At 41.8% G+C, this 113304-nt stretch overlaps 3 protein-coding genes across 5 annotated transcripts; 2 read left to right on the plus strand and 1 right to left on the minus strand.

The window, feature by feature from the left end:
- The first annotated feature begins 2277 nt into the window (after positions 1-2277).
- slc6a13 (solute carrier family 6 member 13) lies at positions 2278-18655 on the plus strand. The gene is made up of 15 exons (XM_085778585.1): positions 2278-2308; positions 6402-6611; positions 7291-7425; positions 9244-9384; positions 9682-9763; positions 10059-10191; positions 10858-10992; positions 13171-13274; positions 13437-13561; positions 14287-14399; positions 14579-14716; positions 15592-15694; positions 16038-16138; positions 16709-16879; positions 17327-18655. The coding sequence occupies exons 1-15, from the start codon at positions 2302-2304 to the stop codon at positions 17489-17491; spliced, it is 1863 nt and encodes a 620-aa protein (XP_085634711.1). The 5' UTR covers positions 2278-2301; the 3' UTR covers positions 17492-18655.
- Positions 18656-21680: 3025 nt separating this feature from the next.
- Positions 21681-62127, plus strand: mon2 (MON2 homolog, regulator of endosome-to-Golgi trafficking). 3 transcript variants are annotated; one of them, XM_085778586.1, is made up of 35 exons: positions 21681-22184; positions 29637-29700; positions 30703-30830; positions 33869-34000; positions 35377-35506; positions 35947-36044; positions 36425-36550; positions 36755-36949; positions 37377-37501; positions 38146-38285; positions 39372-39525; positions 41438-41628; positions 41984-42065; positions 42449-42630; positions 43934-44046; positions 45447-45551; positions 45868-45948; positions 46073-46146; positions 46492-46582; positions 46801-46902; positions 48899-49009; positions 49917-50092; positions 50539-50701; positions 51299-51592; positions 52159-52357; positions 52879-53522; positions 54677-54820; positions 55792-55809; positions 56352-56480; positions 58314-58504; positions 58607-58667; positions 58751-58874; positions 59169-59376; positions 60850-60932; positions 61410-62127. In XM_085778586.1, the coding sequence occupies exons 1-35, from the start codon at positions 22077-22079 to the stop codon at positions 61571-61573; spliced, it is 5130 nt and encodes a 1709-aa protein (XP_085634712.1). In that variant the 5' UTR covers positions 21681-22076; the 3' UTR covers positions 61574-62127. The 3 variants fall into 3 exon arrangements, with proteins under 3 accessions (XP_085634712.1, XP_085634713.1, XP_085634714.1); XM_085778587.1 differs by having other exon boundaries at positions 50539-50695; positions 51293-51592; XM_085778588.1 differs by lacking the exon at positions 55792-55809.
- A 6578-nt stretch (positions 62128-68705) lies between these two features.
- Positions 68706-107629, minus strand: ppm1h (protein phosphatase, Mg2+/Mn2+ dependent, 1H). The gene is made up of 10 exons (XM_085778589.1): positions 107041-107629; positions 94918-95083; positions 91330-91686; positions 84643-84755; positions 84372-84456; positions 84025-84143; positions 76599-76662; positions 73123-73230; positions 70707-70858; positions 68706-70327 (listed from the first exon to the last, which is right to left on the minus strand). Exons 1-10 carry the CDS (start codon positions 107271-107273, stop codon positions 70180-70182), a joined length of 1545 nt encoding a protein of 514 aa, XP_085634715.1. The 5' UTR covers positions 107274-107629; the 3' UTR covers positions 68706-70179.
- Between the last annotated feature and the right edge of the window lie 5675 nt (positions 107630-113304).

Genomic DNA, 113304 nt, shown 5'->3' on the forward strand with positions numbered 1-113304 from the left:
AAATTTTTTACTTCTCCTGTAAAGAAATCCGTCAGTCAAGGCGGCCTCTTTAGAGAGGGGTTTAAGTGAATATTTTTATATGCCACAGCTGATCATTTCATCTCACAGAAACCTTAAAATGGAGAAAAGAGTGAAGCATTAATCTGGTCAACACATCCTTTGAGACTTCTCAAATGCTGCATAACATAAAGTTTGATCTTCCAAGCTTGTCATCCAGTTAAAACACATGGCAGGCCGTCCTTCCACTGACCTCAGGTTAGCCAGTGAACCCTCGAGTGTGCAATCTCTTGGATCAACCTGACCTGATATTAATCATTAACAAGGATTATGGGTGATCCTCTGTTTGTTATATTCTAAACTCTCTTTACAAGAACTGTAAACCAAATGCTTTTACACATCTGAATGATTCAGTGTGTTGAGTCTGATCTGAAGAGACAGTTTGGGACCTTTCAAGTAAACAGACTTCAATCTGAGCAGTGACCTGTGGCCGTACAGTTAGAGAGCAGCAGGACGCTGCAGAGAAAGTGAGGAAATACAGTTCATTAGTGAGCTCCCCTCTGTTGTTTTGTTCTCTTTTGTCTTCTTCTGTCCCATGCATATTTGCAAGCATGACTATGACTCTGGATGAGAGAGTAACAAATGACTTAGAAGAAGGAAATAGTTGAACAATTACACTTCTATCACAAACCACTGAATAATAACAGCTAACAGTTTTTCGTGACTATCATCCACAACAGTTTCTTGTTTAAATTTTCACTGTGGGGCAATGTCGCTTATTCATCTTAAAGAAATACTTTGGCAAAAGAGAACTTTTCACTGACTTGCCAACAGTAGCCTAGCTTAGCATAGCACAAAGACAATGAGAAAAAGCTAAAAATGTTACACTTTGCTTTATTTGGTGCTCCAATATTCATGAGAAAATGTGTTTGTATTTTCAAGAACCAGAAAACTAATCTCAGTCAAGGTTCGCCTGAGAGCCCTGAGTGCTTCGTTGTGACATCACAAAGTAACAGAGGTACTAACGGCTTCTTTCAAGGTTCGGTTTCTGAATGCAGCCTGTGTGCATGTCTCTGAACTCAACATTTTGATATTTTACCCACAGTATAACTGGAAACTGAACTAAATTGAGGTCATGGAAATGTATCAAACAGCATGTGAAAACAATATGGTTTTAAGGTCATAGTTTCTGTTTTCCTTGAATGCAGCTCTCTCTTGCATTCTCTTTGATTAGCTCTTTGTTTCTGCTGTTGTGATAGGTCACAACATCACAGTCGTGGTAGAACCTACACCAATGCTGAATTATTGAAAAAAAAAAAAAAGAGCGAGAGAGTATGACTCATTTTAAACAGGTTGATCACACATTAAAAGTCAAAACTGCTCCAAAACTAAAGTCAACTGCAGGCGGCTTAATTTCTACAGAAAACTAATGTGTCCGTGTCTTGAATTGTAATTTAATTTGGTGGTGGTGGGAGGAGTGAGGAAGGAAAGCAGAAACACATTATTCCCCCCATGACCACCTCCAAAAAAGACCCTCTGGATTGTGACCTTGTAACAAATGCCTTGAACTGGGCCACTCTAGACCCCTGTGGTGGGAAAATGTTCTGAATGGGCTACTGGGTCTGTGAGGAAGGAATCTGGTTGAGGGAATAAAGGCTGTTTTCCGGGGGGCTGAATTAAGGATGTTCGTTGGAGCAAGGAGTGATGTTTTAATTACCATCAGTCAGAAAAAAACACAGATATATCACAGACTCTTACTGTAAATCTTATGCACAAATGACTTAAAGTTTACAGGTTTTGGATGATGCATGTTTGTATCTTTAAATATCTGTCAAACCAACCTCAGTAAACTCCACATTGACATCATTGCATATATCCATGTGTGCATGCTGTGATACATAATCTACACCTAAAATACAAATGCGACCGGCCTCTACCCCCCAATACTTTCTGCTTGTTCTCTGGACAGAAAGGCCCTGGGAGAATGTGTGTGTCAAAAGGTTACGCAATCAGCCCACCATGCTGAGACAGTACAGACCTCTAGTGTGCTGTGGTGAGTGAGTGTGTGTGTTTGTGTGTGTGGGGGTGTCTGAATGGAGTTGGATGAAGGGTAGGGGGGTTGGGGGGGTCTTCACAGAGGGGCAAAGCTGAGGGAAAATCTCCACTCCAGTCTCTCCACTGTGGAGAGTTTTCAGTTCTTCAGATCTCCGCCCCTCCATGCATGTTATATAGTGAAACCTGAACCTGCAACAGGCCTGTATTTGACGCCCCACTCTCTCCTGGAACCTGTCATTGTACAACATTATGAAAGGTGAGTGAGTACCTTTAATTATTGATAGGCTGATTTATTTTTGTCAGTGTCAGCTGGATTGTAAAAGCTAAATTACTGCTGCATATGAACACAATTATGGCCATCAGGAAATGTTATTTTTATTTATTGTCTGCAGAGGTCAGTGCAAACTTACGATTGACGTTTTGATTCTGAGAAGTTTCTGCCATGCAAATCAGCTGTGCATGTTTCTTCATTTTGGCCAGCTAATAAAGGGCCTACAGTATTAACTAACAAGATCACATGCACAGACTATGCATGTTGAAATTGTAATTGGTCTTTTGTAAGGTGTAAAAAGAAAAACATTGTTGAATTTAGCACATTTGTATGCAGCACATTGCATATCACACTGATAATTAGGTGGTTCCATGCTGTAATAACATCAAAGTAGGCTATTGGTAGGAAATCACACATTTTTTTCAGCATTGGCAATTTTTTTAGAACTAACAAAAATTTAAAAATAAGAAAATGTTTTTGTCAACAACTTGTGCCATTTCCTTGTCCATTTTCTTTTTGCATCTAAAATTATAATTCTTGCTTCCATCTAGTTGTTTAGCTGTAAAAACCTTGCTGTGTACAGGTAGAAGTCTGACATGGTTTGTCCTTGCCTTATGTAACTGATTCGGTTATGTATTAGGTTGCATTTATCCAACTGTGGGAGCTTCGGGGCACAGGACATAATGAGGATGTAACTCTGAACTGCACGTGTTTAGGACAAGTGCCAGGATCACTGCCTTTGTCTATGAGATGCCATGAAGGCCCATGGGACAAGGAGACAATTAATGCCCATTCTCAGGCATTACTGTCATATTGACATCATAATATTAGCATATTACTTATATCCATAACTTTAGGCTACTGATTTGGATCATTCTTGCCATTTCAGGAGATGACAAATAAAAAGAGAAGCTCAGATCAGCACACAGTGTTTTGACAGTTAGCCAATTCTAGCAATTAGCTGCTGAGTAGCTCAATGGAAGATTTAGCAAAATATCTTAGTTGTTTGATGCAAACACTAAACCATAAAAACTTTAGAGTTTTACATGTAGCCTATAATGTCCCACTCCCAAGTCATCATAATGGACTATAGACCAGGAAACCTTTAATAGGCTACATTTAATAGCATTAGTTATGTGTGTAGTTATGAACCTGACTACAGACAGTAGCTAATCCAGATCTCTGGTGTAACAGTTATGTGCATTTTGCACACCTGCCATCCGCACCATTTCCAGTCTTTAGTCTTAAGTCTGTATCAGACAGGTTCTTGCAACATCTATATGAAAACACCAATGTGATTCTTTCTTAAAAATTTACAAATTAAAGGGATAGTTCAACATTTTGGCAAATTGGCCCATTGACATAATAGTTTTAGAATAGGTTCATTACCTTTAATTGTTGGTGCAAGCTATTTTTAGAATGGTGGAGCCGAGCCACGCTGCTCAGAGCTATACGGAGGCTAATGGGATTTCTTGGTTTCCCTCAACAAACTCATCGAGGGCAGTTTTTGGGCAAGCAGTCTCTGCATTTGCCTGGAAAACAACTCCATCGACAATTAAAGGTAACACCTCTTCCCCCTAAAACTAGGCTATAGGGATTATGGCAATGGACCAGTTTGCTATAATGTTGAACTATCCCTTTAAGATCCATGCATTTATTTGGACGATCATGAGCAGTAGGCTACAATACTACCAATAAGTCAGCCAGTCCTTACTCATTCAGTAGGTCAGGCTGTCAGTCATCCAGTCAGTCAGTCTGTCAGTGGCCCAGGCAGTTCACAGCTTTTCAGAGGGGTGAAGCTGGCGTTTTCATGTGATAATGCTCCAGTGTGCCTCAATGAGGTCATTCTCAGCCATTTTCTCACAGTGTGCTTCTATTCTGATGCTCTACCAGTGCATATGTGTGAAAACTATTTCAGGCTTTGCTTCTATAAATGTTTGGTCTCACCTATAAAAAGGACGTGTTTGAAGTGAGCAATTTGGCTTGTGTGCAGAGCTCCACAGAGAAACCATGAAAAATGAGGTAAACTGTGATCTGGCTGTAAGGCGACTGAGGAGTCTCTTTGCCAGCACCGGCAGAGGAGAGGAGCTCCTCTGCTTTTGTTGCACTAAGCCTTCATTCCCACCAAGTTCCTTTTAGAAAACAAGCAACTCTATTTTTACCTCTGGCTGCAATTTGGCTCCAGAGCTGGAGGTTTTGGCCCCTATGCCTACGACAAATCCATCCTCCAACCCCACACACACAACGCGGAGTCAAACCCGACCCCTGCCCTTTGCCAGTAGGAGTACATTCCAAAAGGTGGCTTCACACTGAGCTGCCCCCCCCCCATGTTGCTTGCAGAACATGAAACATAAGTCAAATACATCTTCACTGGTCCATGTCAATTATGTGTGTTTGTTGGTGAGGACGCATGAAAGACAGAGGAAAAGGAGGGAGGTTTGGTGTCAGTGTGTATTCTCCTGTGTCCTGCAGACCGATGACGACCTTGTTTGGATGTAGACAGTTTCAGAGGGAGATAAAAGGGGGACAGAGAAGCTGGTGAGCGGCCTGTTAATGCAACCTGACAGCAGTGAGCACAGTTAGTGAGCTGTCTGTTTCCTCCACAGAGAGAAATTCTTTCAGCAGCGCTTGTCCACAAACAGGGTCTGGCTGAGGGCTTGACTAATATCTAACATGCTCACATAACACTGAGCCGTCACCGACCTCACCTTCCACAGCAGAACCAGTAATATGAAATAGTGATATGATTAGATCTCACGTTAACATAAAAAGGGATATTCTGTACAGTATTTGGTACATCACATGCACAGTGGAAATTCTCTTTGAGAACTAGCCAAGGTCCTGAAACTCTCTTCTCTCCCTTGTGCTCTTAAATCCCTTAAATCTCCCAAAACAGACCTCCTGTGGGTTTGGCAATATTTTCATGTAGTGCAATTTTAGACAAATAAAATTAATGAGCTTTGCACTCAAAAGTTTTAGAAAATAAAAAAAAAGAAATTTGCTTTTGAATGTGGATTAGAGAAGTCAAGATGAGATAAACTATTTAGTGATGTAACGACTGCTGAGTAAAACTTGAAGTCTGTTTTCACAGTTCAATCAGACAACTCTGGAATGAGAAGAAATCATTTAGCAAGCTGAAGCACAGCATGGATAGCATATTCTTGAGCATGGCTGCAGCAGGTTTGGCGTCAGGCTCTGTCTCATATTCGTTCCCTGAATGATCTGCTTTGCCAGACATTACAGGGAATGAAGTGGAACCCCCCACAGGGAATAAAGAGACAGAGCCCACAGGTGGATGCTGGGGAGGTGGTGAGTTTGCAAAACCTCATGGGCAGCAAGGCAGCAGCAGCAGAAGCAGCAGTAGCGAAGGCAGAGCAGCATGTTTGTGTTAATATAAGTCTTAAATAGTTCTATCTTCCGACAGCAATCACTTACATAGAGTGTTTGGTCTGAAACACGGGTCTGTCAGTCACTCTGCTCTGCTGTAAGCCGAGGAGAAAACTTTCCTTGTATCCTACAACCTTTATCCAATGAGGAGAGAGAACGGCATAAAGGGGCGGTCCTCTCTGTGTGTGCAGCCAAGAGATGCGTGTGAATGTGGTGACGTACAGACGAGGGCAGAGACTGCTAACTCCATCGGCTGACAAGAAGTTAGCCAAAACGACCAGATCGCTTACTTCTGCTTTAAATAACCCACCCTATTTGGGCGAGGAGAGCATGTGACTGATCAGCTGAGAGTTGTCTGCCTGAAGCTTCGCAGGCTTTGCATCATTAATAGCAGGCTGAGTGATTCAAATGATACACTAATTCTGTAAAGAGCAGGCCAACAATTGGATATATTCCTGTATTGACTGTCTGCTGAAGTATAATGCAATGTTTTATTTCATAAATGTAAAATATAAAAATAAACACAATCTTTTTATTTTTCCCCATGTCACAATATATAATTGATTGATTACCACTGGAAAATAAAGCAGTTCATAGCATACCATACCGCATGCTATACTGTAGCTATCTTTTGTTTAATTTCTTATTTTATAATATCTATTGTCTACTCTTTCCCATATTTAATCCTTAGGGCACACGGGTGAAATGGAGAACACATCCAAGGTGGAACCCTCCAATGGACACAGCAGACCCCTGGACATTGTGCCCAGTACAGAGGAGAAAATGACAGAGAGGGGTCAGTGGGGCAACAAACTGGAGTTTGTTCTGTCAGTGGCGGGAGAAATCATAGGCCTGGGGAATGTCTGGCGTTTCCCCTACCTTTGTTATAAGAATGGAGGAGGTGAGAAGTGGGGTTAATCATGTCTGGATTTTTATTGTTTGTTGTTTCCCTTCTTGATAAAATGGCCTGAGTTTCAGAGTCAGGGTTTTGCCACAGGATTACAGAGATAGTGATTGGGTAAATGTGTGATCTATGCTGTCAGTTGTACAATGTAGGTCATGGACCACAAAATAATTCAAGAAAAAGAAAAAAGAAAAATCTCATAAGGCGAGTAAATGTCTGACATAGGAGAATGCATATTTTACAAATTTGAATTGCATTTGGAGGTGAACTACAGCTACAGTAGGATGTTTAGGGTTGGATGAATGATTTCAAATTTCTTTTACATTGCTTGTTGTTTATTAAGGAAGGAAGGGAGGGAGGAAGAAAATAATTTGCACCATTGTTTTCCATGTAAACATTTCCTTGCAGTGTCATTGTCTTTGAGTTTGAAGATTCTGTAAGTGTTCGTCACTGCCACTACACATGCTGCCAGATCTCAGACCACGACAAAGAAGAGAGAAACTAAGATTTTGACACATACAGAGAAGATGTGACTTCATTCTCTGTATAGGATACAGTTACTCCACAATATATTTCAGTTTGATGTGATATTAATGTTGATTGTCTGTGTCTTGCTGGAGCATGTGACTGAAACCCCCTGAATGGAGTATTACTTGTATCTGTGTGCTCATACCAGGTGCCTTCTTCATCCCATACCTCATCTTTTTGTTTGCCTGTGGGATCCCCGTCTTCTTCCTGGAGACGGCTCTGGGTCAGTTCACTAGCGAGGGTGGTATCACCTGCTGGAGGAAGATCTGCCCTTTGTTTGAAGGTAATTGTCCGCGACCATAAAGGCTCAAGAACACAGGGTGTGTAAAGAAAAATAAATGCTAATTAATTCACAAATTAACAAGATTAACAAACTTTTTCAAAATACAAAAAAAAAAAAAGACAAACTGAGAAAAAAGTAACTTCAAACTGAGGCCTATAAGGTCAATTAAAGAAACAGCAGCTTAACTCAACCTAACAGACATACTAAATAACACAATAAAGGAGTGACTAGCTGACAGGGAGACAAAACTGGGGGGAACAAACAATTCATTCCACATTGCAAATAAAACATAATGAACAAAGATTTATGGTAACAAATTACATTTCAAAGAAAATGCAGCCTTCCCTCCAAGTTGGCCTCCTCCACTTCCTGCCGTGCCACTATAAGACACCATCTTGCATGGCCCTGCTTCCTCTTCAGGAACTAGGGAGAGCTTACCAGAACCATGCAAAAGGAGAAAAAGAAGTTAAGCTGCAATTCAAACAAAGACAAAAGAAAACTGTCTGTTGATTAAAATGCTTGAACTCAAATTAATCATCAAACTGTCAATAAAATGTGCCACATGAAAACAAAAGACATTAGTGTTTAGTGTCATTATTTGAGATATTTCTATCTGAAAAGAAAAATACTAGACCTAAGTGGTGCCATGTGGTGTGGCCACCACAGTACATAAATGTTATTTAATTTATGTTTAACATCTAAAAATGATCCGCTGCAAAAACAGAGGATCATTTTCAGTAGAACAGTTTTAGTGCCACGCATTCCCAAGATCAGCTCATTTTATTTGCACTAATGACCACAAATTGTTTCCTACGCTTTGTCAAAGTTTCAGTGTGGGGGGTGCACCTATCTTCATGATGTTGTCAACATAAATATGTCATGATCTAACAACCACAGTATGCGTATTATTGTGAAACAAAGAGTCGCTTGTGCGCCACATGATGCATACAAAGATTTATGAGTACAAAACCCCAACAACATATGTCCGTGCAGCAGTGTGGGATGAAAGGAATTTCAGTCTGTTTGGGTCCATTAATCATGTTCGCTGTCCTATGTTCACGGGATATTTGTGTGTGTGTAACTGCTTGTGTGTGTGTATTAAGTGCGTGCCATACAGACGGATGCATGTCATTCAGATGGATGGAAAGCAAAGCAACATCTCCAGTGCTTGTAGCACTCAGCTGCCCTTAAATAAGCCTGTAATCAGCCTGCACTCATGACAGCTGGGGGAGAGCGGAGTCAGCCGTGCAATCATGTGTTGGCACAAGATTTTAACCCAACATTTAATAATTCAGCCTGCATGTAATTTTCTCTGATGCAGTCATTTGACAGGGTAGGAGCGGAGAGCTGAGGATGGCTTTAATCAAACAAAGATGTGCTTTTTCCGAGGTTAAATTACGCCTCTTGTCGGAGGGGAGCTCTTGTCACTGAATCAGAATCATTTCTGAGTCACTTGAGATAAACTGCAGTCATTTGCTTACATGTCGAATCTACAAGTGCACCGAAAATTAAATCCAATTTGAAATGCTGTCGACCGTACCACTGCAACTAAAACCACACACTTGCTTCATCTCCCAGGTGTGCTTGTTCAACAGCACGGTTCCTGAGTGACAGTGTGGGCAGAACATGCCTGCGGGAAAAATATTTTCATCTCAATGTCATATTAAAACTCACAGCTATAGAGGTGAATCAAAAGAATAGTGATGAGTTCCAGGTGACTGTCGGGAGCAGAGAGGAAGACTGTGTAAAAACACATTCCTCTTAGGTCCATGCCTGTTTTTCTGCAACTAAGAGTAACAATCATGTTTTCTGTTCCAGGAGTGGGTTATGCCACCCAGGTGATTGTTGCTCTGCTCAACATCTACTACATCGTCGTGTTAGCCTGGGCCATCTTCTTCCTGTCCAACTCCTTCACATGGGACCTGCCCTGGGCCTCCTGCGACAACTACTGGAACACAGGTAATACACAGGTAGCTGATGTTTAGAATACAATGGGGAACTTCTTCTTTTTGTTTATACAGTTGTAGTTATATGGTCTATTATCTTTTTCTCTTTTTTTGGTGTTCCCCTTCAACATTTCATAAAGTTGTGTATATATACATATATCTGTGTAGAGAGTGAGTGTTCCTGCACCATTTCACTTCTCCGTCTCAGTGGTGGCATTGTTTCACTTGCCTGTGTGTAACTTGGAAACCTCAGAGAAAGCTTGGATTTCTTCACAGGGTTGAATGTCTTTTTGTCTTTCCTTCATTCAAGATTCCTGTATGGCATTTCAGAGGGGGAATAGCTCCATCAATCACCATGAGAACACCACCTCGCCTGTCATTGAGTTCTGGGAGTAAGTGCCTTGTTGTTTGACTATGTCCTCAAATGGCCTCATGTGCCAGCAAATTCACACAATTTTCATCTTAACAGGGCTAATTTAAAATTGGGTGGTTGTTACAGTAGATGCAATGGAGTAAACGTTTTTTCAGTTTAACCACATGTGTTTTTGAATTGCTTGAATACTTTTTTAGTTTCTGCAAGGATGAACAAAGAACTAGCTGGAAAAGTTGTGAACATGAATGCGCTGAATTCTGAAACTAAATAAAAAATAAATAAATGTTTGTCCGTTGTGTATATGTTCCCCCCAGGCGCAGAGTCCTGAGAATTTCCTCAGGTATTCATCACATCGGCTCTCTGAACTGGGACCTGGTTATCTGTTTGGCCGTTGCCTGGGTCATCTGCTACTTCTGCATCTGGAAGGGAGTGAAGTCAACTGGCAAGGTAAACCTGTTCTCCATTCATGACTATGGGAGTAACTCTACCTACTCTGGTCCCAGTTAGAAAGCACACTGTGTCGATGGTTTCTGGTGACCCCTGGTGGTTGTTTAAACTTCAACAAACCCTCCATTTATTTATTTATTTTTTTTAAAGCTTCATTATGAATAATCACATCAAGGTTCATAACTACTGATGCTGGTAATTGTATTGTTTTTACTGGAACATTGATATGCTACTGTATTATTAGGGATTATTATTATATTCTATTACATTATTATTATATATTATTATATCATTATTCAGCATTATTTATTATTCATTTTTGGGGTTTTTTGCGTTTAATTGACAGGATAGTTGAAAGAGACAGAAAATGGGGAGAAGGACATGCAGCAAGGGGCCACCAGGTATTGGCTGCAGCGAGGACTGTAGCCTCTGCACATTGGGCAGACTGAGCTATACGGCACCCTATTCTTAAGTTGTCTCACTCTATGTGTGCTGTGTGACCAGTCCAAGAACCAGCCAGTCAGCTAGTCAGCTAAATCTGTGTTAGTCACAACAGCTGCATGAACGAAGACTGGCAAATACATTTCCTTTATATATCTGAGTGAAACTGTTTTTTTGGGGCCTGAATAAAGGCTAGCAGAGCTCTGCGCTGCTGTTTCTCTGCAGGTGGTTTACTTCACAGCCACCTTCCCGTACGCTATGTTGCTGATTCTACTCATCAGAGGCGTCACCCTGCCAGGAGCCTCCAGGGGAATCCATTTCTACCTCTACCCCGACCTGGGACGCCTCTCTGACCCACAGGTACAATAGGCCAGAGATATACCTGTGCTCAGATGCTCAGTTATCTTGAACACACTCAGCCTGGTGTGGACATGAGGCCACTGAGTGTGTGCTTCTGCCTATGTCTGCATTGAAATCACAATCCCTACACTGCGCACATTCACAGTGATGCTCAAACTCATGTGAACACCAAAGTCTTTTCCCCAACTATCATACATATAAGTAATCACTTTCTTATTAATTGTTGCTGCTTTCTTGATGAGACTATCAAGAATATTCGGCTCACTACCACTTTTGTAATATGAAATTGAGTTTATTAAATAACTCCTCATTTATAAGTAATGATAAAATTGAGTTTGAGAAAGCTTAAACTCTTAGTTGCTGAAAAGACTTTAGTTCATCACCTATATACATATCACCAATTTTTGTAATACCAGCGTTCTTCCAATCTCTGAATCCCACATCTACACAAGAATTTTCAAATTTTTCAAAAAAGGATTATTCACAATGGGTGCTAAGAATGAATATTGATTTAATCCAAAGTAGTTTTGCTGTTTTGACAAAAAATTAAAAAAAAAAAAAAATGTTGCCACCACTTTTTCTCAAGGGAACAGTATCATTGCAAATCATGTCCAGGAGAATGTCAAGTGCTCCTCTGCAGTAACAGAGTGGATTTAGGACAGTTGTAGGAACATGGACTTTATATTCTTTCCTTGCTGTAACATCGCACCCAGTGTGAAAATCCAAACGAGTGGCCCTGTTCAGTCCCTCTCAGGGTTCCAGGGATGAATACAAACCCTGTGTGTGCGGGCCAAGACAAGCCAGGCTGGTGGAGTTGGTACCTTCTGGAATACCTGCTTTTGTGTTGCACTGTTGGTTGGACCCCCCCTCCAATCAATCAGATCTTCAGTCTTGGCTGCCAGCTGTCTTAAACATGCCCCAGTGCTCTGAAGGCACTTTACCAGAACTGAAAGAATAAAGAGGAACCTCATTTAAATTTTGAAGTGCGAGTGAATGTTGAAAGAGAGGGTGGAAAAGTGCTGCACTCTATGTCTCAGAATGATTGAGATGGATAATGGGCTCCGCTGGTTGGCTGATGTCATGACGGTGGAGTTGAGAGGGTGAAGTTTTGGAGTAAGGAGTTTCAGGACTTGATAGCTGCACTGGGAGTGAGATTGATTTGTTAAGAAGAGAGGTGAGAGTGGAGGTAACACACATGGACAATACATGAGAGGTTGTGTGAAAGTCAAGCTCACAATTGACAAAAAGGCTTCACAGCCACTTTTCTGTGAGTCAGAGGCTGAAGTGAAGGAGAACAGTCTCCAACATCCGATGCAGGAAGAATTTGGTGTTTTGTCGCCTGTCACTTTGATGTTCATAAGAAAATACATCTTAAAGGAGACATATGATTCCCCCTTTCTACGAATTAAAATAGTTCCCAGGTGTCTTAAAGACATGTCTGCGACATGCTGTGGTCAAAATACCCCAAGGATCAAACATCACAGCTCTTTTCATACTCTCAAAAAAGCCCTGTTCAGAACGGCTGGTTTCAGTGCCTGTCCCTTTAAATGCAAATGAACAACTGCTTGCCCCGCCCCTTCTACTGGTCCCAGGTAGGGGTGGGGTTATGCAAATTTGAATCCTTGTTACATCACTGGGCGAGAACTGAGGGAACAGCTCGTGAAACCACGTGGGCGTCTGCACAGTACAGATTTATTTGTCAATTCTCACATTTTGGGGCTGGAAAGCAAGACAAACACCCAAATATACGTTAAAGAGCCTTCAAAAAGTGATATTTCCATAATATGTCCCCTATAAGTTATGAAATGTCAGTGTTGCTACAAAGACTACACAGACACCAGAGTGAGCTGAGCCCACTTTGGTTCAGTTGTACGCAACCAAACAAAATGGTGACCAAAAGGTGAACTGATAACCGGTTATTCTTTGTATTTGTTATATGATGTTGTAATTATTCTGTGTGAGCTCAGACACCTCAGTTATGCAGGAAGATAGTTTGGGAACAGAGGAGCTTTGACTTTTGTGGCTGTGGGTTGAATCTAGATTGTATAATTTAATGTAAACATCCATAAAAAATTCAACATTCAAGTTATTATGTAACATGAAATTATATCTAATCTAATTGTTAACATTTTCTCCCTTCAAATGTCTTTCCTCCATTTCCTCCTGTTCTGTCCTAAGGTATGGATGGATGCTGGAACTCAGATCTTCTTCTCATATGCCATCTGTCTGGGCTGCCTCACTGCGCTGGGGAGCTACAACAAATACAACAACAACTGCTACAGGTGTGGACTGAAATAACACTGCATTATTATGAACACAGCACCAATCTCTGTGTCCTGTTGTACATGTCAGTAATGACCTGTTATTATTGTGTCTTACATTACCAGTTATTGATTTAAATGTATTAGTGTAATAGATGGTCTCCCTCTCTGTGTTGTCTCCAGGGACTGCCTTTCCCTCTGTTTCCTAAACAGTGGAACCAGTTTTGTGGCCGGCTTCGCCATCTTCTCCATCCTGGGCTTTATGTCTTACGAACAGAACGTACCCATCTCAGAGGTGGCTGAATCTGGTGGGTGGTTCTTTCTTTATTCACCTCATGAAAATGTCACTGCAACTATAGCTTGTTTACTTTTTAAATCATTTTATATAATTTATGGCATTGTTATGTAAGCTGCAGGACGATCTGAATTTCCCTCTTTGGGATTAATAAAGTATTTTTAGTTTCTCTGGTTTTACTGTATGTAGGTAGGCTATATGTTGAAGTAAAATTTTGTTTTATTCTTCTTGACATCAAAATATTGTCATTTAGAGCATTTATTTGCAGAAAATGGCCTTGAATAATACAAAGAAAACAGCTTAATTTTCAAACAACGCAACACATTGAAATCAACAGTGGTGGAATAACCCCAATTTTTAATCTCAGCAGTGGTTTTTATACTTTTCCTCGTTAAATATGATTTGGTTCAGGTGAGCACCTAATCAGTGTAAGTATGACTGATTGTGTCTTGTGCTTCTGATGCTGATTTAAGAAAATTTGGAATGGCCTCAATTTTTTCCAGAGCTGTATTTCTGCTGAAGACGAGAATCTCACACTTGATTTGGAAAAGCAGCTCAACAAAATGCAGTTAGTTCTGAGTTTAAGTGCACTGAGCAAAGGTCATGTGTGAGGGGATAAGTGCCAATGCTCAAATGTTTTCCTCCAGCTTCTCAAAGGCATCTGTGTTATTTTTAGGACACTGATGATAATTGGAAACGCTTAATGAGAAAAGCACATGTGAACTCTGTCTTACCCAGGTCCAGGTCTGGCCTTCATAGCCTACCCTCGAGCTGTGTCCATGATGCCTTTCTCCCCTCTGTGGGCCTGCTTCTTCTTTATTATGATTGTCTTCCTGGGACTGGACAGTCAGGTGAGACCAACAGAACTATGGCTAAACCTTCTGACATATGATTCAGGCAGTACATTAATACGGCCAACCTATATAGTCCTTTTATTCCAATGAGAAAATGCTTGTTTGAATAGGTCAGAAATAAAGAAATCACATACATTAACATTCATACCTGTACTTGATGTTTCCCTCCTGATCAGTTTGTGTGTGTGGAGAGCCTGGTGACAGCCATGGTGGACATGTATCCCTCTACCTTCCGCCGTAAAAACCGCAGGGAGCTCTTCATCCTGGCTGTGGCCGTGGTGTCTTTCCTCATGGGGCTCATCATGCTGACAGAGGTTAGACTCCAGTTTTCTTCACAGTGATTACAAAATAAATACCCAATCCTTACATTTTCACATGTGATACATCCATCCATCCATCAGCATCTTTTGTTATATATCTATGTGATATAACACAACCTTGTTTTACAGTTTTTCTCAATCGCTTTGGTGCTTTTCTCAGATCAGAATTCACAACATTTAGCAATTTCTCATTCCTCTGAACAAATTGCAAATGCTTTTGGACATGTATCAGTTGATTTCATACAATTATTTGCTGTTTTATAACATTATCATTTGTTTATGTCATGTCAGTCAAAATGAACTATACTGGTGAATTCTGAATAGTCATTCTCTATAAAACTAATAGTCCTCATTTAATTGCTCGAGTCATTATACAAAATTGTTGAACTAGTTGTCAAAATCTCTCAAACTAATTTTAAATGTTGCCAAAACCACTTTAAATTCAATTATTCAAACAGAATAGGTATGTAGTATAATAAAGTTTAAAATTTTCGACAAGTAATAAAAAAAAGAGCAGCTCAATTACAGTAGTGTAGTACTGAAGACTCTGATTTGGACTCGGAGCATCAAATGCATTTGGATACAGAAGCTGGAGTCAAGGACTGACTGTTTTGTTTTCACATGCGTGCAAGAGCACTGGAGCTTTGTAACTCAACTCACTCAATTCTGCTGACTCAGACTTCTTGGGTGACTCAGGACCTGTGACTTTACTTGAGTCGACTTGTGCCACAACACTGGTCTCAAAGTTGCACTTTGCAGAACTGTCTGCCAAACAACAACAACAACAAAAATGGATCATTGACTTTCGGTATTCTCCATGTTTGACACTGCATAAAGGAATCCCTATAAAACGATGTGTGTCCCCACAGGGAGGAATGTATATCTTCCAGCTCTTTGACTACTATGCAGCCAGTGGGATGTGTCTACTCTTCGTGGCTGTTTTTGAGACTGTTTGCATTGCTTGGATTTATGGTGAGTGTATTACTTAGGCTATATTCAGAAATTCAACATTACAAGGTCTTTAGAGTCACTGGGCATTAATCACTCTCACCCACTGCTCTCCGGGACTCTCTTTTGTTTGCAGCATAGCTGGGGATCCTGAGGCTGACCAAGAGAGTTTTAATTCTATTTGATGGTTTATTTTCCAATAACGTGAATTCTAAGGAATAATTTGTTGAAGCCAAACATCATAATAAAGTGACCTAATTTAGGCTCTGAGCAGTAATTAGCTGCAGAGCATTAATGTTCTCTTAAACATCACAGGCTATTACACAGTGATGGAAGTCTCCACTGTGTTTCCCCTTATCTCTCCCAGGTGCTGATCGTTTCTATGACAACATAGAGGATATGATTGGCTATCGCCCCAGCCCTGTCATCAAGTACTGCTGGCTGTTCTTCACCCCTGCAACATGCTTTGTGGGTTCCACATTCACCATAGATACACATTCTCACAATTCTCTTGCACATGAACTACAGTCTGCTACAACCGTGTCCTCTTTTAAAAGCACACTAAAAACATATATTTTCTTTAAGCTTTTAGTATGTTTAAAGCGTGTGTTTTATTCTGTCTTTCTCCTTCGTTTAATTTGATTATTATTATTATTAATATCTTCCTTTTTTAAGAATGATGACAATAATACATCCTTATATGTTTTTATCATGTCCTTAAATTTTTTATACATGTAATATTTTCTTATCTTATATGCTATTTTATATTATACAGTGTATCTTTGTTTTTATTCTGAAGCACATTGAGTTTATGCTTGTCATATGAAATGTGCTATATAAATACATTTGACTTGACTTCATACCTCCCTGAGAGAAGAGCAGCCTCTGGTGGCCAGTGTTGAAAATGACCACAAAAAATGACCCAATAACCCTTTTTCTGTATTTATGCAACATATCTGGATAAGAGTGGTGTATAAATTGGATAATAATCAATTGTTTATTCAATCAGCATTACTGAAGTGCTGTCTCTGTTATCAGGGCACCTTCGCCTTCGCCTTGATCAAGTACTCACCTCTGAAGTACAACAATGAATATGTCTACCCATGGTGGGGCAATGGGATAGGCTGGATCCTGGCTCTGTCCTCCATGCTGTGTATCCCTGTCTGGGCAACAGTGAAACTCTACTACACCCCTGGCACACTGAGAGAGGTACGTAGCCTACACTGTCCTTTTCAGGAGCAAATTCTCGATTTCAGAAACATCTTTCCAATAATTATTTCTCGCTGCTGCCCAATGGTTTAGTTCAATGATGCCTGATTGGCTTTGTTTCCTGTAGGCATCTCTGACAAATCCACTGTACTCTGCAAAATGACAGCTTATTTGCAAAACACAGTGGAATAATTGCACCTACAGAGCCAGCCCTCAGTGGGCGGTTGGAACCAAACCAGAGATGAAAGACATGTGAATATTTGACTTTTTTTGTCACGTGACTTCAAATCTCCATACTGTTTAACCACCACACCATCAGATTCCACTTGGGGACCTTTGCAGCATGTCTCTTTTTCCCTATCTCTACTTTAAATGTCAGCTCTTATCTGTCACATCTTTTACTTGGAAATGAATAGCCTTCAATCTGCTCATATATTGTGTTCACAGCGCCTTGCATTCTTGACCACTCCTTCCACCGAGTTACCAAAAACCAAGCAGGAGCAAGAGAAGCTTCTCGCCATCTTCGCAGCCGACGGCGACAGCCTCCCTCAGACGGCCCCTCCCACTAAGGATGGTTACTTCCCTGTTGATGAAAAAGAGTCGCACTGTTAGAGACCCGAGGGTTTGAAATCAGAGCCTCGCGGGGGATCAAAGGTCACTCCTCAACTGTGACACTGTGTCTGGCCAACTCTCTCTGCAATACCTCACCGGACAAAGTGATGAATCAAATCGCACAGACTCAGAGTTAAAAAGTCACCTGAGCTGTAACTGCTGAGCTGCTGCTGGAGGTTTTCCTCCACGCTGCCTTAAACACACAGTATGATGGCATCTACTTTCCTTTCTTAAAAATTTCCATCTTTTTTTAGGAGAGCTGGTTATCATCTCATTTTGCCAGTGGCAGAGTCACATGTACATTTGAAGAAAAAAAAAAGGCCATTGTTGTTACGCAGTGGCTAAGAATTTACATATGATCATGTCTGCTTTCTAAGGAAGCATTTTTTTTCTGTTATGGACATCTCTAATGTTCAGTTAGTCTGACATGACATTCCATGCTGCTGCTGCAGGAGCAAGAGGGCTCATAGGATCATAAACATTCACTTCTGTATTGTTTATTGTGTATTGTGTATTCAATTCAGTCACACCAGCACCAACAGCACTGTTTTTATTATACAGTAGTGAGTTCTCATCTCAGGATGTGAAATCTTCTATTAAAACATCCTTCAAAAACATGTAGTAATAACCAATTCTTGGGAATACAAGAATTTGATATTAAAATCACATTTAGCTAAACTGATGACAACTCATCTCATTAGGCTTTGCTGTTGGTATTTCATATTAATGTTCTGTCTTCATTCATTCACTGTTTCTTTTTTTTTTTATCAATTTTTTCTTCTGCATGAATATTTTACATGCTGCCTTTTGTTAGAATTCTGATTATTGACATTTTTAATTCATTTGGTTTTGCCTCATCTCATGCATTAAATCATGTAAAATTAAAATATAAAGTGCCTGAAAGAGACAGCTGTGCCACTGAGATAAGATAAACAGAAAGGGCTGTAATGAGTGAAGGGATTTCTTCCAGAATGAACGTCGCTTTTTTTTCTTTCTCTCTGCTGTGTAATAATGAACTTTGGCCGGTGTTTCTTTAGTTAGAATGCTGGAATGAACATGTGATAATCGATTACTGTTAGGGAACACGTTTACATATTTGTAACTTTTGTATGCTAAAATGATTTTTTATGACAGAATAAATACCTTCATTTGAAATGTAAATTTCTATGGAAATGTGGGTCATACAATTCATTTTCCAGTTTATTAATGACTGAGGATTTTGATACTTTTTTAATATATATATATTTACAATATATAGACTTCTATATCTAAATTTCAGCACCTTGCTGAGAACAACATTATTTGATATTCACTTGCTATCATGCAAATTTTTTTTTTAGGAATTTAGAGATTTGATGGTGTGTGAAGGATAATTTTCACCTGCAACATTTTTTCAACTGAACTTCAGCACATTTACGTGTATAATATAAATAAAACACTGGATACCAATACAGAAAGAACAGTGTGGGATATATTTGATCCAAACCAATATCCACATTTTACTAAATAAATGCAATCTGTAGCGATAACTGATCATTTCAACTTCATTAACTTGAAAACTGTGTCAACAACTTCTCAACAGTTTTGAGTCAAGTGTCAGCTGTTAAATATGACTACACATCTGTCCAGTCCAGGCTCTTCACTGAGCTAAGATGACAACACATAGAAACCAGTACTGTGTGTTGGCCAACCCACTTCTCCCTATCAATTCATATTTTATTAAAAGATTCAAAACATTTCAGTTGAGCTTGAGCTGTACTGAGCCAGCTTCAGGAGAAGATGAAAAAGTCCATCAAAAGGAAACACATTGGCATGAAGGCCTCTGTAGACATCATGGACCTGCTCGTTCAAAAAGAGTAGAAAGCTGAAGAGGAGAGAGGAGGAGAAGTAGGCCAGGTGTGGGGCACTGGAGGTGAGTATAGCCTACAGGAACTGATTCAGAGAGGACTGGAAAAACATGGGGGAAATCTGCATCAGCCAAGTGTTGGAGGAAGACAGCAGGGCTAAGAAGGAAAAGGAAGTGTCAAAATATAAAAACAAGGGAGGAGAAAGAGATGAAAAAGAGGAGAACTGCTGTTAGGAAGGAGAAAAGAAGGAAATTATGAAAAATGAGGAGCAAAACAAGAATCAGGAGGAAGAGGAGGAGAAAACTCAACAGGCAGTAAAGAACATGACAGTGAGAAGGTGAAGGAGAAGAGAAAGAGGACTTGTGGTTAACAAATGAATGGGAAAAAAGAGAACAAGCCAAAAAAGGGGGAAAGAAAAATAACTGGTGTTAGCTATATCACACCCACCCCCCCTTCCTCATGCCTCCCCTTTACCACAACCAACCAGGAGTGGACTAGCTCAAAGCTAGCTCTAAATATAACTCTGGTGAGTGACAAGTCATTTTGAGGCAACCTCTCTGTGCCAAATGTCTTTACATGATACACAAGCCAGATATGAATGATGTTAATTACAGTCTTTAACAATATTGAGCATAGCAAACACAGAGACCAAAAAATAACATTATCAGTGTTGGGGATGTTACTTTTAAAAATAATGAGTTATAGTTGGTTGTTAGCTACTTTAACTACCAGGAAAAGTAACTGTGTTAGGTACTTTTTAAAATAAAATGCTCAAAATGTCAAATTACTTGGACTCGCCCCTCTAACCCCTAACCAAAACCCTAACCTCCTGTTTATCTGAAACTAACTCAAATCACTCACTTACCTATTCCTCGACATTGCATAGTCGCTATTCCATACCTACCCGGTCATGAAAGTTAGTACAGAGTGCAGTTACAGCCGGCACAACCCCGCTCAGGCTGCTGCGGACTGGTTCATCCTGTTAACCGTTTTTCTACCACTTAAATGAGTTTTTGAAACATTGTTTTAAGGTTGAAAAACAACATAGTGTTGCTTTAAATACCAGTGCATAAACACCGGGTAGACTGATCTTGGCTTGTTTCATCCTATCACCATACAACGTGATTTTACCTTTTCCCCTTTAAAGCAGAAGTAAGCAGAATATTTGTGTTAATATAAGTCTTAAATAGTTCTATCTTCCGACAGAAATCACTTAGTGTTTGGTCCGAACACGGGTCTGTCAGTCACTCTGCTCTGCTGTAAGCCGAGGAGAAAACTTTCCTTGTATCCTACAACCTCCAACAACATCCAATGAGGAGAGAGAACGGCATAAAGGGGCGGTCCTCTCTGTGTGTGCAGCCAAGGGATGCGCGTGAATGTGGTGACATCAAGGGAGCAGTTGTCGGTCTGAGAAGTGAAGCTCACTTCCGCGTTCAAAAAGCTGCAATCCCCTGGGCTGTCGCTGGGGGCTGGCTCCAGAAGGGAGCAACTCCAATTGAGCCCCATGTTAAAATAGCCGATTTTACAGCTTTAAAAAACATATTTACAGCCTGGTACATTTCATTTTTTTGGTCTCAACCGATAGTTTCTACCCCCGCACACACTCTGAGGGGGGTGAATTTTTTTTAAACTCTACTGTTTTACTGTTATTAGGTTTAAAGTTCTGGCCAATTAGGGCGCAGAACCGTTGAGTGACAGGTCCGGCGACCGCTGCTTCGAGGCCAGTGGGCGGGCTCTCGGCCGGCCAACGGCCGCACCGCTCCAAATATGGCAAGTAGAATCCAACATGGCGCGGCTCAAACCCCCGTAGTAGCGGCACAAAACAGACTCCCCCAAACCAATGGGTGACGTCACGGGTGCTACGTCCATTCTTTTTACAGTCTATGGGTGACATAGGGACGAGGGCGGGGACTGCTAACTCCATCTGCTGACAGGAAGTTAGCCAAAACGACCGGATCGCTTACTTCTGCTTTAATTGAATTATTTTGTAGAAAAGAGTTACTACCCTTATGTCTTAGCTACTTGCCTAAAATGATTGTCCAGTAGGCCTATGTACAAAAAAAAATCACATATTGAATTGAGAATAACAAATTCCTCCTTTGTATGATTTATACACAGAAATAGCCTACTAAGCAGCTGCTGCAGCCTGCAACTCCTTCCCCTCCCTGCCTGTGGGCGGTGCATGTGGACAAGTGACGGTGCAGGTAGAAATTTCTCTTGTATAAACCACTGAGGTATAAACGTGGCCTGTGTTATCGGTCTGTGCGAGGCTCCTCCAGCAGGGGCCACTGCAGTCACTGGTCTGAATCAGCCACTGTTTACGGAAGTCCTTGTGACGTGTCACTGTCCACCAAAGCATTGTGGGAAAAAAAGTGGAGCTGACGGCCGCTGATGGCAGACTGCTCAATTTGGCAAATATCTTCGATTAGTGGGCAGTTTTTAAAAAGCTTCCATTGACGGGAACGATGCTGCTTCGTGGATCCGCCGTCCTCTCGCTGTGAGGAAGGCGAGCATATGCCGGTGTCATCGCTGCTCTCCTGCGCCCGAGCGCCCGAAGCAGAGAAGTGGGATACTGTGTCAATGGACCGCGGCGTTTTTATTTTCTTTTCCAAGGGAGGCGAGTGAAGTAGCGACGGATTATATCCCCGCTGTGGATGGGTGGGGGGCGACCGCGCTCCCGCATTCCTCTATCGTTTGAAGTTTCTTGAGATTTCTGTCGAAAGGCGCCGTCAAAAAAAATGTCGACCAGCAGTCCCGAGGCGGTGAAGAAATTGCTGGAGAACATGCAGACGGACCTGCGGTCTCTGTCCATGGAGTGCAAGAAGAAATTCCCCCCAGTCAAAGAGGTTAGCCCGGCTAGTTAGCTTCACTGAGCTGTTGCAGCCACCGGTCTCATTTGTGAATCTGTTGTCTGGGACCGTGATAATGTCAATTTCACGTAGGCTATTAGTTTGTGTGAACGGATTCTCCACTAACCACCGGGCCTGTGCTCTGCTGTGGGAGGTGGGCACTGACTTGTCCCCCCATACTGTACGGCTAAATTAAAAGTTGTGGCATCTGCCCGGGCCTGTCTACCTATCAGTCGTTGAAATTCAATAACACACAGGTGTTTTTAATTACCCGTATAGCAGCCTGTAGGTAATATTGGCAGCCATAGTGGAGGGAACCCCAGCTAACCTCGGCTGACTCACGTTTTCTTTACATAGCCTACTAGCTTGATTATTTATGTAGGCATATTCATATCAGTGGTGATGTCTAAGTGAGTAAATGTTTATTTTCTAATCTAAGTGAACCTTTAGCTGCACACTTTTGCTTATGTAGTTCAATGTCACATTAATTATTAGCCATCACTGACAGTGGTTCCGTGTTCAGTGCGTTGTTGACAAAGGTACGAAATCCTTCATATGCAAAGCCACTAATTAACATGTTGCTGTTTTCCTCTAAGGCTTTGGGCACCTCCAACAAATTTCCATTCAGCCGTGCTGTACGGGGGAGGCTGCAGATATTAGAGATGAATATCTCAGAATCTCCACAGTTAAATCCAGAACTATTATGGTTATGGTTAAACAGACTAATCAGAGGACACTTATTGTGATTTGTGTATATTGTGATGTGCCTCTTATTCCTTGTGGTATGGCATTCTTCTTCTTTAAAGACAAAATTGAGCTCAATCTTTATTTATATTATCTTTGCCATAAAAGACCTCTGTGTGGTCTACACTGGTCTGTGCAAGTATCACATTGCAAGCTGATATCGCCAGGAGCGAGTTTGTATTGACACAGCTGAGGGCCATTTCATACAAGTGTTTTTTTTTATTCCTTCAAGTGACTTAGTGTTTGTGGTAGCTGACTGTCTCTGTTGTGCAGCAGTGATGGTGACATTTCTAATGACATCATGGCTCAGTTAGCTTAGAGAATAGAGTAATGCACAGGGATGTGATGCGATGCCAGGGCCTCTCACAGTGTGTGTGTATGTGTGTGTTGTCTGTGAGTCACATGTAGAAGACAACAGTCGACCCAGCTTTTATGACTCCACTTTTGCCCCTGTGACGACACACCTCTTGTTTATGTGCTCTGCTTTCAGCCAGTTCTCAGGGCTGGGCCGCAGGGCATTTACATCTGGAATGTCACTTCTTTTCATTTGATTCTTATTATAAACGCTCAATGATAATATTGTTTTGAGGCAGGTTGGTGACACATGGCTTTGGGTAGACACATACTCCTCTTGTTGTCGGTTGTTCGACTGCACTGCATTTCCTCATCGTGCGGATGCTATTTCATCATTTCATGTTACTGTAGTGCACACAGGGGGTAGGTAGTTTCTGCCAAACTAATCTAATTCAACTGACACCATCACAGCCACAGCCTCATTACCTTAATTCCCTGTAATTCCCAGGTATAGTCAGCACTCGGCTCACTGCTTGCCTATATAACAATGGTCACACAGGTCATTAGATGAAATGCTCTACTGTATGTGGGGCTTTTGTGGCCATGGAAATATGCGCTGAGGCAGCTGAACGGGGAAATACATATCAGGCTACACCAGCTTAGGCTGTTTTCCCTCAGGTCTCACCTTGGATAAAGACAACCTTTAAATGAGAGAGAAATAGTTCAGGTCTTTTATGTTTCTCTCACTGCAGACAGATTTGATACCTTGACTTGAATGCTGCTTCAAAATGAGGTGTATGTGGCAGTGACATACAGCTGGTCTGGCTGCTCGCTGGCCTTTGCCAAGGGGCCTTAGGAAACATCTCCTTCAAATATTGATTTATCATCACCCAGGTTTCCTGGTCCTGACCAGCATTCTTCCCCTCGGGGACCACAGGAGTGCACAGAGCCACTTTGATGTCCCCCCCCACGCCCCCCCCACACACACTACCTGAACTCACTCACGCTCTGGTTGATGGTGCTCTGATTGGAACAACATTTTCCAATTTAGCCTGCCATGATTATATTTGCTGGGATGTTTTCGTGCAACAAACAAGCAGCGAGTACCAGAAATCATTGTTTGACTTCAAATGATTTGAGTGACTCTTACAGCACACCAACGTGGTCATCATTTCATTCCTAAAATATGATTTATCTTATGGAGGACTGCTTCTTTCAGCCTCTGCTGGTTAAGCTGCTCAGGCATTTTTAAGTGATTCATGCTTGATAGTAAATTATCAAATCTTAATACAAAAGCATTGTACCCCTATTGTGAAAGAAGATTAAGAAAGCCCTGTCCTCATTTCCCAGCCAATCTTCATTCCAGTTCCTCCCCCATTTCCCATGCATCTCCCACAGTGACATTGCACCACAGCCAGTGTTTCTCTGGGTTAAGAAGGGCCAAAAAGAGACTGTCTCAATGTTTTTTCTTTTCTTTCCTTTTTTTTGTATCATAGCTTCACTCTTAGAATCTGTTTTTCATTGAGTAGCATTCAGTGAAACCACCAGGGCTTTACTGTCTGTTGTGCTCTGATTGCTTTTGCCTAGGTGAAAAAAACATCAGACATGCAGGCTTCCTCTGTCTCTGTAGATAAGTCAGGAGCTGTAACCTGTATGCGTCTTGTAGTGAAATGTGACTGCTTGTCGTCTTGGGAAAACATGCAGGATTAATGAAAGCATTATGGGCAACCTTTGTATGGCTCACTTAACATAACTCATTTTCTGGACAGGTCATGTTTGCTACAGTAAATAACAGGCAACACGCAGTGAGGATTTGGTGAAGTGAGACTCTTGCGCTGATGCTCAAACTGAATATGTCTTCTCCATAATATGCTAAGTCACTTCCATAAAACTGCTGAGTTCTCACAGTGTTTCTAAGGAAGTCAATCTGTGATGAGCCTCACTAATGTTGCTTTGCAAAGAAATGAGCTGGCACTCAGACTTGGGTCAGTTCCGCTTTGAGGATCTCTACACACATACAAAAAAAAGGCCCTTGAGAAGAAGTGAAACTACTGAGCTCCTCCTGATAGCTACAACCTGACAGGGGGTGTTCAGTGGTTGAAACTCGATATTTACAGTAATGTTGCTATTGTCCAGTGTTATATTATGTTCTGTACTGATCCCTCCACAGTCATTCCTGAGTGTTTTCACTGGGCTGTTTTCATTTGTGAAATTGTAAAATATTAGTATGGAAAATGCTCCAGTGATTAACATACTGTACATCATTACAGGGTGGTAGCGCATCACTTAAAGGTATATTTCAACATTTTTGGCAAATTCGCCCATTGCCATAATCCCTACAGTTTTAGTAGTAGGTTCGTTACCTTTAATTGTTGGTGCAGAGACATGAGCTGCTCAGAGCTTCGCTACAGAGGCATATGGTATGGGCTTTCCCTCATCAAACTCATCAAATACACAATCCAACAACTCCAAAACGCTCTTGTGGACAAGTTGTGACCTGCACATTCACCATGCTATGAAATAATAATGTAACATTACGAGACAGAGTTGTTTTTGAGGCGAATATGTAACCAAAACTACATTTCAGACACCGCTGCTGGGCGGAGTGATTTCAAAAGCACAAGTACTGTAGTTCTGAGTATTTGCTTCATGTGTCGTAATGTTACATACGTTATTATTCATAGCGTGGTGAATGTGCAGGTCACAACTTGACCACGACAGTGTTTTGGAGTTGTTGGATTGCGTATTTAGTTTGATGAGGGAAACGTGGAAATACCGTGCAGCTCGTGGCTCTGCTCTGCAGTTCTAAAAACAGCTTGCACCGTAATGAACCTACTCCTAAAGACTATCGGGATTATGGCAATGGGCCAATTTGCCAAAAATGTTGAAATATCCCTTTATATGCTCAAGCTTACTCTTTTATCCTAAAAGAACCATGTGCATGTCACTCTCCATTATCCACTTTGCAAAGTCAGAATATAGATCAAGAAATATCAGACATCAAGCTGAAGCTTGCTCTGCCAACATTTAGCACCTGGTGTTACGCATACATAATGGTTGGTCATTAAAACCTCTTGAGGTTTAATGCCAAGTAGTCGCAAGTGCATCCCAACAGACTTTAAAGATGGAGTAGGATTTAGCTTGGTTAAAGTATTACTCTGTTAAAATTCTGCTCCAACAACAACAGCCATTGGAGGCCTCAGCTAATAGTTAACATCCCAGCAGATAAACATTGTTGGTGATGTGCCTGTTAAATGCAAACAAAATTTGCCATTCAGTTTAAAATTACAATATTTTCCTCTAAAGCACTGTAGCCAATCGAGCTCTGCCCTCTCAATGACATCATCAGGCCAGTGGCATTTCCATCCACATGGAGGTGACTTCACGGTGCTGACACAGAGGTCTAGACTTACGTACTGCAACAGAAAGCAAAAACAGCACTTTCTATAAGGAAGTGGTGGGGAAAATGTGTTGGTGTGCAAAAAGAGAAATTTCACTGTTTGTGGTCATCTTTTGGACTCCATCATCCTGCAGACAATGGTGACGTTTTATTGTGTAGATTGATGAGGTTTCGTGCACAGAACCTGCAGAGAGTTGTAGTGATTGTCGAGCAGGGAGCATGTGGCTCTACATTAGGCCGAGAGGAAAGGAAATCCAAACACTCTGCTTCTAATTAGAGCCATTCGTCGGTTTCCGGGTTCTTCTTGTATAGGACTGACTCACAGTTTCTCTGAGGTCTCAGCAAGTCAAATGACCTCTCCCTCCCTACCTCATTTACCGTAACAGCATCTCCTCTGTCAGTACAGTTTTATTGTCTATGTGGTCACTGGACATAAACATGCATGGCTACATTGGCAAAGCCAGGGTCTTTTGAGTACAAAGAAGGCTCTTGTCAGACTTGAAACACTTTTTATAACATGGTGATTGGAGGAAACATGCTCATCTTTCTCACTGACCTCAAGAGACAGGCTGCACAACCTCTGGGTGACTCACTTAACGTCTGACCAGACCGGCAGACTGTCTTTGCAGAAAGGTGAAGTTGTCGTTTATGTGCATTGATGGAACATCACAGGTTTGCATCGTCTGAAAAACAACAGCAGATCTCTGAGCTGAGAGTGATTTATCTTCTCTTTCTTATAAGAAGAAGAAGAACTTTAAAGAGATAGTTCAACATTTTGGCAAATTGGCCCATTGCCATAATCCCTATAGTCTTAAGAGTAGGTTTGTTACCTTTAATTGTCGGTGCAAGCTATTTTTAGAACGGCGGAGCAGAGCCAACAAAATGTTGAACTATCCCTTTAAGAATCGCTGACCATTTATTTTTAATCATTTAGTTGATTTATTGTCGTAGGTCTAAATGGACCCATACAAAGCCAGAGGAAGTATTTCCTGAGATTTAAAACTGGAAGTATTGTTTCAGTTGTTTATTTTTTTAAAAAAAACCTCAACCAGATTCTCCCAGACTCTGCAGTTTTGGCACTTGGCTTTAACCGTTATCCTTAATAAAAGCCACAGTATATTATTGTCTCAGCCTCTGGGAGTATTGGGACTGAAAAGATGTCTGTGTTGCCCTCACTGCCCTGTAATGAACTCTGGCTCTGTGTGAGGAACAAAGGAGAGGAGGGAGCCTAGCGTTTTTTGAAGATTAACTTTATAAGGAGCCACATGGTAATAGGCCAGTTCACAGTTTGTATTAACAGCCCAGCCCACTAACCAAGCGGTTGCTTGGTGACCGACGATTCAGCAGGTTATGAATTGTTGACTTGGACACGGTGGCTCGACCTTGTGGCAGTTCATATGACGCGACATAGTCGGCCAAACACTGTACCTCAGCCACTCTGATGTAAAGAGCATTTGCAGCATTTCTCCTTGTGAAGTCTGTTGATGTGACTCACTTACATTTACAAAGACTTTCATCTTGAGAATGCAGAGAAGCGGAGGCTGTGTTTTCACCATGTCGAGCTGTAAATGGTCACTTTGTGGTCTTTTAGATAAAAAGGCTTATTATCTGAAATGATTTGGTTCACACTCAATCTCTGTGACCGCAGACATTTAATACGATGATGATGGCTGCTTTGAGAATATGGTTTTGAGACTCTGCCGGTAATTTAGAATACGTAGTACGCTTGGGATGTAGTCAGAACATGCAGTGGCTGTATGAAAAATGCATCAAGGTAACAGAGGCCCGTTCACTGAGGATGTTGCAGCTCCTCCAGATGCCAGTGATATACCTGTTGTTTGGATTAGAGGCAGCAATGTTTTATCTATTTATTATTTTACCAGAATAAAATGATAAATGGATTACCTTTTATCAAGGAAATCGTATCTGCAATGATAAGTCCATTTGAAAAACAAAACAAAAACAGAATAGTTCAAGCAGTGTTTCCCCCGGCAGCGGTCTGTTTGAGGACACTGTACCCATGTGAGTCAGTAGAGCTTCGACTAAAATGACCTTAGAATAATTAAAGATATTATCCTTAATGTTTGTCTTGACTTTTATGTATGATTTTACAGCCTTTGACATTTATCAGTGGAAAACAATATTAAAAAAATGAAATGTCTATTTACCAGCCTAAATGAGTTTGTCTGTACCAAACTAATTTAGGCAACATCCGAGCATTATTTGTGTTCAAACTGACACACCTCGGCCCATACTGTACAGTTACTGCCATATTGAAGACTAATTACTAACCTTCTGCATAGATTTCATCGTAGATGCGCTGCTGAGAGAATAAAAAGAGAAACGCTGCTAATTCTGTGGCAGGGAACAAGTGAATTCTGACATTGGTCACTGCTTTTTTTCACCATATATTGGCTGGACTGTATTGAGAAATTAAATAGTATTATATCATCCAAATGTAGAAGACAGGATCAGAAGGAGTGATGGGGAGGAACGCCTGGGAGGGATGGAGAAGAGGTTATAGGAGACACTTTCAGGAACAGTTATGCCCTTCCTGTATTATTGTTCTTTTTGTACTGCAAGCCAAGTTTGCCAGACTGGGATAATACAAAAGTGAGCTGAATTGAGGTGGGAAAGATCTTGACAGGCTTGCAGTGGCTTGCATGTCGTATACAGAGAGATGATAAGAGCAGCTTCTGTTTTGACTGCTAAATGCTCAGTCTCTGTGTTTCTCTCACTTGTCTCCATGTCATCCCCTCCTCCCACCCTTCTCTTTCTTTGACATCCTCTCTTCCCGCTTTCTAATTCTTCGCATCTCATCCCCCGCCAGACACCTCACAGGGGAAATCACATTCTAGTAGCACGTTCCTCTCAAGTTGAAGCCCAAGTCTTTGCAGATTTATCAGCCCCTATTCTGTCCTTCCTGTTTCTCCCCTGTGGTTGTTTTTTGTACAAGAAGTTGTGCCCACTATCAGTAGTAAATGTCTTCTCTCTTTTTTCCCCCCCGCCAGGCCGCAGAGTCTGGCATTGTGAAGATTAAGACCATTGCAGCCAGGAACACAGACATCCTGGCAGGTAAGTGAGAAAGTGAGAAGGGTGGTGGTAAACCACAACTGAGACATCTGGTCGCCACTTTTTCAGGTGCACTTCACCCACATATTGAGTATATTTATTTGGGTGTGCTACTTTGCTCTCTTATACACACTCTTTTATATTTTTAACATTTCTTACATTACTCTCATATAAATGTACAACAAAATAAAGGAGACCTACATGTGAACATAAATGCTTATCCCTCTATTTGGATGTAAATTGTCTTGATTAATTAGATTGAATTCACCACCCTGCAATTTCAAATGGGACCAGCACCTCATCACTTGAATAGCAAACTGTGCCAACACTGTCTTGGCTCTTTTTTGTGACATTTGCAGAGTTGACACATAGTCGACATTTTCTGAGTTCCACTGCTGGCTGTCCAGCTGCCGCCCTGTCGCTGCAGTCTGTACAGTTTTGTTGGAGTAGATTTGTTATTGTAACAACAGTGCAGTGACATGATACAAAAAGATCAGTGAAAGTTGTTGTGCAGGTGTAAAATCACAGAGAAACTAAATCCATGTGACAATGAAACAGATAGTGGGATGTAATGTGCTGGTTCACTATGTTCTGATTAGCGAGAACAAATGCACTAAAATCACACTTTCACTTTACACGTTATTGTAAGTAACTGTTTAAAATGATAACATTTAAACCCTGTACAAACCTGCCACACATTTTCAACTTGAGGGTAATTGGATACAGTTCCTGTTCTTATTTTATTAGGCAGTTCTGACCATTTCATCTTAGTTAGGTCAGGTAAGTCCTCTGTGTTTAATTGTAATTCTGCTTTTAAACCGTTAAAAAAGGCTAAAAAGAAAAGTTTTAAAACTTCATCTGATCCTAAAAATGACATATTAGGTTCTGTACAACCCATTTCATATGTATTCATTTTATCTGTGCTTCCCCTTACATCCCAAAATGAGCTTGACATGTACTTAAGAAAAACTGACATTGAGCCTTATCTGTGTCCTTTCCCTGCAGCTCTGAAGGAGAACAGCTCAGAGGTTGTGCAGCCCTTCCTGATGGGCTGTGGCACCAAAGAGCCAAAGATCACCCAGCTGTGTCTGGCTGCCATCCAAAGACTCATGTCCCACGAGGTGGTGTCTGAGGTGAGGACAACGAGTGCGCCTGGTGTTTGAAATGTTGAGATACAGTATGTGCACCATGCAAAATAATTAGAGATCAGCGTATACAGTAAGCAGAATTTAATAAGAATGTGTGTTGAGATCTATGAGTTTGTATAATGTGGTGGAGGTCCAGATCATAAGAAAATGCTGAATCTGTATTACTTCACTCAATGTCATTAGAAAGTAACAATGCACAAGGCAGCAGCAGCATTTAGCAAAATGTCTTTGTGCATTAGAGATAAAATTGTACAAACAGCAAAGAACAGCAATGAGACAGTTCATACAAACTGCATGACTTGTATCATGCTGATGACATCATTTCCGACAGCAGGCACTAAAATGATACAGCTGTCTTGCGCAAAGATAAAGACAATAAATAAATAAAAGTATGCTAGAGAACAAAGAACATGTGAAGGATTGTTTGGCCTTTTAGGAGGTTTTTGCTCTACATTTTAACATTAGCCTCCGTAGCGTAGCTCTGAGCAGCTCACGGCTCTGCTCCGCCATTCTAAAAATAGTTTGCACCGACAATTAAAGGTAACAAACCTACTGCTATGACTATAGGGATTATGGCAATGGGCCAGTTTGCCAAAATGTTGAACTATCCCTTTAATGGTATAAGTAAACTTACATAAATTAAATGTGTTGGTAAAACCTGAGCAATAATATCATAACCTAACCCGTTACATTCAGCTGAGAGACCTGAATGTAACACTAACCCTAACACTTAAGCTATGCAAATAAAGGTCACACATCAGCCAAAGCACATCCCTCTCTGTTACTCTAAGGGTAATTCATTCAGATCAATAGAGGGATCAGTGCAACTCATCAATATCTAATCAGGAAAGGTAAATATTAGAATAGTTAAAATTGAGTTTACTCCTGGCACTGGTGGCCACAGCTGAGAGTGTCAATCTCTCTTTTCCTCTTCTACTACTCATTTGGTGGCTACAGCTGTATCCCACATCTGTAGTCATTTCACATTTTCTATGAGCCGTCTGCAGAGTTTGGCCCAGAAATACTATGACTGGGATGCTCCTGTGGTTTCATATGATCAATGTGTGCAATAGCAGTTAAACAGCCCATAGGGAGAAGGCGTAGCAGGGTATCAATCTCAGGAAATGAGATTGATACCCTTGTTTAACATAAATTAAGTTTAATATGAGCTCATGTGAAGTGTGAAGAGCTTTCGAACCATTTAAAGAACCCAGCAGGAGTCAGACCTGAGATCAGGGCTTGTTTGAAAGCCGGCACCCCGTAGCTGCAGTCCTGCTACCTTTTTAATAACACCGTGAAAAGAAAAAAAAACTTCTATTAAAAGCTTATTGAGTCATCCCACGCTTTCTGCATTTTCATGTCAGGCGTTTATTTAATTAGCCAAACGCAGGTTTCAAAGCGTCTGTTGCTGGTGGCGACGAACTGTTCAACACTCCTAGAGTAAATCCTCTCACAAGACAAGTGTGACATGAAAAACTACTTGGTGTAATTTTGATCTCTTTAACCATTTTCTGCTCTTTTTAGACTCATTATTCACATTTGGGATGATTGTAATTATGATGAACATATTATTTGTTTTTGTAACTAATCAATAAACTGAAAGAAAACAGCTCATCACAATGTGACATATTCAGGTTGCTTGCTTTGTCCAAAACCTGGAAATCAATTAGCAATATCAAAGCCCAACATCCTCACACCTTCATACTTGGAGGATACACACTACGATGAAGTGTGTGAGACAGATTTTGTGAGTGAGTCAGAAGTTTGGGGGAAGTCTTCTTGGTCTTTGAAATAAAATTTTTTTTTAGTCTTCTTTAATATCCTCTGCCAGAGTTCTTTGTACTTGTCTCTGAGTGGTTGTTATCTCTCTGGTGCTCCCAACAAACATCCAGCAAATCTAGGACATCAAGGACACACACTTCCACATATTCTACAACACACATTTTCTGATCCATTGAACATTGTAAATCCTCTCTCCTTCTCCTGCCAGCAGCACTTTATCTCATCAGCTGCTCTCAGCTGCGGGCTTTCAAAGCGACCTGAAGGCCTCACAAGACGGAGTGAGACTACCTGTAGTTTCAAGGTGTCACCGGAGTGAGGCATTTCAGAAACTTTGTCACAGGGAGAGAATTTGGCAATGGTTAATGTCACTTTTCCTCAGGGAAAGAGAGGGCTCTGTTCAAATGCCTTGAAAGAAGATGTTGTGGAAAAAAAACAAACAGACCAGACAGTGAATTGCTGATGGCACAACTGTGAGGGCATCTGCTGAAAATGCCAGGAACAGGACTGTCAACATTTCCAAATCTGGGCATCAGCCTCAGCAATGAAATCTAGACAATGGTGGTTGTTGGTCCTAAACAACATCTACAGGGTGAAATATTTTGGAGCAGCCACACTTCGAATGAATAGCAAAGATAGAAATTATAATAATAATCACTTGTTTAAAACATTCAACCACCAGAAATACCAAGCAATTCTTCCAGCATCTTCATATGAAGAGTTTCTTTGTTTTTCATCTTTTGAAATTTATGATTTTTTGGTTTGATGGACTCACTGATTGGTTTATTCATGTTCGACTTCCTGGCAGACTCATCTGTAATGAAAATACTGATTAGTCCCAGTCTTGGAGTGTTTTAATAAATATATATCTGTTTGAATCGGGAGACCTCCTGTGACTCCAGCTCTGAGGGCATTCGTGATGAGTCGTTATATTTTGGACAGCTTGACCCAAGAAAGGACGTGCAGTGTCACATACAGTCAGCATCAAGTGACATAACATTAACTGGCAGCTAGATGTGGTGTTATTGAACTCAACGTTGTTGTGACCCCTCAGCAGGCAGCACCAGCTGCTCCCCCAAGTGTGTGTCTATGTGTATTTTTGTGCATGTCTGTAATTTTTAGGACTATGCAACCTCAGGTTTTAGTCTGTTACAAACTTGTGACTCTTTTACTGCCCCTGAAGTTGCACTATAAGTATGCGTGTATTGGAATCAATGGTGTTTGTGTGTGTGTATGTGTTACAGGCGGCAGCAGGGAACATCATCAACATGTTGTGGCAGCTGATGGAGAACGGTTTGGAGGAGCTGAAACTTTTACAGACGGTCCTGGTCCTGCTGACCACCAACACAGTTGTACATGATGAAGTACTTTCCAAGGTACGCAGCCAGCACACTCCTGCATGACACACAGGGCCTGATCTACAAAGATCCCAAATGTTCATGGAAACATTTTGTGTATTCTTTTTTTGGTGTAAGGTTTGCGGGTGATCTTCAGAAACACTTTTTGTTATACTGGGTGAAATGGTCCTTCTATCCTGAGAGTAATCAATACATATGTATTCAGAAAAAGGATAAATAATAAGACCTCTGTGGCAGCTGCAGGACTGACAAAACTCTGACCAATCCATGCTTTTCGCTCCGAAAAGGAAAAACCAATCGGATGCCTTCATGTCTAGTTCTGCCTACCAATCAAGCTGCCATCTCTCTCTCCCTCTCCTTCCTCCCGCATGCACGATCAGAGTCTTCACCTACATCCACGGAAAGGCGAAGGCATGGCCTCAGAGAGCAGTCTGAGGAAAGGGGCTGGGACTTTTGACTTGTGTATTTTCAAAATATGTCCTGCTAGAACCGTTTTTCCAGAATCTCCAACCCTGACCTTTAAGCGTAATTGTGTAATTGACAACAGGTGCAAACAGCAATAATCGAAATAAGGATTTTGAGATAAGATAAACCTTTATTGTCCATTTGCACTGAAATGTGTGTTGCACTACAAGCTTCACAATCATCACATTTTCACATTATGCAAAACACAACTTAAACACTCACAAAACTTTGCTTGACATAACATGCAAGGCATATTGTAATGTTGTAATCGTTTCCACCATGGACAGTTTGGACAGAAAGCAGAATGGCCACAAGAGTAAAATAAAATTTGAATGTAGTTGAGGTATTACTGGAACAAGCAGATAAGCATATTGTTGAGCTACAGTAGAGGGGAAATGTTCTATGTATAAACAGTATGTTTACCATATGCTATAGGTATATGCCATTTGCTAAATTAGGTCATTTACATTTTCTTTTCACACTATATTCACATTAGGGTGGAAATTTCCCGCATTGCATGGCGAAGTACTACGTGCTGTACTAAATGTACAGCACATGTTGTTTTGCACAATCCTCACCTATATTAGAAGGAGCTTGTTCATTTATTTGTAGGTGATACTGAATTTTTTACAAAAGCAAACCCTCAGTAAATCAGGCCCCTAGTGTTTATTTATTTATCTCCACCTACATATTGCACATGTGGACAGAAAACTTTTTCTTTGTGAGTCATCCTCCATCTATTATTAAGTTGCGGCGATAATGTTTTATTACACCCAGCAGTACAGATTTGTGGCATCCTTGCCCCAGAGCGTGCACCGGACTGAATTATGTGGTCGTTCAAATTGTCCCACTCTGCTCATACTGTTGTTGTTCCGCTGCCTGTATCTGCATAATGCAGCATAACACTTTAATGTTTCACCCCTGCCCAGGCCATTGTGCTGTGTTTCCGTCTACACTTCACCAAGGACAACATCACCAACAACACGGCAGCCGCCACCGTCAGACAGGTTGTCACCGTGGTGTTTGAGAGGATGGTGGCTGAGGATGAGCGTTTCAAAGGTCAGAGCGTGTCACTTCTGTCTCACAGTCCTTAAAGTTCAGTTTGTCATTGATAAGATGCAAACTATTCAGTTCAATTTCATCTAATTTTTCACGCATTTAAGATTCATGGGACTTTAAAAATCCTGAGTTAATCTACACTGACACGTCAGGCTTCAGTGGGGAAGTTAAAAGCCACAGCGGCTTAAGTTCTTACTGCTAAGGTCTTTTCTGAGAGAATCTAAAATGTAATGACAATCCGTGGTTTTTTTTTGAAAGCCCAAAGTCAATCAGCATGCAAGGAAACTGTTTCTTTAAAGCAGCAGTCATTTCCCTCTGTACATGAATATATGAAAGGAATGTCCTTTTTGACTTAATACTCTTCCTCTTCGTTTACTTATTCTATTGTTGCTCTATCAGTGAGTTGTTTAAATGCCTAAAAGTCATTATCTCCAACCCAGGCATCGTGGAGCAGCCTCCTCCTGTCCAGGGAAACACCAACAGGCGTTCTGTTAGCACCCTGAGGCCCAGTGCAAAAGACGCATACATGCTGTTCCAGGTAAGTCCACCAGGGGGCGACAGGCTTCCACACACTTCACATTGGCCTAGGGCGAAACCCTCAAGGCCAAGCTGGCTTTGAGACGTGGCTCATGATGTCATCATGTGAGGGCTGGAGACAAGAGATGAGAATAGTCCCCACAGCTGGAAATGACTGAACCACTGGTCTACTCCTGAGATAGTTGAAACAAGTTGATCATTTCTTTCATCTCTGCCGTTAAATCAAAAGTGGTTTCTTTTCATCCTTCAGTTGTACTGGACACTTCTCCTCCTCCTCCTCCTCCCACAGCAGAACTCAGTGACTTCACTGTTTCAACCACTGTGATCAATGTGGGATATAACGCTCCATTGTTTTGAATGCTGCTTTGTGACTCCCTGCAGGACTTGTGCCAGCTGGTGAACGCTGATGCCCCCTACTGGCTGGTGGGGATGACAGAGATGACGCGGACGTTTGGCCTGGAGCTGCTGGAGTCGGTCCTTAATGATTTTCCTGGAGTATTCCTACAGGTGAATGAATAAACAGTTATAATGTATGGACTCCTATCAGATGGAACATATACACAGAAAGAACTGAAGCACAACTTAACCGAAGGAACTAAGACCAGTCATCCGTCATCAGATTTTTTTTTTTTTCTTACCAGGGATTTTGCAGTGAAACAAGTTGTTTCTTTGTAACTCAACTGTTGTCCTTCTTCCTCTTCCCCCATCCAGCACCAGGAGTTCAGTTTCCTGCTGAAGGAGCGGGTGTGTCCACTCGTCATCAAGCTCTTCTCCCCCAACATCAAGTTCCGTCAGGGCAGCAGCAGCTCCGCCTCGCCAGCACCTGTGGAGAAACCCTACTTCCCCATCTGCATGAGGCTGCTGCGCGTGGTGTCAGTCCTCATCAAACACTTCTACAGCTTACTGGTGAGGAACTGATCTGCCGGTGATGGTCGACTGGTCAGAGCCGTTTCCTGATGGATGTTTTATGAGTGAGGGATTTTCTTCAGCTCAGACTGATACCCCTAATTGATTTGGTCTGATTAGCATTGGATTAGCGTTGGCGTACTATTGTCTTAGTTCTGCTCCAGGTGCTTCCATGAGCTTAGCTGCGTTTGAGTAATTCAGCGTTGCAGCTGTTTGTATTTGCTCAGATTCTATCAATTCTAGAGATGGAAATTTGTCTTTTTGCCTACGTCCAGTGAGAAGCGTGTTGAGTCACTGAACAGCTTCATCACAGACTGAAGAAAGGCAGGGATTTAGCCAGAGGCAGTCTTACAGTTACAGTACAGTCACTTTTTTAAGTGGGTGATGAGTCTGTCCTGGTCTGATACATGTGTTATCTGTCTTGCAGGTGACCGAGTGTGAGATCTTCTTGTCTCTGCTGGTGAAGTTTCTGGATGGAGAGAAACCACAGTGGTTGAGAGCAGTGGCTGTAGAATCAGTGCACAGGCTTTGTGTGCAGCCACATTTGTTACGGTAAGGAGCGTTAATGTCCAGAAACACTTGGTAACCAAACACAGTTTAGTTAATGGGTCCCAAAAATATGATAAATAAATAAACTCATATTCTAAAACACTGAAACATCTCACTGTCATGTATCTGGTCATAACAGCTAAATGTTGCAGTGGCTATGCAAGAAAACAAACCCACACTCTCTGCACTATCATCCAAATAACACAAGCAACCTTTGTGTTATCAGTATCTTCTATTGTGCTGTCAACAGGCTGTAAAACAGTTCAATGCCACCTGCATGGTTCAAGGAGAAGCCAAGAGAAACACATTATAGATAAACTGCTGGGTTAACAGCTAGCTTGTACAGCAGAGGCTTAAAAGCTGCAGCTGAGCCTGATGCCTGACGGTCCAGGTCAGCTTGATGGAAGTTAAACAAGGTCTGATAACAGTGGGAGAATTATGTTGTCTGTGAGCTTCTCTGTTCGTTTATTTGGTTTCCAGTTCATGTTGTCTTTTGTAACATCACATTTCTTTTATATATAAGCTCGATTTTCTTTTTTCTTTTTTAATTGTATTGTTCACAGTCCAGTTCTCACCTGTTCCAGCCCCATGTGGCCAGTCTCTGACATGTCTTCACAATGTTCTGTGTCGTTTTCTTTCTTTTTCAGTTCCTTCTGCCAGTCATATGACATGAAGCAGCACTCCACTAAGGTGTTCAGAGACATTGTCAACGCCCTGGGGTCCTTCATCCAGTCCCTCTTCATCGTCCCCAATGCGGGCAACGCTGCTGCCGTCAGTGCCCCTGCTGGTTAGTTCACACGTCTATCTTTTTAAATATATTCATTAGGGTCCGGGCAGCTGAGCTGCCAGGACACTACTGTATTCCTAGGAATTCTTCTTTCTTCTTCTTCTTTCGAGGAAATCATACTTCGCATGGGCGAAAACTCACAAAACTTTACAGAAATGTCCAACCCCATGCCAGATTTACTCAACTCCAAGGACATGTGCCCCCCCTCCTAGGTTTTTCTTTTTACAGTGGTTTCAAATCTGCCTGCATGACAGTGAATGGCTTACTCAACTTGTGAAGCCAAGCCACTTGCCAATTATCTCAGCGTGATAGATGATGGTCTTTGGTTCCAGAAGTTGTGGGTTTGAGCCTCAACTGGTGCAAAATGAACATTATAATGTCAACTGTCTTGTCTTCCTATTCTCCCGTTTGTTGCTCAGAATTTGCCTAAATTTGCCAAAAATAGCCCAGACCCGCAGCTGCGCAGCAGCTATAATTATTTTTGTTGTCTTGACACGATCTATACCCAAAAGAAGCAATAACTCCAGAACAAACAAACAAAGCAGAGCACATTAATCATAACAGCAGCCAGTGCCAAAGACAAGCCAATTGCAAAAATGAAGTGCAAAAAATAACATAACTAAATTATATGTACAAAGAATACACAACATGGTGCATTTTAAAGATTAAACACATTAAATCCCATCTTGAAAGTATTTCACTGTTTTACTACAGCCATTTCTCCTCACCACAAATCATATGTGGGAGTACAGAGTCCAGTTTTCACATTTCTTGTTTGTTTGTTCTGCAGATCTCAAGGAAATTTATTCAGATGAGCCAGAAAATCTGACTTAGATAAGAAATTAATTGGGATGTGTTAAAAAATACAACAGTTAATGCATATTTTGATTCAAAAAGAAGCTACTGAAGATGAAATTAATAGATGGCATTTACTGCAACAAACAGTCATGGGGATGTAGTGAATATTTGGTTGTAAAACGTGTTTTATGGTTTGTACGTATTTTATCATCTTGTGCTCGATTCCAGATTCCTTATGTCATTTGCTTTTTTATTTCCCTCCATATACCTCTCTAACTTTATGTCCAGGCGGTTCAGGTTCAGGGGCCCAAGGCACAGCACAGGGCGGCCCCGGGACAGGAGGGGTCAGTGGCAGTCTGACCACCCAGGCTGCATTTGAATACCGTGGTACCTGGATCCCCCTCATGACTGTCAGTGTCCAGGGCAGTGCCAAAGCCACATAGTAAGTCCTGTTGCCACATTTTATTCCATGTGTATATGTAAAGTAATATCAACCTGTAACCTGACCCTGCTCCAGGTCAGATGGACGCTGGTGTGGGGATTTGGGAGTAGAAGCTATGCTAATCAACCAACTGCGATCAGTTCATTCTAAGGTTACAGCAAAGTCATGGTGTATAAATTGCAACACATTGTGGACAGTACTGTATGTGTCCTCCTATTGCACTAATTAAACTCTCATCTAAACTGATTTCTGACATTTAGACAATTCAGAATTTAACTTTAAAGCTTTACTTATAATGGCCAGTTTATTAAAAAAAACTGTTGGGTTTACAGGCTCTGGGTCATAAATACAGTTAATGGGACGGGAAGGGGTGGGCTCAGAGAGACTGCACACAGGCAGGTTGGGCTGATCTTCTAAGTGCAGATCATAATAAGACAGAGATCAAGTGTTAAATCCTTCTCAAGAAGTGAAAATGCTTTTGTAATTAGTGCTTATATAATTCAGAGGTGAAGATCTGAAACACAGAGAAGCCTGAGGCAGTGGTGTAACAAGCTGAGGTGTTGTCTAAATTGTCTTCTCTGACAGCGATGGAATCTGTTGGCTGTAATTAAAACTATTGCCGGTTAGTTTTGGAGGCTGCATAAAGCAGCTGCAGTATGAAGAGAGTTAGCTGCACATATTCAATGCTTGTGAGATCAGGAAGAAAAACAGTCTCTTTTCTTGCAAAAGATAAACCAAAATTTGCCAAAACTGTGGTCTTGTTATAATGTAGTCAATCAATCAAACTTAGTTTGGATGGGATGTTTGAGAGGGGTTAGCACAGTTCAAACTGCCTCACAGACAAGTAATAAATCAAGATTAATCATAAGAAAGCTGACAATGAGAAAATAGGTTCTTAAAGCTTTTAAAACACAACTAAACAGACAAAAACATACCACAATACTGTTATTCCGAATGGCTTAGATTGTAAAAGGGTTTAGTTAGTCAATTAACAGTCGTGTTAAAGGACATAAGGAGCTGTACCAGCTCTGAATCAGATCTAGCTGATACTAGATACACTATACACTACTTAGGGATATTCGGCTCTCGGATGAAATTTCAGAATGCATCGAAAATGCACTAACCTTTACAGGTGAACTTAATTTGACCTTTTCTAAACTTTTGAATGCACATGTCCAACTGTTGAATGTTTCAGTTCTTATAACATAACATGCTGTTCTCCAACAGGGTGGTTTACCACAAACACCACAACAACAAGTCTCTGTTCCATGAATTGACACTATCTGGTTCAATGACAGTTTGTATTGAAACAGTCTCTTCATCCTGCTGTTCACACTCTGTTCACACATTCTTTATTGTGGTATACCCACCACCGTTGTTAGCTTTTGTTTCAATACATTTTTGGAGATGAAGAAATGACCCTTCCATACTTCTACTTGAAGCCCTTCTTTCGTGATATAATATCACCGTAGCATGAACTTTTTATATTTTCCATAAATTTCAACATTCTGTGAGTAGTGTGAACCATTTTTCTGGCGATGACAGAACTATTAAACTAGTCAAGCCTGCTGGATATGAAGCCATGCATCATTTTTTCTGTCACCTAGAGAGACAAATGGTCACACGTAGGAAATATTTTTAAGGTGATGAAAGCACCAGCATTTCTTCTGGGAGGAAGAGTGAGATGTTGCAAAGCTGTAATGGACATGTTTCGGATCTCAGCACGACTGACACAAATTATTGAATATTTATGGTGCAGTTCAGTCCTAAATCAGGATGCTAAGACAACTGACACAATAATATGTTCTCATTTTGATTAAACAAATAAAACTGAATTCATTCCAGCACATGGCACACCCACTTACGCTCACCGCCACCTCATTTCACTCTGTCTCTCTTTGTCCTCCAATAGTCTAGAGATGCTGGACAAGGTGGAGCCCCCGTCCATCCCAGAGGGCTACGCCATGTCTGTGGCCTTCAGTGCCCTGCTGGACCTGGTCAGAGGCATCACCACCATGATAGAGAGAGAGCTGGCTGTGGAGGAGGAGGCAGCTGCTGAATTCAGGGAGGCTCATCCCGACCAGCAGTGGCAGCCACAACCCGGTAAGAGTGGACAGTGTGAAGCGGTAGATAGGCAAGGTAGTGAATGTGAAGCATAAATACTGACGTGTGCTAAATAAATACAATTTGTGAATCATCTAGAGATGATGTTCTCAAAAGCAACCTCTCACAGAGAGATTATACAATACTGTGCAGTGTAGCTAAACCTGATAAGATTCTGGGTTGTAGTGCCCCCTTGTGGCCTTTATAATGCCTGTTAGACTTTACAATGTGTAACATAACCCTTTTTTCAAATGAGATGTTGAATGAGACTTGTTCTTTATTTCTGTGATACCATCTAAGTTCAAGTGAAATAATTCCTGAGTAAAATGAATAACAGGTTGTGTTTGTGTGACAGGAGCCCACCTGGTGTGGGAGGAGATGGTCAGTGCCTGTTGGTGTGGTCTACTGGCTGCTCTGTCTCTGCTGCTGGATGCAAGGTAAACCTGTTTTCTGCCTTCCAACAAACTGCTGCTCTGTAGTTAGAGCTGCACTACAATAAGTATCATACCACAAAGTAGATTTTTTTTAACCATACAGAATGTGCAAACAGAAAAAACACATTTTAAATGGAATCGGACACGGTACATGATCTTGTTTTCGAACTAATAATCCTATCTTGCTCTATTGATGAAAAAATAAATAAAGTCAGCTTTGATGGCAACCATTAGGACATTTTCTATTTAACCTTTATTTTACCAGGCAGATTGCTTGAGATAAAAAAAATCTCTTTTACAAGCAAGGCCTGGCCAAGAAAGCAGCAACACTAAAGTAAATGTAAATGTGCACTTTTTCCTCCTCTCTTTTCATCTTGTCTCTTCAGCACCGATGAGACGGCGACTGAGAATATCCTGAAGGCCGAGCTGACCATGGCCTCACTGTGCGGTCGTCTGGGCCTGGTGACGCCCCGAGACGCCTTCATCACAGCCATCTGCAAGGCCTCTCTGCCTCCGCACTACGCTCTGACTGTACTCAGCAGCAACGCCGCCAACCTCTCCAGCAAAGGTACAGCTTGGCAACTACAAGCAGCATTTTTAAAGGGATAGTTCAACATTTTAGCAAATTGGCCCATTGCCATAATCCCTATAGCCTTAGGAGTAGGTTCGTTACCTTTCATTGTCAGTGCAAGCTATTTTTAGAACGGCCGAGCTGCGAAACGCTCTTGTGGACAAGTTGTGACCTGCACATTCACCACGCTATGAGATAATAACAGAACGTTACGAGACGGAGTTGTTTTCGAGGTAAATTCATGCAAAACCGCTGATGCACGTACCCGTTGGGGCAGTTTTTCGGCAAACAGTCTGTATTTACCTCGAAAACAACTCTGTTTTGTAACGTTCCATTATTATCTCATAGCGTGGTCTCATTGTCCACGAGAGCATTTTGGAGTTGTTGGATTGTGTATTTGATGAGTTTGATGAGGAAAACCAAGAAATTCCATTAGCCTCCGTAGCGTAGCTCTGAGCAGCTCGTGGCTCTGCTCCGCCGTACTAAAAATAGCCTGCTCCGACAATTAAAGGCAATGAACCTACTGCTATGACTATAGGGATTATGGCAATGGGTTAATTTGCCAAAATGTTGAACTATCCTTAAACCTCCTAGAAAATGTACCACATGCAGTGCTGTTTACACATACAGATAGCCCTGAAACACCTTTTCAGGGAGCCATTTGGGGCTGAGTTTGGTATGCATGTCTGTACTCCTACTTTAATGTTTGCATAATGTAATCCCAAACACAGACCATAACACACCCATTTTCAAGTCCTCCTTTCCAACCCAGAGGGTGCCCTCTGGTCATGTGTGTTTATGTTAAATTAATGAGCACTTCTCATCTCCCATTTGATTCAAAGTGCATTCTGTTAAACTGAGCTTAACATGTAAACTGCTGGCGTTCTGCCCGTCCCTACTGCCCTGCTCTTATTGTGTTAATCCATAACTTTTCACTGTGGCCTCTAATTAGGAACACCAAGGAGAAGGTGTCGGGGGAACACGCACACACACACACACACACACGCACGCACACACACACACACACACACACACACACACACTGCTCTCCAAACCAACCACTTAGACGTTCACCATTTGCATATTAGCTTGTAGAGATAAAGCCGGCAAATTGGGTCTCAACTCGCGATGGATGTTTGCCTTGGAGTTAATTAACAAAGCTTTTCTTGCATGTCGTAAGCTTGTTACGAAACCCGTCTGTGTGTATTACCGACTCCCATCCAAAGACTTGACTTGAGTGCATGTATGTATGTGTGTTTGCACACGTGTCTATGTTTGAATGTATGTGTGTTCTCTGCAGCCTACTCCATCCAGGGCCAGAGTGTGCAGATTATCAGCCCCTCCAGTGAATCTCATCAGCAGGTGGTGGCTGTCGGGCAGCCGCTCACCGCCCAGCCCCAGGGCACTGTGGTGGTAAGGACACACAATTACGAAGAGGCAGCAGTTACACTTGACATTTAATAATTTCATTTGTGGCAGTTCTCCAGAAAACAAAGCAGACGTCTTATAATCAAGACAAATTACACATGAAATCATTTTGTCAGAAAAAAGGCAGCATTTGCAAAAGAAACAAAAACAACAACTGGTTTTTGAGACCATACATGGTCTTGTACCTCGGTATGTTATCTCTCCAACCTGCTCGTGAGCTATGAACCAGTGTGACCCCTCAGGTCGGCTGGGACAGGCTGCCTGTGTTCCACCATACGGGGGGGAGGCCGCATGAAGCTATTTAACTCACGTTTACCAAAATATTCACTAAACAGTTTGAAAGTAAAGGAAATATCAGTCACATCAGATGTGTGTGGATGAGTCAGGGTGGGGTGCGATGCATGTTGGATGGGGTAGGAAACCAAACTAAGAAAGTAGGCTGAGAGAGAGAGAAGCCCCACCCAAATAGACGGGTAGAGCAAAAGCCCCTCCCAGCCCCTTCTATCATTTAACCAAGTATACTGTATGTAAAAGTAGCACAACAAAGCAAGCTGGCAGGCAGAGCCGTATTTGTTTCATGTCTTATAATTTTATTGGTCTGAATGTTTATATCATATTACATTCCTAATTTTTAATAGATTTAATTTAGATACCTTAAAATTATTGTCTGGTTGGTCTATTATTTTGTTTTCTTAATAGTTTTTAAATCCACACCAATCATTTATGTGTTTTACTTTATTTATATCTAATCTTTTATCATTACACTATCCACATACGTTTTTGTGGTTGCAACTTCCATGATAGTTCAGGCTTTGTGCAGCCGATCGCACTTCCACCAGGATAAAGTGTGTCTATGATAAAAACTGAGAAATCCCTCGGTTGTACAAAAAACACACATAAATACTCTTAGACAGAATAAAAGGCAAACCGAAACTGTATTTACCAGTTTGTAACACTAATATGCATAGTATGCAAAACACCTCCTTTATAATACGCCCACATTAAAACGGGTACACTCAAGTCACCATTTGTGTAAGGAACAACTGTTATGAACATACTAGGCATATAAATTTCCCTTGAGAGCAAAAATGTTTCAAGATATTTAGGAGGTGACCGTGCTCCTGACCTGAAATATATCGTTATGCTGTAATTACAGTTCCTTCACTATCATGGTAATTTAGCTCTAATACTATATGCATGTCTGTACCCTGCCCCTTTTTGCCATTATGTGGTCACATGCTTCGACGGATGCTGAACTTCATCTTACAGTTTTTCTAAAAGAGAAAGTTTCTGCTTATTTCACTCACTGCAGTTTTCTGTCTCGGCTAAGTCCCTGATGACGTGTGTGTGTTAAAATGTAGTATAACTGTGTGTCCCTCTGTCAGCTCACGGCAAAGAACATCCAGTGTATGCGAACCCTGTTGAACCTGGCCCACTGCCACGGGGCCGTGCTGGGCACCTCCTGGCAGCTGGTGCTGGCAACCCTGCAGGTACTACTATCACCACACACATGAATGCACACATCTCTATCTGCTTCCACATAGACACCCCCATATTCCCCGCACCCCACACCCACACACACACACACACACGTACACATCCTCCTCTCATAAGGCAAAGTGACATTTCTTTTTGAATTGTCTGTCAGGAATGAAATGACCTTTAGCAGATCTAGATTATCTTCTCATTTAGGTTGAATAATTTGCATTGTCTACCAGTATTGAGAATATATTTCCTGGTCTTGTCAGTTGATATAGATGTAGTTTCTCCACTTTGCAACTTCTTCTTCTCACTATGGTCTCCCAGCATTTAGTCTGGATCCTGGGACTGAAACCAGGGGTGGGTGGTGCTCTGAAGCCAGGCCGAGCTGTGGAGGGGCCCAGTACAGTGAGTACCATCGTTATTATTTGTTTCTTCTTAGAAAATGTGTACTGAGAATGCATTGCTGAATTGTTCACCTCACTGTTGGTGATGAGCTAACTGACTGTATATGTGTCTTGAACCTGAACAGGTGCTGACCACAGCAGTGATGACTGACCTGCCCGTCATCTCCAACATCCTGTCCAGACTGTTTGAGAGCTCCCAGTAAGCACCAGTGTTGTATCAGTGAAAACTAAGATTTAGAATATTATTAGGGTATTAATTTTGAATACTGTATACCAGCTGGTAAAGCTCACATCTGGACAAAAAGCATGAGTGTTATCCATACTCAGTAAACCTTGTTGTTTGTGTAGGAGTGCATAAAAAAAGAAAAAGAAAGATAAAATCTCACCTTGAAACTTTGTACACCGGTTTGGAAAATAATTTTTCATCCTCATAAATAATCATGGCACTGACCTGAAGAAGAGCTGCTGCACTCTTAGAGAGAATAGTGGCTCTTGTACACAATCTGAATTATTCAATATTCAGAGTGTATGCTGTGTGATGTAGGTACCTGGATGATGTCTCCCTCCATCACCTGATCAACGCTCTCTGCTCCCTCTCCCTGGAAGCCATGGAAATGGCTTATGGAAACAATAAGGTAAATACTTTCTGTAATTCAGGTGAAACTTGACTTTATACTTAAACAGTAACTGTATTTATTTAACAGTTAAATAGCATTCATAAATTAGCATTGGTAATGTATCAGTATGTTTGCACACATACAGAGCTCCTACTTCTGTGTTCAGTCAGAAAGTTACAATGAAATGTATCCAGCAGTGTTAACCTACATTTTGCATTTTCTTGTCTTGGCTTCAGGAGCCGTCTTTGTTTGCCGTGGCCAAGCTGTTGGAGACTGGCTTAGTCAACATGGATCGTATAGAGATTCTGTGGAGGCCTCTGACAGGCCACTTACTTGAGGTAAAATGTCAGATCAAGTTCTCTTTTATATATGACCCAAGTGACTTTTCAAATGTTTGACAGTATCTCCTCAGAACTGTAGCCCATGAAAAAGCTCTGTTACAAAACACTCACCTATCACTAACACTTCACTTTATTCAAACTGACAGGTCATGCATGTCAAACAAGGTCAAACAATACTACAGATCTATAGTAACACTTGATAAGAGCAATTTATTTTTCTGGTTACTCTCATTCCGACTAAAGTACGAGGTAAAATAAAAAATAACTTAATATAACCTCATACAGTGGAAGCACAAGACATTTTTACCTTGAATAGACACAAGATATACATTTATTTGAATAGAATCCTGTCTGCTGCAACAGTAACTGTCACCTTTTTTTAACGCCAGTTGGTTTGGTTTAAAATCTCCAATAATCGCACTGGAGACTTTCAAAAAGAAGATTAGAAAATTTGAAACCAATCTCTGTAAATAATAATGAATGAAAGAAGTTCAAATAATACCCAAAACATTGTTCTTTCTCCTCTGCCAGAGCCTTTTGGTTACTTTACTCAACATCACAGCTCTAATAATAATAATGACACTTTTTCCAAGGAATCTGGAGCACATGAGCCCCTAAAGTAAAAATTTGAAATTATAGCTGCGAGCTGCATCGCAGGGACTCAGGCTGGAGTCTAGCAGTTCAGTCATGCAGGAAACGAACAGTTGAACGAACTACAGAAAAACTGAAAGTTTTTAATTAGTCTCCCAGTTTTTGATTAAAATCAGGGTGATGAATATAACAGCTTCTCCTTGGTTTCACTGGATAAAAGATTTAGTTGTGTATTTAGAGCTATAGTATGTACAGAGCCCTGGCACGTAAGCATTTAAGGGGTTTATTACTTTGTATTTGCTGGAAATCACGTCCTTCTCATGTAAGAGGATTCTCCTTTTTATGTGTGTGTGTAAAAGTGAGTGTTTGGAGGTTGTCTTCACATTTTCTTTGTCTCCCCCTCTCTCTCTCTCTCTCTCTCTCTCTCTCTCTCTCTCTCTTTCTCCTTCTTTGTGCAATCCTGTCTGTTTTGCAGAAGGTAAGTTCAGATTCCCTCCTCCAAAATCACTGGCTTTCTCGTCTCCTTCTTTACTCCAATCTGTTCTCTCAGTCTGGCAACGACATGTTGGGAGTTGAGAGGTCGCTGTGTCAGAATTTGTCCCCACTGCGTTTGCTCCGCTACCAATCTTTGATTTTATGTTCCTCTTGTGCGCAGTTTGCAATGTGAAGCTCCGATTTGTCGCAGAATCCGAATCTAAAACTGCATCTGTGTTTTATGTTGCGCTGCTTATTTTTCATTGCAGGCTTGTTCAAATTCAAATTCTGTGATTTTTTTTATATATACAGTATATTATTTTAAAGGCAAAGTGACGATGACATACCCTTTATTTTGTTTTCATTTACAGATCTAGATAATGACAAAGAATTACCCTACGACACAAGATATTAATCACAATGCAGGGCAATCGATGACAAGTAACTTAATAGATACACATGGATCATTTTGGTTCTGAAGGAGCATAGCTGCAGAATGTACGCTTTCATTACAGTCTCTTTCTGCCTGTGCGCAATGGAAATATTTTCCATAGAAAGTCTGACTGAGTTTGACAAACATCCCTATAGACCATAAATGATTAATAATGACTGCAGATGAGTTGTACCATTTTATTTTCCCTGCGATTTTTCAAGGAGAAGAGTGAGGAAGGTTTTGTACGTCTGCTGAGCCAGGCCCCTCCATGTGTATCTATACTAGCTCTCATGATTACACTGTCTGTCTCCGTATCCTGTTATCACAGGGGGATCCCAGTCTTTACCACTCAGTCTGTGGTTTATTTCAACCACTTGTTTCACACCCACCCACTGTGGCCACTGCGGGGAAACACTGTTCCAAACAGCCTCTGCATCAGATCTGTTGTTCCTGGCTTGTGTATGCATTTGTGTGTATATGTGATATGTCCTGCAGGTCTGCCAGCACCCAAACTCCAGGATGAGAGAGTGGGGGGCGGAGGCATTGACGGCACTCATCAAAGCCGGCCTGGCTTACAAACACGACCCTCCGCTGGCCCAGAATCAGGTAGGCAACGCAACAGTCGTGTGTGATTGACATTCGGAAAAAAAAAAAAAATCTGCTTAAGGGGGTTGTATCCTTTGGGTTTCACCTCTTAATATTGCTCATGTGAAATGCTGACATTTGAGAAATCGCTGCGTGAGTCATGGCAGATAAGAAAACCCAAATTTCTTTAAACATGAAAAAACAGAGATGGCACAGTCACTTTCTCTTGTCGCTCACAAACACAGAGTCTGTGACCTTCACCTCGGTGAGACAGATAAAGGGACTGGTGCAGAGCTTATCTAAAGGAGGACAGAGCAACTGTGTGGAGACTAATAGAACAGCACAGAGCCATAAAAAGGATGAGTGTCCTGTAGAAAATACAGAAAGTGTTAGAAAACAGCAGTGGAAATAAAGAAATGACAGTTATCCTACCCAGTTCATTCAGATTAATTTTGCAACTCTCAGTCATTAGATACATTAATTCATGCATACTTACTATTTTTTTAAACAGTGATCCTCTTAAGCATCTGTGTTTCTCATGTTTTGTACATTTTCTCTTAAATGTATAAATGTCTCCATCTCAAACATGCTCTACAGAGAACTGTAGGGTTGTGCAAGTAACCTTCCTTTGTCTCAACAACAAGCTGAGAAATATTATGAAGATTTATTTGCAACAACTATAACAACAGATTTTACACCTGCCCACACAAGACACTGTATATCTCCCCCAAACCTGATGTAATACATGAGCTTAATAAAGATGACTTTTAGGTGCTTTCACCACCCTGCACTATTCTACATTTGTTCTAAATCGGTCCTCCGCATTGTTGTGATCGCATGATTTACAAAGGAAGGAAGGAAGATTGAAATTTTTTACAGATAATTGACTCTCAGTTAACAAATCATTCTCTTTCTTTTCATCCTCAAGCGGCTGCAGCTTCTGTTGCTGAACCCCCTGAAGGAGCTGTCCAATGTGCTACATGCAGACATCCGCCAGAAACAGTTGGAGAGTGTCCTGCAGATCCTGCAGAGCCAGGGTGACAGCCTGGGTCCCGGCTGGCCCCTCGTCTTGGGTGTCATAGGAGCCATCCGCAATGATCAGGGGTAAGAGCACACAGGCAGGAGAAAAAGATAAATTAGACAATGCCTTGTTGTTGCTCTATGCTTAATTACACTGAGTGTAAATCAAGAAACTTAACTCATCTCAAGGCGCGCCAATACAGGCATTCCCCATGATAGTGTAGCTACTGAACCAGACTACGAGAGCATAAAGGCTCAGGAAACCTTTGCAGGAGTTTTGAGTTAATGAGCTGATTAAAGTGTGACACCATTATGTTACAATAGTGAACTTCACACAATTTTCTAATTGTTTGATTTACTGAATTGGGGTTTCATTAAATATAAGCCATAATCAATCCAATTAAAAGAAATGAAGACATGGAATATTTCAGTCTGTGTGTAATGAACTTATATAATGTTTCACTATATAAATTAACTTTTCCATGATATTCTAAGTTATTGAGACGCGCCTGTGTGTGATTTTCCATCAGCGAGTCACTGATCCGAACAGCCTTCCAGTGCCTGCAGTTGGTGGTGACAGACTTCCTTCCCACCATGCCTTGCACGTGCCTCCAGATCGTAGTGGATGTAGCGGGCAGCTTCGGCCTGCAGAACCAGGAGCTCAACATCAGCCTCACTTCCATCGGCCTGTTGGTGAGATAACAGACATCTTAATATTTTGAAGCCTTGTGCTCACACACACAAAGGCAGGTGACTTGACAGTTAATTTTCTAGTCACATAGAACACACCGCAAGCTTACTGGACCTGTCAGTAGCCATTAGTTGAACATACAATATGTGAATGTCTTTAACTATGAAGGTGAAGCCTGTTTATGCTGACAGATATGTTATTTATGCCTCAGGTAACACAATTGAAAAGGGATTTATTTATATGGGAATTTAAAGTTCAGACAGTTTTCTTTTCAGAGAGATGTAAAGATGAAATATGTTTTGTTTAATATAATGAAACAATTACAATATCACATGATTCTTTGTTTTGCATTATTGTCTAACTTAACAGCACTCAACCGCTGCTCTGACGTTTTCTAGATACACTGTACAGTATTCAGGACACGCAAAACCTGGTATTGATCTGTGGTTTGCAGGATTATTTCTCCTGGAGTGTGGCAGCTCCTGTGAGATTACTTTATGGTAATATGATAGCTAAACCACCAGAAGCATTTCACCAACCATCCTCTCCAATTTATGCCTTCCACTTTCCCCCTCCACTTCCCTTATTTTCACCCACAGTGGAATATTTCAGACTACTTCTTCCAACGGGGCGAAGCCATCACACAGGAGCTGGAGCGGGAGGAGGAGGCTCTGCAGAAGCAGGCCCAGGAGAGAGGAGAGACCCTGAACAGGCCATTCCACCCAGCCCCTCCCTTCGACTGCCTGTGGCTGTGCCTGTACGCCAAGCTGGGCGAGCTGTGTGTTGACCCACGGCCCGCTGTGCGCAAAAGTGCTGGGCAGACATTGTTCTCCACCATCGCTGCCCATGGGACCTTGCTGCAGCAGCCAACATGGCATATTGTGGTCTGGAAGGTAACACACAAGAACGTGTCATTTGACAGGGTTCCTACGCAAGTATGGAAAATGGAAACTATTGTATGGAAATATATTTTTCTTAATCCTTATCTGGGTTTGGTCTAATATGAAATTATTTTGGTTAATTATAATCTCCTGGGAATTCATTGGTGACATAATGGCATACGAATTCAGAATAATTAAAACAAACTATTCATTGCATAATTTATTTACATGATACACATTTATTTACTCCATTTACTTTTACTGAAAAGTCTGGAAATTGGGGTCTAGCAAAAGTATGGAATTTTGAAATTTCAAATGTGTAGCAACCCTGATTTGATGTAATTTTGCTGAAGGAGGCCGTCATTTCTGTTGTTTGTACAAAAACTGCAAAACAGACATTTATTCAGGGAGAAGGTTAAACATTCTTTTATTATATGGCGACATAAGATCTTTACTTTGTCATTGATATCATATTTGAAGTGACTCTAAAAAATAGCTCTAGATGTGCTGTCTTTCAAGATCATCTGCCTCTTTGAAATGCGGCTGGCTGGTTAAACTCTTTCTGTGAACACCCCTAGGTGCTGTTCCACCTGCTGGACTGCGTGAGGACGTCGTCAACTACGGCCGACAAGGAGAAGATCGAGTCCGGCGGCGGCAACATCCTCATCCACCACTCGCGTGACACAGCAGAAAAGCAGTGGGCAGAGACGTGGGTGCTGACTCTCGCCGGGGTGGCACGGATATTCAACACCAGGCGGTATCTCCTCCAGCAGCTAGGTGAGCCTCTCATGATCTACAGTACTTAGCCACAGTCTCTGATGCTGGTTTACATACTGTGAGATAGACTATGACACATTGCTACAGTTTACCTCATAGTAGTAAACATAAGATATTAAATTGATTCAAAAATACGTGCCAAGTGTAGGTCCAGATAGGGCCTGTCTGTGCAGGTATATAACCACCTAATAATTCATATTAATCCCCATGTGGATAGCATTAATATGTATATATATTAATAACGTGAGCTCCTTATTTATTACTCTAATTCCCCTGAATGATATTTTACCCAGTGCCAAGTTCCAACAGTTGACTCATTTCTAACACACTTCAGCCTACTACACAGAAAACCAGCTGGAGGAATAGAGGAAATCTGTCCTACGTAGAATAATCAAATAGCTGGCAGTCTAATATCCGTGTGTTAGGCTCATACTCCTATTAATAAAATGTGATAACAGGAAACCAGACACACCTGTGGAGGTGCTAATTCTCTTCCATCATTTTTGCTTTTTTACGTGCAGGTGATTTCTTCGAGGCCTGGGAGGTGCTGCTCAACCACATTCAGTCAGCTGCTCTGAGCAAAAACAACGAAGTCTCCCTAGCTGCGCTCAAGAGCTTTCAAGAGATCCTACAGATCGTCACACCTGTGAAAGACTCAGATAAAGCAGGCGACGCGTTCGCCGCTATGGGCGTCCCCCCCGTGCTCATCGACCCTCTATCTGCGTCTGGTCCCGGCAGACCCCTGGTACGTTCAGATTCGCTAGTTGAACGGCTGACACGTTATAACGGTGCCGAGCTGCAGGCCCCTCCCCCTGGGGAAGAGTCAGCCTTAGAGGACTCTGCATTGTGGTGGTCGGCATGGAACACGTGGTATCGAACAGGAACGGACAGCACGAGGCCGCCCAGCGGCCCGACAGAGAAGCTCTCCTTTATCCCCAGCCAGCCCTTCCTCACAGCGTTGATACAGATTTTCCCAGCACTCTACCAGCACATCAAAGCCAATTTTAGTATGGAGGACCTGAAGAAGCTAGGGGTCATCCTCCATGGGGCTGTGTCTGTGCCTATCAGCAGTGATGCCTCACCTTTCATTCTCCCCTCCTACACCGAGGCTGTGCTCACCAGCTTGCAGGAAGCTGTGCTCACCGCTCTGGATGTTCTGCAGAAGGTAATTTGTCATCAGTAAACAAAACAACCAGTCCCAAAAATACTTTTAAAGGTCCTGCATTGTATAAAGTATTATTTTAATGTCCTCTTCTAATAATAAAGGAGGTATATCTTCTACTTTAATACTGTGAAAGTGTAAAAGCCTCAGTCCACAAAGAGCTACACACAGCCTTTATTCAAAAGCCTAAAACGAGCTGAAAGGACCTCTGTAACTTTGTGATGTCACAACAAAACAATCACTGCTCCCAGCCCCGCCCCACTGGACCCACCACCAGCTATATTTTATTAGATCACTTATAATACAGGCCTGTAGTTATTAGAGCTCTAGACAGAAGCTGAATTGTTTTAGTAAATGTAAAAAAGAAAAAAATACTAAAAATTAGTTACTAATTACCATAAACAGAGCATTGTCACAGCCTGTAACCTATATTCTCTATATGTAAGAAAACAAATCGCACTGTCATCGTTTTTATATTTCTTCAGTGAAAATCACATGCAAAAATGCTCCTTCCAACTGTTTTTCTACATATTGTTCAGCCCTAAAATGCACACACATAAACTTCTTTTAACATATTTAGTATTTGTATGTAGTGTTTTAGGGGGCTTTTCTGCTTGTAATTGATCGGATAGTCAAAGAGAGACAGAGAGGGGGAATGACATGCAGCAAAGGGCCACCATGGGATTCTAACCGGGGCAGTGAAGACTATAGGCTTTGTATATGGGGTGCCTGCTCAACCCAGTGAGCTATATGACCCCCCACAACATCTTTGACATACTGTATATTATAAGATTCTAGATACCTCACTGCAACTTGAGTGGTTGGTGGAGATAAACAACACAAGATGTGAATTCTAGTTTTTTGTAAAAAAAAATAATCACTTATCAGAATTGCTGAACAAGGACAAGGACAAAACATTTCTTTGCAGCTTTAATTGGCACCTAGAAGTGATACAATGACACTAGTCTTCTCTGTCATTTATACAGTGTCTTTAAGAGAATACAGCCTTTTACAATACCTGTCCTCCAAAACTTATTTCTTTCTATTTTGTGTCAGCTCAGCCCAGGAAACAGTGTGTTAGTCTGTTAAATTATGCAATGTGCAGTCCCGCAGTGGATGTCAGCAGTGTTTGTTCCTCCCTTTCCCCCCTGCTGCAGGCCATCTGTGTGGGCCCGGAGAACCTGCAGGTCATGTACCCGGCCATCTTTGAACAGCTGCTACTCTTCGTGGAGTTCTCCTGCAAGCCTCCTCAGTACGGCAGGATGGAAACCAAACACGTGGCCAATGCCAAATACAACCAGGTAGGGGGACATGGACTTGGCTGTTTGACCGCTTGGTTTTCATTTGCCGAGTTCTTTTTCACAGTTTCTTTCATTTGAAAAGTCGGAGCGTGTACACTGTTATTCATCGCTCCTCTCTCTTCAGCCATCCTCAACAAGATCATCCGCCTTCTTTGATGTTCATGAAACACACACACGCACACACACACCCTCCCTCCCTCCCCAGACGGTCTCATCCTTATGAAACCTCTTTCGTGGCCCTTCATGAGACTGACAGGTTATTCTGGATTCCTATTAGCACCCCCAAGCCAAATCGTCCTCATATTTCCTCTGTCGTGCTTCATGGTGCTGGCAACACGCCAGCGAAATGTTTCACTACTTTTCAGTTCAAACACAGTTTAAATTCATTTAACGAAGAGGTTACCTTCAAGGAACCCAGTGATCTTGAGCAAAATTGCTTCATTTATAAAAACCACCCACTCGTTTCTTCTCGAGTACCGAGGAGTCTTTTCAAAACATTGTTCCGATGTCAGTCTCTCGCTCACTCCTTGTTCTGGAAAACTAATACAATCCAGCAGGTGCTGCGCCTTCAGGGAAATGCTGCGGGTTGTCTCCATGCGACTGGCAGGCTGAGAAATGTTAGCTCTGCACATTACACGCCTGAAATTCGGATGGCCAGCCTGTTAGTCCTGCATGTGGGGCCCAGACTCAGACCTTGTATCGGACACTTTTGTTGATCTGAATCTGCCTAAACTGTTTAAGAGACAGGGTCAAACAAATTTCCCAATCAGCCAAACAGACGTTATGGGTGGTCTCGACTGCCTTTCTGTCAGATATCCTTGGTGCTAGGAGTGAGTGTCGTTGCCCTAAATTTGTCCTTGATTATTGAATCTACTTTAGCCAACATGCCACTGCAAATTTGAAATCACCAGTTTAATCGCAATCTTCTCTCGTTCTGTTTCTTGGGACTATTCGCTGGATCACCATTTTAGATCCAGCTGTTTGCACCGGTGAGTTCCATCATCTCCTTCAGCCCCCCCCCCCCTGTAATAGTTGTACTAAGCTGTGCTGAATGGTGATGACCTACCCTCTGCGGTAGGTGAGAGATCACGCCGCATGGTAGGCTCTCACGTCTCATCTGCATCTCTCACTCACTCCATGCTCCCCCTCTCTGCCTGCCACTAACTGGTGGTCGTTGCCTCTGTGTGCACAGTTCCCTGTGCAGTTCCATTTTCAGTTGACTTTGTGTTTTCGGTGATGTTCATATACATGTGTGGTTCTTTTTTTATTCTATTTCTTAAAGACACACTTTGTGGCATCATGTCTTTTCTTTTTTTTTGGCTATAACATGTCAGCTGTTATGTGTCATATGAGCATACCAAAAGTGTAAACACACTAATAGTCACTATGGCTTCAATATAAGTGTGTGTCACTTATACAAAGTGTCTCTTTAAAAACTGCTTTCAGTGTGGCCAATAAGTGTGGAGAGAATGGTGTTCAGGTTTGTTTGACTAACGTGTCTCTCTCCTTGTGCAACCTTGTCGCCCCGCAGGCCGAATGGGTTGCCTTAAACTATGTGCCCTTTGCTGAGCGCTCTCTGGAGGTGGTGGTGGACCTGTACCACAAGACTGCGTGCCACAAAGCTGTCATCAACGAGAAGGTCCTGCAGAACATCATCAAGGTATTTTCCACCGGGAAGGGGTGTTCAGTTTCCATGGTTACGTAACTCCTAGTTCAGTCTTGGAATTGATAGACTTGTTAAAAGAAGATTGCTGAATCCTGTGCAGTGATAAAAATGTGAGATAAAAACATTCTGTGATGGTAAGAGGAGATTAAAAGAACTGCTAATGTGTGAAGGCAAGTCGGGCTTCTGTTGTACAGAGTACGCCATCAATCAATAGATTAATCAATATTTTGTAATTAACAATGGATCAGATGACTACATGTATCTGAAAGGAGTTGCACACACAGAATTATCACCCACCTCTGCATCAATCCTCAGCTCCTCCAAACCTTTTCAACTCATTGTTATTATTAAACTTTTGTTAAGATACACTCTCGCTTATTTCTTTCCTTTTCTCTCTCTTTCTGTATGTAAACATACACACACACAAGCAAAGTTAGCTACTACAGTAGCTGGTGAACATAATGGAGTATTTCCTCAAGGACGTTGTGTGAAGCAAAAGTCCAAAAGTGAAAAGGATGGTGAATATTAAACTTACATTAATTGGATTCCCACAAACGTGACTTAAAAGTAAATTCCAATATAACTCAGCATCTTGAAAAAAGAAAAGAAGGTTCCACCGCACTCAATGGGGTACATTCAATAAATTTATTTGTTAAAACCGCAGCAACGTGTTGCTGCCCCGTGGGCTTCATCAGGCTGATGAATCCCACGGGGCGAAACGCGTTGCTGCGGTTTTTTTTCATGGTTGATTTCATGGTTTTTGTTCCTGACACCACCTGCACCATTGTGGAGTTTCATCTGAGTTGTGCAGGGGCAATCTCTTCTCTATTTATAACTCAGCATCTGTTAATTAGTATTTGTGTCTGTTTGTTTGCTATGTATCATATCAACCTCAAGTTAATGTAATTGCTGTTTATAGATTGTTGGGTTCTGATGGTTTAAACACACAGTTAAGAAGTACTGTAGAAATAATGTCAGTGAGTAATGTTCGGTTCAGTTCTGCCTCCTCCAAGGTGCTTGGACAAAGTAACCATGACTGAGTGAGAGAAAGGCCAAAATTAATATTGTGAGTGAATGAAGAAAGGAAAGAGTTCCACTGCACACAATGTGGTCATTTCAACACTGATTTATTGTTAAAAGTATTGTGAGTGAGCTACCCTCTGAAAGTAAGGGAAGCTTTGGATGTAAAACATGTGGCATACGTTGAAATAACTAGTTAATTCTGTTTGTCTCGGGAATGTGTCGGTGTCAATCAGCCTCTGGGAAACTATTGTGGAGTAGACGAGTAGTTGATGGCCAACACAGTGAGAATTCCTAAACCTTTTACTACATACTGTCAAAAACCAAAATATATTGTTAGTCTTATTCAGTTTCTGACACCTGCGTTTAACTGCTCTTTTCCCATAGTGTGTTCATAGGAAACCCTAAACAGAGGAGAAGTTCATCTGCCAGGGAACTATTATGAAGGTTCCCTGCAGACAGCCAAATCTTGCTCCCACCCGTTTTTTGTCTCCAAAACAAGAAAGCAATACTTGTAAAACCTCAGCCGTGGGGAACCCAGCTGTTCTCTGAAAAAGAGGACTTGGTCATAATGGCCTTGGTCATAAAGATGGCCTATTACATTTTCTGTTTTGTAGAATGAAACTTGAAGTGGATGTCACCTCTGCCTGGTACAGAAACATCTTCAAATACTTTGATCTCTAAATTTGAGTCTCTACATTTCAGTATAATACAAGAGGGTGAAAGGTTACTCCAGCTAGATCTTCTGTGTTTCAGTCTCACAATCAGTTTCTATTGCTGTCTCTTCCTTTATTCATCCTCCTCCAGACTTTAAGGATGCCCTTGGGTTTGAAATATGCTTGTCCATCGGAGAGCACCTGGAAGCTCGCCGTTTCATCTCTGCTTAAGGGGTTGTCCATCGGACTGCCAGTTGCACGGCAGCACGCCTCATCCGGGAAGTTCGACACCATGTGGCCAGAGCTGGCCAACGCCTTTGAAGACTTTCTCTTTACCAAAAGGTGCAGAATATAAAAGCCACATCATCACCAGTACATATCTACATATGAATGTCTTGAAATCTGATTTGACAGCTCATTGTCTTGGGTGTTTTCTTTTCGTAGCACACCACCAGATAACCTGTCCATTCAGGAGTTTCAGAAGAATGAAGCTGTTGATGTAGAGGTAAATACCTGCTCCTTCCATTAACTCTGTCAACAAGGTTCTCTGAGTTCTCCCTCTTCACTGCTGTGTCCTCCTCATTTTAGGTGGTCCAGCTGATCAGCACAGAGATTTTACCGTTTGCCAATTTCATCCCCAAAGACTTTGTTGGCCAGATCATGGCTATGCTCAATAAAGGCTCCATTCACTCACAGTCCCCATCATTCACAGGTAAGATTTGAATACTTTGGCAGCTATGTTTGTACAGCTAACTTGCATTTCAGCCATTAATGCAACAGCAGGGTGGCCAAGAGCTGCTTAAAATTGTCAGAGGAATCTCACTGTAGTCAGGCATTGTTGCAAAAGCGCTCCCTGTGGTTCACCAGCAACAATGGCTCCTGTCAAACCCTTCATGTGTTGAGCAAGACAGTAAAACCCCTTCTGTACGCTCATTGTGCTGTAAATCACTCAAGAGAGTGGCATCTGCTAAATGCTGGAAAATGTAAAATGGATGTCTTTCAACAGAGGCAGAGATCGATGTGCGGATGAGGGAGGAGTTTTCCAAAGTGTGTTTCGAGACGCTGCTGCAGTTTTCCTTCAGCAACAAGGTGTCCACCCCACAGGAGGGATACATCTCTCGTATGGCACTTTCAGTTCTCCTCAAGAGGTCACAGGACGTTCTCCGGCGCTATGTAGAGGATGAGAGGTTGAGTGGACGCTGCCCCCTGCCCAGGTACAACGGTCCACTCACTTGTGAATACAGTGCAACATGACGCACCTGCAAAAAACACTTGTTCGTTTGTTTTAACGTTGTTTTTGTTTCCATGTCTTTGGACACATGTCTCCATCAGGAATCCAAGCTAAACTCTGTTGACAGCCCCATGATTTAACCACTGAGATATTGCAATATGGAAAACCCAGACCACCCCAGCTCTATCCATCATTGTTCCATTTCTCTCTTGTAAACAATACAAATCACTGTACTTATCCAGTTTCACACAGTGTGCTTTAGTGTTGGGTGTAACTCCTCTTTCTGCAGCACTTTTTTTTTTCTAAACAGGATGGAAGTTAAATGGTGTCCATAGGGAAATTTAACCATTACTACAGAAAATGAGACAGTCAGGAAGTTGAGAAATTTTGGATAATCAGAGTACACTCAAAAATAATCAAATGGAAAATTTGCTTGAATACAGACAATCAATATTTTTAACCTTTGTCATGGGTGGGAAGGATTACCAGAGCATGTAAAGAAAACTTAACTGACTGAAGAATGAGTGCAAAAAGCAAATATCAAGTGAGATTTTGTTAATAGAGATTGGTAACATAGTATTACTGTATGTGTTGCTGTACTGAATTCACATCGATCTAATGACTTGTACACACCAGTTAGATCTTAATGTGGACAGAAGGAGTTTTCATATTTATTTCATCACACTACTTCGGTACATGAACAAAACAAGTACTTCATCTTTGACATGCTAAATAGATATTAGCTTTTCTGAATGAGTCCATTTTGTATTTTGAGCTATGTGCTTATCAAAAACGTCCTATGTTACCATGGACATAGTGTAATTTGCTAACAATATGTTGTATCGGGAAGAGAAAATTGAGTTTGGTTGGTTGCTATATATTAATAGGAAGTCCTTCAGACCTTCAGTCACCATTTTCACAGCTCTGTGAATTTCTGTATGTGTTGGCCTGTTTGATTAAAGGACATATTTCTAGGTTTTGCTATGCTACATATAGATAGCATTAGCATCACCAGCTGTTTACTTAACAATCTGGAAGAAACAGCATCATTCCACCAACAGCTGTCTCCATGGTGACAGCAATGTCAATGTTAACTGTTGGCTGTATGTATAACACCTCTTCTTCTCCTGAAGAGTGTTAGCATGTTAACCAGGTAGCTGTAGCTGCTCTTGTCATGTTCCAGCAGTGTCCATTTAGACCTGTAGTCTTAGCCCTGCTCAGAGGGCATATTATAGCCTACTGTACAAGAAAGACAGTGACAAGGGACTGACAAAACCACTCATTCCTGGCAAGAAAACCTATATCTCCTTTACTGTTAATTTATTCTGTCATGGACGAGTTCATCATTTTACAGGGTGTGTTCCTTATTTTCTTGTCCCACAATTGTAGCCTTTTCATGTTTTCTGTTCTGTATCTCATAATACCTAATGAAGGTATTTTGTCTTTTTCATTTTAGGCAACAAGTGACAGAGATTATCTTTGTCTTGAAAGCTATCAGCACTTTGATGGACTCGCTTAAAAAGACGCAGCCAGAAAACGGTAAGTATCAAACTGTGTCAAGGATTAAATAGATCTTGGAAAGAGCAGGCATAATGGGAAAAAAAAATACAATAATGCCACGATATCTATCATCTATTCATTCCAGATAAATGTGTCAGAGTACAGTTGGGACCATTTTTCACATGAGTTTCATCTCTAATCTCTGTAGAAATGTTTGTTTCCAGCAAGGTCAATTAAAAGGAGTGATTTATTTTTTGTACAGCAATGGATTGAAGTGAAACAAGTGAAATTACGTTTTTGAAGTGCCCTTCACAATGTTTGCATTACAGTGCCCTTTATTCAGAACAAAACTAATTTCCATATGCCTGTGGGAATTTTATGGTGGAAATTATTTCTGTGATTGCCCTCTGTTACAGTTTATATTCTCTTTCTTCCTCTCCCTCCCATCCTCAATCATCCTTTCTGTTTTTTTCCTTCCTCCTCTTCTTCTGCAATTCTTTTGTTTACCGCCTGCAGTGGATGGCAACACATGGGCTCAGGTGATTGCCCTGTACCCCACACTGGTAGAGTGCATTACTTGCTCTTCGTCTGAAGTGAGCTCAGCCCTGAAAGAGGCCCTCGGGCCCTTCAAAGACTTTATGCAGCCACCCGTCTCCAGAGTCCAGAACGGAGAGTCCTGACCAGGTTCGCTCTGAGCTCAATGGTTTTTTTTATTATTATTATGAAGAAGTCTTGAATGTGTCTTCTTGACCCATGTGCTCCACAAGCACACGGACATGAACTCCATGTGAGACCCATCTACGGTGACATGAAGCAACCCATGGTGAACAGAGATCCAAGGCCCGCTCGGAGCCCATCTATGACCCTGACCTTCATACGCATCATCGTATGCTTCTCATGTGAGCTGATATTGCCTCTGCCCCTCTCCATTCTCATACAGACTGGCTGCACTCTTGTGTTAACTACAGAGATCTAAAAAAAAAAATTGCAGTGTTGCCTCTGGGTGTGTGGTGATAGTGTTGATGATATTAAAAAAATATATTAAAAAAAAGAGGCAGAAACTGGGGCTTTAATGATCTTAAAAATTAACATTTAGACTTTTGCAACATTTTCAACAGTGAGGATTTTATGCAAGAAAACAAATCTTACTGTAACATTCCATGTCATCTTTAGCCAGCCATCTGAGAAGGGATGTACTTGTCTGTATAAAATAAATGGGACAATTCTACAATCAGCTCTGTGCTGTGAGTGTGCTCAGTTTTCTTACAATAACCACTTATAATCTTAAAAAAACAAACAAAAAACTATTTATAACAATCAATTTTTATCAGCTACAATGTCCCTGCATTATTCCCTGTTTATTTAAAGACATGCAACCTTTAAGTCTGAACCTTGTTAAAAGGTCACCACCATAGACATAAATCCATTATAATACATCTACTTCCTGGTTCAGATTTGTTTAGATTCACTTGAATCATTTTAATGTTTTTCTTTTTTTTTGATGCAGTCTTTATCCAGGATGCCAAGGTCCCTCAGAGTAGACTGACCCACTGGCTCCGCTCTTGCTTGATTAAAATTCAAACTCATGTTTCAAACCTCAGAACAAAGTCTACTGATCACAACTGCTGCTGTTTCTACAAGAGAATTTCAGGAATAAGAAAAATGTCCTGTCAGAACCAGTTGTATAGGCGCCGCTCGCAAGATAGTTCAGAGTAAATGGAGGTGTATGTAGTTGCATCTGATTAGATTTCTGCAGCTCATAAATTGTCGTAAAATACCCTTTTGTAAGTATCTGTGACATTACACACCACAGCCACTTAGAATAAGCAGAGTGCAAGTGAAATGATGACAAAATTCCCTGTAATAGAGATGAGTCTTTAATATTCTCTCTGTGATTCACTGTGTACTATCTTGTGAGTGCTCTCTAGATGAATCAAGGCCGATTTCCATACAATTGCACTAACAGGAAATAGAGAGGTTCTCTGTCGATGGGCTCCACTCTCTTGTCCTGTGGGTCGCTGTTGCACGAGTGGACCTGGTCCAGTAACTGAACAGCTCCCCTTGTGAAGAATGTGCAGCCCTTTACATGTGCATTAGTGACACTGACTGAGAAACAAGCCAGTTCTACTAATGTTTCAGGCTGAAGCACAAGGAAACATACTCATCTTTGAGACTAGATTTAAAAAAATCCAATGTTTGATAAATGAATATCCCTTTGAGTTATTTTTCAAACAAAACATAAAGAAAAAGTATAGGTCCAACAAAACACATCCATGTTATGAGCAAACCATATTATTACCATATTAATATATTGTATGGCCATAAGATATGTGGTTCAAATGGAACAATGTAATGACATTATGGAGGTATCATCTTTATTGTTATCTTTACTGAGTTTGAGGACATTTTAAACACTACACTTAAGTCTCAGAGTCCCATCATCTTTAACTGTAAACTCCAGAAACAGAAAGCAGCCTTCAGGGACCCCCAATGTCCCCTGGAGGTCCCCGAGTCCTAGTTTAGGACCATTCAGTAGGCAGTGGTGGTAAGAACGGCGTTATACTGTAAAATTATTAGTTTTCGAGTAGCCTAGCCTAATAATTTTTTTTTTTTTTTTTAAAAAGGTTTCTCCTGTTATCACGCCAGTAGCCTACCATACTGACAATAAGATGCGCCTATTACTTGACTCAAGAAGTCCCGTCACAAGAAAACGCATAAGAAACACTTTTTTATTCAGTCCATCAACTAGTCGGAAGAAAGCTGTTTATCTGGAACTAACCAACGCGCATCGCGGAGCCTGCCTGTGCGGAGGAATAGTTCCAGATAAACCGTGGCAAGGCGGGTGAGTCCAAATAATTTTACATTTGAGGGTGTAATATATGTCACACCAATATGTTAAACCCAATAGTTACTTTTCCTGGTAATTAGTTGCTTTTATAATTGAGTTACTGACTCGGTTATTTATTTAGGGGAAAGTAACTTGTAACTGTAACAAATACTTTTTAAAAGTAACGTGCCCAACCCTGTCAGTAGGTCATATGAGGGGAAAGGACCGTTTTGGGGTTTGCACTGTAGAAGAGGGAGGAGGCGGAGGAGGAGGAGGAGGCGAGCGGAGGGAGCAGGTCTGCTTGGGCGGGGTTTCCCTCTTATTTCAAGTCTGCACAGAGGAGCAGCGACACGGGAGAGAGAGGACGGTCCATCTCCGGCTGCATGGGAATGTCGCTGCTGTGGTCGAGACGGTGCTGCTGCTGCTTCTTTTCTCTTTTTTTGAGCTCCACGAGAAACACGTATTTTTCCTGCTTTTTTATTTTCAAGATTAATATCCTGTTCTTCGCCTTGCTCTCGCATTTGACCACGTACTGGCTGAGGTAGTAGTTTGTGCTGTTGGTTGGGTTGTGACACTGCCCGCTATGGAGATGACTGCGCAAGCTACTGCCTTGCTAGTGCTGGTGCCTTCACTTCAGCCGCGCGAGGAGGGAGAGAAAAAAAAGCCTATGCTCTCAACGCTGTTAAACGGTTTTTCCAGGTAATACACGCCGCCAGTGTTGCATCTAGTCACCGTTTTGCATATATATATATATTTTTTTTTTAAAACGTATGTACTGCTTTTTAAACGGACAATGGCTTGTGGTCGCATTGTTGCATTTTGGAGCTGAAACCGTCTCAGAACTGTATCATGTATCATCTAATAAAATAGTGAATGACTGTGCGGGAAAAAGGCACTTCTGTTGTATGCAGTTTTGATTTCACACAGACCTAATGAGATTCAGCTTCATTAACGTGCATTTAATTGTAACTGGTAGCCTACCACGATGCCTTTTTTTTTCTTTTTTTCCCCTTCTTCGCAGGAGGAAGGAGGTTCTTGCATGTGGTAGACGGTTCCTTTTTAATATGCAAGTTTTTAATAATTTGGTGTGCACATTTTTAAAATACACGAGCAGGTCGTATGGATTTGCATAGTTTTCCAGCCCCCCAGGCGGAGTGGGCTGTATAGAAAGCATGTAGGTCAAGTACTGTTGCTATGAGGAGAGGAGTGACGTGGCTCCCGCTGCCCACAGAGGTATCCTACAATACATCTGCTCTGATGCACTCAATCTGGCTTTATGGCTTTCCCTTCTTTGTTAATAAAGCCGCATACCATCAGACACTGGGGCAGATAATGTGTGTGTGTGTGCTCCTGCATCTAAACACCTCTCTCTCTTCTATGCAGGGCAGAGCTCAGCTCAGACATAAATCTGTGCAGCGCTGTTGGCACTATTCACCAAATAATCTGATTATTATGCTAAATCTGGGTGGTGTGTGCTTCAGTATTTGAACTCTGTGCTGCACACAGACACAGCACATGACTTAACCCCCAGGTCTGGGAGCACAGCGCTGATGTGGGTCATGCGTTGTGAGTTAACCTTTGAAATCCTCCCTCTGGTGCCCAGCAGCATCTGGCTGCTCTGTATCACATTAGTATGGTCAGTCAATGGTCTCGTGATGGGGGGTGGGGACCGGAATGGGTAATGAGCTCGGATTGGCTGTAGGGGCCAAGGCAGCACTGGGTCGATGAAACCGTGCAGGGGCTGCAGTCTTGAGTTCAGACCCCCCCCACCCCACCACCCCATAGCCTGAGAGGAGAGCACGCCGCTCATTCACTGACTGACTGAAGATTGAATCCTGCGTTTGACCTTCCAAGGATACTCCCATGAAATATTTATGAGTTCACACATGATGGTGTGTCAGGCAGACTTCTGTTCATACTGGACTACAGTTCCTCCCACTAGCATCTGCCCTGACATTACACAATACATTCTACTCCAGCTACTCATCATAGAGAAAACGTAAAGGTTAAAACGAGTATCTTTGCAGAACAAGCCGACTCGTAAACAACCCACAGAGGGAACCTGTAGGTGTGTGTCAAGCCTGTTGAGTAGCAGTCTACAGGTCTGCCTTAAATATATTCAAATAAGTGTAAGAAATACACGTAATCCAGCCTCCAGGGTAAAACCAAACATCATCTATCACATAGTGACGGTACAGAGAGGCAGCCTATGGACCAGTGAGCAGTGCAGAGGCAGCCCACGTCCTCCTCATCCATCTTGTGTCAGAGCTCTCATTTGAGCTGGGCCGCAGATAAATCATACTTGAGGCAGCCGGAGCCCTAAAGCAGTAAATTAAAGCCCCCTGTGGAAAATCTGCCCGCTCATGTGAGGTATCGCAGCTGCACTGCCGAAGCAGCCGCACCTTTGTCCTGACAGGACGGTCCACTCGTGTGTGTGTGTGTGTGTGTGTGTGTGTGTGTGTGTGTACTCTGTGTTTACTAAATACCTTAACACACTGCCTCTGTAATGCAGCAAGTGTAGGATTGGTGATGAAATGATTAGTGGAGTTGACTGTGAAAACATCTGATCTGATATATCTGATGAATGTTAATTAATCTGCCTATTATTAAGTGTTAGCTGTATAAAGAATACAAAACATGGGCAACACCCAGAAATACATAAGAAGAAATGATTTCAACTATTAATCAGTTTTCAATTTATGGATTTATTTCAAATAGTTGATTGATTGCCTATTATTGCAGCCCTAATTTTAAAATTGACAAATCAACCATGTACTTAAATGATTAATTAATCATTTTTAGTATTAAGTAACATAACATGTTCTAGTACTCTCTTCTCAAATGTGAGTATTTTTATGTTTTAAGTGATTGGCAGAAAAACTGAGTCACAGCCCTATTTGGAGAACTGGAGGAAACACAAGTCATAAAAACAATCTGAAAGATCAGCATCTCTTCACTTAATCCTCCTCTGGCACGAGGCTTTAGGGCTGTGGCCTCAGATATCCCATGTTGCACTGCAGTGAGAAACAGCGTCACCTCTCCGGCACAGGAGATGAGTATCCGCTGCAAGCCCACTCAGCATCTCCCCCAGATCTATCCACGGGTGGGGTGGGAGTGCTGTGACCTTGGAAAAACAAGCCACCCACAGGATCGACTGTGTCATCATTGCCGTCATCCAATCTGGACCACACACACACACGTGTGGAGAGTAGGAGTGTAGTGCCAGATCAGTGCTTGCCTGAGAGGAGGAGGATGCGGCGCTGGCCTGTGGGGACCAGATGGCCCTCCAGCTCCTGCAGAGGACCCATGAGTTTGACACTCCTACTACACATCTCCATTCTCCGAGTGTGTAAAGATACACAGTAGATTAGTGTGTAGGTTTTACATGCTTGTATCTCCACCTGTTGATTGGTTGTTGACATGGTTTGTCTTTACAGCATATCCTCTGCTTTTCATTTCCACTGTATGTGTTTGGTTACTTAATTTTTTTTATCTTAAAAAAGTTTACACTTAACTAAAATAAGGAAGAAGATGGAAATGTGATATATAAGACTCAACAAAGACATAAAAAAAAAAGTAGAAATAGGTCAATTCAGTCAAAAACAAGTGACACAAACCTCACTGGTTAGTTCACTGACACCTGTGTGTGGACGAGAACCTCCCCAGCCTCCAACAGTAAGTCTGTCAGTGCATGTGAATGCTTCCTGACCTTAGTTCGATTTGCCTTAATGAATAATGGAATAAAAAGACATAAAAACAAATCAACAACAAGGATCTCCCTCCTCACAGCACGTTGTAACACATCACAGTAGGAAACCCACAGGTGTAAATAATAAAGTGAACCACGGCTGCGTCACTGTTTCCTGGGACACTGGTATGGCACCTGAATAAAGGCCTGTTTTAACCTGCTGTTGCCACAGCTCCAGCTGACACCAGCTAAAATAAATATAGAATAGAATATACAGGACTTGGGAGTTCCAGTGGATAATGTTTGGCACTAACCGTCAACACCTGTACAGTGATGGTAATGCGATTTAGACACTTTAGATTTAAGGTGTGGCAGTGAAACGTGCTTCTCTCTATGTAACTATGACTAATGTCCAACATTTGGTGTTCCCACCTATTAACAATGGTAAAAAAATAAATAAATAAACCAAGAAGTAACCTACTCCATCAATACGTCTTCAAAGGGAAAAAGAAATATCACAAAGAGGACAAATAGTTGTCAGGTGTAAGACACCTTTACCTCTCACAGCAGGAGACAATGGAAGGCATGTTTTTCATACTGGATCTCTGCCCTGTCATGGATTATGAAAGCTTAACCCTGGGTTTGATTTCCGTCTTTGTTCCCAGGTATTTCAGGTATTTGATCTCACATCACTTCAGTAGGAGTGACATACACGTGGCAGAATATGCACCTAAAAGTAAAAGAAAAACGATTCCTCTTCTTTTACTCCACAACCATTCTTGCTTATCGAATGTAAGCGACAAGACAGATCTGAAATAAGGAGGAACATCTCTTCCACTTTTTCGCTCTTTGTTATCAAGCTGTCTTTCATCACTTCTGGGTGTTAGTGCTTCAGTGTCGAATTACGGCCCCTCGCAGCAGCCTCCACCATGAAATCTTCTATCAGGCTACTCTGAGAACTGATACCCTTCATCCTTCACCCACATATTGCTTTGGGATTCACTTGACACAGTTTGTCTGACTTGTGATGGCCATTCTGCAGAGTTACTGGAGTGGAGGGGAGTTTGTCCCCATTCAAGTTCCTCCAGAGTTTCTTTGCAGAATTGCAGTGAAACATCTGGACTTTTTTTTATACAACTAAAACTAAATCCTCTTGCTCAGATGACCATTATGCCTGTTTACTCTCACAAACCTGTCACTCATAACTCGGCTATTGTTTTCCTGTCTGCTACACAGTCAGCACAGTGACTTTATACCAGTGACACAGCAGAGTAACATGGAAAACAATGTGAAAAGATCAGGAACTGTCATTTTTAATAGAGCAGGAAAATGAGATATTTTTTTCACACTGTTTCTAAAACGGTACAAATGACTTCAGTTTGTCTAGGTAAGTTGTACATCACTTACAGTTACAGAAAGGAGAGAAGTATCCACTGAAAAAGATATTTACATTTTTACATTTAAATTAAGTTACTCTGTTCCATGTTTCACCAGCTTTGTCCACTTGTACGGTAAGTATAAGATACGATGTCTGTGCACGGTTACTAGAAGCTGGAAAGTACAAAACAAAATGAGCTACAGTGTGAAAAACCACTGAATCAGGGAACGGTATTGGTTGTAGAGATTAAGTTAGTGTTGACAATATAATTCTCACAGTTTGAGGCACCTGCTTAAGGATGAGTTAGATCTTAGGGACGTTTATCAAAGGTAAAATATGTTGGGGTTTTTTTACAAATCTTGCAGACATGGAGGCAAATGTGAGAAATCGAACTAAACAGTGGCACAGGTAGCAGCTGAGAGTGACGCCAATGTGCAAACAGCCACTTTAAAGAGGACAAAGACGGGAAGAAAATGATGAGGTAGATGGCTGATAGTGAATAAGTGCAACAAAAAGACTTTTTTTCCATCTTATAGCTGAAATAATGTAAATCTTGGCTGTTTGCAATGTTGAAAGCAGGTGAACAGGACTCTTCCTGTTTGCGTAAGGTTCATACATTTCCTCATAAGTGAGAACATTATTGCAATGCAAGGGACAAAAATAAAATACAGATCAGCTGCAGCATTTGGAGAATCGGATGACGTTCTATCTACAGAAGGCTTATGCGTTTTTTTGTCTTTCTACAACAGACTAATAATTGCAGATGACTGAACAGGCTCCATTGAAAGCCTACATGGAACAGAGGAGGAATGATTCATATATACATGACATCAGTCTTCAGGATAGGTTTTTTTTTTGTTGTTTTGTTTTTTTACACACTGTACAGGAGTTGAACCAAACACACTTACCAAATGTGTTATACCTGGGAATATTTACATTTTCACATTTTTATATTGTGCATTGGTCACTAACAGCAATCCTGAGATGCATATTACCATCTCATCCATGAGAGCAAATCCTCTCAACCTTTTGCATTGCTTCAAAGTTTGTGATGGCTTCCTCAGTAAAACACATGGAAGAATGTAAGGGAAGAAAAATCAGTAGTTTAACTTTTTAAGATTCAGTTTCTGCAGTAGTTTCTTTTCTATAAAAAAACAGACAAAAAGAAGGGAGGACATTGTCCTCAGATGCGCACTGGGTAGGGGGGGAACAACCTGGTCAGAGATCCCACCTCTGACCAGAAACATCATGGATCCCTCAGCTATGGAGGAAGTCCACACTAAAGCACTTTAACAACAGAGCACAAGGGATGTAGGAAACTGCAGAGGTGAAGTTGGGAGTTCAAGGCCGGGTTATACTTCGTGGTGATGGCTGCAGTTGTGTCGCTTTACGGCTAATTCTGCTTGTTGCCGTACATGAGGGGGATGATGTAGACTGAGATGTCGTCTCCGGAGCCCAATCTGTCGTTGGATATCCTCCAGCCGCGGTCCTTCAGCACCCCCCGTGCTCTCATAATGAGGTCCTGAGCTGCCATTGTGTACCTGACATAACAGAGGTGATAAATGATTAAGGCGTAGTCTCAGTGTGGTGATAAACAATTAGATAAACGGTTGAATCTGATAATAATTATGCTCAGTATTGGACTAGGCACATCTGCCTGCAGCTAGATGAAATAATAAAAAAAAAATCAGTAATGTTAAGATGAACTTGTGAAACTAAGCTCACAGGAGAGGAAGAGTCAGAGCGCCTCATTAATAGTCTTACAAGCTTTTCCTTGACATCAGAGAAATGGCTTATCTAAATGTTTGGAAATTTGCATAATTACAACAAGATAACACCGTTCATCCTCTCCAAATAAGACGGGGTGAGAGGAAGTTCAGCCCTGGCTGGTGGCGGCAGCTGTGCGATGAGTGAACATGCCTGTGCTGATCGTCGGGGTCGCAGTTTGCCAGGAAACAGGTGACTGCTTCAGCTACTTCCTGGTTGGAGAGAACGTCCCACAGACCGTCGGTTCCCAGCACCAGGACATCATCGGCTCCGTGCTCGCATTGCGCCAGCGGGTAAACTTTGACCTGAAGGTGAGGGGGTGGAAAGGCAGCGAGACTGAGACATGTTTCTAAGAATCACTGCAATCTGTGAAGAGTTCCTATGTGTGAATGTGTGTGTGTGTGTGTGTGTGTGTGTGTGTGTGTGTGTGTGTGTGTGTGTGTGTGTGTGTGTGTAAACTTCACATGAAAGGTAAAATAATTCATATTTTATATTTGGTCACTTATTTGTCTGCAACTATTCTGCCTCTGTCCAAATAGCCTACAATGGAATTTCAGTTATAGTGATCAAAGAACTAGACTTAGAGCTTATTTCGGGCCTGAACTAAAAACAGGTGGTGACTACATGTTGTGTGTTTAAAATTGGAAACTGACTAATTTAATACACAAATAAAAGAACACAAACACTAAATCCAATGCATTTTTTCAGAACACAAGCAATGCTATTTTCCCACAAATGGAGCTGCTCAGAGCTGGGAAAAAATCAGGGTGTTTTTGAAATGAATTCTGAATGAATATAGAAGGGCTTGTATGCTGACTGCTCAAATATATGCTGAGCATAAAGGATGATGTAGCACATGTAGAGTGCTGCAGGAATTAGCTTAGCATTTAGCACTAGCAATTTCTTTTGAGTGGGTTAAGTGGTAAAGTTCAAAACATTTTCATTTTCAAACAGTTTTCACAGTGAAGCATTGTGAGGAGGTTAAGCATTTTCTGACCAAGACTAGAGCACAACGAACCATGTATAATCGAGTTACAACAACTTCCTGTTGTGAAATCCACTGCACTGCTTTGCAATTTAGCAATGGACAGGTTTTATGATAGTTCTGACCAAATTTGTAGTTGATCTGATTAAATGTCTAGGAGGCGTTATAGAACCGGCCATGTCTGAACCCAACATGATTTTTGGTGGCGTTGAGGTCTGTGTACATTTTAGTGAGTTTTCAGCCATGCTAGACAATCGCAGATAAATAATCCAATAAACCACAGCTAAAACAATCGGTTCCTTGCACCTTTGGTCGATTTAATTAGAGGTGAGTGAGAGAACAATTTGTAATAACCAAAGTGATTTGAGCATTTTAGCCCAATTTTCATATCACCTCTTCCCCGCATATCTTTGTTTTCTGAAGGCAAGTGATGTGAAAAGATTTAAACAAAGAGATGTCATGTTACTGTGGCAACCCAAACACTTAAATTACTATGGTTAAATAAAAGCACTCTCTGAAATACTAGAGAATAGAGAATACTAACAAAAAAACGTAGCTAGCTTTAGCTTCATGGAAGAGCTGCCTGTTCACAGCAGACACACCAACATACTGAACAGAAAACACTGTGTAAAGGAATGAGAATGACCTCTGCACGGCTCATGAGCCTCCATGTAGTCGTAAAACCTTTTGATTGAAGTTGAGATTCGCGAAAAAGAAAAGGCGCAAGGTTATCAGCCCATGAAAGAGGCAGTAGTTCCCTGAATCAATTTCAAAACACCTTTCAACAGAAACAAAATCTCTCTGGATGATGGGTCATGGCCGCAACATTAGATTTTTTTTCATTCAACATCCATGTTTGATCTTGTGAGTATGATCGGATGACTTCAAATGTCAAGGTCAGCTATTTTCTGAGCTTTTTTTTTTTTTTTAATCATCCGTAGCCTACCCTGCGAGCATTCAGTATTTCCAAGCTGAGATCTTAGCAGAAATGTCTTTTCACAAACCCAGCATGGCATCTCTGCTACCTTCCCTACATACATGATTTCTTTACATAGGACCTGGATGCTCAGGTTTGACATGTTGTGCATACAGTAACCAATAATGTGTTTATGATCTGTCTGCTACAATAGAGACTTCAGTGAACTCAGAGAGGAAACTGGGAAAGAAATCCAAGATCAAAAAGCTGAAGTTGAACTATGACTGAACTCGTAGGACGATGAATTAAAGATCAAGAGAATCCATGGGCTTCATTACTACTGCAATCATGTGCAGTAGACACGGGGAAGGAAAAGAGACATAGGAGAGCGACGGCTGGTGGAGAATGTTAATGTGCACGTTGACCATGAAGTTCATAGAATGGATGGTGAACAGCCATAAGGCATTGTAGCTTTTGTTACTTACTGTACAGTTTGTGGTACATGTGATTTTATCAGGAGGTCAGGAGGTAAATAAAACACAAAACATTGATGCTCTCAGTTACATTTCCTTTTTTCACCTTATATATTAGGTGAAAAGAGGAAATGTAACTGAGAGCATCAATATACAGTATAAGAAATGAAGAATACAGTTCAAGATGGAGCTTACCTCTGGGCAGCAGGACAGGAAGGGCTTGATGTAGATGTTGGAGTCATGCACTTTGAGGTTGTGGTCGCCGAGACCTCTCGTCACCCCGATGGTTGCCAACACACGAGCCTGCACAAGATCAGAGGTGTGTGATGCACAATGTGAAACTCAGTGGAGGTCTTAATGGATACTTTGTGTGTATGAAACATTTTTGACTCAGAGTTCTCAAAGTAATTTCTGAGACTCTTGAAAATGGCCTGGTTGTTGCAGCAATCTCAGAGGGAGCAAGAATCACGAGGAATCAAAGGGCAAAGCTAACATTATCATTAACCGCTTTTATTTAGAGGTGAGATTCAAACACTAAAAACTTAAATGCACACCTCCAGAGGCAGACAGGTGCGTAGGAGAGAACCCAAATGGCCAACGAAGTACAACAGAGGAAAACTCCAGAAGACTGTCTTCATTTACATATATGGTTTTAATAAGGGTTACGACGTTTAGGTCACAGGAACCTTCGTCAGGTAATGTCCAGGTTGTGGTCCTGGTTGTTATTTAGAGGTGAGCTGTAAGTGTACACATAAAAAACTGTGATGTAGGGTTGAAAAGTGGAGTTATTGTGTAGGCACAATCAAAAACCAATGACTGATAAGAAATCAAAGAGTATTTTTGATAGATACACTACACTACCAGTCAAAGGTTTGGACCCACCTTCTCATTTAATATTTTTACTTTATTTCTATAACTTTCTATTGTAGATTCATACTGAAGACATCAGAACTACGAATAAGGAACATAAGGGACATAAGGAATTATGTAGTGTGTTATCTGTCACCTGACCTAAACCCAACTGAGATGGTTTAGGATGAGTTAGAGTGCAGAGTGAAGGCAACAAGTCAAAGTCAAGTCAAGTCAAATTTATTTATATACAAGAGAAAGAAGAAGAAGATATACAAGAGCTTGCTTTTCTTTTTCTTTTTCCTGTCTTCTTTTTTGCATCTGGAGGTTTTATTCCAACAATACTGCGTTGTAAATGCACAATGACAAATAATAAATCTTAGCACCTCTGGGAACTCCTTCTAGACTGTTGGAAAACCGTTCCAGGTGACGACCTCATGAAGCTGACGAGAGAAGGTCAAGAGTGTGCAAAGCTGAATTTATAAAATATAAAACACATTCTGCTTTGTTTAACACTTGTGTTTACTAGTGTTTCTTCATCGTTTTGATCGTTTTGATGTCTTCTATCTTCTTCTTCAATGTAGAAAGTCATAAAAATAAAGAAAAAACATTGATGTGTCCAAACTTTTGACTGGTTGTGTATGTCCTGTTTTCTGAGCATGTAAATTTGACCCAGTACTGTCCTAATGGACATAAAGCAGATTTTGGATATATAATAAATGCTTGACTGTGAAGAGCATGTATATAATCTCTGTGAGTCCTCCTTGGATGAAGTCATTAAAAATACAATGTGACTTTCATCCTTGATAACTGTAAAGAATAATCTGCATTACACGTCCCTGGGTGACATTTGACTGAAGAACGCAGACTGTTCCCAGTGGGGTCCTTCATCAGGATGGATGCACAGCATTTAGGCAAATAAATACAAGCTCATCGTCAGCATCTTCCAGTTTTGTGAGCGCCTAATGATCGTTCCCCGAGTCCCGGAAGCCATCAGACTCATTTGTAAGCTGTACGAAACTCCTTTTGATTCTCTCTGTCTGCACAGATTGCCACCGCAGCCTCTAAAAATGGCTGCTGGCACCAGACCAGGGAACTGGGCTAATTGAATCTTACTGTACGGTGCACGAAAAAGGGCGGCACACAAAAGGACAGGGAGAGGAGTACGAGGGCAAGCGAGGCCTGGTAGGTATGAGCTGGGATCAGTATGCAGCGCGGGGAGGGAGAGAGAGTGGAGACAGAGGAGGGAGAGCGTTTCAAAGTGGCGGTGAAGCTCCTCCGGCAGAGAAGGGGAAACATCCTGGGATTAATTGTTGAGAGCTGGGGCCCAGCAGGCTGCGCGCCGGGGCTTTGAAGTGCTCTGGCGTTACTCTCCCTCGCACAAAGCCCCCCTCGCTCTATCTAGCCATCCATCTCCATGACTCACTTCAAAGGGAAGAGGATGCGACGTGGGTACGGCCGACTGCGCGGGGGTAAACCCGAACACGGTTGCAGGCAGAGAGTACTGTAAGGTGACATCCATCCCAGTCATCGGTCAAACACGGATCCGCTGTCTGTGCCCAAGTTAAAGGGATAGTTCAACATTTTGGCAAATAATAATCCCTATAGTTTTAAGAGTAGGTTTGTTACCTTTATTTGTCGGTGCAAGCTATTTTAAGAACGGCAGAGCAGAGTTGCGAGCTGCTCAGAGCTACGCTAAGGAGGCTAATAGATGGTTTCCTGTATCAAGCTCATCAAATACACAATCCAACAACTCCCAAACGCTCTGGTCAAGTTGTGACCTGCACATTCACCATGCTATGAGATAATAATGGAAGGTTACCAGACAGAGTTGTTTTCTAGGCAAATGCAGAGACTGCTCGCTGAAAAACTGCCTCCGACGGGAATGTGTGTCAGCGGTTTTGCATGAATTTACCTCGAAAACAACTCCATCTCGTAACATTCTGTTATTATCTCATAGCGTGGTGAATGTGCAGGTCACAACTTGTCCACCAGAGTGTTTTGGAGTTGTGTGATTGTGTATTTGATGAGTTTGATGAGGGAAACCAAGAAATCCCATTAGCCTCCGTAGCGTAGCTCTGAGCAGCTCACGACTCTGCTCCGCCGTTCTAAAAATAGCTTGCACAGACAATTAAAGCTAACGAACCTACTGCTATGACTATAGGGATTATGGTAATGGGCCAATTTGCCAAAATGCTGAATATCCCTTCAAACTTAAAAATGTGGAGGGGCCACGGAGAGAACACGTTTACGTCTCTCATACCTCCTCCCTGACCTTTTTAAATGCATCAAGGACAAGATGGTGAACACCAGCACATGTACGGCATCGCTGAGGAAGAGGGAAATGTCATGAACACTGGGCTGTGCTCTCTTGACCTTTTCTTTTGTGTTTTCTGTCAGAACACTCTAAGGATCCTCCTGCTCAGTCTGTGTTTTATCAAAGTCATATTCCAATTAACTTTATGTCACTTTTTTTGGACACTTGGCATGTGCATTTTCATCATCTTCAGTGTAACGGCCAGCTCGCACCACCACCGCCACCACTGACCCCCTGATCTGTGTTAGTGCTGCGGGTTTTTAATCTCCCACGGGACATAAAAGCATCAGAGTCCATCAGAGAGGAGAGATAGGTTGGTGCAGGATGTGAATCCGTGTGGAAAAAGAGGCCAGGAATGCTTTCCACTGGCAGGCAGGCTCCTCCACTCGGTGATTGGGGGGTGGGGGAGGGGGGGGCTGACTAATGTTGCCCTGGCGAGCTTTGATTACAGGCGAGGCGCGCAAGGCCGTGGGAGTGCGTTTGTCAGCGAGTGGCCACTTCTTACCTTCTTGCCTTCGCCGTAGATCAGGGGAAACTTGAGGTCATCATCCTCGATGGTTTTATACGCCCTGCACAGAGAGGAGAGGACACTTTAATGGGGTTTTGGTTTATGGCAGGCTGAGCACGCGTGGCCCGGAGATACATCGCCTCCACACTCACACACATACACATACACGCCCCCCCACCCACCCACAGGCCCTGCTATTGAGGCGACTGGCACAGAGACAGAGTATACTAGAAGGAAAAATATTCACCCGACATCACACACACAGCCTTTGCATAATTCCCTCCTTTTTTTCTTCCTAACTGATCCTGTAAAAGTCTCCTGCTGTGGAGGAGTGAGACATCCATGGATGGAGGAGACGCTCTTGGTTTAATGTTGGTTTTCTGTGACCGTCTCCTGCTGTGTGTGTGTGTGTTTTGTGTGCACATGCGTGTGCACTTGCAGGCATTTATCTGTAGGTCTGAATGTAAAATGGCTGAATGATGCAAGAGTATCCATGTTCACATTCCCCTGCTCTCAGAACAGTGTTTAAACTCCTCCAACTAATGAATAATTTACCATCTTCAGACTTGGACCAGACAGAGCTGCACCAGGAAACACGCCGAGCGTAGAGCTGAACGGTATGTATTCGCGCCAGCTCTGAGAGATACACTTTTCACCTTTACAGCTCAGACAGTTGCTGTGAAGATCCTGCACACTCTCGCTAATAAGTGAGTTGACTCCTCTTCCCAGCAGTCTTCACTTCAAAGGAACAGCTGTTCCACTATACAGCACCAGAAACATTACAAATTTCAGCCAATTTCCATTAGAGCTGCCAGCACAAAGTTTTCCATTCACAACTCACACCAGGTGCTATGAATATAAAAATCAGGGCTTGTTATGAAGTCAGAGTCTTGACCTGGATCAAATAACATTCATAAATGCAAATTTAGACCGCAGGAAATGCAGGGAAAGGCTTCTCAGCTGTAAAAAAGTGGGTTTAGTTTAGTTTAAACAGCTGTTCAGGCCCGAAAAGTTGCATCAAACCGAGCTATTCTGCAAATAACATGTGACTCGGGTCTTGCCCCACGCACCTTATCCGACGCATTTAAGCTGCTGTGAAGCAGATTAGCAGAGACCGGGATGGTTTTTACATTACTGCTGGTTCCACTCAGAGAGGCCATATGTTTCCACCTTAGGCGAGCGCTCTGCTGCTGCACTCAGCACTTTTTTAACAGTGTGCAGAATGAGGGCTATCGCAGTGAACGCAGCCCACAAACACAGAAATACAGTCTGGAAGTAAAGAGGCTGAAGAAGCGTTTCCTCACTAATGTTTTGCAAACGCTCACGGTGTGGAAAAAAAGCAAGAAAAAAAAAAACCTCTAAAGCAGCTTTTTGATGATGTGAAACTTAAACTGAGCATTTAAAGAGACATTATGAATGAAACTGGGCCAGGTCTTACCCTCTCCATTTACAAGAAAGGGAAACACCATTTCACTCCAGACTTTCATCAATTCTCAAAAAATAAAAACCACTACAACACAGAGACACACACACACACACACACACACACACACACACACACACACACACTGTCGTTATTTCAAAGATGTCTTGGATGAACTCCCTGGAGCCTGCTGTCGGGGACAGTCTCCCTCTCGAGATGCGTGTTTACAGCGGATGCAGCCTGTCAGACTTGCGATAACAAGTGTGTGACAGAATGAGAAAGATACACATTAATCCTGTTATGATACCTGCTCTGGGACACCAAGTCCAAAAAAAAAAAAACAGCGAGGAGGAGGAGAGTCGCTTAAGGGGATGTAGCCTACTGTTTTCACCACAACACTGAGCGCTTTCACATTCAAGGGGGGCTGTTTGGTCGCCCAGTACATTGCGGTGTGCGACTGGCAGAGAGAGAGAGAGAGAGGGAGGGAGTGAGGGAGGGGAAAGGAAGAGAGGGATGCAGGGGAAGGAGGTGGAGGTGAGGGGTTTGTATCGCCCTCCCTGCGGGTGATGAAAGGCAGGCAGGGTAGGAGAGGAGTGATGTCATCTCCGCTCGGTGCTAAGAGGGGTGACAGTGAACTATTAGCAGTGTGTGCTCACTGCTCAGCATCCCCAGTCTACACACACACACACACACACACACCTGTCGACAGAGTTGGAGGTGACATTGCGGCGGGGCCTGTGTCAGCAACGGATGAGTCAGACATATTGGTGCAACTGACAGCTGGGTGCCAATAAAGCTTGGGCCGCAGCCTTGACGGGCTTCTCCTAGATTGACTGGTGCTTTCAGGAGCAGAGCGACCCAGTGACCCCCCCACCCACACACACACACACACACACACACACACGGTAAAGCTGCGGGGCATCCATCACGGAGGGAGGAGGAGACGGTGGTGGTGAGGCTGTGGTCAGTCTCCATCCTCTCTTATTTACTGTCCATAGGATGCGGGGGAGAACAGGACGGAGGGTGTGGGCATCACACAGAGACAGCTTGAGCTGTTTATTGTCATTTATCACAGCCCCTCTCTGTGGCCCACACAACATCTTTCTCTCTTTTTTTTTCCCATCCTCGGCTTTTTCCTCTCCTCCTTTATCTCTATTTCTATCTTTGAAGCTCACCTCAATCTTCTCCCATTTCTCTCTGACTTTGAAGCTATTTCCTTCTCGTCTATTCTTTTATTTTTTTACCCCCTCGACTCCCCCTCCTTTCTCTTCTCTCAGTCAGTCCTCTCCAGCCAGCCACCCTCTTTCCCCGTCTTCCCTGCTGCCCCGGCTGCTGCTTGTGTTGCTATGGCGTTTGGATCACGTTGAACACGGCTGACTGCTCAACATCTATCACACCGGGATGTCTCGCAAACAAAAAGAAAAAAAAAATGCCCTCCCTCCATTCCGCCTGGACAAGAACAAGCATTACCGCTTGCGACGCCGAACGCCAGCTCACGCTCTGGGCCAAACCAGCCGAGGGAGGGGAGGAGGAGGAGGAGGAGGAGGAGGAGGAGGGGGAGGAGGGGGAGAGGAGGGGAGGTAAAGAAAGCGAGGGAGGAGAGACAGACAGAGGTGGGCCGCGGGCCTGTATGCCTTCATTAGAGCGCGGCCTTGATCACGGATGCCCGAGTACACCCACGCACACACGCAGCATGTGGGCACACAGCAACCGCACATTCAGACAGTTGAGTGTGTGCACATGCACAGACAAGAGAGCTGCAGAGGCATGAAAAAAAAAAAAAAAAATCCCCTGCACCTATAGAGCATCTGAACTGCACCTATACAGGATGACACAGTTAAGTCACACCCACACACATCAGAGCAATCAGCCACGCTGGCTGACAGGGTACTAATTTAAGACCGAGACTTAGCCTGGGTGAAACTGCAGCAGAACTGGGTTATGGGTAGAACCTGATTAAAAATACATCACAGGCCGTCTGCGCTGCTGAGACAGTAAGCAGGAAGATGACAGGCTGAGAGTTCTGGGCCCAATAAGGCACACCGCCGCTGACTGACCTACATCTGCTGAACCGAGCGGCGCCGCAAAACACACCCACAGGGGGGTGGTGTCAGAAAACATACTGTTCTCTCTCTCTGCCCCTCTCTCTCTCTCTCTCTCTTCCGAGTCACCTGCTTTGTCCTCACTCTACTCTCCCTTTCTCACGTCTATATGCACAAGCCACACACATGCTGTAAGCATAACACATGTTCAACAAGAGGAAGACATAATTAAAACACAAAAAGCACATCAATTTTTAAATACCTTAATAATCAGCACTGTAAAAAAAACTGTGTTAGTGAGATTAACATTTAATCAAGTGCAGCACTTATGTAGGCTACAGGTTTGAGCCACTTGTACTTAGTCATATCTCATGTGTTCCCTCCTTCAGACACACATCATACTTTTAACCCAAATGGATTTAACTGTCAGCTTTAGTCAACACTACTGCACAGAGAGACACCATATACAAAACATATGATCCCCCGATAAGATAGAATGTAACGATAATCATCAATCTTAAATGATGATTTAAGACTTTAAGATTTTGACTCATAAATATGGTCTTTACCTTAAACATAAACATGTTGCTGTCAATAACCAATAACCACAGGCCAGTATAATCACATGAAATCAACGGAGCCATTCTGTCTGCATCAGGCTGATTTACTTTTAGTATCACACACACATTTTGCTGTTAATAGTATAATAATGCTCTCTCTGTAGGTGTTGGCAGCTGTGGTCAGAAGGCAAACTGGCAACAGCCTGTTCCACTGGTTTCACTTCAGTTTGTTTTCTTGTTGATCAGCTCTCACAGAAACAATCAGAATATTTCTACATTGTATAATGATATTATGAGCATTAATTGTAAGTAACAGTTCAGTGTTGGACTGTAGACAGTCAGGTAGAAGATATTTCCTCCTGCATCATTAAACTGCCCTCAATCTTTATCATAAACCATCATTCACACACATCTATAATGTATGCTGTTCTGACGTTATTGACACACATAACAGTGTCAACCTATTTTTTAAAACCACAACCTGGCAACCCACAACCTGATTTAAGTGACATGTGCAGCTGCTCTCTGTGCAGACGTGCAGGGCCTTTGACAGCAGAACAAGTTGAATTGAACTAAGTTACTAATGTTTATCTAATGATACAATTAATTGCCTTGGCATATGCGGAATTTAAATTCAAAATTATAATGACTCTTGTTATTACGGAAGAGCATTAGGGCCAACAACAGAGGTTTTTTTCTGAGATAAAAACTGAGAATTTCTGAGAAAAAAACTCAGACTTTTTATCTCAGAAATTCAAACTACTTTTATCTCAGAATTTAAAAAAAAAATCTCTGTTGTTGGCTCTAATGCTCTTCCGTATGGCTACATCATTCATTTATTTGCTTTAATCCCCCAGTAAGTAACCCCCCCCCCCCCCCAAAAAAAAAAAAAAACGAAACTAACTAACTTCATACAGTAGACTGTCGAGTTATTATCTTCACACAAATGTATTGTCCTGTCATAAATATAATAAATATAGTCGGAAAAAAACATAAACAAACAGAAGTTTTGTACAGGTCAGTTTGTAGCTGATCTCAGTTGGCACCTTGTGAATGTATGTTGTTATGTTTCTTTTATTCTGTAAAGTTATATTGTAAATAAGTCTGCAGGTCAAATAACTGAAAGCATCTCTGTATAATGGAACACAGATCACACAGTTGAGTCAACATCATTGTAAATACATCTGAATAACAAAACCTTCACAGAAGAGGTTATATGATAAACTGATGCCTGAGTCACTGGATTAAATCCTTTTTAATTACTTCATCAGTATCTGGCCTGTGCGTCATCATCATAAAACTATCCTTCTTTTGACACATTCAAAAGAAAGTCGGCATTTCTCTACGGTTCAACAGAGTTTTGGCACAGATTGTGTACTGGCTTGTAAATGTTCATTAATGTTAAGATTGTCAGACCTGTCTGATTAAAGTGCTACATTGTGATCTCTGCCGCTAACCGCTAGCTCCACGCTAACTTCTGCTAGCGGTAGTGGCTAGCATCCTTTGTTAGCACCTGCTTCCCAGCTCACCACAGCGGCCCTCCTACTTGTTGCAGCATAACACTCAAGGCTCCCGTTGTTGGTGACGGCCGGGTATCGGCCCGCTGCTCTAGCGCTTCACTCAGACTGTATTTCCTTCTCTTTGCAGTCCTGAGTCGCCCTGACTGCTGCTGCTGCTGTCAGGGGCAGGAGACTGCACAGTTGAGCCCAAGAGGAGGGGCCCAGTCTGAATGTTTTGTTTACAAATGAACAAATCTCCAGACTCTACCTTTAAGTGTTAAAATCTTTATAATCCTTCACCTGTCTTTCTCTAGGTGTGCACACATTTCACAGTCTTTATGTATTATCCCTTTTCTTCGCCCCCTCACACTGTCTTCCTTTAGGCTCTTTGACCTTTATTATCTCTCATTCCACAATAAGATAAAGAGTCGGGTCCTTGCTGTGCTCACACACTCCTTTTTGTGCTCTCCTCACACTCTGAGGCAGAAATGTCATGGCCTCCTCCTGACAGCACAGCTTTGAATAATTTTTTTTCCCTTTCTCATTCTGCTATACACTGAATGGGATGAACATTTCTTTTATGGAGCATTTTCATATTGGATGCATTATAGGAAATCACTCAAATGTAGATAATGTCTCAAACTAATTCCTCTCTGAGGGCACATAAAGGAATCTGACTGTACGGCAGCTCAGTTAGAGGATATAAAGAAGACTAAGGAGGATTTTAACAAATGTACTTAGAGTTAAATAATGTAGCAAAGAGGCAGATGGGACACTTCACAGGTGAATAGATAAAAATGTAACTAAAAGATTTTACCATGAAACTTTCTCTAGCTTATTACTTACATTAAAGCAGATATCAGTGGAATGTTTTTGTTAATATAAGTCCTAAATAGTCCTATTTTCCGTCAGCAATCACTTACATGAAGTATTTCAGCCTAAACACGAGTCTCTCCGTCACTCTGCTCTGCTGTAACCCGAGGAGAAAATTTTCCTTGTGGGATACAAGTGTTATCCAATGAGGGGAGAGAACGGCATGAAGGGCTGTGTGTGCAGCCAAGGGATGCGCGTGAATGTGGTGACGTACCACGAGGACCAATTGATGCCTGACAAGGGCGGGGGCTGCTAACTCATGGTGCGTTCAAGGAAACTCGTACTTTGTGTTTTTCCTTCCTGTGAAGTCATACCAGTTCGATCTGGTACGAGTTCACGGGTCGGAAGTTACGAGTGGCCGTTATAGGGAACTTTCACAGACAACAGGACGGTAAAAACACGAGCTACGGGTTACCTGGAACGCTACCAAGTCGTAGTTGTGACTTGAAGCTGTAACTTACGGTTTCAAAAGCCTGCCTTGAACACAGCATTAGCCGAAACGGCCGTTCCGCTGTTATCTGCTTTAAGACAATTATTTTGGTATTGACTGGTGTACACATTAGGCTACTGTTTAATTACTGGTTCCTGAAGCTGCAAGTTTATTGTAAGTATGCTAATGAGCTGCTGGCCAATTAAATATGCACTTATTTGCATACATTTTCAGAGCAGGAATATGAACACTGGATAAATTCGATTTAAATGTCTTATTATCATTATTTTTATGACATTATTTCTGTAATAAATTATCACATTCCACATATTTCCAGGGGAAAGTGAGAGAGTGCAGTAAAATAAACACCTAAATGTGTATTTTGGACATTTTCTCTCCACAAGAAAATTCTATCTGTCACAGCAAGGTTAACCATTGTATGAAAAAGTATCTGTCTGACTGGCTGTGTCCTGCCTCACAGACACACACACATAGCCTACTGAAGCAGTAAAAAGAAAAAAATACAAAAATTAAGCAGTGATCTTAGATGAACTCATACTAAATCAATCTATAAATCAATAAATCAATCAACCCACCATCCCGACATGGTGAAGTCACGGTACAGCATCCTCTTCCCAACCTCTTTCCTTTGCACTCTTCTCGGGAATTCCAGATGTGTAAACTCGTTCCCTAATAAGTGGGGCTGCATGTAGGCCTTCCATTAAAAAAAAAGAAAGAAAGAAAGAAAACAGAGAAAGAATAAGATTGACAAGCCCAGGGGATAGGAAAAACAATTCCATAGTCTATTAAGCTGGCAAAGAGAGCAGGCGGTGTAAAGAGAGACAGAGCTAAGCATAGCCAGTGTCTCAACGGGAGGGGAGGTCAGCTTTGCTAATATCTGACAGCTGTGATCTTAAAAAAAAGAAGCTTTTTTTTTTTTTACCAGGAACTGCAGTCGCTGTCTCTCTGACTCTGGTGTGAACTCTGCTGACATGGGGATGACTTCCTTGGCCCGGATAATGATAGCTCTGAGGGTGAGAAGCAGACAAAACACTTCTCTGTTACTTTAAGCCGGGACACTGTTGCTCTGCTGGCTGCAGGGCAGGAGAAGGTGACACAGAAGAAAAAAGGACATCTGTTTGTTCTGTAGGTTTTACCTGTGTGTGTGAGAGTGTGTGTGTGTGTGTGTGTGTGTGTGTGTGTGTACACCTCACCTGCTGTCCCCAGCATTCCCAACGTAGAGCTTCCCATCTAAATAGACGACCACCAGAGCCGTGCAGCCGCCTGAGACGTTGTAGACCGCCTTCTCCTTCTCTATCTGTACATCCTGAACACACACAAACACACACACACATTAATCCTTTGATGAGACACACAATGCGCACACACCCTCTGCAGATCATCATGTTTTTAATCATCACAGCCTTCAAAAAGTTTTTCCTATCACGCAGCGGCACATAGCATTAAAGCCTGAGCCTGACGCCGACTTCAAATATTTCCCTGATACTTAAAAGCTGCCATGATGCATGATTATTAATTATAGCCACATAATGGATTAATTTATCAAGAGCGCCATAAGTCAAAAAGCAATAAAACAAAATGGAAACCAAAAAAGGACATCAGAGAAAGTTTGGAGGGACTGCTGGTTATTACACCAGCTAATTAGCCCAGATTAATTTGGTGCTAATTAAACTAAAAGAACGATTTGAAAAACCCCACGCCATTAGTTCATTAATTAGATGAATAATTAACCTGTCAGTGAATTAATCAAAAATGCTAACATAAATTTGAACCACGCTGCTCAATCTTGGTTTAACCCTTCTTCTTCTTCTCCTCCCTCTCTCTCTCTCTCTGACATTTACTGTTCCTCTCATGGCAGAACTGAGACCTGGAGAACAGGCGATGCCTTCACATCCCTCCATCACATCCCTCCATCACATCTCTCCATCACATCCCTCCATCACTATCAACAGACTGAGTGGGATGCAAAATGTTGGGTGAACACATCTGCAGCGAGTCCATCCTTGACACTTTTTCCCAGGATGGATGTTTGCTGCTGTTAAAGCGTATCAGCTTCTGCTCCACCACTGACGAGTCGACCTCCATCTGATTAATACTCTGCAAATGTGTGTGTGTGTGTGTGTGTGTTTACAGCAAGTGTATATGTGTTTACATCTGATATGGATCAGTGAACTGTAGTATATGTGTGCGCATTGTGTCCACCATTGTGTGAATCTGATAGCAAGAGTGTATAGTACACTGCTCTGTGCTGTGCATGTGTGTGTGCGCTTGTTGTTGTGTAGTTTTTGTGTCACACTTTTTTTTATATAAGACAGGAAGTCTCTGTGTACATGCATTTGTGTTTTTCTGTACCCTTTCACTCCAGTGCACACACAGATGCACACATATATGCACACACATTCCAATGTTGCTGCTTGAAGAAGCAATACATTTCTCAGGAATGAGAGGGCATGAAGGTGTATAGAGGACAGATACACGCAAACGTGTGTGTGTAGGTGTGTGTGTGTGTGTGTGTGTGTGTGTGTGTGTGTGTGTGTGTGTGTGTGTGTGTGTGTGTGTGTGTGTGTGTGTGTGGAGTGGGAGGGAGGTGAACAAATGTGTCCTTCACACTGGATGAATTATGAATCCATAGCGAGCCATACATATTTATCCTCACTGTATCCAATACCTCTGGCTGCAGGCAAAGTCTTTAATAATGAAAACGCCTGCATAAACATCTACACCTCTCTCCTCTCCACTTCCACCAGGAAGAATCCAACAACTGAGCTAAACAACCAGCAGGCAGAGAGACAGAGACATACAGCACGCAGACATACACATCTTATTCTACTCAACTGCCATAACTGCAGACAGGACTTCTGCAATGCCTCTATGAAGCTCTTCGTTGTGTCCTTCAAAGAGGAAAAACATACTACAACTGGTCTAATACATCAGGAATTTCCAAATTTCACACCAGTTCCAAATCATATCACCACATCAGCCTTTATGAAACGAAAAAAACACAAATAAAGTAAATAAATCAAAAGAAAAGAAACAGCCAAAGAAAATGTCTACTGCTGAAGCAATAAGGAACAAGCAGAATTCATTATAATCCACTATTATCCATTCAAATCCATATGAACATACTAAGGTGGAGAAAAATAGTCAGGGACACATAACAATCCAGCACAGACACACACAAAAACTTTCATTTCAGCACACACCCACACATCTCACTCGACCAAACTGCATTTAATGCATTTCTATGCAGTGAAAGATTTATTTGAACGTAGCCTCCAGGAAACACAAAAGGAACCAAATAAATAACAAATCCAGATTCTACCTTAAGGACATGTTATGTATGGGAAAACTCAAAATTCCTGCTTTTAAAATGAACTGTTTATTTCACATGGTTTTGTCATGAGGGCCTTGTCTTCTGTGGTGAGCTGCCAAAAAAAAAAAAACCTTCACCGTGTCTGCAGTTTGCAGGATGAAGGGGAGAGCCCAAAGCTACTGGACCTAAAAACAGGAAAGAAAAATGAGCTTTGAGAGGAGCGATACCTGAAAGAGAGGTCTGCAAAGGATGAAAAGCTGCGATGAAGGACAGTGAGACAGGTAATTAACAGGAATGAATCATTTTTTAACTAATTAGCTAAGGCAGTGGCATATAAGTTGTTTATGAGGGAGGGATGAACCTTTGGGCTACATCTTTTCAAAAACTAGTAATTTGTAACAACCTCTGCCAACACACTGTCACATACTTTGCCTCTGCGACTGTAAATATTCATACATTATTATCAATATTAAATAAATGTTCAGACGTCCCTGTAACCAAAGAAAAACGTGGATAATGAATGGTTTGTTTGAATAATTAATTAGAATTGTACTCTGTAGGACAAGCAATCTTACACATCTGATTATTATTATTATTATCAATATTATTATTATTATTATTATTATCTGGATAATTTGCCCGTTTATTATGTGGATCTGCATAACATTTTATAAATTCACAGAAATGTTGAAAATGCCCAATGATGTTGAGACGACTGATAAAAAGTTCTTTAAAGGGGAGTGGTGTTATTCGAGAAAATTTAATTTTTGCTTCCTGTCAGATAAAAGACTGACACCTCAGTTCTGCCCTGCATGGCTGAAGTCATGAGGTGATTGTCTTATCTTATGAGGAAACAGCCAACCTGACTGTTGACAAGCATAATAAAACTATAAACAGACAGGACGATCTTGTTACTTGTGGACAAGACCAGAATGAATCTCTAACAGCACCTCAAAGGTTCACTGATACATTCTGTTTCAATTGTTTAATCCAATGCAACAACTGAAGTGTAAAGACATCACATTGTAGTTTTAACAATGTGCCAGACCATTTCTTGTCCTAAACCCCCCACCCCCCACCCTATTACCTCCTGTAGCTCCTGTGCTCTGTTTACTGTCCAACCACAGTGATGAGGTTTCTGTTCTGTTGCAGATGAATAAAGGATATAACATGGCAGACATTGAGCTTTACGGGCTAATCAGGTGAGCTCACCATAATCATACACTGTGCTAAAACACTAACAAGGTGCTAAAATGTGTATCCAATTCAACCTGATCACACGCACACACAGGCACAGAGGGTCATATGAGGCCAGAGATCCACCCCCACCCCCACCCCCCCTCCTAGGTTTGTGTCCTGTCCCGACACAAAGCTCAGACTGATAAAACTCTGAGCTACTTTTTTTTTTTATGTTTACACTTCTCTGAGTGTTTATCAGGCCTGAGCAGCCACTCAACACAAACCGGTCACTTTCACAGGAATGCAGTGAGTCATGTCAGAGGAGAATTAAAAGGCGGGTCACCACTGATAAGATACAGCGGCTCTGTGTGAACTTCTGAGACCGAGCTTTGGAGCGACAAACCTTCCCCATGATTCTCTGACATTTCTCATTTCCTTAAAGAATGAGCTTCATTAAAAAAATAAGACGAGAGGCTTTTAGGGGCGAGATCCTGCCAAGATCGGCCTGTGGGTAGTCACTCAGCAGAAAGTGGAAGTGACAGTTTTTTTTGTTCCATGCTGAAATGTTTATCATTTTAAACAGAGTGCATCTAATTTCACTGTAACAATGAGTCAAATGAAAATAAATGACAGCTGCAGAGTCAGGTAGGTGCTGTAATTAGAGGCAATACTGTAGGTGAGGGAGAAAAATAGCTGTAAATCAAAGAAGAGGGAAGAGTGTGCACACTCAAAAGAAGAAAAAACGTCTGGAGGTGCTCGGCTAACAAACAATTTAAAAAGACACACTGACGTAGACTAACTATGGAAACTGGTCTGTGTGAGTTGCCTGTGAGGCATTAAAGATATTAGAAGGACACCGAGTATTGCTGGCTTTTTGCACTTCACAAATAGTTACAAATTAGTAAAACACTGAACCATCAATCTGAAAATGCTTTAAAATATGACTTTGTGAACATCAACTTTAAACCACCCTTAGACGGCTTTGTGGCTGGAAGGTCAGAGGTATGCGAGTGAATGCCGCTGTGACCTCGCCTGCAATGCTTCAAATGGTAGATTTCAGTAGAATTACCTTTAAAGAAAGAAAGCAGACTCAGATTCAGAGCTGCAGATTTAACATGAGAGGAGAGAGGGAAGGCAGAGAGAGACATTGCTGTTTGACCACTGCAAGGTGTCGTGGGCAAATATGTTTTTGACAGGACAAAGATGAAAAGAGGAGGAAAAGGACAGGAAAAGCAAAAAAAAACAAAAAAAAAACGACAATTGCACTGTAAAGATCTGCAGGGAAACGTGGTGCACAGTTTTAACATCCTGTGATCTGGATCCTGCTCAAAACTGGATTTGATCACTGATTACTGCCGTGAGAGTTTCACAAATCCTAGTGTGACCAGTAAAAATCTGTCCAACAGCCGTTCTGTTACTGTAATAAGAAGAGTTAACAACACAGTCCTCAAAACTCTGTGGAACAAATCATCTTTTCATGCAGATGGGATAAACATAGTCAAATTCACACTGCCATCTTGTGGTCGCAATGAGGAAACACAAGGATTAATGATGTTTTCTAATGGGATGGATCTGCACTGTCCTCCATCAAGATCAAATTTCAGCTGTCTGATTGGAGACACAAAACAAATGCTGCGGTTTTTAGCAAAATATCAATCATGTGTTGATGTTGGTCATTGCTGGAAAATAATTCAGAGCGGTTGTTGTAATGCCTTTGCGGGGACTGACGGGTGGGGTTAACATACATATTGTCATGTATTTCCTTTTCCTCCATCTCCGAGGCCTCTGTATCTTTTACTTTGCAGTCATGTACCGGTGATTCACATGCGTCCTGAGCTCAAACTATGAGTGAAGTGACAGAAACTAAATCTGCAGCTATTTTAATTAGAGCGACTACAGGCTGCCAATGTAACGACTCTGAGCTGAGGACAAACTGTTAATGGAAACCCTGATGTTGAAACTGAGCCTGGTGACCTTTGACCCGTCCCCTTCGAAGCCCGTCAGGCAGGCCTGCGCTGTTTTGATTGGCTCTGGTCCTTGATGTCTTGGCCTCTGTGTGAGTTAAGTCTCCAGAATCCACTCACAGCAGAGCCAGCTGGCAAGTGTGTGTGACCCGCAACAGCTGGAGGGGAAGAGAGCATCATTTAACCTGGCTCTGAGACTGACTGACTGACTGACTGACTGACTGACTGACTGACTGACTGACTGACTGACTGACTGACTGACTGACCGACTGACTGACCGACCGACCATACAGTTCACAGTGTGAGATCACACCTCACGTATGTCGTCACCTTCACCCATCTGTAACACACCCACTCGACCCACTACACACAGATGGAGTGGGTTGGTGTAGTACTCTGAGGAGCTCTTTATGAATAAGGAAACTTTTTTTATAAACTTCCTCAAGCCAACAAAGAGAACAAAATGATCCACCCAAAACAGACAAAAAAGAGTTATTTTAAATATAATACCAATTTAATTTCACGCTTGAATGCCTATCTTTGTTTACCAATAGCAGGAAGCTTTGATAATGTGTCAGCTTGAATCAATAAAGTAATTCTGATTCTGATTCTGATGGATGGTCTGTGTTCACTTCCTGATAAATGTGTCAATGAACAGTAGGTTGTAAATCCTGTGAAGAAATTGTGATACAAGTTTGTTCCTGTCGTGATGTGAGTGTGAGGTCAATGCAAAAGAGTTTGTAAAGAAAAGAGATTGATAAGGAGTTAGAGTTTAGTCACTTCTGGCAGCAAAAAGGCGTTTTTTTCTTTTCTTTCTTTCATTTTCGACAACAATCTTGTTGAATAAAAGGACCATGAATGATCTGGCAGTAGGGACAATAAGTAACTGTAGCAACAGAGCAACACTGAAGGTAAAAAGGCTGACAAACCACAGAATATACTGAACGTCAGCTTAAAGCAGAGCTTTACAGACCTATTTTGGCTTGTAACCTATTAGCATGTACGAATATCTACTCATGACCCCTCATCACAGTTAATGGGCTCTGTGTGGGTATGAGCTATGAACCTTTCACCGAGAACGATTCCGTTTTAGAGACCTATAAAGGTTTAAGTATTCAATTTCCCTCAAGAGAGACACAAACATGAGCAAATCTGTAAAATTCACTTCTCATGAAACATTAAGGTTGAGCTGAGTCAGCCCCAGACTTGGGAGCAACAGAATCATGGACATTGTCTTTATAATCAAAGATGGACATTTTCATTTGTGCATGAGAATTAGTAGCAACAAATGAACGTGTTTTTATGTTGGGTGATTTAAATGTTGTAAGTTGTATTTTCATTTCATAATATAAAATTGAAGTTTGAGGCCTTTGAGTTCTGCACATTAAACACTTTCATATCTCTGCCATGCATGTGCATCTTACCATGTCTTTGAAGGCGTTCTCTATGGCTCCGACCACCAGGCTCTCATGTGAAACTTTCTTCTCGGTGAAGAAGCGTGTGGGCGGGGTGCTGGGTGAACCCGGCGCCCCCGCGGCGCCCCGGAGGGAGGCTGCCCTGGTGAGCGCACGTTGGGACGTCGGGGTGAGGTGGTGATTGATGGGCTCCTCGCCCAAGCACGTGGGGGGCAGCAGGTTGGGAGTGCAGAGGATCTCCAACACCTCCTGAAGGTGCAGGGCGATGTGGTGATGGAGGAGGCGGGAGGCCATCACAGCTGCCCCGGAGCCAGCGTGGCCATCGAACAACGCCCAGTAGTGGAAGGTTAGGTCCTCAGAGCCATCCTGGATTCAGGTAAGAGTCAGATACGTCTTCACTAGTTAGTTGTGTCAACATTTTCAACCTGCTGTGACTAGGTGTGAGCCAGACCTTTTATCTGACCGTATATTCACACTGTAACAAGCATAAGTTACTGAATATCTGACAGACAGGTCAGTGAGTGGATGGTCTGATAATTTCTTGATTCCTTGGTTCCACTGTGAATTGTTTTTTTAAAGGGATAGTTCAACATTTTGGCAAATTAGGGGTAGGTTCATTACCTTTAATTATCGGTGCATGTTGTTCTGAGATTGTTCGGGGCAGAGACGCGAGCTGCTCAGCGAACACAATGGAGGTGAATGGTACAGGTCCCCTGTCCTTTAATACTCATCAAATACACAATCTAACAACTCCAAAATGCTTTTGTGGACAAGTTGTGACCTGCACATTCATCACGCTATTAAATAATAATGTAACATTACAAGACAGAGTTGTTTTCAAGGCAAATGCATAACCCGAACTACATTCCAGACGTGGCTGCTGGGTGAGTGATTTCAAAAGCGCAAGTAGTTCAGAGTATTTGCTTAATGTGTCGTAATGTTGCATAATATATGATTATTTCATAGCGTGGTGAATGTGCAGGTCACGACTTTTCCACAAGAACGTTTTGGAGTTGTTGGATTGTGTATTTGATGAGTTTGATGAGGGGCAGGGGACCTGTACTGTTCACCTCCATTGTGTTCACTGAGAAGCTCGCATGATGAACCTACTCACATGACTGTAGGGATTATGGCAATAGGCGAATTTGCCAAAATGTTGAACTATCCCTTTAACAGTTTGTCTCCAGCTTTTTTGCATATTTTTCAGGCTTTTGTCTTTAATCAATAGTGTAGTAGGAGAGAGAGAGACAGGAAATGGAGAGGCAGAGAGAGGGGGATGACGTGCAGCGAAGTCGGGTTGGGATTCGATACAGGACTGTGGCAGGGACTATAGATGGGGTGCAGGCCTGCTCTACCAACCGAGCTAAACAACACCCCTGAATATGATTTTTAAATGAATACCTGGAAAACAGCCTCATCCATCACTGGGATTTGATAACTTCTGGGAATTCAGAGTTTCTATGATTAATTTCAATCATAAGATTGGATATTTATCCAAAATAATAGAAGTGAATGTAGAACAGCCAGTGCTAGGATGTTACAGCCTGGAGGCTTGGGCCCACCAAAGGGTGCAAAGACACAAAGTCTTGGAAGTAGCGGATACTTTCACCTCCTCAGGCCTCTGGAGTCTGAATGAAACCATCTGAGAGGGGGACATCACTGTCTGAACCGATTACAAATTACATATATTTGCAAGCACCCTGGTAACTGCTAAGACTGCAAAAGTCCTTACTGCAGGGGCCCAGGCTCTTTTACTCTCCCCTAACTTCCCTTTCTATCTCCACTGTGGCTATAAAATAAAGTAAGAATGTCAAATAGAGAAAAATAAATTATTTATACACTAGTTTGCAGCCTGTGGCAGGAGGTCAAAGGGCCACAGACCAAAGGAAGAAAGGTTGGTGACTGCTGATGTTTACTGTCAGTGACCAGAAGATACAAAACAATTTAACAGCACACAGGACCAAGTCCAGCTGCCACAAATCATGGCAGAGACTCAGACAGTAAGTGGATCTGTGCAGACTTCAGTGCTTCACATTAATGTCACATTAATGGGTGAAAGCTCCTTTCTATTAAAACTGCATTCAAATGTATCTCATTTCTCAGTGAGAAAGCTTTCAGTGGCCGGTTCAATGACATCCTCTGATCTGAACGTGCACTTCCTCTACAGCCGGCAAGGTGTCCATGAATGGATGACCTTGTTCCACTATGATGGTAATGCGCCCCCCCCCCCCCCATGATTCAGAGCTGGACACAGCTCCGTGCACCCATCTACAAAGTGCCCCCTCCTCCTCTCACATGTTGTTTATACAAAGTCTCCTGTGATCTGGTTCATTCATCACACACCTTTTGAGTTGACCACCTTCAAAAAGTGCAGCCACTCTCTGATCTTCTGCCATCCTGGAACCAGTGATCACGGTTGTCCATCGTCTGTTTGATACCATATATACATATATACACACAGTATATATACAATATATATGGTATCGATATATATATATATATATATATATATATATATATATATACACACACTGTATATATACACTGTATATATATATATATAAATGGTATCAAACAGACGACGGAAAACCTGAAGCTGAAGCTGCTCAGAGTTGCATCCACCTAGGCCATGACATGCATTGCATTGGCAAAAGATGGGGTTGATTTCAACATTCTTCTGGCCACTGAGTGTAGACCAGTGCTTGCACATATTTCTGCACATACTCAAACTCTAAATATAGTTCATGTCGGTTCTACAACATGGACCCATGAAGGAAGCTAAGAGCACTAGAAAAGGCTCTACACTACTCTCATTGGTCTGGTAACACTGCAGTACTGAGTCATGAGGTACTTGCATGAGTTTCCTGTAGGCTCTGGGTGGACCAGAGTGAAGTGCTGGTGGGCTGAGAGGACAATTTAACAGCAGTGTTACTTTATATAGATATACGTTACCAATGGGAATTAAATGACAGAGTGCTTTAAGAAGAAACTGCACAATCAGGAAAACAGATCAGGCAGATAAAGTGAAACAGAAAAAGATGGATATCAGTGGAATAACCTTTTTTTCAGCCTCGCCAGTGCTGTCAGTGAGTGGATTAAGTGTGTCAGTGTGCTGCATGAATGTAGCACACTGTCCTATAAAAGGCAAACAGTAGTGCCTATACATTTCCTAGTTCATGTCCTAGTCCCTAATACATGTCACACTGCTCTTGCAGGAGCACACAAGGCTCACTTCAAAATCCTCTCTGTGTGTTTCTATCAGTGAATGCATTCACATTTGCCTTCCAGTGTTGGTGACTGTCAAGAGCTGCTGAAGGCCACTGTGCTGCGGAGAGGACGCTATGTGTCCCAATAAACTGCTGATGGGACGGGAAGAGAGGACAGTGGGTCCTGACAACAGGCCCCCCGGGGGACATTCACTACTACTAAAGTGTGTTAACATTTTACCAAGAAGATGGCTCAGATTCTCGCTCCAGGAAAACACACTCTTATTTGTTTTTGTATGTAAATATTTAAATGTCTGCTCGAACACTAGTGTGACTTTGTGGTTTAACTTGGTGGAGACGCTCAATTGTTTTACTCATTAGTTTGACGCACCAGGTTGTCCCGGAGGCCCAGGCCCTCTCCGTTGGGCAGGGAGGACCTCCTGCGGGTCAGCTCGGTCCGGTTGGGCGTGCAGCTTCCTGAAGGTCTCCTCTTGACCACCAGCACTTCACAGCAGGCCTGGTCTTCATTCAAAGTGCTTTTTCCTGCATTGATCACTCTGCACAGAGAAAACAGGACACAAGAAAAGGAGATTTCAGTCATGTTTCATCTTAACACGACAGCTAGATAACAGACAAAAAGATGGTTAGACTATCTGAATGAATAATGAGAAAATAAAATGACACAAAAGCTTGATGACAATACCCTAAGTAACTTAGGTCAGCATGATGTGTGTATTATTTCTGATATAAATTGTGTGATTTGTGTGAAAGTGCAACAGAAAAAATGTATGTGAGGTATACTGTAGGTAGTTTACATACTTTATAAACAGTAGTCATAATTTAATACTAAAACAAAACACAAAATAATACCTTGATATACTGTAGCATTTGATTTCATTTAATATTGTTAAATAATTCCTAGCAAAGCCTGAGGGATGAACTATTTCCAGGACATCACTTGTCACCTTCGCTCACATCAAGCATGCCCCTCTATCCGAAAAACAAAAGTGTGCAGTAACAGCTGTGTCTCTGATTTAACTTCGCTGCCTCTTTGAATTTATTATGGCTGAGATCCTAATCTCCTGAGCATCAAGGGATGATGCACTGATGCCGATAATCTAAGGAGCTCCGCTCAATGCATCCACCGGACACACGTCTGTTGATTGGGGAGATACGGGACAGAGAGGATGACCTTTCATCCACGTGACATTCTTGGGACTATAAACTTTGTTTTGCTGCAATGACGACAGTTCTCTGCAATAAACACAGTTAGATAAAGTGAATTACAGTTGGGTGATATACCGATGTTTAAGCACACATTTCAATTTGAGTCCCGTGCATGTAGGGCAGAGGACCGAAAGACACAATAAATACTGCATTATACAACACCTGGCAGATGGTGTGCTGCTGCGAGCGGCTGTAGTCATGGACAAGCACTCGCTGCTTAACAATACTCCAGGCATTCTTAATTTAGGCACACCGTAGGAAATGTTGGCTTTATGGCCCCTGTTAAAACAGTGCATATACTGCTGTAGCTCATGAAATTAGAGCACACAAGGTGAAATTATCAGGGCCCTGCAGGAATAAAATGAGAAATCTAAATATCTATTTCTATCAAATTTTGTAACATACTTAAATACATTAATATGTAAATCAATTCAAGCTATTCTGCAATGTGAGGGGCCGCTATGATTGCTTCCCTATGGAGGATCCTAGATAAATAATCCTAATTGCTCACGGGGATGAACATGCAGAGCAGAGACCCACTGTCTCCAGCTAAGAAAACACTGTGGGTCGTAAAACTGAAAGGAAACTCACTGGGCAGCCCTTCACTCACTGAGATTGATTTTAATTGCTGTCCTACACAATGTGCCATTCACCCACTTCCTCATCCTGAAAACTAATAAAAGCGCACTCCCTATAGTGTGTCAATAAGCCATGTTTCATTTGCCCACAGGGCATGAGGCGTGGCAAGAGGTTTGCTTTGTATAGAGAAGTGCTGATTAAATGAGATGATTTTTTTTTCTAAATTTAATTTCTTACTGAAGTCATCAATCGGATCATATGTCAGTGCCTGCCTCTCAAATGCAAAGACTTCTTGCTTTTCTGTATTCTTGTTTATTGTAAGTGACACAAAAACTGAATCTAAATGTCAAGAAATCAGACTTTCACAACACAACCATCTACAGCAAATGTGAGAAAAAAAACTAATACATTAGCCAAATACATCTTTAACTTTGCCTGTTGTGTGTTTTATCCTCCGAGGCTGACACCAGCGTGCTTAAAAGTGTAGCTCTTCTAATGGCTCCAATAGCGTCAGTCCCCACAGACTCCTGCGTTTAAATGGACACTTTACAATGGAAATAAACATGTTTACAGCCTGGTGCAAAGAGTGCTTTTGGTCTCTACGGTAGGCCTAAATCTCGTTTCCTTATTCATGCTTTTACTGTTGGTCAGTGTTTCCCAAGCTGCAGGAGAAGAACAAACATAACCAGTGAGGAAACTGCAGCAGACATATTGACCTGTCAAACACAGGTGCTGCTAACAGGAGTTAACTGCTGCACTGCAGAGGCTGCTAGGGGGTTAGCTGCCCCTCGTTAGCATCATTAGTTTCACCTGTGCTTCAACGTTCAGGTCAACAGCAGCAGCACAATGTAGCGGTGGAGTCCAGTCAGTCCTGATGGAATTAAGTCATCATTGTGTAAACAGAGGGTGTTTTCAGACAGACAGCCATGGTTCTGGTTCTGGTCATCTTTTCCCCAAGTTCAAAGATGAGAATCACATGACTTTATTAAGCATCGAAGGGAAATTCATACAACACAACAACTCTCTTGTGTTGTTTTCTAACTTTTCTTGAAATTCTGTCAATGCCCAAACCGCCACCAAACATTTTGTTTCCTCAGCAGACCATGACAATTTTTTTTTCTCCAGGTTGTTTGTCGCTGCCTTCTCCTCCTCCGAATACGACACGCTAGGCCTGTTCAATTAATTGGTTTTAAATCGTAATCGCGATTATTTAGTTGGGACTATGTGAAATCGTAAAAATCGATGTTTTACTCCAACTAGTGTAATTACAGTACAGACCATGTATCTGGACTGCGCTGGATAGGTAGGTAGGTAGGTAGGTAGGTAGACAGACAGACAGACAGACAGACAGACAGACAGACAGACAGACAGACAGACTTTATTATTAGACTTGTGGTGGCAAAAAGTTTTCTGTCTATTCAATGAAGAAATTAAGTCTTCATACATCAGCTGTCTTTCTGAGTTTTAATTAGCATTCATGAATGGAGTCACATACATACAACTGCATGAACAGTCAGTCAGTGGGTGAGTGAGTGAGCTAGAGTGTTCTCAGGTCTGCTATCTTTATAGTTCGCAAACACATACCAATAGACAAATTATATGGCACCTTGGTGGTTCTGCCTAGCCTCACCACCAGGACACAACAATCCCTTGTAAATTCCACATGACACTCTGTCCTGGGAGCCTCTTAACCTTTAACTTGTCCTACTGTAAGTGGACTCCCTGGTGTATCTTATCTCACAATGCTGTCATCAAACTGATTAACTCTGAGTACCACATATCACAAGGTGAAATGAAGATCTGCTACCAACATGATTATACAACACTTGTAAAACATAACATGGGTTAAATAACAGAATTTTCCATCACATTCCACCCAGGTCCATTTAAAAAGACACCAACAGCACACAAATAGTTTGTCATTTAACATAAAAATCATATTTGTAATTGGAAATCGGCTTTTGAGAGAAGAAAATCTGGATTTTAATTTTTGGGCAAAGTCAAACAGCTATGACACAATTGATCTCACAGTTTGCAGGGAAGAACTAAGTATTTTTTGGTTCCCTTGAAATATGAGTTTATTATGAGCATCAGAAATGCAGTTATGATACACTGCATACTTAAAATCACAAAAAAATTTTAATCATGTACTTCTCTATGAAAGTGACACTATAGTAACAATATGGAAATAGTTAAAGTAAGAGCTATATACAGACAAAATTTCACAGAATTATGAATAGTAGAAATGTCGACTGACCCTGGCCGCCTGTGAGTTACGTCTGCGCGTAGTCAGACCAACCACACCACTGTGCTGCTGGCCACCTTTAACTGTGATCTTTTCTCATTATTTTATGGATACTGGTAGTTAATCATAGTAAATATTTGATAACATTCATTTTTGGTTTTACAGTGCATCATGTATGTAGTTTAAGGCTGATGGACATTTCAGAATAAGCATCATGTTCACAGGCTTTGTTCCCACAAAGTCAAACAACAAGTGACCACAGACATCATAAAATGTTACATTACTGCAGCTCTCATGTATATATTTGGGTTTGCAGGCAAGCTTTTAAATCAGTCTCTTCCTTCCTGTGCTCATGAAACAACAACACAACGTACATGTGTGAGGTCTTGTTAATGGTTAAATCCTCTCCCTGGCTTCATATGATGAGGCCACAAACTTCACGGACCGCCATGCGTGTCTGTGACCAAAGCACCGCAGGGACTGACGTTCATTTGACCCTGCAGATCACAAGATTAACAACAGTGGAGCTCTCAGGCCTTTCATCTCTGATATGAGAGGAAAAGCCGTCCACACCCCGCGGCATGAGCAGTATCCGAGAGAAGGGCTGTCACATTCGGTTACCTCATCTCGTTTCTTCTCATTTGAGACAGTGGCATGGCCTTAATTACCCTGTCAGAGCTGTAATCTACAGTCCTGCTTCTTTAGTTTTGGAACTTCTCCTTCTCACACACTAACACACTTACTGCTCTGCACACATCATCATCAAGAACATCCAGGTAGGCCTACATTATGACCTACATTATGTACCTATTTCCATAATACTCCATTAGTTAATTTTTCACTTCTTTGGTTATTTTGCAGATAAAGCTAAAATCCCTGTATACAGTAACACTTGTATAATAGATCTGGTTGTAATAATTGAACCCTCTCTCTGATCTGGATCAGTCTTTGTTGCCATCTTCTTGTACAGCTACAGCACACATCAACATATTGATGCCAAGTTGAGGAAGAACTGACCTGGAGGCTATGACAACTACAGGCACACTGTTCACAAAGCCCATAATTATAGCTCGTTAGGTTAGCTATTGAATCACTACAGTGCTCATAACTGGGTTTCCAACTTCATGTCGCCCTCAGCGTTTATTCTCTCTTTCATGTGTTCAATCAAATCCAGTTCAAAGCTCTATGCTAGATGAACACATTTAAGTTAAGTTACACACCTACAAAGGTAAAATATTTCTTTATGTGCAACAAGTGGAACATGTGGACACTTGAATGTGGCCATATTTTTAATTTCTACACAATGATTCCTATAATTTTTTTTTATGCCATGAAAATATCGGTTATTGGATCCTCCTTCTTACATATACATTTACACCATATTTGTTTTTGTGGCTCTATGTTCTTCCTCCTGTGCTCATCTCAGATTCAACAGCAGATCTTTTGTGTGTGTGAGTCAGTGAAAATACTAGAAAAGTGATAATAGTGATGCATGATGCACTTTGTTCAATGACAGCTCATATTCTAGCCACACAGAGAGGAAGGCTGGCGATGAACAGAAACAGCATCACAGTGTTTCTGCCTCGGAGCTATGTGCCGTGTTGATGTAGCAGAAACAACACAAGAACTGCGTCATGTGACTGAGCACTGGGAGGCTTTGTATGTATGAAGTGCTGCTCATGTGCTTCCACTCCAGAGCTGAGTGTAGCACTTATTTCACTGGCTCCTTTGCAGTGGAAAAGAATTAGTCGTGTAGAGGAAAATACTGGAGAAAAGCCTTAGAACATCCATGTGTTCACATTTATGGAGTTTACAACTCATATCAACTCCTTTTTATCTCTAAGATCTGCTGAGTGTGCGTGCCCTGAGCTGACTCCACACTGTTTACCCTGGAGCTGCCACCTCCTTTGTCTCTGTTCTCTTACCAAAGATCTTTACACTCAATGGGCCAAACGTTTCCCTGCACCCCGATACATACGTCTGCTGACCTACAACCAAAACATACAGTGTGTAGTGGTGGTGCTGGCGTTTGTCTGACAGACACTCATATTGATTAAGTATCGATCAGACTGCTGCTGAGGTTGCAGCAGGGGTTTTCTGGTGATAGTGGGTCAGTGGGAAAGCTTTGTCACAACTTATCCTTTGCTTTCTCAGTTCCACTACTATTCTCTGGCAGCATGTGAGGTAGACGAGTTGAAAAGGAGGAAAATGAGGTCCATTTGAACCACAATTTTACTACTCCATCATCAAAACTGGATCTCTTATGATGATGGGGAGTTCTTAAAGGAGACATATGATGCCCCCTTTCCACAAATTAAAATAGCTCCCAGGTGTCTTAAAGACATGTCTGTGACATGCTGTGGTCAAAACATCCCAAGGATCAAACATCACAGCTTTTTTCATCCTCTCAAAACAGCCCTGTTCAGAATGGCTGGTTTCAGTACCTGTCCCTTTAAATGCAAATGAAAAGCTCATAAAACAACATGGATTTCAACCTAGAGAGCCTGAAAGTTACAGATTGTTTTGTCAATTCTCACATCTTGGGGGCCGGAAGGCAAGACAATCATCCAAATATATGTTAAAGAGCCTTCAAAAAGTGATATTTCCTTAATATGTCTCTTAGGGCCAATTTAGAAACAAACTGGTTTTGGTGTAATCATTCCACCGCTGTGTGCAGCCCGCTGTGTTTTCAGCAAACTACCTGCTTTGGTTTCTTCTCAGAACTGTTTTTAAACTGTATCCAAACTGAAGCTATACACATTAGGTGGAGCCCACGTCTTTTTTTGTTCTGACTTCACTGTACAACCTTTAGATGTGTAAACGCCACTGAGGTTTTCACTGGAAGCAAGATCCCCTTTTCTCCTCCACACCAAGCATCATGCAACATGACAGCAGTGCACTCAAAGCGGTCAGCACAGCTACAGCAAATGCAGGCTGTCTGCAGAATCGAGGCCTGTGCGTGTCCACAGCCCAAGTAAGAAAGGATGACACCACTGAGAGTGAGCAATACTCACTGATCCATTCAAATGGTCATGCTCACTGGACCTAACAGAGCACCCACTCAGAGAAAAAGTGCAGCAGAACCCTCCTCATGAAGCAGAACTGCTCTTCCGGCCTCCAGTGAGAGCAACACAATAACCCCGATGACACTGAAAGGCTCGGAGACAACACATGACTGTGCAGTTCACCCTGCCAGATCTAACATGTTTCCCCCTGTGATTAAATAATCCGGATGTTGAAAATGTGCCAAGATGTAAATCAAGGCATTGTGTATTTCTGTTAGCTGTCATGAATCTACAGTAAGCAGAGTCTTTATCCATGGCAGTGACTGTGTTATAGAGCTACAGTAGATGCTAATATCAGCATGCTGACATTCTCATGGTGATGATAGTAAAATGTTTAGGAACTCACACCCTAAAAACACAAGTTTTTTTTTTTGAATGTGCATGCGGGAGGAAAAGTCACCACAGCCAGTGTGGGGTGCATCATGTTGGCAGGAAGACCGTCTGTATGAAAGTTAAGGATGAGTTTCACTTCCTGAAAACCATGATACCCGAAGCCACATTACCAGCAAGACACTGGGCAATGGAGTAAGTGTTCATTAAAGGAGAATTCCGGTCATTTTCTAAGTAATGTTCTAGGCTACAGCTCTAGGTCCCGGGGTGCGACCAGAGGAAAAAATCAGAGAAAGATATGTGCAGACCCGACCTAGCTCTCCTATGAGGAAAAAAAAAAGATTTTGGATGGGAAAAAAGCATCAATATCAATATAACTGCTTTTTTCCCATCCAAAATTAATTTTTCCTCCTAAATCCATGTTTTCCTCGCGTTTTTGTCTTTGTTGATATGGAAACAGTCCCAAGCTCGACAGTCGACTAGTAAGGTCTACCCAGGAAGCTAGAGTAAACAGAGGTACGTGATAAAAACACATGTTAACACTGCTCTTATGCACACTCGGTGTTGTGTGGTAAGGCACTGTGGTGGATGTTGCAAAGCATTTGTAGTGATATTTTGAGCATAGAGGCCAAAGTCACGTCAGTCAAGTCAGCTAGCAGGAGTATGCACATATTTTTCTCTGACTTTTCCTATGGTCGCTCTCGGGGACCTAGAGCTGTAGAGCGTTACTTAGAAAATGACCAGAGTTCTCCTTTAAAAATAAAAGGTGTGATTGCAAAATTTACCAAACCTTGAGGGATACATGTAGCCATGTGAAAAGACCAAACTTTTCTTTAGCAAAAAAAGAAGCAAGTCAAAGCATCTATTATTTTAAACACAGCGGTTGTGGATGTGGATCTTTAGTGGCATGCAGGTGTAACGGAGGGTCCGGGTGCATTCACCACCCATAAAGGACGTGCAAACCTGACTGCTTAGCGGTCATTGACCTCTTGGCACAACGGTTTGCATCGGCGCCCGCCGTACGGGAGACTGTTTGAACCCCACCTGAGGCAGTCCGTACCGAAAACACAACACAGAGGGCCAGATTAACATCGGCTACACAGACAAAACGAGCCCTTCACAGTGCCAGCTGATCAGCTGTGCAGATGAACTACTGGTATCTGACCCTGTTAACGATCCTTAGCGAGTGTGTGTGGATCACATCATCTCCCGTGGGCTCAGGTTTTCACGGCTGGCAGTGAGATTTCACAACAGCAAAGCCTGCTGGTCAACCAGCTGTTGACAAATCCCCAGTATGGCTGAGTCCTGGCTGATGCTGCGCCAAGCTGGCACATACATACACACGTGCACACACACACACGCGCGCGTACACACAGAGGCATCCGCGTCACATCTATTCATGAAGTAGGGCTGTACAACTGATCCTGCAGAATTATGCATTCTGCTTAAATATGTTGATTCTTAGATAATAAAAACTCTTCAAAAAATAAAATGGCAATAAATGTGATCAATTATGATGCACACAACATCTTTAAGAAACTGGGTTATTGAGTAAAACGAACGTAACCCACTTTAGAATATCGAGGGGTGAGAACCAAAAGGGCGTAAGTGACATTTTGGGCGAAAATGAGTTCTATATATCAAAAGAAAGGTCTTGATGAGCTCTATCCAATGATGCCAAAATTACCCATCTGAGATCAAACTGTATTGAATAAAGCAACAAAACAATAAAGACCTAACTCAAAAATGTGAGTAATGTTTGGAGCCAGAAGGGCGTAAGTGCACTTACGCCCTTCTGGCCCTGAAAAATACATCTAAATACATGTTGGACCCACATGTTGGTTCAGAGCCAGAAGGGCATAAGTGTAGTTGTTGCCCTTAAACAGCATTGAAAATGGCTGAGAAAACTGCAGACATGGAACTGTCTGAGGCAGAAAAGATTTTGATGAATATTATGAAACAAACTGATGAATCCTATATTAAAGAAGTTAAAGATGAGTCAGAGTTGTTTTTGAATGTATGCCGTCACAAGAGTGATGACAGTAAGACAGAATCATGCCTTGAGAGCCTTACTGAGGTCATCCCTATGTTCCCTAGCTCCTATGTACCTGTTATGTGTGTGACTGGGCAACATAGAACCCTTTCATAGAAAAAGGGTCCTATGTTCCCCGCTTTTCCCCAAAAAGACCAGGGCAACATGCCATTTTTTGTCCCATACCTGCAGTGGAGTTGTGACTTTGCAGATTTTTGCCTATTTTTTAGTGAGAGGTTGAGTTGTGACTTTGAGTGAGAAGTGTAATTGTCACATTGGTTGGGTTTAGGCAATAAAGACAGGAGTTGGTTAAGTTTAGTACAGTAAAAAGACCAGGTAGAGGCTAGACAGGCCAGATAGATGGATAGAGTCCAGATAAGTAGGGAGAGTCCATCGACCAGCAGCAGCGGGGAACATAGGACCCTTTTAAAATAATTAATGAATGAGGTACATGACAATTAATTACTTATTCAAGTGTTAATTATTCAATCAGTTCAATGCATTGTTCAGCAGATATGCCCAATATGTCCTAGAAGACTTGGAAATGTTTGGTGCCAAAAAGGCGTATGTGACGTTTTTGACATATTTTTTTGATTTTAAAATGTTTAAGAACATGTTCATTGTGTTAATATGTCATAAGTTTATTACATAAATACTCATTCATATAAGCATGTCTGTGGTTGCAATGTTGTGGTATAGGGTTAATGAATACAGTTGATTGAAGTCTGGTCAAAATTTTGTTTTGCCTCTCCTGTAAAGTTTGTCAAATGTCACTTACGCCCTTTTGGTTCTAAGCCCTCGATATGTGAGTGGGTGATGGTGTCTCAACAGAGAAGCGAATTATCTTCCTTTCTTTACATCTTTGGATTAAAAACTCCACAGTAGATTAGCATAAGAAAGCTCAGAGGAGGGTGTGTATGAAAACCCATCAAATCAAAAGGATTTCTCTAGTTTGTAAAGAGCAGAGAACATAATGATCAGTTTGGGGCCTGAAACAGCAAAAATAATCAATAAATTGATCATCAAAAACCATTTTCAGTATTGAATCCAATCTATATCTATATCATTTTCAGTTAGAGTGTTGGTGCTGTCCATTCCCCACTATTCTCTGATATGTTATGAATAAAACAATTATAGCTGCAGCTAACGATTATTTTCATTATCGTTTAATCTGTCGATTATGTAAACGATTAATCGATTAATTGTTTGCTCAAAAAAAAATTTTTAAATATCAATCAGTGTTTCCCAAACCACAAGATGATGTCCTCAAATGTCTTATTTCGTCCAGAGATTCAGTTTATTGTCATAAAGGAACAAAGAAACCAGAAATATTCACATTTAAGAAGCTGGAATCTGAGAATTTTGACTTTTTTTCTTTAAAAACTACTCAAACCGATTATTCCATTATCAAGATTAATTTAATAATCTATTATTGTTTGATTAATCGATTAATTGTTGACAATAATAATAACTGCTATTCTCCGACTCTGTGGTGTAACAGCGTTACTCTGTCCTGTTTATTTCTTGAAAAACAAAGAACAGCTGCCTGAGGGAATGAGACTGGTCAGCTGCCATGTTTGCAGACACCTCTGGCTGACTTGAGATGATAAATGTTTGCACCTGTAAGTACAGTTGACAGCAGAACAGCTCAAGTTCAAACATTTAAGATGCAATAAGGATGGATATAAGGAGGGCACTGTGTACACGGTGTTCTTAATAAACATCCCACATCATCGGTACAACAGTTAATCTGGAGGAAGTAGGCGCTCTGTCATAACAGCCTATCAGCGGCATGAAGATGAGACTTTATGTCAAGAGGACAGAGAACAAACTAACCCTTATTTGCAAATTTATGAATTCGGGGCAGTGCTGTGTCACACACACACACAAACACACACACTGCCTCCAGGACTGAACTGAACTGCGACCTCTCTAGCTTTGAGCCTCACTAACCACCCAGATATTTTTTGTGAGTCTGCATGAGTAGAAGTCATTGTGACTGTGTGGTCTCAGGGAAGATACAAGGAGAGAACAAGACTTTGTTGTGTACAGTCAAAGGCTGTGTAAACTATGATGAAATACTTTGTTTAGATGTGTGCTGCTCTCACCTGCATGCAAATACACAGTCCATACTGTCCTCTCCTGTTTGTTGCTGTTGGAAATAGTCAAACCATCTCAGCAAGTCTGCACTTTCTCATGTATTTTTATATCAACTTTGCTTTGAGTGTATCCTGTTTGTAATATGTCCAATTAAATTACAACACACACACACACACACACACAGCTGGCAGGAGGACGGGCAGGGAGCCAAATGGATTGATGTGATGTGATATCAATAATACAACAGATGATCTGATATCCGGTTTGCGATTCTGGCCTTGGGGTACAGGTTATGGAGCAGGAGGAGGAAGGTAAACACTGACTGAGTAAATACTAGCCTACTGTACAGCTGGTTTTAAACCTGTCCTTTAAACATCAGGTTTTACTGGCTTTACAGAGACACAGCATGACCAATCACTCATGTAGCCTGACAGGTAATAAGGGACAATCTAGCTCCTGCTATGGATAAATACCAATAAAGCATAGAGCTATTTAAAAGACAACCTCACCTGAGAGAGCAGCATATACAAATCATTATGATCTCACCAGCCATGAGTTTTCACAAGGCCACCTTGCATCTATGTCCAATCACATTCATAATCAGCTGTCTTCCTATATGGCAACAAAGACTAATACCGACCTCATCAGCTGGGGTCTGGCTATCCCATAGAAAACAGTTTTTATTGTACAGTCATATGTGGACTATATGAGGAAAGGTCAGCTGCGACGCCTTTGCTTGACATCATCACCGTTACAGAGACTACACTATCACCCTGCTGTAACAGTATCAGATAAAGAGACAGCGGCTGGCTGGTGTTTGTGTTTACGCCCTGCTCGGTGATCTCAGTGGTCCACACTTCTTGAAGGATGCTGCGCGGGGCTGTGACAGAGAGAGAGGGAGAGAGGGAGAAAGATGGACGCGCACAGGTTACTCACTCTGCGTAGCCGGTGGACCACGGCAGCCGCTTGGTCTCCTTCAGGATGAGGATCGGTCTGGCGATGTGATCCGCCGAGCACTCTATCTCGTCCGGCGAGAGTCCCAGGAACTCCGGTCTGCTGTACGGGAATTTCAGCGGCAGATCCGAGCCGCCCGGATGGTCTCCGTTGGAGCCGCCAGCCATCATACCTCCCATGAAATTGGCCACCGCCGATTTCACCCGCGTGAGCATGGTGGTGGTGGTGGTGGTGGTGGTGGTCCCTCCGCTGCTGCAGCCTGGGTCCGGCAGGCGATGCGATTGCGTGACAGATCGTCCTCCTCCTCGCACGGCGACGCAGTTTCGCGGCGTGAAAGGTGAACGCACGGCGGCCTCGGAAACTCATTCAGCGGCTCAGCTCAGCGCAGCGCTCCCTCGGTGAACACGGAAATAAGAGCCACATAGGGAGAGAGAGAGAGAGAGAGAGAGAGAGAGAGAGAGAGAGAGAGAGAGAGAGAGAGAGAGAGAGAGAGAGAGAGCTGCACGCTGGTCATGTGACAAACCGGTTGCTGCTGGTGGATTTGGTCGCGCTGGCGTCCGAGTGAGCAGCTGCTTGAGGTCAAAGGTGCGTAATCCCGCAGACGACGACCTCCTGGACAAGGTGTAGCGCTGCTACACACACACACACACACACACACACACACACACACACACACACACACACACACACACACACACACACACACACATTAATCACATTTGCATTTTCTGATAACCACACAGACCTCACCTCTGAATCACATGAACAACAACGTCCAGCAGTTTGTTTGTCCCCTTGAATTTTTCTTTTTTTTTTCTTTTTGGGCCATAATGGAGGTTTGTTTCTATAAGGCCTTTAAAAAAAAAAATAGGCTAGATATTTTAAATTTTCTTCATAAACAAACCTCAAGAAGACATGACAAAACAACAAAACCACACAACAACAACAAGCTGGGAATAGCAACACAAAAACCCAAACAGAAAGATCAGTTCCGGGTAATTGTGACAGCGATATGCGATAAGGCCTAGGCTATTTGGTGAAGGTGGCAGGATGCAAACATATCCATGAAGCATTTCCATTGCACTAAATAAGGAAATGTTTCATGTTTCTTACATGAACAAATTCATTTTGTCAAAGTCACACATGCAGAAAACAGCAGTGTTATCCTATTTGTGTTTGGGGTCGATTTGAACTCAGAGATGTGCAGCCTACTTTCAAAACCAGGAGATAATTAATTATTTGTGTGGGATAGTGTTGTCTAAAAAGTATAGTAGGCTAGAGGCATTAGTCACAGCTGTGCAACATGTGAAAATCCATTGATTTAGCTGTGGTTTACAGCAGGGGTCAGAAGTAATGTGTAATTTTCAGCTCTGTCATCACCAATTTATTTGCAGGGATTTGGGAATAAAGTAAGAGGAGGAGATGGTCTCTCTCCCCCCTGCACTTTCTCACGCACACACGCACACACACACGCACGCACACACACACACACACACACACACACACACACACACACACACACACACACACACTTACACCAACACAGGAAGACAGTGTGAGTGCAGTCAGCTGAGATTGGCATGCTCTCTGTTATAGGAGGAGTGGATGACCAAATGAAGAATGTATAATGTGGAGCATAACTTGACTAATAACAATAATACCCCATTAGTATTAGTTCATTATTGTAAAGTATGTTTGAAGAGGAGATCCGACACCTACTGACTGTGATAGCTTCATTTCCCCAATCCCATTCTACTGTTAAAACCCTGACTTCAGCACAGAGACATGAGCTTTTTCTATATGACAAACAAAAATGAAACAATCGTCATGAAACTCAGTGTGAAACTGCTAATTTGACACATCTGAGCAGTTTTATGAAAAACCACATGACTCTCTGTTGTTACTTTAGTCTCTCTCTTTTTTTTTAAATCCTTGTTTCCGTTTGTTCTGGCCTGGGAGTTGGTTAAAATCGGACTTACTGGGCATCGAGCCAAACCACTAGGACATGTGTCTAGACGTTATGAACTTAGAGCTGCAGTTTGGAGAAGTAAAATTCTCAAAATGATCTGTTACATGATATCACAGTGTGCAGAGCGACCAACCCTTCAGATCAAACTCTCTCAACCCTCTTACTCCCTGTGTACCTGCAGTGCTGAAAGGTGAAGTCAATTCATTAGTCTGTTTAAAAAGGCACCCTGCATGTTAACGACAGAGGGGCTGTCACATACTGGCACCGTCAGACTCAACTTGGAGATGATTCAAATCCGTTTTCTCCAAGCGTTGGCTGGAAAAAAGATTTAGCCATTTGCAAAGTGTCAGCTTCTATCAACAAGCCATAAATCAAGTTTAGCTTGAATTTACTGAGAGTTGACAGATTTCTGAACAGCCCTCAAATAGAAGTGTACATTTTTATCATCACAATCACAGGCATAAGAGACTATTTATACCTCTTGTGGCCACATTTGTAAGTCTTCCCATGTGCTTTCATTCATAATCTCTGCTCTTTACCATATCACCATCCAGTCACATGCCTCCTCTTAATTCTCCAGTTATGTAAGAATTACTTATTGTGCTTTTGGTCTCTAGTCAAGTGTGTCCAGAATAACCTATTGCCTCAGGGCAAAACTTTACCATTATCCTATTATCCCATTATTATCCAGGCACCAGTATGCACCAGTGATACGACACTTTCATCTTATTAAATCCAGATTTTTCAAAGAATATGGACTGTGTGAGTACAGTATGCCAAAAAATGTCTTAGAATAAATGTCTCAGAATTAAATGGATGTCGGGCCAGAATACATTTCACACATTTGTAAACGCAGCACATTGTGCAAATTGTCATTCACATTAAAATGCAAAAACTAAATGTGAAAAATATCTATCATATTTGAAATACATATGTGTTATTGATTCTAATATGAGTATACTGGGCAAAATAAATCACTTTTATTTTGATAAATGGGATGTAAAATTTCACATAATATAATTCCTTTTGTTGTTGTTGTTTTTTGTGCATTTGTGTTGCAAAAGCCCCAGCAGATATTGAAAGCAGTGTCTTGTTTTTGTGGTTATGCTCAGGCATCTTGTTTGAGGACAGTGAAAGGATTGTGGTGATGACACAGGATATGAACCCCAACCCCAAGTCATATGCTCAGTGCACCAGACCCCAAAACATCCGTGGTTTTCCACTGATGTTTGCTTGTTTCCTGCTTTGGAATAAGGTGTTGTTGTTGTTGTTTTAGTATGTGGTTTGCCAGTGAGTACAAGACAGGCTCATCATACCTCATTTCATCTCACACATTATCTCCAGCCTTCATCATTCCCTGCTTAGACACCCATTACATCTGTGAGCTCACTCATTACCAGAATGAACTCCAATGAAAGCAGAGGTGCCAAACTGGCAGACTCTAACTAATCAATAATTCATGAATTTGACTGCAAACAGCTCCACTGACCTACAGTAATTTTACACAACAAGCCAGTCTGGGAGCCGGGGCGCAGTCTGAGATACTGTACCTCAGGATCCACATTGATACAATGAAGTCAATGAAAATGGGGCAGAGGTCTATTCTACACAATAGAAATCCAGTAAACTGATGAAATTGGGTTGTCATGTTAACAACAAAGGATGCACCTGCTTTTAACACTCACCTATCCACCCATCCACCCTGTCACACTGACTAGCATAAAACAAGACACTGCTTTCAATATTTTGTAGTTACAAAAATGCAAAATGTAACTTGGGTGGACAAATTAACGGAGAACACAAAGGGCTGTGATGCACAAGAAAAAAAAACATGAAAATATTGTTTTTTTCTTTCCTTTTTTTTTTTTTTTTTTTTTTTACATTTTATTAATCATAATAAAATTTAAGGTGAAATGTTTTTTTTCTGCTGTGTATGAGAGTTTTCCACATCCATTAGCTACAGTATACTGCTTATCCAGGGTGGTGGGGGTGGGGTCTCAAGCCAAGCTGACTCTGGACGAGGATGGGGCACACCTGAACAGGTCAACAGTCCATCACAAGGCCGACAAACAACCATTCACACTCACATTCACACCTACAGACATTTTAGAGAACACACACGGGCTGTGAAACGCTAGTGCTAACCACTGCACCACTGTGCTGACCTCCTCTGACCTTTTGAGAGTATCACCACAGTCATCAGGATTTATCTTTCATGACTCATTTTATAGCTGGTATAGCTTTTGTTTAATCTCTTGTGTTTGTGACAACACAGGTCCTGTTTCAGTATGTCAGTCCAGAAAGAAGTGTTTTTCCTAGTTCGATGTATATAAGAGTATGCCTAGTGCTGAGCTCATCCCCGTTATACGCAGTTGCGCATAATGTTGCATAATTTAGTTTTTGGACACATTCCTCTTTTTATTCCCATTATAAAGGTTAATCGTGGCTTAATTTTCACAGTGATATGTTTGGAAGAGATTGGTCAATAAAGTTTTATCTATCAAGAAAAATCACATTGGCACAGTCATTTCATGAGAAGAGGTAAAAAAACATTTCATTCCAACTTCATGGGCAATTGTGTAGCCTATAAGTTTAAAACGATAAGATATACGGAGATGTATAGAAATCCAATAACATCCCATTGGTTGCTGTTGGAGCGTTGATGATTTAGCCATGCTACATTAGATGAAAACTAAAACTGGATCATCTTGTAAGGCATCCTTGTGAAATAAAACCCACGTCATTATGGGTCACTTTTCCTTAGGAAGACATTTTAAGAAATAATAATATTTAATATCAAGTAACATCACTCTGAATATTTAAGTGTACAAATTATTTTAACATTTTGTCATGGAGTGAGGGACAGTTAATGACACACAGTGTGAGAGTGAACTGGACTTAATGACCTTTAGAAACATAACTGTGTGGGAAGAAGGAGAAACGCCTTAAAGTCAAGTCTATAGCCTGCAGGCAGCCTCTGAAGAGATGAGAGCATAATATAAATTTAGAAATGTTGTTGCGTAAGATCAGCTGTGTATGGTCTCTAGCAGAAACCTTTTACAGTAAGGGAAGTTCCAAATCTGCCAGAGCAGTCAAAATGGAAAGATACATAAGGAGGATTTTTGATCGTGTCATCACATCATTTTTGACTAATAGATTGCTATATCAGGAAATATTCCAGTAAGTGTGGATGAGTCTGTTTAGATGAAGTTTTAATTGTGGCCACCATTTGATCTATTTCTCACTGTGTTATAAATGCAGTGTGTTGTTCAGCGCTTTTGACAGATTACATAATTCTGCAGTGTTAATAACTAAGTTGACTTTTACTGCAGTTTCGCTGAATCTTGCAATAGCACATGGTGTCTCTGTTTTTTTTTGTTTTTTTTAGTCAGCTCCCTGCACTTAATCTTTCCTCTCCATCTTATTCATCACAGGATTATGATGATGATGACGACAGGGTCAGGATAACTTGAAGGATGTCATACCACTGTGTGTGTGTGTTTAGTCAGCCTGCTGGACCAGCTGATGGCTGACTCACAGACAGACACAGACGGCCGCCACCCACCCACACATACACACACTTGCAACAGAGAATAATCAGTGTTTGAGTATTATGATCTGAAAAGCTGGTTTTGTGTGAGACACTGAGAGACGATTCAATGAAACACAGTGTCAGCTCTGCCTTTATCTGTGTTTTCCTCAGTTTTTATCTGAAATCACTGAGGCACTTACTATACATACATACATACACACCTGTCACACTGTTTGTGTTCAGCCAAGAGTGACTAAACAGCCCTCACTAGCAGTAGTGCTAATACTGCTACAACAGCTACTGCTGCTGCTACAGGCTACCACTACTATCATAGTGTCTCTACTAGGTGGTTTCTCCAATCTACTACTTTACAGAAGTGGTTGCACAAGTGGTTTTGGTCAGTTTGCCATCACAGTTTGTTTGTTTTTTGTTTTCTTCTTTAGAACAACAGCAACAAACTACACAAAACACTTCAAGAACAACTTGGAGAAGAGAAATAGAAACTTAGGTTTGTCAAAAAAAAAAATTAAGACTGACTTTTTTTTTAAATGAGAGATGAGATTTGTTTTTAATGGTGATTTTGATTGAGAATTAAACACATATGACAATGGCATTTGAATAGCAGAGTTGAATACATATAGTCACAGCATATACTGCTACTGCAGCTCTAATACTAAAACTAAAACTAACAGTAATACCAGTACTGTAACACTACCTCATTGAAGTGAGAATGAGATGTATGCAC

Source organism: Trachurus japonicus, chromosome 6 (assembly GCF_045865225.1).
Source record: "Trachurus japonicus isolate A0001 chromosome 6, Traja_1.0".
NCBI classification, from domain to species: Eukaryota; Metazoa; Chordata; class Actinopteri; order Carangiformes; family Carangidae; genus Trachurus; species Trachurus japonicus.

Excerpts from the sequence above, each read along its gene's own strand:
- slc6a13 (XM_085778585.1), top strand. Across the intron at positions 13,275-13,436 it reads TACAACAACAACTGCTACAG|GGACTGCCTTTCCCTCTGTT; the intron begins GTGTGGACTGAA and ends TGTTGTCTCCAG. Across the intron at positions 13,562-14,286 it reads CTCAGAGGTGGCTGAATCTG|GTCCAGGTCTGGCCTTCATA; the intron begins GTGGGTGGTTCT and ends TGTCTTACCCAG.
- mon2 (XM_085778586.1), top strand. The coding sequence starts at position 22,077 with ATGTCGACCAGCAGTCCCGAGGCGGTGAAGAAATTGCTGGAGAACATG. Across the intron at positions 41,629-41,983 it reads GCAGTGGCAGCCACAACCCG|GAGCCCACCTGGTGTGGGAG; the intron begins GTAAGAGTGGAC and ends TTTGTGTGACAG. Across the intron at positions 46,583-46,800 it reads TGGCTTATGGAAACAATAAG|GAGCCGTCTTTGTTTGCCGT; the intron begins GTAAATACTTTC and ends TCTTGGCTTCAG.
- ppm1h (XM_085778589.1), bottom strand. The coding sequence starts at position 107,273 with ATGCTCACGCGGGTGAAATCGGCGGTGGCCAATTTCATGGGAGGTATG. Across the intron at positions 95,084-107,040 it reads TGGTCCACCGGCTACGCAGA|AGTGATCAATGCAGGAAAAA; the intron begins GTGAGTAACCTG and ends TTCTCTGTGCAG. Across the intron at positions 73,231-76,598 it reads TCTACGGCGAAGGCAAGAAG|GCTCGTGTGTTGGCAACCAT; the intron begins GTAAGAAGTGGC and ends GATCTTGTGCAG.